The 140,659-nt window shown below is 31.9% G+C and overlaps 3 protein-coding genes across 7 annotated transcripts; 1 reads left to right on the top strand and 2 right to left on the bottom strand.

Annotated features, from left to right (window-relative positions):
* Positions 1-32,776: 32,776 nt before the first annotated feature.
* LOC134708482 (zinc finger protein 271-like) lies at positions 32,777-42,597 on the bottom strand. The gene is made up of 4 exons (XM_063569048.1): positions 42,349-42,597; positions 37,693-37,929; positions 36,757-37,314; positions 32,777-33,573 (listed from the first exon to the last, which is right to left on the bottom strand). Exons 1-4 carry the CDS (start codon positions 42,398-42,400, stop codon positions 33,314-33,316), a joined length of 1,107 nt encoding a protein of 368 aa, XP_063425118.1. The 5' UTR covers positions 42,401-42,597; the 3' UTR covers positions 32,777-33,313.
* A 19,879-nt stretch (positions 42,598-62,476) lies between these two features.
* LOC134708637 (sialin-like) lies at positions 62,477-71,184 on the bottom strand. The gene is made up of 11 exons (XM_063569284.1): positions 71,151-71,184; positions 70,203-70,504; positions 68,425-68,658; positions 67,832-67,919; positions 67,591-67,686; positions 66,392-66,522; positions 65,563-65,712; positions 64,746-64,878; positions 64,380-64,530; positions 63,907-63,997; positions 62,477-62,720 (listed from the first exon to the last, which is right to left on the bottom strand). Exons 1-11 carry the CDS (start codon positions 71,182-71,184, stop codon positions 62,490-62,492), a joined length of 1,641 nt encoding a protein of 546 aa, XP_063425354.1. The 3' UTR covers positions 62,477-62,489.
* A 3,015-nt stretch (positions 71,185-74,199) lies between these two features.
* Positions 74,200-139,605, top strand: LOC134708480 (F-box/LRR-repeat protein 7-like). Of its 5 annotated transcripts, XM_063569043.1 has the most exons (4): positions 74,200-74,340; positions 85,005-85,100; positions 134,898-135,797; positions 138,142-139,605. In XM_063569043.1, exons 1-4 carry the CDS (start codon positions 74,313-74,315, stop codon positions 138,873-138,875), a joined length of 1,758 nt encoding a protein of 585 aa, XP_063425113.1. In that variant the 5' UTR covers positions 74,200-74,312; the 3' UTR covers positions 138,876-139,605. The 5 variants fall into 5 exon arrangements, with proteins under 5 accessions (XP_063425113.1, XP_063425112.1, XP_063425114.1 ...); XM_063569042.1 differs by lacking the exons at positions 74,200-74,340; positions 85,005-85,100 and adding an exon at positions 98,746-99,202; XM_063569044.1 differs by lacking the exons at positions 74,200-74,340; positions 85,005-85,100 and adding an exon at positions 119,079-119,333.
* Positions 139,606-140,659: the final 1,054 nt, after the last annotated feature.

The raw sequence follows: 140,659 nt of genomic DNA, 5'->3' as shown, positions 1-140,659 counted from the left end.
ATAAACGATCTCAAACATATTTTCATCATTACTATTCATGACAGCGATGTTCAATTTGTTCAACCGCTAGCTTTATACATAAAATCGCCGATAAATAATGTGTAAATCCGAGTAAAATCGTATCTCACTATCTGTCAAAAACAACATTGAAACCAAAATGGCTGCCGCGAGATTACAATATCGGATCCGATTTCGGAAGCGGATAAGGGTAATCCCGGATTTGGCTACTAAAAAAATCCAGACAGGTGCCAAAATATATTTATGCATATATGCATGGTAAATAAATATAAACACAAGAATTGAAAACAAAAAGACATATGTAAAAGAAAGAAAAAGCAGAAAATATTTTGTACACAAATTTAAATGTGACAATTCAATACATTGTGACAGCTGGGAACAGTTTATCTAACAATATATAAGTTCCTGGTAACAGTATATTTTTTTTATCAGTGATAAATGTTGGTAATGCATGCTTTTCAAGTTGAACATGTTACTTCAATTTCAAGGGGTATTTTTTTCTTCTCAATTTTGATGGGTCAGTTAAAATAGCTGGAAGTTTCTTATGTGAATAAAAAAGATGTGCTATGATTGCCAATGTGACAACTATCCACAAGAGTAAAAAATTACCAAAACTTGGTAACGATCAAGATCCCCACCCCTAAACCATATATATTCATGTATGGGACAATATAACAAATCATATGAAATATAGGTGGAGTTTGAGGGGCCATTCTACCCCTTTCTGTTTGAGAATTTATAATGGTCAAGATCCACAATCTTAAACAATATATATGTTTATGTATGGGACAATATTACAAATCAAATGAATTATAAGGGGGTCCCTATGGTCACTGTACACCCTCATGTATAAGACTATATAATTAATCAAATGAAATATAGGGGGAGTCCCTGTTGTCACCCTACCCCTCGTGTTGAAGAACTTTGAAAAAGTTGGGATCCCCAACTCTAAGTTAAATGAAATATAGGGGGAGTCCCTGCAGTCACCTGATTGAGAAATTGGAAACAGTCGAGAATCCCTACCTTTAAACTGAACCATATATATTAGAACTAATCAAATGAAATATAGGAAGAGTCCTTAGGGTCACCCTACCCACTCCTGTTTGATAATAAATAAACGGTACCAATTTTCTTGCACCAGATGCGCATTTCGACAATACATGTCTCTTCAGTGATGCTCGTGGCCAAAATATTAAAAACCCAAAGCTTATATAAAAGATGAGGAGCAATAATCCAAAAGGTCCAAAAAGTATAGCCAAATCCGTGAAAGGAATCAGAGCTTTGCACGAGGGAGATACATTCCTTAATTTATAATAATTTCTAATATTTGTAACAGCAAATTTTAATAACACAAAAATCCGTATTTTCATGCCAGTACCGAAGTACTGGCTACTGGGCTGGTGATACCCTCGGGGACTAATAGTCCACCAGCAGAGGCATCGACCCAGTGGTAGTAATAAATAAACGGTACCAATTGTCTTGCACCAGATGCGCATTTCGACAATACATGTCTCTTCAGTCATGCTCGTGGCCAAAATATTAAAAACCCAAAGCTTATATAAAAAATGAGGAGCAATAATCCAAAAGGTCCAAAAAGTATAGCCAAATCCGTGAAAGGAATCAGAGCTTTGCACGAGGGAGATACATTCCTTAATTTATAATAATTTCTAATATTTGTAACAGCAAATTTTAATAACACAAAAATCCGTATTTTCATGCCAGTACCGAAGTACTGGCTACTGGGCTGGTGATACCCTCGGGGACTAATAGTCCACCAGCAGAGGCATCGACCCAGTGGTAGTAATAAATAAACGGTACCAATTTTCTTGCACCAGATGCGCATTTCGACAATACATGTCTCTTCAGTGATGCTCGTGGCCAAAATATTAAAAGACCAAAGCTTATATAAAAGATGAGGAGCAATAATCCAAAAGGTCCAAAAAGTATAGCCAAATCCGTGAAAGGAATCAGAGCTTTGCACGAGGGAGATACATTTCTTAATTTATAATAATTTCTAATATTTGTAACAGCAAATTTTAATAACACAAAAATCCGTATTTTCATGCCAGTACCGAAGTACTGGCTACTGGGCTGGTGATACCCTCGGGGACTAATAGTCCACCAGCAGAGGCATCGACCCAGTGGTAGTAATAAATAAACGGTACCAATTTTCTTGCACCAGATGCGCATTTCGACAATACATGTCTCTTCAGTCATGCTCGTGGCCAAAATATTAAAAACCCAAAGCTTATATAAAAAATGAGGAGCAATAATCCAAAAGGTCCAAAAAGTATAGCCAAATCCGTGAAAGGAATCAGAGCTTTGCACGAGGGAGATACATTCCTTAATTTATAATAATTTCTAATATTTGTAACAGCAAATTTTAATAACACAAAAATCCGTATTTTCATGCCAGTACCGAAGTACTGGCTACTGGGCTGGTGATACCCTCGGGGACTAATAGTCCACCAGCAGAGGCATCGACCCAGTGGTAGTAATAAATAAACGGTACCAATTGTCTTGCACCAGATGCGCATTTCGACAATACATGTCTCTTCAGTCATGTTCGTGGCCAAAATATTAAAAACCCAAAGCTTATATAAAAAATGAGGAGCAATAATCCAAAAGGTCCAAAAAGTATAGCCAAATCCGTGAAAGGAATCAGAGCTTTGCACGAGGGAGATACATTCCTTAATTTATAATAATTTCTAATATTTGTAACAGCAAATTTTAATAACACAAAAATCCGTATTTTCATGCCAGTACCGAAGTACTGGCTACTGGGCTGGTGATACCCTCGGGGACTAATAGTCCACCAGCAGAGGCATCGACCCAGTGGTAGTAATAAATAAACGGTACCAATTTTCTTGCACCAGATGCGCATTTCGACAATACATGTCTCTTCAGTGATGCTCGTGGCCAAAATATTAAAAGACCAAAGCTTATATAAAAGATGAGGAGCAATAATCCAAAAGGTCCAAAAAGTATAGCCAAATCCGTGAAAGGAATCAGAGCTTTGCACGAGGGAGATACATTTCTTAATTTATAATAATTTCTAATATTTGTAACAGCAAATTTTAATAACACAAAAATCCGTATTTTCATGCCAGTACCGAAGTACTGGCTACTGGGCTGGTGATACCCTCGGGGACTAATAGTCCACCAGCAGAGGCATCGACCCAGTGGTAGTAATAAATAAACGGTACCAATTTTCTTGCACCAGATGCGCATTTCGACAATACATGTCTCTTCAGTCATGCTCGTGGCCAAAATATTAAAAACCCAAAAGCTTATATAAAAAATGAGGAGCAATAATCCAAAAGGTCCAAAAAGTATAGCCAAATCCGTGAAAGGAATCAGAGCTTTGCACGAGGGAGATACATTCCTTAATTTATAATAATTTCTAATATTTGTAACAGCAAATTTTAATAACACAAAAATCCGTATTTTCATGCCAGTACCGAAGTACTGGCCACTGGGCTGGTGATACCCTCGGGGACTAATAGTCCACCAGCAGAGGCATCGACCCAGTGGTAGTAATAAATAAACGGTACCAATTTTCTTGCACCAGATGCGCATTTCGACAATACATGTCTCTTCAGTGATGCTCGTGGCCAAAATATTAAAAACCCAAAGCTTATATAAAAGATGAGGATGAATGATAACTTAGACACAGATGAGATCCCAACCCCTCAACCATATATATTCATGTATTGGACAATATAACGAATCGAATGAAATATAGGGGAAGTCACTGGGGTCCCCCACCCCCTCCTGTTTGAAAACTTGATAACAGCCGAGATCCCCACCATAAACCATATATATTCATATATGGGACAATATAAAAAATCAAATGAAAAATAGGGGTAGTCCCTAGAGTCACCCCACACCCTCTTTGAGAACTTGTAAAAGATTGAGATACCAACGCCTTAACCATATTCATTCCTGTTTGTCATTTCAAAAAAAGATTGAATTACATACAAGGTCAATCTCATATGCGACACATATATGCATATCACTTTGCTAGACCTCAACACCTGTCATTGTATTCCAAACTTAGAAATCATGGACTTGGGGTGACGGTGGAGTTATTTACATTTGCTATGGACAGGTTAGTCAGACCTCACCATTGATCCCTGTAGTAGTAAACATTTGTCTGATTTGTGTCTCATAACTTTTGTACTGTACAACACAAACTCAGTTTTCTTTCCAGGGAAGCAAGTCCATTCATACTTTTACAAGCTCGTACTAAAGTCATCCTGAACTACTAACAGTCAACTAATACGAACAATTACGATCAACTAGAAGAACTGCAATCATTGCAAATGTGTACCACTGCTGACTCATGAAAGACCCATGACCATTCGTGGTCATGTGCGTTGCTATTGAAAACCTTGATAAAATATGAATTATTTGCCTTAATGATTAATTCATTAAATGAACATAAATGTACAATTATATATGGATGTTTAATGCTTGTTCTTTAAATCTTTAAAAAAAAGTTGAAGCAACATTGCCACAGTTTTCATAATTATGTTTGCCTTGGTTTTTGGTTAACTGCCTACAGTGCTTACAGCGCTTTGATTACAAGAAGGGCCACACTAAGGTCACATGCATATACGGAAAATATGTCGGCGAATTGCTCTCTGGAAGCAAGCAATTAAAATAAAGTAAACTTCTTCTAAATGTGGACAAATTAAAGAACTTTTTTTTGTTCAGAAAAAAAGAATATGTACAAAAGTTTTATAATGAAAACCATCCATTTAGTTATAAAAATCATGTAATAGTACCAGGATTCATGTGTGACGTCATGCTGTTTCTAAATTTTATAAATTCAAATGTAGCATAACGTTTGCCTTTTCGCCATCGTATGTGACGTCATTTTTATAATTGCGTTAACGCCTGGACTGATTCTGGTGTGTCTATGCTGTATTGAACTTGGCATCATGTATTCGGGTTTAGTTTTCTGTAATAAGTTAATACTTTAGTTTCATTATGAATATATCTTTCACATTCATTTGTTAAAATTTACTGTTTGCAATAGCACGAATCGTTCTATATAATAGTGTTCTTATCCCGGGCATAATACAATGCCGTATTTAGCAAAACCTTTTCAACTTTTGATCTTCAGTGCTGTACAACTTTGTACTTTTTTCACTTTCGATCTTGTTTATCTGGGCGTTATGTATTCGGGTTTAGTTTTCTGTAATTAGTTTTTACTTCAGTTTCAATATGTATATCTCTTTCATATTCATTTGTTAAAATTTACTGTTTGCAATAGTGTGAATTGTTTTATATAATATGAATGTTCTTATCCTGGGCATACAAACAATGCCGTATTTGGCAAAACCTTTTCAACTTTTGATCTTCAGTGCTGTACAATTTTGTATTTTTTTCGTCACTGGTGAGTCTCGTGTGGAGTAGACGCGTTTTTGGCGTTTGAATTTTAAACCTGATGCTTTTTGTTATCTATTGATCATGCTTTTCTTTGTCTAATATGTTCTGCTTTTTATTTGTATTGTAGTCCTGTAATTTTTTGTTTTCATTTCAATGTTATATTTAACTGTGCCATTAAAGTGCGAGGTTTGGCATGCCTTAAAACCAGGTTCAACCCACCACTTTTATTCCCCTTTAAAAGTGTCCTGTACCAAGTCAGGAAGATGGCCATTGTTATAATATTGTTCGTTTCTGTTTTCTCTTATTTTTGAGATAAGACGTGGCACGGTACTTGTCTATCCCATATTCATGTATTTGGTTTTGATGTTATATTTGTTATTCTCGTGGTGTATTGTCTGTTGCTTGGTCCGTTTCTGTGTGCTGTTGCGTTTCGGTGTTGTGTCGTTGTTCTCCTCTTATATTTAATGCGTTTCCCTCAGTTTTAGGGAGCTACCATTTGATTTTTAGGGGGGGGGGGGGGGGGGGGGCTAGGATGAAATTTTGAAATTTGAAAAAAATAGGCAGGACAGGAGTTTTGAGTAAAAAAAAAAAAAAAAAAAAAAAAGGCAGGATGAGACACTTACAAAAAAAAAAAAAGTCAGGACGACAATTTAGGTAAAAAAAAGACAGGATAAACTAAAAAAAAAAAAAAAAAGGCAGGACTCAACAGAGTGAAAAATAAAAAGGCAGGACAGAGATTACAGCTAAAAAAAAATGCAGGACAAAATTTTTCATCCTAGCCCCCCCCCCCATAAAAATCAAATGGTAGCTCCCTTAGTTTGTTGCCCCGATTTTGTTTTTTGTCCATGGATTTATGAGTTTTGAACAGCGGTATACTACTGTTTCCTTTATTTTTTATTAATTTGAGGTTTCTTTAATATGACTTTAAGCAAGGACAAATCCGGGTTAAAACTCAAACCGGGGGAAATAAATAAACTTTAACAAAACAACGGAAAAACCGAAACACTGCACTACAACTTAAACAAACTGCAACCTACATATGAATGAACTATTTGATAATAATTGCCCAACTGGTTTAGGATATTTAAAGACAAAAAGTTATACCTTGTCTAAATTATCATTAAATAAATGAAATACAATAGATACTATACATGTATCTAAGAGGGAAGATTTCTATCTTACTTCTGTATATTACAAGACGTAAACAAATATCAAAACCATCACTAAACTGTAGGTAAGTGTCTCAGTTTAAACGTTTTAAAAACATACCAACCATCAAGGTAAATTCAAAATCATTCAACAAAATACATATAACTATCTTCTAAAATATATATTGCCGTCTTCTAAAAATACTTAAATACATATAACCGTCTTCTAAAAATACTAAAATATATATTACCGCCTTCTAAAAATACTAAAATACATATTACCGTCTTCCAAAAATACTAAAATTGCTAGGCAAATAATAATAAATCGGTATCTCTGTACAGCTTATTGAATTTGCACACTTTAAATTTCAAATAGACAATATACAGCATATAATATAACATTCATACACAAATCATACAACTCGATTAAAGACTTGAAGATTCATACAATTTTGTACTTATTGAATAACCTGCTGTACGAGACATATAGGTATACCAATCAGGTGGCGGCGCCACATTGTAAAATATTTATATAAAGCTGTATATTTCAGAAGCTAGAAAACCTGGATGCTTCATACCTTGTATAATATTACTTGATTCCAAAAAGCAATATAGCTAATAGGATATATACACATAATTTAACATGCACCAGTATAACTCTATATTAAGAAGTTTCCGTCTGTCACACCACCATTGACCTCAACTGCTTGAAAAAAGACTGTTTTTATACGACCGCAATGTTTTTCTTCGAATAATACTATCATGTCGTCGTCTGTGTCATCGTCTGCGTCGTCCGTAGACTCATTTAGTTTCCGGACAATAACTTTAGTTTTAGTGAATGGATCTCTATAGATTTTTACCAGAAGATTCAATACTACTAAAGGACGATTGGGATTGCTTTTTGGGGTTATGGTCCCAATAGACTAGGAATTAGGGGCAAAATCAAATCTCTCTAAAGTTATGTCACAAGGTTCTATACAAGGAATGGTTAGTATTGACTTGGGGGGGGGGGGGGGGAGGGGGTATGGCTCAAAAGGTTTGAATTTAGAGAAAAAAAAGGAGAAAAATAGTTTTCTTCTTGACAATGAACAATTAAGACAATTTAAAAGCACGTATAAGGGAGGTAATTCAAAAACATTTCACATACAATATTAGGTATGTTCGGATTCACCTCCCTTACACTACTTCTAAATTATGTATAGAGGAATGTCAGGTTTTAGACTAATAACAAAAAAGGGGGGTTGTAGTAGTTTTCACCCCCCCCCCCCCCCCATATTTCTCAAATTCCAAATTTTTTAAAAGTTTGAAGAAGAAATCTTAAATTGCACAATATTGCGCAATAGATTTGTAAGATCTTGACATCTTTTTGTGTCAGAAACTCATATTATACCAAAATTTTGATCACAATCCAAATTCAGAGCTGTATCGAGCTTGAATGTTGTGTCCATACTTGCTCCAACTGTTCCGGGTTCGACCTGTGCGGTCGTATAAAGCTGCGCCCTGCGGATCACCTAGTTAAGTAGTGAAATACTCACTTATTTTGAATGAGAAGATAATAGTAACTTTATTTGGTATGTAGTTTCAATTGCAAAGTTAACATGTCCGTCAAGTTTGTCTCACCTGACATTGAGCTCATTCAATAGATCGGCTGTTAACTAAATTTGCGTGATAAAATTCATATCTCAGATACTTAAATCAGTAGGTCAATTAAAATTGGTGTATTCAATGATTGCACGGACTACATGTCCATCTGGTTGGTTTCATGATCACTTTCATCTGACATTGACTTCAATTTCATAGTTCATTCGTCAATGTTAAGTTTTTGTGGTTTTGTCTTTGTCTAATATTCTGTAGGGTCACTTTATATAATTATTGTATGGAATTATTATAAAGGTGTACATGTCTGACTGGGAGGTTTCATCTGCCAATCTTATCCTCACTTGCATGGTTCACCTTGTGGTTTTGTCTATTTTTCATATAAAATAAACAATAGGTTAATTATAATTGGTGTAAGGTGTACACAATGGCAACAGTAGTATACCGCTGTTCGAAATTCCTAAATCGATTGAGAAAAAAAGTAAATCCGGGTTGCAAACTTAAACTGAGGGAAACACACCAAATATTATAGATCTACGACACAACAGAAAGACAACACTAAAGTGTAACACACACAGAAACGAACTAAAATATAACAATGGCAATTTTCCTGACTTGGTACAGGACCTTTTAAAAAAAATATTGTTGGTTGAACCTGGTTTTGTGGCTAGCCAAACCTCGTGTGTTTATGTCAATGTTAAATATCTATACTATTAAACGAGAAGACCTCATTTTGGGTGTCGCTTCTCCTCCTTCCACGATAAATTAATCATCATGCCTCTGTGTTCTATAGGTAACATGTATAGTCGCATTTGTCATCCATTCTTATGATAATTCAGTTTGGGTTATTTTGGGATAAAAACGAAAAAGAATGCGTCTGGATATTTTCCCGTCATTGGACAAAACTTTAAGTCACATTAGACTTCCGGTTTGTGTTTTTCTGTACTTTGAACAATCAAAAACTATGAATAAAGTACATAAATCTGCTTTCTGCTATCATTTGGAGTTCAAGCATGTAGGGGGCCTATCATACTTACTTAATGTGTTTCAGTTTGGATTTATTTTGGAAGGAAAACGAAAATTAATAATATTTGCTATATACTATTAATTAGTTTACAGTGGCGGATACAAAACATGTATAAGTGGGGGGGGGGGGGGGGGGGGGGGAAGCGCTGACTAACCTAAACAAAAAGGCGGGGCGTTCCTCTCATGCTTCAGTGATTCCCTGTACATAATCAACCTTTTTTTAACGAAATTGAGGGGGGCAGGTCCCCCCAGGCTCTCTGGGATCCGCCTTTGGTTTACTATCAACGGCGACCACCGCGGATATATTTCTGTATACTTTAATACATTCATTTACTATGAATAACTGTATATGTTATAATTAACTATGAATTCCAAGGGTTATCATGGGGGTTGGGGGGCTTTTTTCTATTCATGGCGTTCACTGATGTTTATATCTATATATATATATATATCTTACATTAATTTGTAGGATCCTTTACTATAGATAATTTAGCTGATCTGTAACAATAACATCTTCATGCCTTATATATCATGTACTGTAGTACGCCGCTAGATTAAAACTGACGTGGAAAGGTAACATATGGCCACCGAAAGCTCTTTTTTTGAGAGCCCAGGTGGTCGTGTGGTCTAGCGGGACGGCTGCAGTGCAGGCGATTTGGTGTCACGATATCACAGTAGCATGGGTTCGAATCCCGGCGAGGGAAGAACCAAAAATTTGCGAAAGCAAATTTACAGATCTAACATTGTTCGGTTGATGTTTAGACGAGTTATATATATATATATATATATACAACTCGTCTAAACATCAACCCAACAATGTTAGATCTGTAAATTTGCTTCGCAAATTTTCGGTTCTTCCCTCGCCGTGATTCGAACCCATGCTACTGTGATATCGTGACACCAAATCGCCTGCACTGCAGCCGTCCCGTTAGACCACACGACCACCTGGGCTCTCAAAAAAAGAGCTTTCGGTGGGCATGTGTTACCTTTCCACGTCAGTTTTAATCTAGCGGCGTACTACAGTACATGATATATAAGGCATGAAGATGTTATTGTTACAGATCAGCTAAATTATCTATAGTAAAGGATCCTACAAATTAATGTAAGATACAGTCACAGAAAATAATTATATTCATAAGTACGACTGAGTCAGTGACAACCCTACAACAGATGTATCCATCAGATAGAGGGGTCGCTTGTATCCCTGCACTATAAACATCCACCAAACGTCTAAGTGATTGCATGTCATTTGTGCAAGATAAACAAGAAATGAAATTGGTTCTGTAGTTACTTAATCACAATCCCTTAAAGGCAGCTGTGCTGTAAGATAATTATAAGAATTTAATTTGCCGAAAAATTCGAGCAATATAGCATTATAGTTTTCCAACCATTCGCTCAACATTAGAACGGAATTAACGACGCCCCTAAACGCACGAACGGTGTTCACTAAAACCAGAACTTTTGACGGAAAAGCATCGAACGCTGTCTATTAAGCGGACACAAATCCATGTAAAAATCCTACATCGAGGGGAAAACTTCATCAATAAGAGGAAAACAACGATACAACAGAAACACTGAACTACAAGTCTGCAACCAAAACAAACTTCAACATATATAAAAACGGATTACTGTATAACAACTGCAAGGCTTACATGTTTGTCTAGCATGGCTTACCTTTCACTAACCTCATTTTCATAGAACATTGATGATGTAAAGTCTTTGTTATAATTTTAATGACTTTCAACAAGAATGTTAATTCTATAATAATAAAACAGGCGAGACATTTCAGCGTGCGCACTCGTGTATTAATATACTTGTTGAAGCCTATGTTACTTATTGTATTTTCAGTTGTTAACGATTTTTTTAAAAGATAAATCTTCCTGGCGAATGCAAAGATTTGAACGGAAGTTGACCGAAATCTTTCGGTAGGGTAAAATATAAATAGCCAGTCTTTCCACCGGCCAGCATTCTAAACTGTGTAGTTGTATAAACCTGTGTATTGAAATATCAAAAATTGCATATGAATTTTTTTCCCATATTGTTGCCTTTCCCTTATTAAGTCTCTTACATATAATTCAGATATCTTTGTGAAAATTCTTTTTGGTCCATTTCCTATATATTATTGTTATTCAAGGTTGACATGATATCGTATTTTCATTTAAAAAAAATGATAATACTTGAAGTTCAGTTTTAATGTCGAGCAATACATAGGAAAAACATAAATCTTTTTGTTGAATAAATCTGAGAATTTTTCAAAGTCCCCTTTTATGTTGTTTGCGTATTCACAAATGATAGATTTTTCAAACTATGCAATGATCTTACTCTCTGATATAGTCTTTTGAGCTGTCGGCGTTAAGCAAACACCAATAAAGCACAAATTCAAAATAATACATGTTCTTGCAATAAAATTCAAACATACGACGCTTTGAAATAACAATAAATGTCTTAACATAGAATGCAATTCAAAACAGTGTGGCTGTGGCTATTGATTGACAGATTAAATTCATCCATTGACTGGGACAATTAACGTGAACATTTGTCTGTAACGACCACTGTTCACGACGTACCTTCGATAGACATTTAAACTGCGGGGTCACCAAAGGTTTCTAAACGCCTTTAATTATAAAAATAATTCGAAAAAATAGTCACGAATAATCTTTATGTTTTGATTTACATAATTGATATAAATCAAATCATCGTGTTATTTCTCATTAATTTTTCGAATTACTTTATTTAGGTGTTGAGAACCTTTGGTGACCCCATAGTTTAAGAGTCTTTTAAAAGAGCATAGTGAGCTGTGGTCGTTACATACAAACGTTCACCTAAATTTTCCTAGTCAATGGATGAATGTAATGTGTCAATCAATGGCCACAGCCACACTGTTTTGAATTTCATTTTAAGCTTAAATGAAAACATTCTTGCATAAACGATGAATATGTAATACTACAAATGACATTTGCAGACGAAACGCGCGTCTGGCGTATATACAAAATTTAGTCCTGTTATCTATGATGAGTGTATTTATTATATCAAAACAAGCGGAAATGGTCATTGCGGTCTAAAGTTATTAAAAACATATACATAAATATATTGCTGAGATCTTATTAAATGTTTACTTTTGATTTAGAAAATACGCATTAGACAAAAATTAAGATACAATTTATGCAAGCTATACTTTATTGTAGTTTTAACATAGGTAGGCATTATAAAGCCTTGGTTATTTTGGCCCGATTGTGTTCTAGTAAATATTGACATTGATACTTGGTTTACCGTTATTCATTAGTACTTTTTTCAGACAACCGTTTTCGACGATGATTAACATAATTTTTCACAGTGTCCAAAAACTATCAGACTATTTTCCAATAACTTTGTTTGCTTTCAGAATTTGGTATTCAATTTTCATTATGCTTTCTGCAAGATAAGTACACTATTATGTTGTCTTAAGTTATGTTTTTCGCCAGGTGTATTTTACTATCAAAATGGATAATTGGCTAACAAAATACCATACGACCGACTATCACCTTTTCTTTTCTGTCGTTTGTCCACGTTAAAACGCGCGTCTGGCGTATTAAATTATAATCCTGGTACCTTTGATAACTATTTGCAGTTCCTTAGCGGTGCCATCAACTGAAATCCGATACTAACAGAAAGAGGAAGTTTCTGAAAGCTATTGTTTATATTAAGACCCAACAAAAAATTCCTAGGATATTAAAACAAAAAACACTTTTCCAAAGATCTAAAAAAATCAACACTACTGTAATTGTTTAGATATATCAAAATCGAAATATATTCCATTATGGACACCGTATTTTGAATTTCTCACACTTTAGATTTTTGGTTTTAACCACAATGTCGTATTCTTCTATATCGAAACATTGAGTTAATATGCATTATTGGTAAACTCTACATCGATGTTTGCGTGGCAATTTGCAAAATATCAAAATATTAAGTGGTGATTGTGAAAAAGCAACACACTGATTAATAAAACGTAAGCCTAGATTTCCGAACAGTTAAAATTTAAAAGTTGAAATTTTAATTTTACCTTCTTTTTTTGTTTGTTAACTTAACCCGAAAATATGACTTTTAAATCCTGGTTATATCGAAATATTAAAGTCAACATTTCAAAATTTGAAAAGTAAACTTTTGGAAAATCAATTATTGTCCGGTACATGTTATACTAATTTGTTCTTTCAAATAAAATTAATTCATAATTATTTTGAGTTTAATTAGACACAATTAAGATTATTTTTGGAGTTAAAATTTTGAGTTAAAGTCAGTATTGTAAGTTTTAAAATGCTAAATGTTTTATATATCGAAATTGCATATCTAAAAAAACCAAGAATCACTGCTTACTTTTATTAAATTTAAACCATGTCTCCGTACCGGTTATGAAGTATTTATTATATTTTCATATTTTTTTTCAATGTCATTTTTTTTTAAGTCTTTAGTGATGCGGAGAAAAACAATTTTTGCATAAAAACATTCAGTCAATGCTTTCTAAATGAAGGACGTTTCCGGGTGTGGGAATTTCTCGCTACATTGAAGACCTGTTGGTGACCTTCTGCTGTTGTATGTTCTATGGTCGGGTTGTTGTTTCTATGACACATTCCCCATTTTTATTCTCAATTTTATTATTGTTGTTTTGGTAATGAACTACCGTTATATTTTAAATCTTTTGTTTTTTCATTGTAATGTATTATATTTTGATGTAAGCAAAATTAAAACGAGAATAAATAGAAAACTGAAGAATTATTTCAAAATATCTTAATTTTAGACAAGATAAACACAGGCACTTTTCTCAGGAAAAATATCCTATATACCTTAATATTAAGGTATATAGGGAAAATCTGAGATAAGTGCCAGTGAAGATAAAAGTTGAAACAATACGGTATAAATTTCTTGATATACATTTATTCATCAGGAACACGCAAAGCCTTATATTTCAAAGCAAAATAAGAGAGAACCAAAATAATTGAATGTACTGCTAAAAAAAACCCAATACTCACATATTAGAGATATTTAGATACAAAAATATGTATCTTTTATCATTATAATGGTTTTGTTTTTGTAATGCTTCTTACTTATTTCAAATATTTATCATTATCAAAATTATCTAATTGTTTGAAGTAGTAGCAATATATTCAATAGTCATCATTATTGGAATTATTTATACCATTTGTAATTGTGTATTAGTCGATTTAACTTAAATTATTTTGAATGTTGTTATTATTTTTATCATTGTATAAGAAAAAGCATTCATAGACTTTAAAACTATAAATATATTGATTACCATGAGTACAGACCCGTCTCTTACTGTAGTATTTTGGATAATATATCGGCACGAGTATTGTCTGTCTCAAAGCATTTCTTACAATGAAGCTATAAACAATAGTTTTGCCTCTTTTTTTCTTCAGCGATTTCAGCTTATTTCTTGTGATTCATGATCGGTGTCAATTGCAATTTTCTCTACACTGTTTTGCTAACCATATTTATCTCCCCTGAGGATCGTCATCTGACAAAAGTGTTAAATTTTAAGGTGTGAAACAAGGGCATGAGTTAGGAACAAGCGCACAAAGGACCCTGAAGAGGTGTGTAATTAATGGCGCTGTTAGAATCGGAAGCCTCGGTGTCATATCTTATTAGATTTGGAAAAGATTCCTATGATAATTCTGTAAAACTGGTTTGTGTCTGACATTTATAGCACCCCGTCGCTAACAATCATTTATATTGATTTAACAAACAATAAGACATGAACAGCAATAAATTTCGTCACGAAGATCTTAGTGAATATTATTCCTAGTCCGTGTTTAGTGCTAATAGCATGATTTACAGTTAAAAATTGCATATTATTAACTTAGATTTTAGTAGTTGATATATATAATAATTTTATACTGTGACGTACACTCTTTCAAGACGTTTTTAATATTATAGAGGAAAGTACAATTTGGTTTTCATGATAATATGACGTGCTTCTTTCGCAACATAAACCCCACCAAAACCTAGGGGTGTAATGTGTTGCAATTCGAAATTGACATATTCAGTTTTGACCTAGATACGACACACTATCGTTCGAGAAAAAATAATCACGAATATAATGCCATGTTAAAACTACAATAAAGTATAGCTTGCGTCAATTATTTCTTCATCAAAATGCGATAGTACATGAAAGTTAGTATTGTACCAGTCCTGAATACAAGTTGTAGTAACTGTTTTGTTTGTAATGCGATTTGTAAATATATATCTTTTGTGTATCTTTGACCTTACATTATTGAATATCGTACTACTTTTGTTTTCATAGATATTCAAAGTATAATAGAAAGGTTTTGTTTTTGTTAGGTAAATGAAGAACTCATACCGATAACAGTGCGCAGAAATAGTTATTTTGGTATTAACGAAAATAATTCTTATAACCCTAAACACCATTTGAATAAGATATATTGGCACAAGGCTTTGTCGCAGGGTGCACAAAGTTTTGACACAAAGTGTTATTAACTACACGGAGTTGTTTTACAGTAAAATATCAATTGCAAAATAAGTGATATTGAAACAAAGTGGTATGATGTAATCAAGGAATAATGAGGTCAATTTTAAACAAATGTCAGTATAAACAAGGATTTCAATAGTATTCCTTGGTATAAATAACGGTCAGTGCTGATAAAATATTTCAAACAATCCTAATCCAAAAACAAAGGTTAGACTGCAACAGTTGTGAAATTTGTAAATTCCAGCAAAGTCTCCTATGATGCATAACAGTGATACTGTAAACCAACTTATTTTCGCGTGCGATTTAATTTCGCGACTTTCGCGAGTAGAAAAATAACGCGAATATAAATCGTCGCGAATATGTAAACCTTGGATCTTTCCTTATTAAACTTCATCAAGTAAATCAGAAAATCGCGAAATTAAATAGCCGCGAAGTGGTCAAGAAAGGGTAAAACGCGAAATAAAGTATCCGCGAAAATAAGTTGGTTTACAGTATTTGGACTGCCAAATGGACATTGTGTGTTTATATATTACGGGTTTGCTTCTTCAAGAGTATAGCTGCAATAGTTTTGTGTTTTCAGTGAATTTTTCATACTTTTCACAATAATATTTTACCAGTAAAATCGTCAGTAAAAAAAGATTTATAAAATGCCCAATCATTTATAAACCTATCAAAGAAATGAAAGAATGAAATATTAAGCATTGATGTAATAAGCAAACAGCAATTGCCCAATAAGATAGGTTATATTTTTTCAATGTAATGTTTTAATATCATATCTTCTTTGCAATATTTTAAACGAATAAATGAAAAAAGGAACTGGTTATGTTATTGTTGTTTTTATCCAACATATATGTTATACAACAGTAGAGTTATCAAACAGTAAGTTCATAATATATAAATGTAATACAATACAACTCATCAAAAAATGTAAAGAACTTGAAAATAGCACGTTGTTGGGATTTTGGTACATTATTAAAAAGGACAAAAAAAGTGTAGAGAATTAATTGAGAAGTGAAAGAAAGAAAACAAATCAAAAAAAAAAAACCCAAAAAACAAAAATAAAGATAATAAATTTAAACAAAATAAAAACAACAAAAATTTAGTCTTATGTCTGTTAATTAAGTAGTTTCTAGTCCATCAAGTTATCATGTAAAGCCTCCTGTGTCAAGTTTGATTAAACTTAACTAGTGTACTTAAAATAATTAATATGTTTAAATTCCTTTTTTCTCATGCAATAAAGAACCAGTAAACACGTCGAGAATTGATAGAATTAAAATGGACATAAGCTGGTTGAACTTGACGGATAGAGTTTTCCTCAAGAAACTGTTCTACAATAACAGACAGAGCTACTTTGTAGTTGAGTTTCTTAAGAACATGACAAACATCACCATTTCTGAATGAAAGCCGTGAAACAGCCTTATAATGTTCGGCCAAAGGTGTACCATATCAAATCAATTATATAATTAACCTCAGCAGTTGTCCAACGTTCGTCGAGGTTTTAATAATAATCAAAAGGAATTAATACTAATAAAACTTAAAATGAAATATCATGAATATGACATAAACATATAAAATCACGACTGGTTTAACACGGGTGAATGAATAATTTCTACCCCATTACAAAAATTATGTGATTTCGATGAAATGACATGTGCATTGGGGATTAGGCGGACCCATTGAGAATAACATTGAATGTATTGAATGGCCGATGACACGAGATTGAGGCTACAGATCTCGTTGTTATAGAGAATCAATTGACAATAATCCTTGTTTAGGCATTTTATAATAATTGATATTTTACAAATTATTGGCATCTAACTAATTTGATTAATTTTGTTGCAAACTTGCAATTGACTTTGATTATAATTACATGTTATTTGCCTCCAGAATATCGTTTCATGGAGTGCTTTAATAATTAGACTGGCTATTCTTATTTATTTTCCCGGTATTTTTTGTTTGTTTCGGTATTTTATTTGTTTGTTTTGGTATTTTATTTGTCGATGTTTTGTTTACCTGATGTTTCTTTATTCTGTTATAATAATAACTAAAAGGGTTTTATTTTTGGAATATTTGGATTCTCAATGCTCTTCAACTTTGTACATGTTTAGCTTTAAAAATATTTTGATATGGACGTCACTGGTGAGTCTTATGCAGACGAAACGCGCGTCTGGCGTACTAAATTATAATCCTGGTACCTTTGATAGCTTTTTATATAGTTTTTGGGTCTTTCATTTGCGTATGTAAGGCAATAGAAAGTTTGGGCTTCGAAAGTCTACATAATTGATGAATTTATACAGAAAATTCGTCCTTTCAAAACGTTAAATATTTCACAAATAAAACGTGACTTCAAAGTAAAATCATTTCTTAAATCACGGCAAAAAAAATCATTTTGATTGATAAAGTGGTATTGTCATAAAGTGCGTGGGAATGAACAGCAAACTTCAGCAACTTCGAATTCCTTCACAAAATGTTATCTCACACTATAATAAATATGTATTCAATGTATCAACTAATCTTGCTGATTTATCAATCTTGAGTGAGGTACAATTTCCAAACTTCTCTTCATAGAACATAGTTACTCTAAAACAGCAATCATCATCATATCTAGTACTCCTTTTAATTTAGGCAAATATCTCTCACATGACAAGTTTATTTGTTTCTCATTGACTTATTGATATCTTCGATATTTATCAAGACCTCTAATTATTTTATTTTACTTCAAAGATACATGCATGTATGTTTTTTATACAAAAATTCAACGAAATGATTAAAATGATATAATATTAATTACGAACGTAGTACTATGATATATATATATATATGTTTATACACTCGTGTGACAGACATACAGTTCGTTATTCTTTTATGCTGTTTTTTGTATACTGTACTAAATTAATTTTAGTTATTCGTTGAAATTCTGTGGTTATATTGTCGAAATAAACTATTATGTTATTTATTTATTTATTTCTTTTATTGACCTAGTATTTATTTGTAAAGTATTCCCGTCATTTAATGTCATTTTCGAGGTATATTTAACATTGCCAAAAAGCACGAGTTTGGCTAGCCACAAAACTAGTTTCAACCCAACAATTGTTCTTAAAATGTCCTGTACCAAGTCAGGAATATAAAATGTTTTCTAATAGTTAAATATTCGTTTATATGGATGTCGCATTGAAGTTTGTTTTTGTTGCACTTCAGTGTTCTGTTGTTTCGTTGATTTCCTCTTATTGTTGATGTGTTTCCCTCGGTTTCTCTCAGTTTTAGTTTGTAACCAGGATTTGGTTTCCCTCAATCGATCTATGAGTTTTAAACAGCGGTATTCTTCTGTTGCTCTTATGTATGTAAATGTATTTTGCCAACGCATGTAGATTATAATTAATTTCTCTTTGTGGCATGCAATAGTGCTTTTATCAGACATCACATAATAGATAGTCCTTAACATGACAAGATGATATATTTTAGACGTTATAAACCCCCATAGTTCCAAACATGCTAAAGAGGAATATGTCGTTACATGTATTTACAACTGTAAAACGAAAATACTAGTATATATACACATGGAAAAAAGTATTGCAACACCTTGAATTTTAAAATTTGAGAAATCAGGCTCTTTTTTTGGATGAAATATGATAAAATATTTGTATGATATTATTGAAACATAGTTTATGATAACATTGACATTAAAACAAACAAAAAATGATAGAAAAAAATGTTTCATATAACCAAAATTTTAATAACAAAATGAAGTGTTTTTTGTACAAAAAAATGCATTTTACAACTTTTACTGTAGTCGAACTTTACAATGTCAGACATTTCAAAATAAACTTCAGATGACTGTTCACATCATGATTGATCGTTGTAAGCCAAAGAATTAGTACTTTGTGCGCAGCCTCCATTCAAACGGATAACCGCATCTAAACGTCTTCTGATTACTGCCATAAATCTAATTTGTTGCTTAGGTAGAAGCAACTATTTCTGATGAAGGGCATTGTTTATTTCATGATGTGTTTGAACTGGGGTGTCCTTTCGCGCACTCTCCTCCCAATAGTGTTCCATATATGCTCGATATGGTTCAAATCCGGGCTACGATCAGGCCAAGGAAGATGAACCGAATTCCATAGGAACAATGTATCTTTCTCCACGATGCTAATTTCCAACTTTGGCGAGCTCTGCACTACATTGGATACGGAAAACTGTGTGTCTGTTAGTTACCAAAGGTCTCCGAAATGTTCTTATCACACGATAACCAGTAGCGATGAGCCGATTTCGAACAGTTCTTGTTAAAAGGCTCATGTATGCCATTCACTCTCTTTTTAGGATTGTATTGTATGCAATCGGTTTCATTCTGACCAACCTTCACTATGCTTGATTTTCCGTAGCAAATGGTATAGGGGGTCTTATTTATCTCGGAAGGTCTTTAACATCGTTCATTGCCTGATTTTTATTCTCAAAACGCTTTATATCTTTATTGCAAAATTACACCCATGAGGGTCAAGCAATACAATGAAACAATAATTTTATACTATACAATGCAATACAATGAAATACAATGTAATACAATGAAATACAAAATAATACAATACAATATACGGAAAAATAGAACATTAGAGTTCAATTATAAATGTATGTAAAAAACACCATCATAACCTTGCCTGACACGGGTCTGACTCCGTCAGTTCTAAAGACTGTTTAATGAAGACTCCAATATGACAAACAAGTTCAGAGATGGGGTTTAGAATGTGTTTAAGTTTATTGAATGCATCAAGATGCTGAAATAATGGTACATAGTCTTTTAGATAAGCAAAAAGATTAGAACGCAAAGATATGTTAATGTCACAATACAAAAAGAAATGATATTCGTCATCTAAGACTTCACATTTTTTACATAATCTTTGTGCTCTTGGAATGTTCTGTAACTTCTTAATTCAATGCCTAGGGAATGATCACTTAGTTTAAATTTTGAGAGCAACTGCCTATGTATAAAAGTATTGCAATTTAAATATTCCTCAGACTGACAATTATTTTTTAATTTCCCATAAAGACAAAGTTTGGATGAAGAATCCATAAGTTTAATTAAAGTATTTTTTTCATATTCCTCTGAAACACACTTTTTGATATCACATTTATAATGTACCTTTTGATTGTTTAAAAGGTACATTATTATTAGAGTAATTTTCTGGGTTTATTTTCATTTCTTTAAAATTGTTATCTGCAAATGAGTACCAAGAATAAATTCCTAGTTTATAGTGGAATGGTGATGACCAACAATACGTGCAGTTGTTACAGCGATATCCCTGCTTCTCTCATGCTGATAATCTGCCATCTTGTTGCAGTTAAGAGTTGTCGATGACCCATTACAAGGTGTCAATCACATAACTTTATAAACTTGGTTATCTAAAGTGTTGAAAATAATGAGGATAAAAACATCTGTTTTGCTGTTTACGGATACAGTAGCTGCATGTACAAATAAAAAGTTATCGAGTCGATATTCATTGATTAAACTCAAGTGATACTCAAATAATGTTTAACTAGTTCTATTTTACCAAATTATACCACAAAAAAATAAAGAGTGTTCTTTTAATTTCAATTTCAATTTGGTGTTGCAATACTTTTTTCCATGTGTATATAAATCAAAATGAGGAAATTCGCATACTTCCTTTTGTAAGAATGATGACATTTCGCAAATAAAAAGTATGTATAGGACATTTAAATGATTTTTTTGAATTCACAAAGGCTGCTTAAATTGATTTTATGATATATTGGTGATATATTCACGATATTTAACTTTTTATCATTTAAATGAATTAAAAGGATGAGAAATATAAAATTTGATATTTAATAGGAAATACTAAATTGCTAAAAAAAATATCACTCACAAATAGACGGTAAAAATATACGCAGGCGACCATATTTCTATTAACTTAGCCAACCCTTAAATTCGCAACCATGGGTCATATTTGAAGTGATTGATCAAATGCAATGTATATGGAATTTTATCAGCACAAATTAACTTTTTTTAAAGCAATAAGTCCAAAAGAATATTACAAGAAGAGAACATACTTTATCATTGTCACTCAATAAAAACAACCATTTTATAAAACTGCTAAATGATTGCGTGACAGTATTCAAATCAGGATTTTACGTGGTTTCCTAACAAAACTTTTCTAATACTACTGTCATCTTTTCTCGTGTTGTGTCACTCATAGAAGTGTAATCGTGTCAAAATCAATCCTGGTTGGAATAAAACCCTCAGAAGTATCAGAATATTCATTTTTCAACCTATACCTCAGAGGAATTGAATAATTTCCGTAAAAGTTTTTGTTTTGTATACAAAAGGAACTCTTGTCCAATATGTTTAAAATTTATAGGCGCCCATAAGTAAATGCATACACTATATTTTTTGGTGCAGTTAAAACTCTTTCGACAAAGACAACTTTTGATTTAATATACATCTATATAATTTGCAATGGCATGTATTTGGAACTAATCGCTTATAAGAAGTGTTACAATCAGGACTCCAGTGACGTTTGAAGAAAACTGTTAACGCTGAATATATTAGAATATGTCGCTTTTATTGATGGTATTTTACTTGAAAAACATTCATCTTAATGAATTCGTTATCACTCAATATAAACATAGCTGAAATAGAGTTCCTTTATAACCAGGACATAAACTGTGCATTATAACTGTTTAAAGAATGGGAACAAATCTTTTCTAGAATAAAAACATGAACACGAAATAGTGTCCATCTGCAGCTTTATAATAATACACACAATTTCACATGGAAAACCACTGATGACTATAGAACCAATGCTTTAATTTTCCACTACTGTTTCACATGCACCGTTACAAATCTTGTTGATAATGTTTAATACATGCAAAAACTGTGAGGATGTTATAAAAAAGAAATTGTGGTATGATTGCCAATGAGACAACTATCCACAAAAGACCAAAATGACGCAAACATTAACAATTATAGGTCACCGTACGGCCTTCAACAATGAGCAAAGCCCATACCGCATATAGTCAGCTATAAAAGGCCCCGATAAGACAATGTAAAACAATTCAAGCGAGAAAACTAACGGCCTTATTTATGTAAAAAAATGAACGAAAAACAAATATGTAACACATAAACAAACGACAACCACTGAATTACAGGCTCCTGACTTGGGACAGGCACATACATAAATAATGTGGCGGGGTTAAACATGTTAGCGGGATCCCAACCCTCCCCTAACCTGGGACAGTGGTATAACAGTACAACATAAGAACGAACTATAAAAATCAGTTGAAAAAGGCTTAACTCATCAGATAGACAAAAAATAAAAGTGGACGTGGCCGCGTACTTATACATCCCGACACAAAAAAACACAATGAACAGATCTTAGTTGGTTTACACTGGAGAAATTCGCAAAACTTCCGGAAGTTCTCTCTGTGAAAACCGAAATAGAGTTTCCAGGTTAGGATTTAAAAGCTAGTCATAGCTGGAATTAAGACCTGTTAATGACAGGTTATTTTCTCAGACAAAGAGAATTTGCAACACGGGACAGTTTTTAGTGGTTTTTCTTAGTCTTGGCAAATGAACCTTCAAAGGCTACCCGATCATTCTCAACATAACCCTTTATAAAGAAAGCTGGTTGGGATAGATAAAGGTATTGCCTTGTTGTTTTTACGAACTAGACGTTTTAATTCTATATTCCAACAACCCTTCATGGTTGAAATAAAGAGCCACCATTGTCTCTCTTTGTTTTTTGCTCTGTTTTCGATTCTAGTGCTGGAGTTTAAAATTTAATATTTGTTATTTTTTGTTAATTTGTAAACATTTTGAGTCCAAGTTGTTCTCTTGCAATTATTATTTAAAAGACTCAGTGAATTTTTTTTTTAATTTTTTTTTTTAAAGATATGAATATCTTTTACTGTGCATTGTTTAATGTATAATAGGCCTAAAACTAAAAAAAGATGCCATGCTTACATTTTTTTTTACGCCAGACAAGTGTTTCATCAGCGATGCTGGAATCAAAACAATATAAACGCCAAATCGATTAGAAATTTAAAACCAGAAACAGTGAGTAGTTGTATCAAACTGACAAAAGTCATTTTATGTCTTTGGATAACTTTGGTATCAAAAGCTTATTATTCGAATTTAATCTATAAATTACAATATAATACAATATGTTTGACTTAAAATCACATTTTATATTGAATGAAATTCTTCTTGTTACCAAAAAAAGACTTCATAATAAATCGATTTTTTAATGAATGTAAGTGTTTTTCAGTAGGAAAATAAACCAACCAATAGACCTAGGTTGCATCTGGTTTTTTTTTATATTATGTACAACCATACTCGAGCAACCATATTGGATATTGAAAATATACTTATGATAGGTTCTTCGAAACTATACATAATCATTAGAGGTTAACGCTTTTATGAGATTGATTTGAAACCTCATATTTCGAAGAGTAAAAATCGAATCTCCATGTCCGCAATCTATTGACAACAAAACAGAAAGTTCTCCACAATACGAACGATGGCATACCATGTAACAGAAATCAGAGGACATAAATGACATTATTCAAATCACGAAGATTCCCCCGATATTTGCTTTCATGTTTACAACCAATCAATTTAAATTAGATCAGTCTCTGCGGTCCTGTGACCGGAAAATGATTTGATATAGTATGTATTTATGCAATCTGTGATGTTTGTGTTATATCATCGCTTCAGATATGTCCCTTGATGTCCTTAATCTTTACGAGGCAGACCCAGTTGTTGACACATATACAGATTTAGTGAGCATTTATTCGTGGAACATAGTCAAACAATCTTTCCGTAAGACAATCAAGATTTGGGACAACGACGCGCATGTACAATGTATGAACATCATCTTGGGAACTTAAATGGGACAAGAGTACGGTTGATATAAGTTTCTTTTATATGTTCTAATAGTCAAAATAGAATGTATGTTAACATAATGGCATTAGTCCGTTTTTCTTTGGGTTCTAGTGCTTTAACAGCTAGTTTTTTTTGTTTGACACATTTATCGTAATTTTTACCGAAGCTATAAACTGATTAAAAACAAACAACTGACACAAGTTCCAAAAAATACACATATGTTTAAAGGAAAAAAATACATTCAAACTGAAAAAAAGCAATATATATAATTATATATATAGTATTTTTTCTAATTGAATTTAAGATTGTTGATGATATATCTCCATTTATTCTAACAAACTGATTACCATTACAGTCATTTGCGATGCGGAAATATGCTTTGAGTGTGAGGTATAGACTGAAATTTGGAGAAAACAATGTCCAAAAGTACAACTATTTTACCGGCAAATCTGTGCTGTAGGTTCTTGTTAAGATTTGTTTTGCTATTGAGTAGCTTTCTTTGTCGTACTTCTTTCAAGTGTTGTGCAATTTACGAGACAAACAACATCGCAAGTATTATTAAGCAAAGATGATACATTGTCTACACTGGGTAGCGGTCAAAATTCACAATGTGAGAATTTGATCATCCTTATAGCGTTTTAAAAGAAATAAAATTGGGTAATGCTACAAATATATTCATGATTTTACTTATTTTGTCGGCATTTGTTTTACATCAATTATTTTCTGTAAATAATATTTACCCAAAAGTATTAAACGATGTATACTTATTGTCTTTGACTGAAGTTTGAAATAAAACGTCTGACGATCTATCTCATCTTAGACATCAAGTCAGATTAAATCCCGCGTAAAGTGGTTGATTTCTGCTACCATCTGCCATTTTGTGATTTGTTTAGTATCGGTATGTTGGTCCCGACAATTCACTAGAGTACTGACCGTAAAAACAAGATGCTCTTCTTTGTTTAAAGGAGCAATCAAAAGTTTATTGATTATAATATTCGTAGAAACGGTCAGGATATAATCCATATTTTTTCTAACGGATTTAATAAACAAAATATCATGAGAGTGAATTCAGCATCGCTTTTTTTCTGTTTATAGAAAATCACAATGAAAAGGTAGACCACTAATGTCGACGCTGTATGTGAAAATATTTCTTGACTGCCGGTTTTGGTATCATATGAAATTTAGTAAAAAAAAATAGCATTTTATTTTCATCATAAGGATATATGCCAAGACTACAAAAAAAGTGACTACTTTAAACTGAATGCTTTACTGATAAAAAGACCAGTTGTATTTTTAACCTACAATTATTTAAAAAAATATATATCATTATACTGAAATCTCGTTTTAACTCAAACATTTGCATATTTCAAAAAAATATATCTCGAGTTGAATTTAACATATTGCATTTCAGTCATTTTCATAAAAAAAAATGTAACATTAACTTACGAGTTAACGGTTATTCCTGTTAGATTTGTTGCTATGAATTAAGCTCGTGTATATGTGTTTTCACTTATTTTGCATCTAGTCTAATCTTAAAAGAATACCAGTATGCAGCAAAAAAGAAAATAAACTAAATCAAATAATAAACAAAACAAGACATGATGTTTGGTGCAATTTCAACATTAAAATCATTCACACTTTTCTTCCACAAATTAAACATTTATTTAGAAGAATGTTTTAATTTTGAACTAAATAAATATGTCGATTAAAATCATGTCATAAATTGTTCTGATTGATCTCATATTAATCTATGATAATTTAATACATGATTTTTAAAAGATTTTCTAAAATAGATTTTGCTTTTTTGTTTACATTAAGGAGGCTTGCGGGTTCAAAACTTTCAGCAACAAATTAAACGTTTGTTTTTTCATTACTAATTTTAATTGTTACACGATTAGCTATTACTTTATGCTAGGGTACAAAAATCAACCAAAAACATCGATTCGATTAATTATTTGGCCCCAGATGACTTTTAAAAATTGTTTATATCATTGAAAAAGATCCAACTTAAATCCCTTTGCAAAAATGCCAGTTTTTTGCATCAAAATTGAAATATTCTTTTTAACTTATCGGTGACTTATATTTTATTATTGTTTTCCTATAAACTGTACATAAACTAAATGATTGTAAAATTTAAGCGATTTCTGTAATTTAGTTCTTTTTTTATTTCGATATTATATACCTATATTTTTCCTAATAACTTTTATCCATATCTTTTGTGAATTCAAAATAATTTATACAATAATAAATAGTCGCAAGTATGATTTATTTTTATACCTTTACGATAATAAAATTATACTGTTAACACATTTTGGTTTATGTTTAAGTAAATATAAGGAGATATTGTATATTATGATATACAACTACTATATAAAGTACATCCTAGACTGTCGATTTCTTTACTTTATACGTTCTTATTCGTCGGTAAATCCAGAAAAGCGCTTCGGACGTATAAAGTGTGTGTGTGCTTTAAAAATAAAATTACAAGCATTAAAATTTAATATCGCTACTAAATAAGTACAGAAAAAAAACCACCACAATTGACCACCTTAATTTAACTTCTTTTTTTAAACGCAAAACGCTAAAATATTTGTGTCTGTTTAGATTGTTGTATAATGTATATATATGTCTCAGATACAAGTAACGGATGCTGGGTTTAAGAAGAAGACAAGCTTATTGCGGTGTTTGAATAGTATATAATACTTTCGTGACTTTTCTTTTGGGATTGACATCTGATTACGTCTATACACGAATTATCTCGATAGCTAAGTAACTGTGGGAATACAAAATCTGTCAAACCCGAACCTTTGATTGTGCACGACCTCTCAAATCTCGGATCACCTTTGTCCTTATCAGTGAATTACGAGTTGTGAGTGACCGTCATCTGGTTTCTATCGATAAATCTGAAGTGCCATGCGGTATATAATTTAGATACTTGTACAAATGTTTGTAAATATGGGCACACGATCAAAGATAAGATACTACATAGTATTTAAATCTTGTTAATTCGACAAATATAGTACTTTAGTGAGGGACACTTAGACTCATAAACTTTGGTCAACTAAAAGTACACCACTGAAATCTATATACCAGAAAGTTTGTCAAAATGAGCTCGGAGCTAGAGAGACAAAGAAAATAGTCAAAATTTATTGACCTGATATTTTAATATATAAAATTCAAGATACTTTTTCTCATCACTTTTTCGTTTTGTGTGAATTAGTGTAATTATTATTGTTAGATTTTATAACCTTTGAAGTGAGTTAATTAATATGAACATTTTCAAATCTTCATTTTAAAATCAGATTGTGATTCAGTAATAAGCAAGAATTTACATTAGCGGATACATAAAATTTACGTTTCAGGAAACTTAATGTATTATTATTCGGCACATTTTCAAAAGCCGTTTTAGAAAATAAAAAAAAATGCTACTTTGAAAAATGCAGAAATTAATACCACGAAAGGGACAATAAAAAATCCGATGTTGCAGAAAACTTTAGATTTTATAGAAGTTCATTTTTTTTGAAAGTATATATTCAAGGTCCCCGATTCATTCACCTTTTTTGTGTAAAAAAAAATTGTAAGGGTTCCGTGGAACCCAGTGTCTCGCCTACTTTTGCTGTAAATCACAGGCTAAACAAAAATGAGGAAAAAAATCAATAAAAATATTCCTCTTGATACTATCTTATGATTGTAAGAAGCTTCTGTCCAAGTTTGGTAAAAATCTAGAATAATTAATGAATCTAATAAATGTTTTGAAAACTTTAACTGCAGACTGTATGTAATGTTCACTGGAAGAAAATCTAAGTCCATTTAAAAGTAAAATACAGAAAAAATGGAGTTGTCTTTTTACAAAATTTACTTCTGGATACTATCTAATGATCATAAATAAGCTTTTGTCCAAGTTTAGTACAAACCCAGGATAGTTTAAGAAAGTTATTAAAATTTTAAAAACTTTTACCACAGAGTGAATGTTATGTTTCCCGCAGAAAAACTAAGTCCATTTAAAAGTAAAATACAGAAAAAATGGATTTATTTGTTTACAAAATTTACTTCTGGATACTATCTTATGATCATAAACAAGTTTCTGTCCAAGTTTGGAACAAACCAAGGATAGTTTAAGAAAGTTATTAAAATTCTAAAAACTTTAACCTCAGAGTGAATGTAATGTTTCCCTGCAGAAAAAACTAAGTCCATTTATAAGTAAAATACAGAAAAAATAAAATTTTATTTTTACAAAATTTACTTCTGGATACTATCTTATGATCATAAACAAGCTTCTGCCCAAGTTTGGTAGAAATCCAGTATAGTTTAAGAAAGTTATTAAAATTTCAAAAACGACGCCGACGGAGAGTAGGATCGCTTAGTCTCGCTTTTTTGACTAAAGTCGAAGGCTCGACAAAAACACGGGTCAAGTAACCAAGCCTCTTTATTATCTTGTTCGAGGAGAGGTCCTGGTAAAATGCGTGAAAGAATTCTTTAATAAGATTTTAAATAAAGCATAACCCATAATAAAAACAAAGTACAGTCTTAATACTCTGCAAAATTCTTGTTTACACAAATTGTTTCAATAAGTAAGATTTTAAACAAGGTTTCTAAAAAAAATCACCTTTCAAAAATTCCAAATTAATCTAATTCTTCTGATTTTATATTGCCAATACACAATGTTTACATTATTATTTAGACTTAATAACAATTAAATCCGACCCTTATCCCAGCTTATCTACCGTTGTTTTTCCACCTGTATTTTATCAGACACGCGACATAGCAAAACTCTATTAAAAAGGGATTTTATTTTCTACTTTGTTTTAAAAATGTTTTTATAATTTTGTATGCGAAACGATTTTTATTTGATACATTAATCTCTAGAAAAAACAAAATTCTGTAGACTAGGACCGAATTTATAAGATTACATATTTAGGTACAGCAGGTTAGGTCTATATGGTGAATTAATACAATGAGATAGCAATATATATCGCACCTATAGGCATATAGAGGTAACACAACGTAGTCAACAATGGACAAACACCTTAACCAAATGACAAATTTCAAACCGCCCGACCGAGACTGTAAAAATGTACAAGCCGTTTGCCGATCAATGGTATGACACAAACATGTTTTGCAATATGCTATCTTAATTTTAGTCTTTGTCTCTTTGATTAATATTACTATATCTTAAAAGAGGAACGAAACATAGCAGAGAAAGAGTCAAACTCATAGATTGAAAATAAACTGACAACGCTATGGCTAAAAAAAGATATACAAACAAACAAATAACAGTACAGAAGACACAACATAGAAAACTACAGACTTAGCAACACGAACCCCACCAAAAACTTGGGGTGATCTCATGTGATCCGAAAGGGTTAAACATCCTTGTGTCGAAACATTATTGTTTGAAATGTATTCAATTAAATAGGAAAATGTGATATGATTACCAATGAGACAACTCTCCATAAGAGACCAAATGACATAAGCATTAACAACTTTAGGTCACCGTACGGCCTTTAACAATGAGCAAAGTACATAAATCAACCATGAAAATGTGTTAATTTATGCATGCAATCTCATTCCAACTATGGAAATGTGTGATTGCATGGTTACGCACATATGCTCCTTTTAATTGTTGTTTATATTTTTCGAATTGCAATATATAATTGGAGACATCGTAAATGATTGTAATTATTTGTAGAGAATTGTATAAAGTTGGTATAACTTGTTTCAATGCCTTTTGTTTATTCTTACCACAAAAAAAGGTGTAAAATTACAGTAACTGTATAAAGTATGTAAAATGCTGTATGCGCTTTAATCGACGAAAATGCACGAAGAAAAACTCTTTGGCTTTGTAGAACACAACTTTTTTCAATAATCTTTTTTGAAAGGCGCAGTGTCTTTTGTAAAAAAAAAAGTGAAGCTATCAGCACATGCAATCGAATTCCAACTCTATAGATATTCGATTGTCGAAATAGACGAGCTCACCCCAACAATGCAGATGCTCGATTTTTGACGCACATGATCTCATTACATCTCTGCAGATGTTCGATTATTCACGCACATGATCTCATTCTAAGTCTGCAGATGTTCGATTGTGGAAACAGACGATCTCATTCCAACAATGCAGATGTTCGATAATCGATGCATATGATCTCATTCCAACTATAGTGGTGTTCGATTGTTTACCATCTCATTCAAATTTTGCAGATGTTCGATTATCGACGGGCGTGATCTCATTCCAACTATGCAGATGTTCGATTATAGACGCTTATTCTCTCATTCCAACTATTCATATTGTCGATTGAAACGTATTCCATTTCATTCAAACTTTGCAGATGTGCGATTATCGACGCTCATTCTCTCATTCCAACTATTCATATTGTCGATTGTAAACGCATTCAATCTCAATCAAAATTTGCAGATGTTCGATTATCGACGCGCGTGATCGCATTCCAACTATGCAGATCATGGCAGATGTTCGATTGTCAACGCGCAAGAACTCATTCTAACTATAGTGATCTTCGATTGTGGCAGATATTCGAATATCGACGCACATGGTCTCATTCAAACTATGCATATTGTCGATTGTCGTCGCATACCATCTCATCCCAACTTTGCAGATGTTCGATTATCGATGCATATGATCTCATTCCAACTATATTGGTGTTCGATTGTTTACCATCTCATTCAAATTTTGCAGATGTTCGATTATCGACGGGCGTGATCTCATTCCAACTATGCAGATGTTCGATTATAGACGCTTATTCTCTCATTCCAACTATTCATATTGTCGATTGAAACGTATTCCATTTCATTCAAACTTTGCAGATGTGCGATTATCGACGCTCATTCTCTCATTCCAACTATTCATATTGTCGATTGTAAACGCATTCCATCTCAATCAAAATTTGCAGATGTTCGATTATCGACGCGCGTGATCGCATTCAAACTATGCAGATCATGGCAGATGTTCGATTGTCAACGCGCAAGAACTCATTCTAACTATAGTGATGTTCGATTGTGTCAATTGTCGACGCATACCATCTCAATCAAACTTTAGCAGATGTTCGTCTGTCGACGCACACGATCTTATTCCAACTATGCAGATATTCGATTACTAATACGTATGATCTCATTTCAACTTTGCAGAGGCTCGATTGTTTACGCACAAGATCTTATTCTAACTCCGCAAATGTTAGATTGTCTACGCACATCATCTAATCCCAAATTTAAAATGAGGTTGTGTGCGTCGATAATAATGTCATCGAACCTCAATTTGGTGTCTTTCCGTAAACTACAAGAATGTGTAATAGTTGACGCTCATGATCTTATTTAAATTTTAAGGGCTTCTGAGTGTTGAAGTGTGAAACACTTTTTTTCTTATTTTCTTGCTTTCGATTAATGACTTTTGCTTTTGGATTGCAAGATCCTTATTCCTTGTTTTACGTCTGATGTAACATTCGAAAGAGAGGCTTGTGAACAATTTAATGCAGGTTAGAACATTCGATACAGAGGATTATGAACATTTCACATCTGTTATTAGATTCGATACAGAGGCTTGTGAAAATATCGCATGTGTTATACGATTCGATACAGAGGTTTGTGAAAATATCGCATCTGTTATAAGATTCGATACAGAGGCTTGTGAAAATATCGCATGTGTTATACGATTCGATACAGAGGTTTGTGAAAATATCGCATGTGTTATAAGATTCGATACAGAGGCTTGTGAAAATATCGCATGTTTTTTAAGATCGATACAAAAGCTTGTGAAAATATCGAATGTGTTATAGGAATACAGATGCTTGTGAAAATATCGTATGTGAAATAAGATTCGAAACAGCTGTTTGTGAAAATATCGTATGTCTTATAAGATTTGATATAGTATTGTTCTATTAATTTGTACGTTAAAAGACAAGTACATTTTGTATGTGAGTTTGTTGTTATTTATTGTAACCAGTAAATATGCCTCGAAGTTAGAGGCTCGAACATGTTCTAAAATATGTCTGTGGCCTCTTTTTCAAACGGCATATGTAGACTCCACGGTGTTTTGTTTGTATGCAAACGTCCTTAGTGATACTCAATTATGTTTTCTATTTTTTTGTCATGGTGCGGTCTGTCTCTATTGAGGGTTTTATTGTAATCTCACCCCTGAACCTTCTTCTTGTTTTTCTTTTCTGATATGCTCATAACTTGATCATTTTCAAGCAATAAATAAACACCTTTAATTACAATTCTTTATTTCACTGAAGGAAATGGTGCACAATAACCGATAATTTGACTAAAACTATAACTGTATGCACATCTTACTTTTATTTTTTGACTGCTTAATTTCAATATTGCTCATATCACACACATGTACGAAGACAATCACACGCACAAACACATGCATGCAGACAGACACACGCACAGGCACGCACACAGACACACTTATAAATTCATTGAAGCTGAGAGATAACAGCTCTGTTTTGTTGCCTAATAAGGCCTGACTTACAGACGGAGATACATACAGTAATTTCCAATTTAGCAAGCAAGCAGCAAAGATAAATTAGTAAACATAAAATGTAAAAAGTTCAACAATAAATATACAAATAGTACTCTATTTTTGTCGATTAAGAATAGCACTAGATAAACTGTATTAGCTATTTAGAATATAACTGTGTGTAAAAATATAAATAATGTGTGATTTTCATCTACCCAAACATCCCACTGACTATTTTTTCTATGTCTATAAAATTATAACTACAAAGGTATATGTGTCTATACAATATTGATTGCAGGTGGAGTTTTTGAAACTAAACAGTCTGAACTCATATCCATGCAAGCTTCCGCCGATGATGTCACTTCCTCTGCGTGCTGAGTTTCTTGGTGGCGGCGGAGGTCAACTTTCCTTTGAAATGACCGACCACATTTCTGACAACAGAATGGTTTGAAACCCGTGTGTTTACGGCAGTGTGTGATGAGATTCGATGACTGACTAAATGCTTTTCCACAGTGGGTACACTTGTATGGCTTCTCACCTGAAGAAAAAAAAGCACGGTCAAAATCATAGGGAAAGGAACACATATAAATGTTTGCAACTTCAACTTAATAATGACAGTGTTACTAAGATACTAGTAATCGTAATTGTTTTTCTTAACGACTTTCATTCTTTATAATGATTTAGCGGTCTGCGGTTAATTGAAATCACATAAAATGTCAAATCGAACACGCCCATGCGACAACCGAAGTTATTACAGAAGATAAACTGAGATCAGATATAATTCTGTTAGCGTTATCCACATTGGACTGTTAATTACAAGTCCTCGAGACTCGCCCATTAAATTAATGCTTCCTGATAAAATGTGAGGTTCCATAAGGTATTACACCAAATCATAAGAATAAATTGTACATTCATATCACCCTGTTTCAAAAATAATACTTCAAACCTAACATATCAACGCCAAACAGCTCTTGATTGCATAACACATTTTCTTATTTTGACGAATCAAAATTGATTTGAATTGTTTATAAGGAATTGTGAAAAAAATCCATATATATAATTCAAATCTTTAAAATGATGTCAGTGGTACTAGCAGAAAAAAAACCGTCAGATTTTAATTAATGAAAAAAAAGTTAACTTTTAAGGAAATTGTATTAATAAGTTCCATTGTTTTATGTGTTTTCTTTGTTGCTATAAAAGTAAAATGAATCTGAGCTAAGCTCGTACCTATCACCCCGAACCGATACCTCTGTCAGATTAAATTAAAGACTCTAGAGTCATATAAGGAAACTATATGCAGATTACACAAATTAGTATTCCGAATGGAAGCAAATAAACTTCGGGCAAATCTCGCAAATCAAACTCAATCTAAAGAAGTTTCTATTACACTGATCAAATCAAAACATCGACGATCTTCCATGATTTACAAAGACTTCTGGGAAAATCAAATATCAACTGATGTTGACGTTGTCCTTTTGACGTGTCGGTTTCAATTTTATTGACAAGTGCACTAGAATGTTTGACGCTGATCTGATTTACCAACGAGTAAGATATAATAAAAGAATTGACAATTACGAAATGCAAACTTTCCATACTCCCTTATATTAAATTTGAGGAAATTCTCTGTTGAAATGCCCTTATCTTTACAGATTAGCGAAGCATCTTTTCCCACAGGGAGAAAAAAGTCATTCACCCTTTCAATTATTTTTTAAGTCTTTTATTGTGTTTTTTAACTATACAGTTGCAACTGCTTAACTACACCTGTCTACTATGTACAGTAACATTTTGTGAAATGGATTGAAATGCTTGTACCAAGTCAGGAATATGACGCTTGTTCATTTGTTTGATGTGTTTGAGCTTTTGATATTGTCATTTGATTAGGGGCTTTTCGTTTTAAAATTTTATTGGAGTTGAGTATTTTTGTGATTTTACTTTTTGATTAAGTACATATTTTCGTAATTATATTGAATTTCATAAACTAATAACACGAACAATAATTAACCAACGAATATAAATCTTTCAATAAACTGCTAAAAAAGTTAGAACTGATCATCGAAATGTCGCTGTTGAGTGACTGTTTCTGAAAGATTGCTTTGTGAGTGAGAGTCTCTGAAATATCTCTTTATTTAGATTTAAAGTGTGTTGGTGGTATTGAAACACTTAATGTTTCCTTTTTAACATCAAGATATCGTTCAAAAATCGATATCAAACATTTATCGTGCTTTTCATTAAATAATGATCAAATCGCTGAAAAAATGAAACAATATCTTAACGAAGTAAGATACACCCATTCAGACTAACGACCTCGAGATAATTATCATAACACATGCATATTAAAATATACCCAAGGAGTCGGCCGGGGCTACTTTACATATTATACGTTAAAATAAAATGTGCAAAATCAATTTATTGTGCAAGAGTAATTTGGTGATAGAAGGCCTGAAAGTAGACAACATTTGTACTGTCTTCTTTAAATACAAGGCCTGAAAATAGACCAACACTGTCTTCTTAAAATACAAGACTATATTCGACACTAATATATTTTATATGTTTTTCGTTTGCCGTCTGTTGTTTACCACTTTTATAATGTTCATGTAATTATAAAATCTGACACCAACTTCAGGAAAAGTGACAGTAAATGCGACAGGTCACAGATAGGTGTCAAATGTCAGTTGTGTGTTTTTTTAAATTTGAAACTGAAGACGAAAAATTAATGCATTTATCTTTTTTTGGGTCAGAAAGATTACCGAATGAATTCTATCAGAATTGGTGAACATGCGTATAGAGTGCACATAGTTATTCAATAATATTTCAGAGATAAAAGTGATAAAGCATTTTTTCACGATTTTCAGTTTTATTTCAACGAACCAAAGTTGTATGCATATCCAAAAGTTTTGAAATTATATTGTTACATTGGTATTGATAACATCGAGTATTTATATATATTTATCACATATTTTGTACTGATATGTACGTTTTTGCATGGCCAATAATAGCCGAAAGTCAAGGTTGGTTATCAGCCCTCGGGGCCGATATCAAGCCCCCGAGTTTAACTTCCGATAAACTGTCAATCAAAGACTATTTGTAAACAAGTTGAACGCAATGAAAAGTTTAGAAAGTTACGAATCTGCTGTAGACGAAAAAAGTAGAAATCAACAGTGAAAATCACAAAAGTTCCCGTAAAATTTTGAAGTCATAAAGAATTTATAAAATATATGACGCCACACTGGCATGAGTAGCGATATAGGATTCTTCTTTAGCATTTTTTAACATTTGTAATGTAACACTTTAAAGTCGTTTAATATTTGCAATTCTTAGAATTGATATATTTATTGTTAATTATTTCTGAAACTTTTCACAAAACGTTGTTTACCTACTGTGATACGAACCTTTTTTTAACTCACAGTGATACATTTTTTTATTGTCTTTTAGTTAAATATCTTTTTGATTTTTGATGAAATATCAAACATAATTTGGTGTTAGCTATTTGTATTCTCTTGCTAAGAAATATGTGATAAATAGATTATTACATGTCATTTTTCATATGGTCCCTGGTATCAGCCCACGACCCATATCAAGCCCTCGGGCTAAAGCCCTCTGGCTTGATATTGGAGTCTAGGGCTGATACCAGGGCCATATGAAAAATGCCATGTAATAATCTATAAATATATAAAAAAATCAAGCAACACAGACAAAGTGAAAATTCAGTACACATATTTACCTGTATGTATGTAGGTGTGTTTTTTCATGTCTGATTTCTGGTGGAATCGTTTCCCACAATATGGACATGGGTAAGGTCTCGTATCGCTATGTATGAGAAGATGAGTAGAAAGGGTTGAAGATCGCTTGAATGATTTTCCACACTGCTGGCACTGAAAAGATTTTTCTTGAGTATGAACGGCTCTGTGCTGAGACAAACTCACAGAATGACCAAAAGTTTTGTTGCAAATGTCACAAGCATAAGGTCGTCTGCCGCTGTGCGAACGTCGCACGTGGACTTCCAAACCATGAGGTGTGCTGAACTGTTTCAGACATTTCAAACATTCGTATAAACCTTTTCCAATTACTTCTCCCTCTTCGGTGTATTTATTTGGAAACATTCCATGTGACAAATCTTTTCTTTGACCAAAAAATTGAAAAAATCTTGGATCTGTCCAAAGAGCTTGTTGTCCGTATGTTAGAAAATTAAATGGAGAACGGTATAAATGTTGTGCCCATTGGTAACGATACAAATCACTAAGTGATGGTTTGAAAATATTTCTGGATACGATCGTCTGATCTGTAAAAAATGGAAAAAAAAGAGTTTTATAAATTTCCGTTTGAATGGTTTTACATATGTCATTGGGGGTGGGTGGTGGGGGGGGTTTGGGGGCTTTTTATAGTTCAGTGTAAGCTAAGGCTCCGCGTTGAAGACCGTACTTTGACCAATGATAGTTTGCTTTTACAAATTGTGACTTGGATGAGAGAGAGATCTCCGTATGTATATAAAATCAATTTACACAGTTATTTAAGAAAATAGATTTTTTTAATATTTTTTTCAATTTTTTTAGATAGAAAATTTGAAAGAAATGCTGAAAATATTATTTTCAATCAAACGTTTTAAAATTTCTTTCAGACATTTGCAATAAAATTCCTGTGCTAAGAAAAGAAGTTGTACCTGATTTAGGTTCCGGACATTCTGTTTCCGGATTTGTACTATCGGGTTTTGTCGTCGTTTTACTCTCGCATAACCAAGGCCGAAATGGGTTTGTCGAAGAATGGTCTGTATTTAATGTTGATTTGTTTACATCGTTTTCTGTGTCCCTAGAACACGAGGCACCCTCTGTTAAAATATTAGCAGTAGGAAATTGGTGGAATCGTCGAAGCAAATTGTGATGAGCGATTGAAATTTCATCTGAAAAAAATAAGATATGATTTATTGTACTATAGCCTGATTTGAGTTGTTGTACTATTACCTGATTTGAGTTGTTGTACAATTGCCTGCATAAATTTGTTGCACCAGAGCCTGATTCGCTAGTTGAACCACTGTTCGAGTTTTTGTATTACCGGGTTTGATGTCATGTTCTATTGTCTGATTTGAGTTGTTGAACTATAACCGGGATATATTTGTTGTACAATAGCCTATTTTGATTAGTTGTTCCATGATTGTTTAAGTTTTGTACTCATACCGGGTTTGATTTGATGTAGTATTGCCTGTTTGAGTTGTACTATTACCTTGTTTGATTGTTATACTATTACCTGGTTTTTATTTTTTTCAAATATTTCATAAATTGAGTTGATGTAGTATTGACAAGAACAAACTCACTCACGCTTAAAGTGTTCCAGTATGTTATAGGGTCTGTATTTATTCATATCTATTCACTGATTGATTGATTGATATATTGCTTGCTTGCTTGCTTGATTGCTTGATTAATTGATTGATTGTTTGATTGATTGATTGATTGATTGATTGATTGGTTGATTGATTGATTGATTGATTGATTGATTGATTGATTGATTGATTGATTGATTGATTGATTGATTGATTGATTGATTGATTACTTGCTTGATTTATTGATTGTATGTTGGTCCTCACATTTTATCCAGTTTCGCTAACACAATCATTTTATATGTTTGAATGGGTTCATATCGTCCTATACATTTGTTCTTGAGTCACTCACGTGTATCTCATTACTTAACCTTGATATTGACATTTATAATTGTAAATTTTATTTTAATAGCAATCTTTAAAAATATTTATAAAGGCGTGCAGTTAAGATTATCAAACAGATAAAACAGATATTTTCAGTATGTAATTACAGCTTCTTGATAATCATACGAATAACAGCTGTGGTGCTTATTTTCATGTTTTAATTTATGATATGAATTATAAATTAAAATGCTCTTTGTTTTTCTGTTAATTTGTTAAACCATCGCTCTTTCATATCAAACAACAATTAAGGTCTAATTCTGGTCAATAAATCGTAAATTAAAACCAGTTCATGACTTGCAACAGGTGTCGGATTGAAGACTATAGCCTAGCCATTTTTTCGTACAAGTATAACCCTAAAAGCGGAAAACCATTTGTTAAGCATTGATTGGTTGATTTTCGGTTGCATATCATCCAATGAGAAAGCACATTAAACAACGTGTTGGTGGCCAATTTATTTCCCTAGTACACACCTGTTGCATCACTTTAAAAAAGGTTCCGAGTAGACAATGCAATGAAACCAAACACCTTCGGAAAACGTTCAGGTACATGAACTTCATATTATCAAAAGTCGATTAAAGCATTTGTAGTATTCTAGCATGTAACATAACAATTATAATGTTTTATCATAAATATTCACTGTTACATAATGTGAATAAAAGAAGATCTGATTAAAACGCCAATATGACAACAACGAATGATAATAACTTAACAATTGTTTGCTAAAATAAAAATGCTTGCGTGTGCTCTCTCTTATATTTCTGACGTTCGCCGAAAACTTGAGTATAAACGCATGGCGAAAACTTACTTCCCTGTTATAATAAATGGGTTTATAATTTTGTAAAACTTATACAATTTTCAAACAAAACAACCCTTTCCTGCAAAAAAAATATGTGAAAATCAACCAATCAAACAAAAACAACCAGAAATGAAACATTAGAAATAAGGCAAAATGATAAGAATTGAAATGGTTGTAAAATTTGCCATAGGAATAAATGAAACTTACTATTACCTTCTAGACTCTTGTGCCACTGAATATTATTTATTAAAGAACTGTATTAATAAAAGATATATTGCCAAGTGTAATAGATTTTTATTTATTTTTAAAATTTGTGTCAAGCTCTCTTTTTCATTTTTTTTTTAAAGCTGTTGATCTATTTATATATTTTATATAATGGCAAGCCAAAGACAAAAAATAAGCAATGTATAGTAAAAATGTTTTAATAAAAATTAGAATATTTTTATATGAATTTTTATACATATTAAAAACTAAATTATCAATCAAACAATTCGCTTTTTTCTTAACTAGTTCCTAGTACGGGAGATGGGTAGGGCTATTTCTTATAACAGTAAGAAATAAATTAAATAGATTCAAAACAATGCTTAGAAATAATTCTATTTTATCCAAGAACATTTGATGAATATTCAGAAATTAAATGACAAATCATTGTAACAATATTTGCAGTTGAAGACGACGTCCACAAAGATGACGGCATCATACTTCGGAAAGAAAGCAAAAATGTAATACGGTGTTAATTTGTTAATTTTTCATCATTTGTTAATCATACATTGTATTCGTAAGGCAGAAAGCATTTTAATATTTCAGACACTTAGGTCGCATTCTTTGCTTAGGTAAGCTATCTATTAATAAGCACTCAGTCATATTAACTGAAATCAGTTTGATGGCAATTGGCTATAAAAAATATATAAATTTAGCCACTGTCTTTAACTTACGGTATAAGTTCATTGTGCCGAAAAACGGCCAATGATCAGCACCGAGTCATCAGCGTTAGGAATACTCTCCAAGAAATTAAATGTTTAGTAATAGAAATTTGTTGCACGTCTTGTAAAGAAGTTTTGACATTCCATTTCATTATAATTGAAATTCTGACAGAAATTTACATGTAAAAAGTCACATATTTCATCAGGTCTTCGAAAATTGATAGGGGAAAAGAGATGAGAATGTACCACGATTTTTTTTGTCTCGTATTTATTTACAGAAGAAGTCCGGTGCCATTAAATTGAGATGTGAATTAGACCCTCTAGATTCACATGAAAATTCAACAAAAATTAGAAAGTCAAACTTTGATAGAAGTATGATGACGGAAGTGTTTATAAAGATCTTGACTGGCCATCGCACGGTCGGTAAAATGTATTTGATTTTTACTTTAATGATAAAATAACGGGAACAATTTTAAAAACACAAGATTGAAGTATGCAAAATAAAACAATCTTGAATGATATTGAAAAAAAAACCTTTGAGACAATGCTTTGAAAGAGGTGAAAATAATTGAGAAGAAAGAACTAATGTATGGTCCTCGTCCATGTCATAAAAAAAAGGAACTTGCTCCCAGTTTAAAAAAAACTACAGAATTCAATATTTTTCTTGATGACATTTGGTATTGTAACGAACAAAGTCGTTGTTCAAGGAATCTGAATACGTATTCGTTTTTATTTCAATGTGAAACTTTTTTTGAAATTTTTACTTTCAGAGGACGTTTTTTTACGCACAAAAGATAAAGGGAGTAAATAATTTATATCCCTCAGTCATGTATAATTCTAATTTCTTGTCCAGGTTTTATTTTTATTTTGGTCCTTTTTGGATTTATGAGCTCTTGAACTTTTGTATTAAGTTTTTAACTTTTAAATGTTCAGTTTCGTCTCGAGCATCACTGGAGAGATATATGTATTACTGAAATCATCTTTTGTTTTGAAATTGTTTCCGTTATTTTTATTATTAAAGTTAAAATCAAATACATTTTTGTTAAGAAGCGCAGTTGTTTGTCAGTTTTATACGCGCAAATGAAACTTTTTAAAAAAAAATTTAAAACGAAGTAACGTTATTACCATTGGCGCACATAAATTATGGTGCTTTTAATTCATTAATCTTGCAAACGAATTACATGTTATTTTTAATGAATAATTTCAGGACTAAAAGCACATTTTATTTTTATGCCGATGTGTTCACATTGTTTTCAACATTAATTACATTTTCACATCTTAGATATACCAATTCATCATGTATAATCTTAAATATTGTATTTAACAAATAAAACAATAAAAAAAATGTTTCAAACTCGAGAAATTTGTTAAATTCCAAAAGTATGAAGAATCCGTTATATTTCTACGAATTGAAAAAGAATTTGAAAGTAAATAGATGAGGACTTTTTATATACTTCAACTAATTCAGTTTAGTTATAAAACTCTGTCATGAGTGCTCCAAAAGAATCATGTTGATTGAGATTTTGATTTTTTCAACATTTATCATAATTGTCCAAGTTAAATATAGTCAAGGACAAAGTTATTTTAGATTTTTTAGTGTTTAATCTGCACACTATTGTGTTCTTCTTTCTGATATCTTTAGCTGATCTTTGTTTGCATGTATTGTCACTTTGTTTGCTGTCTCATTGGCAAGTACTTTCCGAATCTTCTAGATTACGTTTTTATAAAATATTTCATTTTAGAAATTATAATAAAAAAACCACCAAAATTTAGAACAGACGAAATGTTTATTTACTCGATAAATCATTAAACAAATGATTTAAAATAATCTAAAATAAAAAATAAAAATTGTATTTTTCTGAATTACAAATCTTTCCTATTTTTATTTAAATCATAACTTACCCATTGGCTTGCCTGTAACTGATTTAAATGCACTTCTGTGAAAGTCCGTCATCAGAACAAAATGTGAAACAATTGATAAAAATACTTATATTTGTAATAAGTTATAATTATTTCAATAATAAGAAAAAATGTACTTCTATACTGCACTAACGTAGACCAAATTTAAGAATTGTCATTTAAAGTGTATTGTCCATTTGAGAAACCACAATTGGTATAAGATTTGGTCAAATATTATTATTATATTTAGTTTAGATAATTCTATTTTCTGATTACATGTGAAGCATGCGCAATAGTAAGCATGGCACAGGTGCTGGAAGTCTCAGAGAAAATACAGCTACGTGATTGGTTTGATAAAATCAATATCTTCTTAAGTACCATCCTTTTATGGCAAAATATCTTTCTGATTTGATAAATTATTTCGACATGGTATTTAACGATTTAATTCAATTTACTAATAATTAACAAAAGCAGACCAATAAAATTATAATATGCCGGTGAGTTTTCTTCCTAAAACTAACAGTTGTAAAAACAACGATATTAATTTCCTTGTATATTTCTATTATTTAAACTGACTAAGAACGTAAGAAAAATCTGCTACATAAACAATAAAAGTGACAGCTTTTATTGGCTCACAAAATTCTCGAATTTTGGTCTATAACTTTTTCGTTACTAAACTGATTGTTTATTTTGCAAATTATAATTCTTTAGAAAAGAGAAATGTTTTAAACATGACCACATAATAATAACAATATTAATTATTGTTTTATGTTATTTTACAAGTTGGTTCAAATAAATAAACCGATGTAATCATGAATCTTATGAAAACTATTTGAATTCCGTGTGAAGCTTTTCGCATACGGAATTTTCATAAGTTAATGTTTTTATTACAGATTCAATGACTAATAATTTTTAGAATTTATATGAGAAAATAATATTATTTTGTTATATTCAATTTGATGCCTTTAATAACAGGAATGCAATAATTCTATTTTAAAACAATAAACGGGGATAATAGAACCGCATAGAAGAACTGCTTGAGTTAGTGGTGTACCCCTTTTACAAATGTATTCATAGACTCAGTTTTCATTTGTTGCAACAACAAAAAAATCATTTGCGCAAATTATAAATTTTTCATTAGCGCCAACTTGATTAAGTTGAAAATAAATTGACAATGCAATGGCAAGAATATAAAAAAACTACGAAAAAAACCCCCCCAACAAAACACGAAACACAACATATCGAAAACTACAGACTGTTCAACACCAGTCGATCTGTAAGATCTAATACATTAAATGAAAAGGGGAAAATATCATAAGTAGTCAAAAGTATTTATTGTATCGTAGATAATATATCCCAAGGATGCAGTTCACCAGAAGTGTTGCTTACAAATATCTTGCAAGGAGAGACTTGCAAACATTCAAAGTTGCTTTTATCGCCAAAATTATACTATTTTATTTAAATAAAAAAAGGTGTTACTTTATGTGTGATGTATATAGGTTTATATATTTGAACAATAAACTTATCCTGCTCAATATACCACTTCCACATCTTCTTGGCGATCAGATGGCAGTCGGAAGGATTTGTTATTATATCAAAAAATTCTGTACGATTTTCGTAGCTTGTGTTACCCGTCAACTGGTGCAAATGAAAAAATGGGCACCTTTTTTTTTAATTGGCGCACATAAAGTGCATATTGGCGCAAATTAAAGAAAAAAACGGTCCATCTGTATTGATAATTTGCACAAATGTAAAACCCCATAATTGTTTTTCTTTTAGATTTGACAAATAGCTAAAGATTGTTTTTTATTTATTTTAAAAAGCAAACATATTTAACAATAACATTATTAATGATGATTACAAAAAACATAATAATCATTATTACCATTTAAAAAAAACTATGTTCATTATCATTAATGATTTTAATTATAATTTATATTGCTACTTTTAAAAAAACCATCACACGAAACTAAGGGGAAAAACTATAAAGTTAGTTCGGACAACCCTTTATTATCTAAAACAGTAAGCAAGCGGATCTACTAGATCCACTTACTGTTCTAGACGGACATTGCACAACCAATACGTAGTAACTATTATAGTCGTCTTATTACCAGGCAGTACAATCTGTATTCCTTACAGCCAACCAATAAAAACTTGTATTCCTTACAGCCAACCAGTATAAACTATATTCAATACTACCCATCAGTAAACCCTATATTCTACTCGACCAATCAATTCAAGAAAAAATCATTAGTCCCCATACCACCAACTGGTACCCAAACTGTACGCATTACTACCAACCAAGATGATTTGTTTGTTTATTGTTCTAGACTAGTGGTACCGCACTAAAATCAGTATGTACTTTATTTATTATGTATTGATTAGTCATATTAATAGCAAACAGTAAAACCTGTATTCATTACCGCCAACCAGTATAACATATAGCCAATGCTTCCTACCAGTAAACACACATATTATATACTACCAAATAGTACACACTATATTCATTAGACACCGTACTAACAACAAATACAAACTACACTCAACACTACCAACTAGTGTAAACTAAAATTTATACTATAACAACCAGTACACACCATCTACGTTATTTACTGTATACCACTAACCAGTACAAACTATACCAGTACAAACTATGTATGTATCATAGATCAAATTTATTCGTTCATTGTGAGTTCATTTGTGTTTTTTTATTGAGTTAAGTCATGCCAATTGATATTTTATAGTTTGTCTTTCTATGTTGTGATGTTACACTATTGTTTCAGATAAGGAAGAAGGTTTGGTACAATTAAAACGTTTAATCACGCTGAAATTGTTTGCACCTGTTCTAAGTCAGAAATCTGATGTTCAGTAGTTGTCGTTTGTTTCTCGTTTTTTTTAATATAGATTAGACCGTTGGTTTTCCCGTTTGAATGGTTTTACACTAGTATTTTTTTGTGAGCCAAGGCTCCATGTTGAAGACCGTACCTACCGTACCTTGACTTATGAAGGGTTTATTTTTATGAATTGTGACTTGGATGGAGAGTTGTCCCCTTGTCACTCATACCACAACTTCCTATATTTATATATACAATACCACCGAGCAGTACAACATACATTTGTCGCTACCAAGTAGTACAACATGTTTAACCCCGCATCATTATTTATGTATGTGCCTGTCTCAAGTCAGGAGCCTGTAATTCAGTGGTTGTCGTTTGTTTATGTGTTACATATTTTTATATTTTTTTTATATAAATAAGGCCGTTAGTTTTCTCGTTTGAATTGTTTTACATTGTCTTATCGGGGCCTTTAATATGACTATGCGATATGGGCTTTGCTCATTGTTGAAGGCCGTACGGTGACCTATAGTTGTTAATGTCTGTGTCATTTTGGTCTCTTGTGGACAGTTGTCTCCTTGGCAATCATACCACATCTTCTTTTTAATATGAAACATGAGGATTTTTATGCAAACATTTATACATGTACATGTCGTTTTAAATTAATTCTACCCGATGAACTTAAGAATAAAAAAAATAAATTTGATATTTATGATTTTTGCTCCAGTTTTTCTTTAAGCACTAGACTTTGCAAAAAAAAACAACTTTATGAAATGAAAATAATTATGTAATAGATGAAACAGCTTGGAAATACAAGTAGAGAATCACATTTCGTTCTTTTAATTTTGAGACGTATTTATTTACACAAGAACAGAGAAATAGTACCGGAACACGTGCAGAACACGCAAACGTACCTTTTACGGATGAACATTTTTTTTTACTGGAAAAGACAATTACTTGCATGACAGATGATCGTTACCTTCTAGACAAACTTGAAAAATATTAAATTAATTAGAAAACGAAGGTCTTAAACGAACTTTATTTTCAAACTTTGCAGTTTTATAATTTTTTTACAGAATATGACGACAGCCGGTTTATACTGGATGGCATGTGTTGTCAAATTTAGGTTGTGTGATTGCCAATGAGATTACTCTTCACAAGTGACCAAATGACACAGAAACTAACAACGTTATGTCCCCTTACGGCCTTTAACAAGGAGTAAATCTCATATCGGATAGTCAGCTGGTGTCTCATTCGAAAATACTAGTATATATCTGCATTGAAAACATGCTAGTGAACGATCGTTTTGCGTAAAAAACTAGCAGCGTTTAAAAAAGCATTAATGAGTTGAGTCGGGGTAAATTTTAATGTTACACAGATAAAGGAAGATGTGGTGTGAGTGCAAATGATACAACTCTCCATCCAAATAACAATTCATAAAAGTAAACCATTATATGTCAATGTACGGCCTTCAGCACGGAGCCTTGGCTCACACCGAACAAAAAGCTATAAAAGGCCCCAAAATAACTAGTGTAAAACCATTCAAAAGGGGAAACCAACGGTCTAAACTATATAAAAAACGAGAAACAAGAAACACGTATAAATTACATAAACAAACGACAACTACTGCACATCAGATACCTGACTTAGAACAGGTGCAAACGTTTGCAGCGGGATTAAACGTGTTAATTGTACCAAACCTTCTCTCTTTTTCTGGAACAATAGCATAACATCACAACATAGAAAGCTACACGATAAAATATCAATTGGAAGGATTAAATTAACACACTATAAACAAATAAATTTAATCTGCGATACATGAAGGCAAATGCACAGTTGATAAAATATTAGGGAAAACATTCAAGGCCAAAAAGCAAACAACAAGTCCAAACAAAGCCATGGCAAGACACCCCGCGAAATCTTTAACACTTCGCAAAAAATCATAAGTAAAACCATAGCAGGGGGCAATAAAAAAAAATAGCAGGCGTGGATGAGTATCAATACATCCAAACGTCGTACTAGTAAATAAATGTTCCAGACCATATGAGTATTTGGACCATACGCGTACGGTCGGACCGTATGTGTATACGCGCATGGTCCAGAACCAGCTGACTATACATGTTATTGGATCATATGAGTTAAATTTAAACAAGCATTTATCACAATTTTTATTTTAAGTTTTACAAATTGTTATTATTACAATTAGATGGATAAAATGAACAAACGAAAAATTGAAAATAAATATTTGTTTAATTGTATATCTGAATCCTATTTTGGTACTCTCGCCAAAGTTGACACAAGTTACGTAATATTTTTTACATCATCATGTTTGCAGTTCATGCATGTTCGTTTGCATTTGCATTTTTTTGTAAAGTTGCTAAACATTCTAAAACATTATGTTTACTTTGATATCTTATATTTCAGTGATCAAAATTCAATTGATGTATTACAGATCGACATTCTAAATACAAGTAGAGATTAACAGATTTTAAATTACAATAAGCGTGAATTTTAAAAAAAATTTAAATATAAAGTTTTTATTTCAATTAAAATTGAACTGGTATTTTTTTTTTATTAATTTGAGAGTTAAGTTATGGTTAGTCCGAGATTACTGTGACGTCCGACGGCTGTTTTGGGGCCGTGGGACGTCAGAGCTTGTCCCATATCAAAAAGTGGATATTTGCCCACCCAAAATAGATGCGCTGCCTCCTCGCTTCTGGAGCCGACTGAGGGCCTTGGAATTATATAAATCGGGCTTCCATCTCTTCATTTTTCATTTATCTCTCCATTTATGTAAGTTTCATCTACCTGTCAACCCTTTATTTTCTGACAATTAGACAGTTTTCACATACGGTCTGGAACATAAACAATAATTATTATAGTATATTGTATTTGATATTTGGGTTGGTGGAAAATTAGCGGTGCTTTCTTCGCCAAACATATTAAACTATAGTACTAGATAGTGTTTCCATTAGTTAGTGTTTATTTTAATGCATGATACTTCCAGTATATTTTCCATCTTATTGTAAATGTGTGTTTGACAGCAAGTCGTGTAACTATTATCATTTTTTTTCATACATAATGAGCATGTGTTATACAACAATCCATGAATTAACGTCATCTGGTATGATAAAATATTAGAATCATATTTCTTTTTAAAAATCCTTTACTATTTAAAGATATCGTGTCAAATACACTGTTTAAAGGTGATAAATTCACTTTAGATGATAGGAGATGACAGGTGATTCGGATTTTTATCCTATTGAATTATGATAAAAGGTACACTTTTGTTAAGTGGAGGCACACGAAAGCGTGAATATTTAATCATCGATTGATAACGATGCGAAATAGATAAAATATTGAAATTATCACTTAGGGTTGTAGGGGTATAGAAATTGGACCTCTTAAATCCGTTACTTCTTTTTCGTGTTAAGTGTGCCCATTTTGTTGTTCGAAATCACAGTCACTTGACTTGGATATTTCCCCCTATATACCTTGATATGTGTTTTATTAAGATATATAGCAAAAAATTTTAATGGCACTATATTGATAAAACAATTGAATTCCAAATATCTGACAAAAAGTCAAAAACAAGATAAATTTTATACATTTACCTCACATTACAATACGTAAAAAAAGAGGACGGCAAAATCGAATAACAGAAAAATCAATATAAAAATCCTCAACTGTTTTTACAGCATGGACACTTGCAGATTACTTACTCAGGCTTTTATGTTATAAAGCATATATGATTTTCTCTAATTGTATATATACATTTATTTGATAACCAAAACGTATCACGAACATAATACAAACTTCCTCTTCTTTCATATCTATCACCTGCCTCTAATTACGAAAGTACGTTATCAAGATGATCTCTCAGTTTGTCATTTTTTTTTCGAAAGCCAGCAGTTTTGTCTCTGAATTTAAATCCGTTAAAGAACAAAACCTTTTTTTTATGTTAGAGATTATAAATAAATATTGATAGAGTAAAGGCGTGAAAAACGATCTGTCAATCGAATTCTTGTCTGCGAGAAATTGATTTCGCCACTCTGGCATTATGGCATGGATAAAAAGGAGATTGGTTCTACCGCCATTGATAAATATTTTGTCACGTGAGAGCCTCTCGGGAATTCTCGCGAGAAAACATCATGCACAGCTATGGGTATTTTTGTAGTATTCTAAGATTATTTCCGTGATTTCAATGATAGGCGTTAAAAACCTTATCGATTATAAGAATATATGCATTGTCAAACAAATGCATCAAACTGCGGCTTCACAAGGAAAATCCGTGCAAAACTTTAACATTGTTTCGCAATTTTACTTTACTCATTTATTACATGAAATGACAAATCTCCCGGATGAAAGTATAAATCCTGAAATGAGCTTCGAATGAGGAAAACTCATTTCATTACTTGGATTCAATTCACAAGATGATACCACTGATGCGGTGTTGCTGGACTGTCCAGGACCGGGTCATCATCCACTGCAGCCCGGCTTTATGGCTATAAATAATCACGCGCATTTTGAAAAATTCTAAGCCAAAAATAAAGCAATAAAAACATGTGGCAGTGAAACTTGCCTTCTTTACTAAAATAACTCCCGTAATTGCATATCTTTGTTTTTCTAAAAAATACATTTGACAACCTGAATATGCATGAAATATCGCCAATGGAATTGAACCAACAATCTAGATCTACCAAGTTTCGTGGTTTCGGTTTTGTTACACCGGCTACTATCACTAATAGCAAATCAATTGACGACACTATTGAATACAACATCAACATTGTCGACAGTAATAGAAAACCAATTGCCGACAGTAATAGAAAATCAATTTCCGACAGCAATAGAAAATCAATTTCCAATAGTAATAGCAAACCAGTTACCAACCAGTAATAGAAAATCAATTGCCGACAGTCCCGACACTATAGAATAGCTAACCAATTGTCGACATCAATAGCTAATCATATGCCGACAGTAATAACAAATCAATTGCTGACAATACTAACAAATCAATTGCCGACAGCAAAAGCAAATCAATTGCCGACAGCAGTAGCAAATCATTTGCCGTCAGTAATAGGAAATCAATTGCCGACATCAAATGTTATAAAAATATTTTCTTTGACTGTTAACTTGACGTCTTCACATTGAATCCTTTTGATGTTAGATGTGTACTGATTGATTGTTAAGTTAAGAAACAATTCATGCAAGCTATGCTTTATTGTAGTTTTAACATCGATAGCCATTATATTCGTGAATATTTTTTGCCCGCGCGATAGTGAGGGCTTAAATAACACGAATATACTGCCTACCCATGTTAAAACTACAATAAGGTATAATAGCTTGCATCAATTATTGGCTTTTCCATGAACCCCCCTTTTTGAGTTGTAAACAAGTAAACGACTGGCAATGTGATTTTCAGAGGGAGGGGTTATGAACAGCCAGCATAAACGGTTGTCGTATCTAGGTCAAATATGTCAATTTCGAAATGCAAAACATTCTAAACATTCATAATAAAAGAATTAGTAACAACATGTGTATCATTTAAGAGTGAGGAAGTGTTTTCAATTCATGAAATATATCAAATATATACTCATTTGATAAAAGTCATTATTCTGCAGTAGTCAATATAAGCTAGTGCAAACAAATTTTATTTGATTTAGATCATGGGTTTATTCTCAAAGCGAAAGAAGCATGTAATATTAGAATCTAAGATAAAGTTTATTTAAGGAATGACTGTAATATTTTTCTGTCTATGAAGAAATGACATACAAAATTTGGTGCACACTGAATCACGCGAGTAGCGGGTTATTTAACAGTGTGCACCACATTTTTTATGTTATTTCGAATAGACAGAAAATATATAAGTCATTTCTTATAATTTAATTCTAAATTCCATTTTAAACAGTAGAAAACCATGAAAAAACGTTAATGACGTCACGGTCACATGACTTAATTATGTCTATGGGCTCATAACAAAATAATGTCAGCCAATCAGAAGACGCGTTACATCCATAATTAAATTATATCATTTTATAACGTTTACGGTACCAATTTTAATGAATGTCTTCTACAAAAATGTCTCTTCAGTGATGCCACTGCCAAGGAAAACATATTTGAAAAGTCAAAAACCTAATTCAAACATGGATGATTTGATAAATCGAAAAGTAAATCAAAGCCTGGACACGAATTTGTCATAAGTTAATTTTGCTTTTTAACCTTGTTTCTTTAAACACAGAAAAATGCATATAACTGAATGCACAAATTAAAACTGTCGTATTCTGTACCAATGCATTTAAAATAAACATGTGTTCAACACCAATATGAAATAAGGAAAATTGCATTTTAAACTGTATTTGATTATATCTAAATAATTAGGCCTTGAAATAATTTAAATATCTAACAAAATAGTTTTTTTCTCTCCTCAAATATTTGGTTTAAAAAGCCTCTGTTGCAGTCAGATTAATTTTTGTTGTCTTTCGAATAATAAAGACAAATGCCTAAGGCAATGTGTTGACTGCTATGAGCAGGAAGAAGAATCTTCTTATTTTATATCGGTGTTGAACACATGATTATTATTATTTTTCATGTACAATATTGAGAACCTCTTTATGCAAAGCTCTCTTTCATTACCATGTTGGCATAGGTTGAATATAATTTCTGTAATACACATCAAAATAAAACTGTATAAAGTTCGTGCGCAGGATTTACCTTTTATTTTATAACTTCGTATTTTATTTTGCCTTTTTTTCTCACTTTTTTGGATTCGAGCGTCACTGATGAGTCTTTATCGGACTTTTGTAGACGAAACGCGCGTCTGGCGTATATACAAAATGTAGTCCACGCATTGATGTCGAGTTTATTCATTAGGAACACTGAAATTTTGGAGGTTTTTTTTTATAAAACCATTTTCCTGATTACTATAAACAAGTATACTGACTAAATCCGGACAATTCTGGACATTATTTATATATATTCCATTTTGCTTCTGAATTCTTTTCTGGTGTCTTCCAACTAATTATTATCTCAATTCTTCTTTTGACAGCTAACCTATAAAAAGGGCAAATCCAATACATTTTATTTTCAATTTGTAATCTTTAAAGCAACAAAGTATAATTCAATATGTTTTTTATTCCTATTTAACCTTATTCAATTAAATTAACATTAGAGTTCCTTAGTTTTTAATTCAATCATGAATTCGTTTTGTCAAAAGATTTACACGAAATAATCGGGCAGATATAGTTCCTTTATAACTGAAATCTTGAGTTGCATAACCTTTACGACTCCCCCTTCAAATTAAATTTTGTGACACACTGGTGAAATATGTCCTTTAAAATTTGATAATAAGTGGTAAAGTTGTGCGCGAAGCGGTTGTGGTTCAAGAACTCTGATTAATTAAACACCATACAAAGTTAAAGCCAGGCGTCTCTAACTGGAATCCTGAGACTTATTATCACATTTTACTCTCACTTTTCAATACAATTAAAGTCGGGTCTTTCCCAAAGGACCCGTATGACGCTGGCAGTTGATAGAATCTTGTAATAGGAGTAAGCTTTCTTTAATTGAATTTACTCTGATGCGATTTACTGAACTTTAACAGAGGTGTGAAAACTTAATTTTGAAAATTCAGTCTATCTTCATATTGCCGACTGTTTGTAATCAGTTTAGACCAGTTTTGAATATATTAGGTTAGTGAATATGCACTAGTTATAGGCAGAATACTTCAAACAAACAAAAATAGATATTTATAATAAGCACATAGTGTCTTGTTATCCATAGATAGGACAAGGAGGAAAGGGATTTCTTTGTCAACGATGAGAATACTTCATTTGCAAAACAGTACACTAAATAGTCGTAATTTATTCCTTAATCATATATAAAATAACATGATTTTCAACTTCGACAGTATTTAAACAATTAAAACAACATATCTCCCAGCGGCAATTTTTCATGCCTCCTAAGTCTAATAGGAGCCATCCCACATCTAAATGTTGCAAAGGCGCTTCTTTCACAGAAAGACATTAACAGTTTGCAGTAGTTTTCAACAACATAATCCTGCTTAAAATTATTATAGGTTCTCAATTTATTTCGCCCATTTCCCCGCCTGGAAGAGGATGAACTAACAATACACTTCCATTCTTCAATATAATTATCAATCATTCTTGACATCACTGTATCAATAAAAATATATTTTATTAATATTAGTGTTTGTACTACTAAAGTCAACCAATTCAAGTTCCGTGAAATTTTTTGGAACAATGAAATTCATATTTTTCATAATTCTACGTTTCAGACTGACCTCATCTGCCCATATATGAATTTTTGCTTGTTACTACGATCTGGCTCCATATTGACTAATCTGTGCCAGTGTCTTGCAATTACGTACCATTGAGTATGGTTAATTGGAATCCACCCATGTCTCACATAATAGCTGGATTAGGTGTATATTTACCAACACCAAGGAAGAAACTACAAGCTCTCATCTGAATTGCATTTATAAATGAGAAATTCTTGCAGCCCAAAATCGCGGCACCACATACAACAACAGGACTTACAAGTGAATCAAATTGTTTTCTATAGACGTCATATGAAATGCCACCAATAGCTTTATACTTAGCTATAACCAGACCTAGAGCTCTGTTTGCTGACCTAGCAACTGCTTTTGCAGTAATACTAAAGTCTAGAAACTCATTAGAACAAGGTCCAGATAAGCATATTCGTTGCTAGTAGCAATGTTCATATCCCAACACTTAAAGACGTGACTTGATCGTTCAAATGAGGTCGGTCTGAAATGAACAACATTACTCTTACATGATTTGATAGTCATTTTATTGTCAGTACACCAATGATATAACTCATCTAAGAGGTTTTGTAACTCATTCTCAGTTTTTGCTAACAATATACGATATCATCAGCATACAATACATACATTGATAAAGTTGCTATTTTTAGATGTTTTTGTTTACTAGTATCTTATATATTTGACATGATTAGTAAATAAACTAAATATATCTATTCATTCATTAAAAAAAACTGTCTATTCTACTTACTAATAATTCTTTAACTCTATTTTTTTAACCAATTTGTAAAAAATGTAGAGTCTTCATTTTTTGTTTTTATTTTATATGTTTTTGCATTCTTTTAAATATATTTTTTACTTGGTAGTACGAATTTGTTTGTACTTTCAAACTTCACTTAGGCGCAGGACATGTTAGCAAAATATTTTGAACTACTAGGGGACATTTGAGCGCCGACATTAGAGACCATCTTAGCGCCATAGTAATCCGTTCACTTGCATTTTCGATAGCTCATTTTAGCGAAAACTTACTTGGTTGAATAATACTTTGTAAGCTTAGGCAGAAGTTCAGGGTTTTTCAAACGAACATATAATGGTCCAGAGTCGTTCCGTGATGTTACAATGAGCAATGTTTTAGTTGTCACATAGCTATTTTCGTTTTTCTTGATACTATTATAAAATTGCAAACAACAACAAATATAAAAACACGAAGTATAATAGACAAATGTGCACCAAAATCTAGACAAGATAATAAGAAAGAACATGTTCTAATGCAATTCAACAGTATTGAACAGGGGGTATATCCAGAGCCCATTACGTACATTTTCTTAAATATAATACATTCCTGGCTAGAACGAACTTTTAACATTTGATTAAATCTTTAAGATATTCAGTACTGCATTTTAATGGACATCATATGTTTTATATTGTTCTGTCTTGAGTCTATGAAAGTTTTTTTTATTTATTATGTATAATATTATAATTGGTTAACAATATTTCGCTAAAATGGGCATTGATAGTTTTATTTTTTGCTAAAATGGGTTAAAAATCAGGGGCTAAAATTGGTTTTACTTTGGCGCTAAAACTTCCGATTGTTTTTCTCTCGCTCAAATGTCCATGTCAATCTCATAAACATGTTTAACCCCGCCGCATTTTTGCGCCTGTCCCAAGTCAGGAGCCTCTGGCCTTTGTTAATCTTTTAATTTTAGTTTATTGTGTACAATTTGGAAATTAGGATGGCGTTCATTATCACTTAACTAGTATATATTTGTTAAGGTGCCATCGGAAGGACGCCTCCGGGTGCGGGAATTTCTCGCTACATTGAAGACCTCTTGGTGACCTTCTGCTGTTGTTTTTTCTATGGTCGGGCAGAGACATATATATGTCTCTGGGTCGGGTTGTTGTCTCTTTGACACATTTCCCATTTCCATTTTCAATTTTATTGGACATATTAACATATATGCTTCACGATGAGATTTTTAATTAAAGTACCAAAACGTCATGTGGTTTTAAAGGATTTTTGAAATGTTTTTACAATTATACGAAACTTTTACAATTATACGAAACTGAATATTTTGGTTCTGGGTGTGTCTTCGTTCTTGTATTTTGTAAATTTTGATGGTTCAGCATGAAGTTTTCTCCGTTTCTTGGTTTAATCAACCATATTGTTATACAACTTGATGTAAACATTTGATTAAATCAGCATCCATATCATACAACTGTTTATAACAAAATGTCACGACACTTTGCCCTTCCATTCTTTTGAACGTTATTAGTAATCATATTATTGTAGCAAATAGTAAAATAAACGTATAATCCTAATTACCAAACGAGTGTCACAAAAACATTTCAATGCAATCTCGTCATTTATAGCCTAAGGTCTAGTCTCGCGAGAATTCATTTATCGTGTTTGCAACCAATCAAAGTAAATTAATTTATTCTCTGCGGTATCACTGCGTATCAATGCAATGTGATCAATGTATATCAAAAGTGATTAAACGTTATTCACGTGTCAACTATCTCGTGATTTTATCCTCGAACGACAGGTTCAGATAGATACCAGAAAGCTAAAAGCACAATGCAGTACACAAAAACTCTCTTGTTATCTTAGTCTCTTAATAGGATTTATCTGTCATCTTTTTCGTCACACGAGTGTTTAATCATTTTATTTGTCATCTCGAATGCAATCAAATTAGCAATACTGGAATTAACTGACTTGAAAACATGACCACCAAAGTTACAAAAATCAAATTATATACTCATACCGCATTCTGATAAAGTGATTGTTGCAACCGGCAGTTAAACTTTTAACACGATTCGAAAGAAAAAAAACACTTCATGTTTCTTACATGTATTTAAGATAAGTTATATGAGAGAAATGAAAAATAAATGTCATCAACAGATTTAATTTAACTTTTGTTTCATAAAGGTTGCCTGTATAAATTGACCTGTTAATTGTTATAAGCTAACTTTCCTGTAATGAATATCTTATTCATATCAGGGCGTTAAACAATTCACAATACATCCAATAAATTTTTCCAAATATGCCCACCAGGGAAAAGGGCTTGAATATGACTGCTATAGAAAATTAAGGTTCAAAGGATATCAGTAGGCCTGGTAAAAAGCCACCCTAGGACCACCCTATGACCACTCAAACGGTTAGTGCAATAGTGATCTCAATCACAAACGTGCAGAATGTGTAACACACTCCCATACGAACTTGTTGTTAACTGTTATAGCGTTCTACTTCAACCTGAAATATTAAATTGTTGCATTGTATCTGAATAAAAAAAAAGGATGATTTTGATTTGACTGACAATTAGACAACTAACTATCATCAGAATCCCATTGACGTTGTTGTTTCATTTGACTGACAATGAGACAACTAACTATCATCAGAATCCCATTGACGTTGTTGTTTCATTTGACTGACAATGAGACAACTAACTATCATCAGAGTCCAATTGTATTGTTGTTTCATTTGACTGACAATGAGACAACTTACTATCCATCAGAGTCCCATTGACGTTGATGTTTCATTTAACTGACAATGAGACAACTTACTATCCATCAGAGTCCAATTGTCGTTGATGTTTCATTTGACTGACAATGAGACAACTTACTATCCATCAGAGTTCCATTGACGTTGATGTTTCATTTGACTAACAATGTGACAACTTACTATCCATCAGAGTCCCATTGACGTTGTTGTTTAATTTGACTTACAATAAAACAACTAACTATCCATCAGATTCCAATTGACGTTGTTGTTTCATTTGACTGACAATGAGACAACTAACTATCCATCAGAGTCCCATTGATGTTGTTGTTTCATTTGACTGACAATGAGACAACTAACTATCCATCAGAGTCCCATTGACGTTGTTGTTTCATTTGACTGACAATGAGACAACTAACTATCCATCAGAGTCCCATTGACGTTGATGTTTCATTTGACTGACAATGAGACAACTAACTATCCATCAGAGTTCCATTGACGTTGATGTTTTATTTGACTGACAATGAGACAACTAACTATTCATCAGAGTCCCATTGACGTTGATGTTTCATTTGACTGACAATGAGACAACTAATTATCCATCAGAGTCCCATTGACGTTGTTGTTTCATTTGACTGACAATGAGACAACTAAGTATCCATCAGCGTCCAATTGACGTTGATGTTTCATTTGACTGAAAATGAGACAACTCACTTTCCATCGGAGTCCCATTGACGTTGATGTTTCATTTAATTTAATTTGGTAAGTGTCGTGAGGGTATATGTTGAGTTTTCAAGTGAATTGTCTATACCTAATTGGTTTATCAAGCAATTAATGTGATGAATTTTACAGACAAAAACGATGTTATGTGGGGCTTTGTTTGCGGGGACAACAACATATTTATCATGGAGGTCGGATAGGTGTTTAGCAACATTTGGGTCTTTGAAGATTGACATAGCATGGGCATTGATGGACCCATTCAGTTTCTTAATTCTGATTTGTATTAACGACCCCACTGCCTTAATCCATTCGGATAGAGTGTCTACGTCTTCCTTCTCGCGCTTAGCCCTTTGCCTGGCATAATCCTCGACTGAATCCATCAAAATTTTAAAGTTGTATTTTCAATTGATGGATTTAGGCTCACGATATTTTGGACCTTTCGATAACACATTTCGTAGAGAAGTGTTATTAACAATGTTAAGGTTACCGGTAATAACGTGGCCAGCAGGATTATATGTGAATTGGGAACTAGCACAAGTGCAATCAGGAGGTTTAGACTTGAAGTCGTCAATATCGAGATCCTGCAAAACGCGTTTGTAATTGAAAATTTTAGTTGCAATAGGTTTGGTATAGGTATAAGAAATTATTGGTACAGACTAGTCTTTGAAATAAGGAGGTATTTTCGATTGAACTAATTTATGATGAAGAATATTGCATAGGTTGAGGCCATCGAGACCTTTGTTGGCAAAGGAAAGATTTTTGCAAGTAACGAAAAGTAAAATCACAAATTACTCAATTCCGTGGAAAATTCAAAAAGAAAAGTTTATAATCAAATTGCAAAATCAAAATCTAAAACACATCAAACGAATGGATAACAACTGTCATATTTGTGACTTGAAACAGAAATTTTATGTGGTTATAGCTAGCCTAACCTCTCACTTGCATGTTTGACAGTTGCATACAATTCCATTATATTGACAACAATGTATGAACAAAACAAACAGACATAATAGGTAAAATGTTAAAATTAGGTATAATAGCTACTTACTATTATATTTGTTTGCCTAATTGAATAATTAGTAATAGACCCCCTTTCAAATAAGAACATGTTTAGTGGCACATACAAAAGTATTATTGTGGTCTATCTAATTGCATTACACAGCATACGAATCTAGATAAATGGTTGGTTTTAGACATTATTGGCTTTAAATAGGTTTCAGTACTTGCAATTACTTTTAAATCGGTATTTTTCATCTTTCATGTTTTGTGCTCTAAGATCAAATGAGTTACGTTTCAACTACGATTTTTATAGTTTTAATATGTGTGTTGTTACAACTGTCCAAGGTTTGGGAAGATTTGGTAGCCAAAAACATACTCCGCAATATTGTATAATGTTTGTATCCCAAGTCCTATGAGTAAGTTGTCATTTTATGATGTATAATATATTTGTTTTCAGTTTTCCTTTTCGTACTGTTTGTTGCTATTTGTTCTCTAGGATCACCGTTCCAGGTCTAGTAGACTGACAGTTGGGCATCATTAGAAAAAAACAACAAAAGTCAAGCAAGATGTTTTATTTTATTTATTTTAAAAGTCGATGTTAAAATCTGAGCCAAAACGTAGAACTTAAGCATTGTATTTAATTCCTTGATGTAAATTCAATTCATTGTTCTTTGAATTATCGATTTCTGATTGGTCTAGACGAGAGGGTAACATTAAAAAAATTGTCACCCGCTCAGCCATGTGATAGAGTAAACTGACATCCTCGTCTTAGCCAATCAAAACATGGCATTTTAACGTGAAGCATAATAAAGTAAATTGTCTCCCTCGTATTAGCCATTCAAAATCTGGCATTTTAACGTGAAGTATAATAATAATAAAAAAAAAACACGTTAAACTTGATAGTGACAAACTTTTTTACATAATATGCATGTTTGCAATATATTAATATTTATATGAAGTCAATATTGTCTTTTAATTAGTATTGAAATGTAACATATGTACGCTTTAATTATATTGTCAAATATGTTGCACTTGTTTTTTTCTTTTTGTGTTCTTATAAAGAATTATGTATCCAATTAATAGGATGTTAACATTTCTAATATAACTTCATAGGAAAACAATTAAAAATCATGTCTATCATTTAAACATACGGTACTTGATATGATTAAATTATCAATTTTATGAAATATTAAAAAATACACATTTGTTACCCATTGGCGCATGGCCGTCTGCTGAAATATGATCTTTTGTCAGGTTGTCTCTTTGACACATTTATTAAGAATTTAATGCAGCTTGTTGTAATTTTATTGGGATGAAAAAGCGTTGATCAAAGAACATTTTATATGAAGAGATGAATTATAAAATTGATACGAAGCATGCAAAAGAGTAGGTCCGGTAAGACCCCTTTTTGGCCCCAAAAATAACAGTTTTACAAAATTGTTAGAATGTAAACTTTTAGTTATTTATTGGACTGTTAAATGGTTCTGCTACATACATATGGGCAGTTTTTGACAATACAATGCACATATATCGGGTTGTAGCACTATTAAGTCATGCTAAATTACGGAAATCATTAAAATTCTATCATTTTAGTTAAATTTTAGACGGTTTCCGTGTAAAACGAAAGTGGCCGCATTCGTGTTCATCCTTAATTTTGAAATGTAAGATGTATTTCATGATAATACATAACATATATAAAAGTTTTGGATGAACACGGATGCGGCCACTTTCGTTTTTGACAAAAACCGTCTGAAAAGTGTCGTTTTTTGGCATATTTGAGAGATTTTTCATATTTGAGCTTGAATCGGATCGTTAGTAATGACTTAATCAGTTAAAATCTTTCACATAAATTAATTGAATCAAGTGAAATAGACACTTAAGTGTTTGAAAAGTGGTCAAAATCTTTCGTCAGGTGAAACTGAAATTTGAGGCAAAAATGAGTCCTTACCGGACCTACTCCTTTTATTCATTTTGCTACGTGTACCACTATCAAATCGTTGAACATAAAATTGACAGGCTACAACAATAAAATAACGAATTATGTTTAGCTTTTTTGTTTGTTTTTCTTTGCGCATTATTTTTATGTTGTAACAGGAAGCACGTGCACTCATTAATGTTGCATTTTATTGAAAATTGGAATAATGTTCGAATGCCAATGCGATTGTTTGTCAACCAAACAAGAGTATGCACTTTTATGAATAAATAAAGGCAACAGTAGTATACTCATAAATCCATGGACAAAAAAAAAAAACCGGGGTAACAAACTTAATCTGAGGGAAACGCATTAAATATAAGAAGAGAACAACGACTTAACATTAAAATGTAACACACATAGAAACGGACTAAGCATTAGACAAAATCATATGAGAATAACAAATATAACACCAAAACCAAATACATGAATTTGGAATAGATAAGTACCGTGACACGTCTTATAGTAATGTGAATTCACACTCAAAAATAAGAGAAAAAAACGACACAACGGAAACACAACGTTAAAATGTAACATACACAGAAACGAACTATAACATAACAATGGCCATATTCCTAACTTGGTACAGGACATTTTTAAAGGAAAAAATTGTGGGTTGAACCTAGTTTTATGGCATGTCAAACCTCCTTCTTTTTTGGCAATGTGCAATATAATATTAAAATGACAACACAACATTACAGGACTATAATATAAATAAATAGGAGAACACAATTGACAAAGAAACACTCATAAATATAAATATATGTAGTGTTTTTGTTATTGTCCGGATTGTACTAAGCTTATGCAAACTCTTTCCCCATTAAAAATTTAAATCTTAACGACAAAGAAGTTCTTTCAACGCTTGGCAATTTTTTGGCAAATAAAAATTAAAAATTAAATTAAAATTTATTTATGTGTTGAGCCCGAGAATTCAGCAAATATGTGAGACTGGACGTTTATTGCTTCCATTAATTACAAAATGTAATTACAGTAACTTGGAGTTGTTCATTTTCGTGCATGTAAATTTCCAGGAATTATACGAGAAATGGACTACTTTGATTATAAATCATTGAAAAAAGATTCATGGTTACAAAGAAGTTTGTATTTTTTTACCATTGGTGGTTCAAAGCCATGTGAAATTGCATATTCAGGGTCTGGACATAAATGTATATCTTTTTAATTGGTAGATAGTTATAATTGGCGAATCTTGTAACGAGAAGACATAGATACTTTTTAATTGATCCTTACGATGTCTTGGGAAATTCCGGAAACTCTTTGGAGAAATGTTTCATAATTTCAAACTTTTGTTCTCTCATGATATAGTGCAACTCATTTCCTGAAACAAACTTGTAGGTATCTAACTTGGTCTAACGCCTGTAATGACTTTGCTTTAAAATTTATATTGAAAGAAAGACAACTCCGTTTTTTTTCTAAAATATAAATTACAAAGTGTATAATTTTTTTATGCGAATTCTTGTAATAACATCAAGTTTTAACAGGAGTAAAAACTTTAATTGTATATTTTATTGTCAATTTCGTGTTGTTCTGAATTGTACATGTCGCTGAATCAATGTCATAAACATTGATAATAGCATATGCTAATGTTAATGGTTACTTTTTCCTTAAGCATATACTAAATCCATTGCTTTATTTAGTATATGCTAAACTCTAATAGAACAATTCGGGATGGGTTCTCAAATGACCTCTAAACAATCTTGAAATTGTAAAAATTCCATTGCATTTCGTTTTATTTTAGTACTGGTATCCATTTATCTCACTTTTGCAAAGATTTAAATAAATCTAACGTTACAAATTATCTTATGTTTATTCACGTGTAATATTAAGAATCGTTCTTGTCTGCTGAATCGAGATATTGATCCGGTTGCTATCTAATTTGTTGTAACTGTCAATGTTTTTGGTGGAACTTTCAATTGTTTGGTCATCTGTAGCCCATGGTTGGACATTACCAGAGGAAAGTAAACCAAATATAAGCGCGCCCATAACATTACATCCCGCACATACATAAAACACGTTTCGCCATTCTTCTCGTGTGTCCTGAAATAGATAAAATTGAGAATAGAAATGGGGATTATGTCAAAGAGACAACAACCCGACCATAGAGCAGACAACAGCCGAATATTGGTCTTCAATCCAGCGAAAAACTCCCGCACCCAGAGGTGGTCCTCAGCTTGCCCCTAAGTAAAATTGTGTATTAGTTGAAGTGAAAAAGGACGTCACAATAAACCCCCTAACATATAAATGAACTAAAAATTATAAAAAATACAATACAAGACTAACAAAGACATAGCAAATATTTTGTATACAATCGTCAACACTACGTATACTGTATACCTGTAAATAGTACGAATTATTCTTTTTCTATACTGCGTTTTACAATACTTTTTTCAAAACAAAAGAGTATTTTAATTCGTATACCGCCCGTTCAGTTTTGTGGCAAAACGTGTACAAATTAATAAATAGTTTAAATCATAGGTACTGCGGAGGGCTTCATAATATTTTCCCTGCATGTATTATCTCCCTTATAATGATTTAAGATGTGTTCACACTGCCCATGTGAAACATGTGTTGTATATATACAATTCGTATTGTTTTCATCTTTAAAATGGAAATAAGTCAATTGTTTAACATGTATTCAATGTTATATTCAAATGTTAATAAATATATGGGAGTGTCTCCAGAAAAAAACCCGCAGTATCAATGTTCAAAATTTCAAACTTGTTTGAGCCTGAGTGTAAACACGGCCTTAGATACTCCAGTCACTGCTGATTTTAATTGCAGTTCGTCGTCCTAAAAGCACAATAAAAATTCAAGACTATAGCACACAAGTTTAAAACGGATAAAGCAATTAAAGCAAATCGAGTACCAGATCTATCACCAGTCTAAGCAGATCTAAGCAGATCTATTACCAGTCTAAGCAGATCTATCACCAGTCTAAGCAGATCTATCACCAGTCTAAGCAGATCTATCACCAGTCTAAGCAGATCTATCACCAGTCTAAGGAGATCTATCACCAGTCTAAGCAGATCTATCACCATGTTAAAAGGTGCAGCACCAGTCTTGGCGAAGAAAAACAGCCATCTTTCATTACTATAATTTTAAGACTGTAGCACCAGTTTAAGCGGGCAAGCATCAGTTTACGCAGATCCAGCACTAGTTTTAGCGGCCCTACCACTATATGAATAAATTAACGGTATCTTATTTTAAGTTTTAGTGTACTTACATTTGGAGTAAGTTTTCCTACTGCTATAGGTGATAATATCCCTGGTATATTACCACACATGTTTGTTATTCCCATTACTATACCAGCATACCTTTACCGAATAATGAAGAAAAAGACTGTCAGTAAAACTTTTGTTTATACATAAAAGCAATACTTTATACATGATAAATATCAGTATAAGACGAGATATTATTGGAATATGTGATAGTTGTTTTACGTCTATGGACAAATCAAATACATATATGATATTCTGGACGATATCATTTTACGTTTGTCACTTTCGGGACTTTTATAACTTATAGATATACGGTATTTGTTTTACTCGTTGTTTAACTCGTTGTTTTACTCGTTGTTGAAGGTCGTAAGTCGCATATGGTTGTTAATTTCGACACTATTTGGTCTCTGGACAAGTGGTGTAAAAGTGTCTCATATGCCAATAGTACCAAGTATTCTTAATTTCATATCCAACTTACTTTCCAGAAATATCAACAATGTTTACAGCATATCCTGCACGTGATAATCCCGAACATGCCATCGCTAGACAAATGCAAGCTACCGTCACATATCTTTGATCACATGTTGTAAATCCAGCCGCAACAATACAGAACGACGATCCGATGAAAGCTAAAATTTAGAGACATCAAAATAAGAAGCTGTGGGTCACTAATCATAAGATTTTTAATTTGGCGAAGGGTGACAAATTATATAAACGTTCTTTTTAGCTTCAGGTAAATAAGTTTAAATTGAACACAACCCAAAGTTATGACAATATCAAATATTCTGTTTTTATTTTCTAATTACATCAAGGAATATATAGGAAAATAAATTGTTATCCTTACCAGAGCACTGGTAGAATTTTCTTGTAGCTTTAGTAGAAAGAATTTTCCTGGCTCGTATCCAGTCTGCTGATTGTCCAGCAATAAAAGCAAAAACAATGTAACACAGATTTGGTAATGCTGAAAACACACCATTCTTCAATAAAAGATATGAAAAAATAAAGTAGTCACATTATATCCTAAAGGTATTGGAAAAAAATCATAAGCATAATAAAAGCAGAACACCATAATCACAAGTATGAAAAATAAACCAGAAAGGCTAAAACTAATAATAACACTTTACAAATCTAAAAAAAAAAAAAGACTCAACATCAAGAACCTCACAAAAACGGAGGTGATGTAGTTGAGTAAGCAGTTTCCTGCTTTACATTTGCACCGTCGGCGTCGAGTTGCATATGCAAGTAAATATCAATACAAAATCCCATCACAATCGAAGAAATGGAGGACGGGAGTGTGGTAACCTTTATTGGAACATATCTATTGTCATATATGACACAACTGTTCCATATCTTAGTGGTATTGTATTTGATAATATTGTTTCACATATTGTCATCCGGGGTCTTTGATAGAAGACTGGTATTACATGTGTTGTGTTAGTTATTCAAGACTATATTGTGATCTGGTTTTGTTAACAGTCTTGCCCTTTGATTATTTGATGGATGTATAGTTGTTTCATTAGCAATCACATCATCGGTTGCTATATTTTGTTTGTTCATGTTTTATGTTGGTTTAAGTATTGTACATTTTAAAATCTCAGGTCAAGTGTTCAACGCTATATGTCAAAACCTATCTACAGCAAGACTAGTACTGAAAAACTTACACTTTTTATATTGAATTTAAGAACAGATTTCATGAAATCTGGTATACTAGTCAGTATCGTGAAACCCATCCAAGCTCCACATACCTCAGCGAACAGGCATGCGTACAACGGTACAGATTTTGCCATGGCTAACCATGGAACATTTAATTTCTAGAAAATAATTAAATTAGGTAAATACAATATACCATGATTAACCACATATCAAAATACAACAATTGTAAGCAAAATTTACTGTGTGGTTGCTGTTCTTCCATTCAGTATTGACAATATTGCTAAAAACGAAATGTTTAACACTATTGAAATAAATGCACATTGTGACACGCAAACAAATGAAATTAAAACATGGCTAAAAGAAAAATAGGGATTTGAAGGAAAATAGACGTTTAGCAAGGAAAACTTTTTTAATAGATAAATTAGTAAAGTTATTGGATTTCAGATATCGCAGACTTTGCGACGAATGTTTGTAAACAAAAAAAGGTAATAAAAAATATTCTTTTACAAAATCAGAACATTCAACAAAGGCTTAAGTAATTTATTTACGATATATTACAAAATTTGGATTACTAGTACAATATACATGTTCAAGTCTAAATTCTAAGATAAATTTGTATTTATGAATTCTATTTTATTTTTTTCAATAATTGTATTTTATACTTGTAAAAGTTTATATATATATATATATAGATATAGGAAGATGTGGTGTGAGTGCCAATATATGGTATATATATATATATATATATATATATATATGATATGTCAAAAGTTTAAATAGGAAATGGAATCAATTTGAAGAATAGCAAATTAAAGGTGTAACATTTCTATGAATTACCTTATTTTCAACATTAAACGGAATAGTCTTACAGATGTAGTTCTTCTCTGCGTCCGTGATCCAAGGATGTTCTAACGGCGTATCTCTTATTAGAATAAACCACAACAGTACCCATAGCAACGTCACACCACCTGTTGAAACAGATTCATAAATAACTTTAACATCTTTTGATGAAGTTGAAATTCAGTTGTAGAAAGTGCACGCAAATGCTAATAGAATCATTTTTCAACCGCGCAGACGACCGCAATACTTATGTTGGTAATAATACTGAATCATGACGTCCTTTGACCTATAATAATGGTTTACTTTCACAAATTACGACTTGGATGGATGCACTCACACCACATTTTCGTATATCTATGAACGTTTTGAACAGATTAATTTTATGTGATGTACAATGTATATATAAATACATGGATCTTTTGTGTCTAAAAAAAGATGACCTTAGTTATCATATCTTATGTTCATTATAAGATCGACATTAAATCTTTTTACAGTTTTATTTTAAAATATTTAAAAATTATCTAATTTCGAAATGCAAGTGATGACAATATGCCAATAGTTTTTGGAAAGTTTGCTATAGCTTGCTATTGCTACTTTCCTTAGCCATCGGCCTCATACTTATGGTGACAGATTATCGCCATTTATTCTGATCCGAGATAATTTAGTACTAGTACTAGTGTTTGAATTCTGATTTTTATTTGCTGTTGTGGTATAATAATTACATTAGATGTTTGTTTCATTATAATACTTAATCCTGATTGGCTAACTGTAGAGCACGTGTTATTCCTTAAGTAATTGCATTACTCAATAAAACTTTTCATTCAAGATAACACGTAGTCCCACAATAAAGTGCAGAGATGAATTAAAAAAAACAATTATAAAATTCGTGTTTTATGATCATTTGCTCTAACAATGTAATTATCAGTATTGAATGTTTCTTTTTGTTACTTCCTCGGGTTGTGAAAACGTTGACCGTGCGCACATTTTTAGAATAAAGCGCTTTCGCGCTTCATACAAAATGTACTTCGGTCAAGGCTTTAACATCCCAATTAAGTTACAAAAATAAACATTCAATTCTTAAATGGTGCACACCGATGTTGTTTTCTTGAGCAATTTAAGCTTAAAAAACTACGAATATCTACCATCAAAACAAACTTAAAATTAAACAAATAAAAAATTAGAATATCAGTGTAAACCTGTTATATAAAATATTGAACCCCATCCATTGTCAAAGCCATATTCACAGAGGAATCCAGAACTTGCAAGGGTTATCACACTTCCTGATGGAGGACCTGAAAAAAATCAAAATAGAAATTATTCATATCAATTTATATCTTTATAGCTTATTTCAAATGTACATATACAGCTACTGTAATAAGTTAAACATTGAAGTAATATAAAAGTGTCTGAATTTCTCTGAAACTAGTAAGTATATACCTAAGTAATATAATGCCATTAGTTTCGTTCTTTCTAATGGTGGAGCCCATCGTCCCCACACAGAACTCATAGCTGGGAAACACACACCCTTCAAAATAGAAAGCAATAAAATCACACCCTACTTGTAGAAAGTCAAATGGAAAACCTTGTATACAAAACCCGCAAACACAGATAAATGAAACTTCTCAAACGTTTATTTACACGTTTTGTGAGCAAAAGTATCCGACTGATTAGAGGCTGACAAGCAAGTGTTTTGTGGAATGAGGTAAACTGAAAAATAAAATTTAAATTAAAAACATTTTTTTCAAATAATGAGATAATTAAACCCAGTTCTTGTTACAACGAAGTGTCCAGTGTGAAGTATAGACGAAACGCAAATGATTGTTAACAAACATACTTTCGAGAGCGATTTATTGGCCGAGTTTAACTCGTCGAAAATAACTCGAATAAAATGTCGCGAATATGGCAAAAAAATATTTTGTTTAAAAAAATGTAAAAAATCGCAAAAACACTGAGATCGTCGCGGAGTAAGCAATCCAAGTCTTAACGCGAATAAAAGCTTCCGCAAAATGAGTTGGTTTGAGTATACTTACCGATGCAAGTCCATTGACAGCTCTGACAACGTAAACAAGTATGATAGATGTACGAGCACATATTGGAGTCAGAATTGTACAAATACCACCTATTAGTAAAGCCGAACCAATGATACGTCTCCCACCAAATCTATCAGCGATCCATCCACCGGGAATCTGTGTTATTATGTATCCGTAAAAGAAGGCGGATAGAATATTCGCCCGAGTGTCTTTATCCCAGTCAAATTCTGCATGCTATAAAAATATAAATTATTGCATAAAAAAAAATGCCAGCTGGTTGTCATAACCTGCAATTATCTAATAACAACTTGTGTTATAACTTTACATATTGTGATGCGTTAAAGCGATGATATTCTTATAGCGTGGAAAGTGATCATTGTATGCATATTAATGCAATATTAGACAAATACTCCCACCACAAATAAGCTGACAAAAATAGTTTATTTTTTTACATTTCAATATCATGATTTGCATTCCATTCAACAGGTATCAATACTCATAAAAATAAATATATTGGAATTGTGGTCAAAATGTCTATATAAAATACAAAATTTAAAAAGAATTCCTCTGAATGAGTCAAGTTATTTCCCTTTGACTATATAAGGCTTCCAATATTTAATGCACTTAGTATTCATTGAACATATTTTTTCTCTGTTTCTAAAGATTGTACACATTTTTGTGCTTTCTAACGCTTCACGAGTATTGTATATGAATTACACATGCTTAGCGAAATCGCGGCAAGTAATAATTCTTAAGTCTACCTACCTGTTGAGCATCGAACGTACAAACAAGCATTGATCAGCATTTGAAGCAAGCACGTTATCTCGAGACCACCAACGCGAGGCCGTTAATTTATATGTATTTTATATGTAAAATTGTACCTTGTATGTTAAGGACATTTTAGAAAATCCTACAGCCTTGCAAAATATAAATACTTCAGTATAAAAATAAGAAGATGTTGTCTGATTGCCAATGAGATAACTCTCCACAAGAGACAAAATGACACAGATATTAACAGCTATAATAGGTCACCGTACGGCCTTCATCAATTAATAAAATCGTACCACATAGCTACATGATGTATGTAGCTATAAAAGATCCGAAAATATATATAACCCATAAAGCTTGGATGCATGAATTTTTATTAATTGTTAGTGGCTTTGAACTAGCTGTCAGTCACTGCAAGTACTCTCAGATCAGAATTTAGTGTCTTTTAATTGTTGGGATATACATGTACCCGGCCACATTTTTATAGAACTTTTTCTATTTGCAACCTTCTGATGAGTTAAGCCTTTTAAACTGATTTTAATAGTTCGTTCTTGTGTTGTACTGTTACACCACTTTCCCAGGTAAGGGGAGGGTTGGGATCCCGCTAAAATGTTTAACCCCGCCACATTCTGTATATACGTGCCTGTCCCAAGTCAGGAGCCTGTAATTCAGTGGTTGTCGTTTGTTGATGTGTTACATTTTTGTTTTTGTCCATTATTTTGTACATAAATAAGGCAATAGTTTTCTCGTTTGAATTGTTTTATCTTTGTCATTTCGGTGCTGACTATAGTATGGGCTTTGCTCATTGTTGAATGCCGTACGTTGACATATAGTTGTGTCATTTGTTCACTTATGGAGAATTGACTTATCATCCATCATATCACATCTTCTTTTTTTTATAGACTAAGTTTAAAGGAGCACCAAACCTCTCCTATCATGGGACAGTCGTTAGACAGCTCTCTCTGAAGATAACAAACACAAAAAAGTGTCAAATATGTCAGTCAGCATACCTGATTGGTTACTTCGATACTTTCAGATGTTCCTGGACATGTACCATTGATATGGTCGTTTCCCATCGAGCTGTTACTAGTTTTTACCATACAAACAATAGCCACTGATAAATCAAAACGGACAGCATACAAACAAAGAAACCCGAGGTACGCCACATATGCAAGAATCCATCGCTGTGAACAACAACAAGGTACGTTTACATCTTTAAAAGAGAGAACACAGTAGCAGACATGCATTGTCAAAGAGTTACTTTTAAACATTCTGCTGATCATATTAACCCTTAAAATAAGGAACTCGAAACCTAGAATACATCCGGTCATTGTGTTATAATAATTGTTCTATGTTAATTTTTGGATTCTTGTCTTTCATTTTAGCTTATATATGCTTTGTCTATATGACTTTTTGTGTTTCATTGTTACATATGACGTGTCTCTGTACTTATCCATCCCGTCATTGTGTTATTGTGCCATGGTAAATTTGTGCTTACATATTTGTTTGTTTTTATAGTGATTAGATAATAACACACTATTGACGGTTGTACACCTATTTTTGACATGTTTACCTATTATGTCTATGGTTTTGTTTACACATCATAAATTGTCAATTGCCAATAAAATATAATTTTATGCAACTGTCATACAAGTGAGAGGTTTAGCTAGCTATAAAATCAGGTGTAATCCCCATTTTATGCATGGTACCAAGTCAGGAATATGTCAGTTGTTGTCCATTCGTTTGATGTGTTTGAGATTTTGATTTTGTCATTTGATAAGGGACTTTTCGCTTTGAAATTTCGTCGGTGTTAAATTTTTTTTCTTAAAAGGAAGCAGGTAATAATTGAATATAACTCCATCTTAAAAGATCGCCAAAATTGACCAATTGCTGATATCTTGCTTATTTGGCGACATTGCAAAGCTTTCAATTAGAACTACTGGCTTATTAACACTCACCATCAGCATTCTGTTCTGTTTCTTCTTCAGCCATTTTATTGTGTATCCAAAGCCAGTATTTATTATAATTGCTGATATGCACAATATTATAATTGCTGATATGCAGTTATACTTATAAGGGTAATCTTGATGATTAAATTCCATCAATACTAGATACGTTATCATGCTGCATATGTAGTATGTAGGTAATACCTACATCACTGTTGATATATTCGACAGATTAAAAGAATAATATCTAGAATAGATAGTAATCCTCTGAGATTAATAGGTCAATTAAACTTGAACTGAAACAATAGTTTGACCTGTCTTTTTTATAAATTCTATCCGTTGCTTTGTTATTATTGGATAGAAAATAGTTAATTGAGGTTGATGATAAGCAGACTTTGTAATCCTTTTTTTTAGTAAAAGGAATATAGTTTCTAGTTATTCAAAAAAAATGCCGAAGTATCCTTTACAACAGTGCCAATGGCAAATTTGTGTCACTTCTTCCGAATAATGAGCAATTTCATGAACACACAAGTGTCTTTCACCATATGTCAAACCCATGAAATTGCTCATTATTCTGAATAAGTGACACAACGCTACCATTGGCATTGTTGGAAAGGATACTTCGGCATTTTAAAAAAATTTCGACTAAAAAAGCCAATTTCAAGTATGATAAGTGTTACCAAAACAGTTCATGGACTGTCACTTGTACACACTGTCTATGTTCAAAATACATTAGGAATAAGTGGACATCTACAACAATTGTTTTCAAATAAATTTTCTAGTCATTTTCCCCTTTCAATGAGTTTATTTCGATGTACTTTCTGAACTTTTCTCTCTTATTTATAACATTGAACGCATTTGATTTTAGATGTAAAATTAGATAAAGACGTCTTCTTGTTGTTTTTGTCGTAAGGTTCAGTGGCGGATCCAGGGGGATGGTTCTGGGGTTGGAACCCCCTTTTTTGGCCGATCAACGCATTTGAATGGGGACATATAGTTGGAACCTCCCTTTGTCCTGAGTTGAGACTCCCCTTTTAAAATGGCTTGATCCGCCCCTGAGGTTGCTGCTGTATTGACGACTATCCAAGTCAACTGTTGTGCATATGTTCCGACTTGAAATACTTTTGTTTTAACTCAATTGAAGAATAACGATATATAGCCGATAGATATATTCAAACTCATAAGTCGTATACAAACTAACAATTTTATGACAAAAAAAAGACAAAAAAACAAACAGCATTATACAAAGCACAACAAAGAAAACTAAACGAGAACTCCATAAAAAAAAACTTGCGATAATCTCAGATGCTCTGGAAGGGCAAGCAAATCTTGACCACGTGTGACAACATGCATATCCTTCAATTCACCAGAACACATTATATATAAGGATCAAAATAGGGTTTTAATATTCGTTTTTCGCTTGCTATGGAAGCGCGTTGGAACTTTTGTTGCAACTGAATTCAGAACTTTTAGTCTTTTTATATGAGGAAAAGCTGTGGGGTGGAGTGGGGGTACAATGACTAACGTAAGGAAGAACCATCTCCAGTCATGATTTGTCTTATCGGGGCCATTTATAGCTGACTAATAATGGTCTATGCGGTATGGGCTTTGCTCATTATTGAAGGCCGTACGGTGACCTATAGTTGTTAATGTCTGTGTCATTTTGGTCTCTTGTAGACAGTTGTCTCATTGGCAATCATACTACATCTTCTTATTTATATATTCAGTGATTCCCTATATAATCAACTATTTTGGGTCCCCTGGATCCGCCTGAAATATACAGAGTCTTTAAAATTCTTTCAATCGGCTTACTGACAAAGATGTAACTAACTGTATAAATATAAAAAGTGTCAAAATAACATGTTCATACTGTATAACTAACAATGGTGATTATGCAAATTTTCATTCATAATCCATAGTAAGCATCAGCCATCAAACACTTCCTGAGCAGACGACAGCAGCTGGTGCAGATTAACTTCGACATGATATTGACAATATTATTGCTTAGGGGAATAATAAAACTGTCATAAAAGGAAAAAAAATAATAAAACATACAATTTATTTATATCTTTTGAATTCTTCAAGGCAAACAACGACTTATGAATGACAATGTTACGAATTCCATCGCCAGATTTCTTTACAAATATTTTATTAATTTTTTATAGATAGACCCATTTTGATGATTATTTGCAAAATGATATCTATAACTATTCATTCATGAATAGAGTTAATCTTGTTTTGTTGCTAGAAAAACATAAAAGTTACGGTTGTAAAGCCACATCTCATAGCAAAGTCATTTGTTACCCTTTTATTTTCTTCATGATAGTTACACTTATCACCATAAAGAAGAAAAACGACAACCCTTTTCAAAGCATGTGCTACAATGAAAATCCGATGTTTCTTCTGTTTGACACTCGATGAAAATCTCTTTTATATTAAACACGGTTTGAGAATATTAACTAACAAACGGTGACCAGTCTAGCTACTCCATTAATATGAATGTTAATTTTTATTTACACAAAAGACAAACAACAAACTAATCGTAAAAGTGGATCCATTTTCCAAGATTAAAAATATTTGGATTATAATTTTAAAGTATTTGCAAAGCAGTGGTTTATGTATATATATTTCGTGCAAACAAACTTATATTCGCAATGTCATATCGAAATGATTAAGTGCCATTTATAATAACATCGGAAAGCATTTGATAGAACCGATTATCTTAGTAATTAATAAGCGAGTTTTTGTGCCAAAAATGTTGATTGTATTAATTAGAATACCAATGGTGACATTATAGATGTTTATGACAGGAAAATACACTCAACTGCTTGTACCTACAACTGTACTAGGGATGTCGTTTAATGGAAACATGGATTTTCTACGTTAAAGTCTAATTAAGCGAAGATGTATCAGTATTTTTAACTGTTTTGTTCTATTTTGTGATATTGTAACTTATTTTTTACAAAGCCTACATGCATGGCTTATAAGACAGTTTTTGTTATCCCCCCGCGAAAAGTTGGATACTCAAGGATTTGTTCATTGTTTGGATTAATATTAACTGTCGTTTAATACACAGCCCACATGCATGGCTTATAAGAAAGTTTTTGTTACCACCACGCGAAAAGTTAGATATTCAAGGATTTGATTATTTCTTGGATTAATATTAACAGAGTCATGGGTTCATCACAAGGCAAATTAACAGGTATGCAACGAAAATCTTCCATTATAACTAGGCTCGTAAAGAAATAAAAAAGAATATCAACTAAAGATTATGAGTAAACGTCATCGATACAATAACCAACCAACACAAATTCTCCAAAAATGATAACTAGACAGGACATCATTTAATGATGACGCAATTAGAAAAAATGTCATAAAGGTTACAGCTAAGCGTTTTGATAAATCCCCGAAGGGATAACGTAACATTAAAATGGATGTTTAACACATAGTTAAAAAATAGAACATATTCGGAATTTGTATCAAGCAATGTTCACTGCAGTGATTACATGCATTTTTATGGAAAATTTTGATTGATAAGAATAAGTGAAAAGTGTATGTCAACATTTTAAACAGTAACATACCGGTCTTTTATAAAAAGTCCTTGGTGCACATGATCAACTCCTTAGTGGTCCTTTGTGCACTAATGAGGACTCCTTTGCGGTGTTTTCAGACACCGGAGCTTGTAATTCAATGGTTTTTCTCTTTTTTTCTAATTCATATTTGATTTTTCGATTGTTGTTTTGAACATGAATTAGGCCGCGCTAATTTTCTCGTTTGAATTGTTTTCCTTTTTGTCAATTAGTGACCTTCACTAGCGTGTTGTGTGGAATTGGTTTCTGCTCATTGTCGAAGGCCAAATGATACATTTTCATTGCTCATTTCCACCTCATTTGGTCTCTGGTGTAGAGTTGTTTCATAGGCAAACACAAATCTTAAATAACTTGCAGTAGCGTACCAACTCGTATATAAATAGCGATTTGACAAGGACACTATTAAATTTCTCCACATACATATTGTTTCTATTTTCTACATTCAAGGTCATACGTCATATGGACCATACGTATGTCCCTCAAACTTATACTTTAACATGACACAAATTTGTTAGTGTTTATGCGTCATTGTCATGACGTTAACGTTGTTGAGTCCATTGTTTTCGTTTTATTGTTCTTGAAATTTGTATCAACTATGTCACTTTTATGTTTTCGTGTTGGAGAGTAAAGATTTCCAATTCCAGATCGCTTCTTGTTATCTCTCCTTAGACATATTTAGTTTTATTTCATGAATAGATTGGATTTTACAGCGAAAAAACTTGCGAACATTCAGTACCTTTTATACATAAAATAGAGGAACCAAACTCGAACACAAAGCGATCTTTGCGAGTTTGTATAAATTACACAGAAAATAACTAATCAAATTATCAGAAATATGATAAAAACAAAAATGACCTTAACCAAAATAACTTGATCTTGAACTATTTTAATAAAAAGATTCCGTCAATAACAAGTTGTTCTGTCATTTACACCATACAATTGAGGACACAAACAAACGATCAACAACAAGTCATGAGTCTGAATCTTCTCACCACTAAATTAACATGTGTTGTACATGGAAGCAAGTTGTTCTCTTCAAAAGTGAAAAGGGAACATTATTTCGTCAAATAATACTTTTCTATCAAACTTTTTTATTTTAAAAACAGTCCGGTACATATTAAAATATTTCTATGTAAACCTCATGTTTCACTAATGTTGTGACAGAGGGTTACTTTGTTTCTATTATTTTCTGTATACCAGTGTATTCACATAGGTTATCGGAATAAACTTACTTAGGATGGAAACGGGGACTCTGTCTTTGTTTACAAAATTAAATAATACCAAAGACGAAACAGGAGCCAACAAAAATACCGAACACCAAGGAAAATTACCTACGTGAGTTTCTATAACAAATGTCAAATTTATGGTGGATTCAATAATGATATTCCATTATGTATATGTCTTTTTTCTGCTTTTTGGAACGGTTATTTTTTCATCTATTTTTTTTTATTCAATCATATGCCGTAGTACAAAAATATATAATCACAAAAAATCTTATAAGATGACATATTTATCTCCTTTTACCTTAAGTCATTAACTGTATTTGAAAAAAACTTTTTGAAATTAGGGTCCTAAGTGTCCTGAGTGCTTTACTTGGCATTTTCACCTTTTAGATTCTAGAGTCACTGGTGAAACTTTTGTAGACGAAACGTGCATCTGACATACACAATTTTAATCCTGGTACCTATGATGAGTTCATTTGATTTACCCTTCTAATTGCTAACAATGTCATGGCTATACCTTCAAATTGGTTGGTGGATGATAATTAAATCTTCTATTATTATAATATAGGTCCCCTTAACACAAAACCTTCGGAAAAAGGACTCAATATTGCGGCTTAAAGTCATATGTCTACCTGAAATATTTGTCTTGCAGTCTACAGCCATCATGTTGCTATGCATGCATGTGCATTCAAACATAATGCATAAAAATAAAAATTAACGTTTGTTGAACACAAAGTTGTGTAATAGTTAACATCTTAAATATAACAGGCTTAGGGCAATACATAAAATGTTTTGATACTCTATAGATTATAAAGGACATACTCTATAAAAATAAATCAGAAACTTCCGTAAATCGACGTAGTTAAAGTGACCTTCATTCAACTATTTCAGAGTGTTTCGTCTTAAAAAAAAGTAGTTTACTTTCATCCCTTTGAACTTCACTGAGAGTAGCAAATATTTAATAACTTTATTGAGACATTGACAGGCAGATGTTTGCATATTATGATGTTTTATTGACATTTTCATGATTAATTATGAATTATACCACCTTTGATATGCATAGAATAGACCACTATACATCCGTGTATTTTGAATATTGCACTTTTACTTTAATGGCTTGATAAGAACTCCATGTTAATCAAACGTTGTTAAATAAAGGCAACAGTTGTATACCGCTGTTCAAAAGTCATAAATCGACTGAAAGAAAACAAATCCGGGTTACAAACCAACACCGAGGAAACACATCAACTATAACAAGAAAACAAAGGAACATTTTCACAAGTTTATTTGTTATGACGTTGATAGCCATTGTCTTCTACTTATTAGTTTGAATATCCATTCGGTATCTTCGGCGTCTCTTTGAAATATTTTATTATTCGATAAGTTCATCTCCCGAAAAAAACCATACCATCTTTAATTCTATAATGAGATGAACAAACTATAATTGGAACTTGTATTGTTCTTTGAATTTTTTGAAATACTAGGAAGCTTCTACCCAAATAATATATTACCTTAACTTTATTTGTCTAAACCTTTTCGATTTTTTTTTTTCAATATTCTTTGTACTTTATTTGGCCTTTTTAGCTTTTTTTTATTCGAGTTCAGATGGTGAGTCTTTTGTATACGTAATGAGCGTCTGGCGTACACAATTTTGTACCTGGTATCTATTAGGAGTGTATGTAATTTATGTAATTTATCTTTTTACTTGCTAACGATGGCATGGCTTATGTTCAACATAAGCCATACCTCGTTACACAGTTCGATACCTTCAAGTTGATTGGAGGATTTTGAGGTTAAGAAAACAACCATTTTAAAATTTGAATACTTTTTTACCAAATGCGATCTGTGCTATGGAGGAATATACAGGGAAAGGCTGCTATTCATTATTAGTCTTAGGTTAAACATTTTCCAAATTTTGGGGATTCACCGTAGTTGTCTGTCGTAAGTGTATGATTACCCCATAAACTCAACTCTGAAAAAAAATTATTTCGGACGGGGTGTCTTACTTAGTCGTAAGTGTATGATCACCTCATAAACTCAACTCTTAAACGATTATTTCGGACGATGTATTGGGACAGGCGCAAACTAATGTGGCAAAGGTTATAGTAATCATTATCCTCGAGTCAGTTCCCTTAAACATATATTAAAAGGATTTGAGTTGTAAAAATGGTAAAAAGATCACGGATATAAACTATTATTAAAAAGGTTTGAATAACTTTAGTATTGCTTGATCTTAGTGTCACTGATGGGTCTTATGTAGACGAAACGCACGTCTGACGTATTAAATTATAATCCTGGTACCATTGATAACTATTTACACTACTGGGTTGATGCAACTGCTAGTGGACGTTTCGTCCCCGAGGGTATCACGAGCCCAGTATTCAGTACTTCGCTGTTGACCTGAATATCAATTATATGCCTTTTTACTTTTACTTTTTTCTTTATTTTTTTCGAAAACTAAGGAATTTCTCATCCAAAGAATTGATTACCTTAGCCATATTTGGCACAACTTTTTGTAATTTTGGGTCCTCAAAGCTCTTCAAGTATGTTCTTGTTTAGCTTTATAACTATTTTGATCTGTGCGTCACTGATGAGTCTTATGTAGATGAAACGCGCGTCTGGCGTATTAAAGTATAATCCTGGTACCTTTGATAAATATTATCTATACTCCAGTTCGATTGTCTGTTATCACATCTTATAAATCTCAGTTAGTGCAAACATTTCATTTATCTGGGTGAAATAACACATCAAGAACCTTTTTTTTGGTAAATTGTAAAAAATCATATAACTTACGTCATTTAAAAGTGACATTCACATAAATATTGCTTTTGGAGAAATGTTTACGACTTGTGTAATAAATAACGGAATTTGATTTCTCACATACTTTGAATGACATAATTTGTTTAATTATTTTGAAGTTATAAAATGCAACATAAAATCTATCAATAAATAAATGTTTTTTTTGTTGTAATATGTACAAATTTATTCAAAGTTAACATTTTGAAAGAAGTGATTGCATTTTTGTTTCATTTTGAGGAACACCTTTCTCTTTGATTGAACTTGTAATTTAAAGATTGTAAACTTTTAAATGAAATTTTGTTTTTATCAAGCGAACATTTCGCCCTCTAAATGGAACTTGTAATTTCAAGAATGTCTTCAATTATGAATAATGACACTTTAGTGTTGCGAACGAAAGAAAGGAAATGAAGATAATCATACAGTTAAAAAAATAACGAAAAAACAACACGCGAGGTTTGAAAGTAAACAATGAAAAGTCTTTTTTTTTTTAAAAGCAAGCATTTTAACTGTGATAGGAATTTTTAAATAGTTTTATTAAATTGTCTCTAAACATCTCAACAGAAAAAAATCCTTTGAAGAGACCGGAAGATTAGTCCCAGATTTCTCTGACAATTGATGACCTTTTGAAGGACGTGTTGGGACCGTCCATATAGAAACCATGGAAACTGTTGACCCTGTCATGGGGAGGTCAGTTTCTATCTCGAAATCGAAAAAAATGCCTTTGTGAAATAGATAAATCAATTATCATTCGATTCCTTATTAATTTTACTCAAGCTAAAATTGTAGACGTTTATTTTTGCATTTAGTGTATCAACAAGTTTCAAATATGCCAATGTTTAATGCATACATTTTGTCAGTGGGTATTTCTATAAATAATTTGCATGTACAGTACATATAAATAAGGAAACATTGCTTAATCGAATACAGTGGGGGTAAATATCAAAATCCAGCAAGTAGAAAATGCTGAATTAAAAACTTTGTCCTTTTATACTAGGTGTGTAAATTCCGTGTTTATCTCTACTCACCCTATGTAGATATGTGAATTCACTGTTTGGAATTACATACTAGTACGAAGGGCTTTACCTAGATTAAGTAAAAGTAGACGAGAGTACATGAATACCATCAAAAGATAAATTGTTACTTCAAAAGCATACATATCTTATCTTTGTCAAAACATTGACACAATATATTGATTTATTTAAAAACGAAATCACAGATAGTAGTTTGGTTTGAAAATTTAAATCAAAATAAAACAAGGAATATATGAAAGAATAAAAACGCAAAGCAAAAGAAACAACTCACAAACCTACAGTAAAACCAGACGATCCAAACCTTAAGATATATCAAATAATTTTTAGCACACTACGTTCTTGACAAATCTTTCGGATTTGTTGGTCCTCAATGCTCATCAACTTTGTACTTTATTTGGACTATGTTTGGGTTATTGAGCCTTGTTGATGGGCTCGTTTAGCGACCTTTACTGGCGCTAAATCCTTTGTACAGTTTAATGGATGAGTCTTTTGTAGACAAAACACGCGACTGGTGAACGCATTTTTGAGCTAGGTATATATATTGATTTTTTAACAGAAAATTTAAAATGTGCTTGAATTAAACTGTATTATCCAAAAAAGCATAAAAGGTCCATATGTTAATTTATGAATATTATAAGTTTTTCTGTTTGTATTTTTCATTTTTAGCCATGGCGTTGTCAGTTTGTTTTAGATTTATGGGTTTGACTGTCCCTTTGGTATTTTTCGTCCCTCTTTTACAACCTAGATTTCAATATTAACTTGTGTGAAATTATTGTCGCTTTGTATTCAACCAGGACATCATTCGTTAGGAACACCTTGAAGAGGATTGATATAAAATTAAAACATATTTCGATCTTTCTGTCAAAGCTCTTCAAGTATGTTCTTGTTTAGCTTTATAACTATTTTGATCTGTGCGTCACTGATGAGTCTTACGTAGATGAAACGCGCGTCTGGCGTATTAAAGTATAATCCTGGTACCTTTGATAACTATTATCTATACTCAAGTTCGATTGTCTGTTATCACATCTTATAAATCTCAGTTAGTGCACACATTTCATTTATCTGGGTGAAATAACACATCAAGAACCTTTTTTTTGTAAATTGTAAAAAATCATATAACTTACGTCATTAAAAAGTGACATTCACATAAATATTGCTTTTGGAGAAATGTTTACGACTTGTGTAATAAATAACGGAATTTGATTTCTCACATACTTTGAATGACATAATTTGTTTAATTATTTTGAAGTTATAAAATGCAACATAAAATCTATCAATAAATAAATGTTTGTACAAATTTATTCAAAGTTAACATTTTGAAAGAAGTGATTGCATTTTTGTTTCATTTTGAGGAACACCTTTCTCTTTGATTGAACTTGTAATTTAAAGATTGTAAACTTTTAAATGAAATTTTGTTTTTATCAAGCGAACATTTCGCCCTCTAAATGGAACTTGTAATTTCAAGAATGTCTTCAATTATGAATAATGACACTTTAGTGTTGCGAACGAAAGAAAGGAAATGAAGATAATCATACAGTTAAAAAAATAACGAAAAAACAACACGCGAGGTTTGAAAGTAAACAATGAAAAGTCTTTTTTTTTTTAAAAGCAAGCATTTTAACTGTGATAGGAATTTTTAAATAGTTTTATTAAATTGTCTCTAAACATCTCAACAGAAAAAAATCCTTTGAAGAGACCGGAAGATTAGTCCCAGATTTCTCTGACAATTGATGACCTTTTGAAGGACGTGTTGGGACCGTCCATATAGAAACCATGGAAACTGTTGACCCTGTCATGGGGAGGTCAGTTTCTATCTCGAAATCGAAAAAAATGCCTTTGTGAAATAGATAAATCAATTATCATTCGATTCCTTATTAATTTTACTCAAGCTAAAATTGTAGACGTTTATTTTTGCATTTAGTGTATCAACAAGTTTCAAATATGCCAATGTTTAATGCATACATTTTGTCAGTGGGTATTTCTATAAATAATTTGCATGTACAGTACATATAAATAAGGAAACATTGCTTAATCGAATACAGTGGGGGTAAATATCAAAATCCAGCAAGTAGAAAATGCTGAATTAAAAACTTTGTCCTTTTATACTAGGTGTGTAAATTCCGTGTTTATCTCTACTCACCCTATGTAGATATGTGAATTCACTGTTTGGAATTACATACTAGTACGAAGGGCTTTACCTAGATTAAGTAAAAGTAGACGAGAGTACATGAATACCATCAAAAGATAAATTGTTACTTCAAAAGCATACATATCTTATCTTTGTCAAAACATTGACACAATATATTGATTTATTTAAAAACGAAATCACAGATAGTAGTTTGGTTTGAAAATTTAAATCAAAATAAAACAAGGAATATATGAAAGAATAAAAACGCAAAGCAAAAGAAACAACTCACAAACCTACAGTAAAACCAGACGATCCAAACCTTAAGATATATCAAATAATTTTTAGCACACTACGTTCTTGACAAATCTTTCGGATTTGTTGGTCCTCAATGCTCATCAACTTTGTACTTTATTTGGACTATGTTTGGGTTATTGAGCCTTGTTGATGGGCTCGTTTAGCGACCTTTACTGGCGCTAAATCCTTTGTACAGTTTAATGGATGAGTCTTTTGTAGACAAAACACGCGACTGGTGAACGCATTTTTGAGCTAGGTATATATATTGATTTTTTAACAGAAAATTTAAAATGTGCTTGAATTAAACTGTATTATCCAAAAAAGCATAAAAGGTCCATATGTTAATTTATGAATATTATAAGTTTTTCTGTTTGTATTTTTCATTTTTAGCCATGGCGTTGTCAGTTTGTTTTAGATTTATGGGTTTGACTGTCCCTTTGGTATTTTTCGTCCCTCTTTTACAACCTAGATTTCAATATTAACTTGTGTGAAATTATTGTCGCTTTGTATTCAACCAGGACATCATTCGTTAGGAACACCTTGAAGAGGATTGATATAAAATTAAAACATATTTCGATCTTTCTGTCGAATTTTGATGCGCCAAAGTTTTTTATTATCTCATTTATTACTTTTCTTGGTCCGTTTTTCTAAAAAAAACAGGATTGCGAGAATCCTGCCTCTTTTAAATCAGTTAGTAACTAGCCTTTTCAATAGTCGTCTGGCGCGAAAATGACGATAACTCAACTTTAGAATTTAATATTTTTGGAGACGGTCAATTTCCGGAATTCCATGCTTGATCATCACGATTTTTTCTTTGGCCGTTGACGACATAACTATTGCTGTATTCTTTGACAATAAGGTATATTTAACAAGGTAGAATTATCAATGTATTATCGTGGTATCAATATATGTAATAAATGTTAGATACCTGAATTATTTGTAATTTTGGCAAGGACAGTTCATCACGTCCTCTGAAAACATGATTTTGTAAAATATCACTTATCGGCATCTCCGGGCGGCAAACCAGATTAATTTCCTGATGATCTTTACTACAGCATTCTGATTGTTATCAATTGCTACATATTACCATTTTTTGTAAATCGATGTTTGTTTACATTATCAACAAATGTGAGTAACATTCTAGGTCAAGTTGTCGTTCGTAGTGATATAGTTTGTTCCAAACCATTGTTTGTTTCTGGTACATGACACTATTCAGTACATATTTGTTAAATTGAATAGATATTACTGCTTTGAAATCATTTTTTAAAGAGACTTATTTATGTTCTCTAATTCAATTTTTTGCATCGTTGCTTAATATTTATAACCCTTGTTGAAAGACTTAATCAGTTTATATAAGTTGTTTGGAAATACACAGTTGAATTGAAGGCCGACCGTGCAAGGGCTGTATAGCCAGTCAAGGTCGTTAAAAACTTCCATTTGTTGTTGAATTGAACCGACCGTGCAAGGGCTGTATAGCCAGTCAAGGTCGTTAAAAACTTCCATTTGTTGTTTAATTGAAAGCAGTCAGTGGCATTATTATACATAAGGGTCGACATGAAAAGATGGATGTAGGTTAAAAAACTTAAATCAAATAGTTTGGGGGTGGGGGTCATTTTTCATCAACAACAATTATCTCTGTTTTAACAACACTTTTCTCGCGTTTAAAATCACCCTGCACAATGGCTCGCACCCATTAGCAACCCATCATTCGACATCATTATATTATACTACCTGATTTGTCTCCTATATGCAAAAATTACGAGTCAGGTTTTTTTGCTTTAATGGAATGGCCATTTATTTCACACATCTCGTTTTTTTTAACTCCCATGCGTATTTGTTATTATCAACTATATGGCATCAACGCACAGAATACAAACTATCTTTTCACAAAACCACAAAGATTGCATAACAAATACATACCGTCAGGGTTTCTATTAAAGTTTACTTTGCGAGCACAAAGTGATGAATTAATTATAAAACAATTTGGTTAAGCAAAATAAATATCCAAAAGATGTTTTAGAAATAGACTATAGTTGACGATCTACCCCCTCGTGTAACAAGATTTATCTCTCCTGAGATTTAAACACATTGAGATTGAGATTGAATTGTTTCCCTTTGATAACAGCCAGTTCCAAATCAAGATTATTTGTTTGATGATTTTTAATTGATTAACAATACTTTAATAAAGGAAAAGGATAATACTTTCAATTTCGGGGTCTCACACCGACTTTTTCACCTTCTTTTACATTAAAAACCCAAATTTAGATGAAAAGGCTACTGAGTTGGTATTAGTTTCGCTGCTGTTGTATGGCTTATGATTAAGACTGTGTTAGTTATTGGTCAACTATGGTGTTTTCAAGTGTTTTATGTAACCATGGCGTTTACATTTTTGGTGATTTGTTTCTTCATGTATTATGATATATCAATAGTGTTAAACGATTCCTACCAGAATTGAAAATATTAAGTCGAAGTGATGCTTATCCATTTAAACTTTATGTTATAGGCCTGCTTTGTTATCAACTGTCTTATTAAATAGAAGGATATTGTCTGAAATGATATATGTCTAGATGAAATGAAAACATACATACTCGAGATGTAAGAAAGAAGAACATTTACTATTACAACAAGGTCTTTTAACCGGAAAATCCTTACATTTTTTGTCTCGTTTCTTTTGACACCGATACCTGAAACGACATGATCTGATTCTCTTTGACCTTATTATGTAGGATATAAAGCAATGACACTATATAATATATCTTTTGATTGTGACATAACAGATTTTTTTCTTTTTGTAAATGTAGACAGTGGTATTCAATTCAGTTCAGATTATCCGGACTTCGCTATCATCAACATCAAGATATCAAGTCCAGGACTTCTATGGTTACAAAAGACTCAAGGTAGGTAATTTCTTTTAAGAATAACTGCACAAAATTGAATTACCCTATGAGAATTGAAAGAAAGTTATTTTAGCACGGAAATGACGTTGTCGTATGATTTTGTGTTGCAATTTTTTTCTTTCTATTCAATTAATCATTTCAAATGACACACAGCCAAATAGGTACAGTTGATTTCAATGCCATTCCCTGGAGTTCAAAAGATTAACGATCCCTTTATTAACAGATGAATACAGTTTGGTAAAACCGGAACAGTCTTTATTTTCTGGCACATTGCATATATATTCCTATATAGGAACCCGTCCATAAAACCTTGGGTTATCTCAGGTAACCATGAAGGGTTAACTAGATACTACTCAACCTTTTTGCACACAAATTTGCTCATGGCAAGAAAAAAATTTGAGATAATTGTTCTTTTGTCCATTCTCCTACTTTTTTTTTTACCTAAGGGTAATGAATAAAACTTAATATGTTGTACACATGACATCTTTTACGATGTCAGCCCTTTATTTCTAAATTCTCGCAATTTATTTGAAATTTGAATACTTAAATAATTTTGAATGGAGAAATAATGAAATAAATTGTACATTTTCTAAAAGTATATGACATTTCGCTCCGATATAATTTTCAAAACGTACTTTAGTTTTTTGAATACAGAAGGTATTAAAATGTATAAACTTTGTCAGTTATAAATGTTAATGATTGTCAAAATGTCAAAAATAAATATGTTTTAAATTGCAGTTTTATAGGAACATGCTCACGTTTGAAGACAGAAATACTTTTATTGCATCATTTGACTAATTTTAACACCAATCGGAACGTCGATAGGTTACAGAGCTAATATGCAAGAAACTAAAGACATTTTGATCTGAAGAAAATTTCGTGTAACAAAATAGATTTAATAAAAATGAGATTGATTTTGCCACTTTGGTAAAAGTAACCAGTTTAGGCCACTTAGTTATAGTCCTTACTGTAAGGGCATGAAAACAAACTATAACGACAAATGAGATGTTTCAGATTCCAAATTTTCATTTCCATTTTAATACGATATAGTAGATCTTACATCCCCTATTAGCATTTCCTTCAAAGACAAAAAAAAAGGTTGCTGCTTACACGAAAACTTTTAAATCAATAGGTTCTAAGTATGAGATTAGGTCGTCCGTTTGAAGAGTTTATGGACACCACCATGAGTTATTTTTAACCGTCATTTAAGATATTTTCACAGGATATTATTTAATTGTGGCAGTCTATAAAAGAAAAATAACAAAATACTGATTTCTTAGGAAAAATCAAAACGGAAAGTCCCTAATTAAATGACAAATCAAATGATAAAACACATCAAACTGTGTCTTCTTTTTCTACTATGTAAAACCCCAGAATAAAACTTCACCGCATTACTTCTTACATAAGCAATACGACGGTGCCACAGGATCTGTCTATCCTCCTGGGGCACCATTCACCATTGTTCAGTAATTTTCAATGTTTTGTTTTTATGGTATTTGTCTTTTGGTCGTGTTAATTTTTTGCCAGGCGTTGTCAGTTAAATGGAACACCAGTTTTGGGATATTCTGCCTCTTTCATTTACTATGAACTTGTTTGGCTAAATAACTATTTTGATCTGAGCGTCACTGATGAGTATCATGTAGACGAAACACGCGTATGGCGTATTAAAAATTATCAGCCTGGTACGTATTTCTTAAACTGTAATTCAATATTAAAAATACTGAAAGGAGTAGGTCCTGTCAGGACCGATTTTGGCCTCAAATTTCAGGTTCATCTGACGAAAGATTTTGACCACTTTTTAAACACTTAAGTGTCGATTTCATTTGAATCAATTAGTTAATGTGTAAGATTTGAACTGATTTAGTCATTAAAAACGATCCGATTTAAGCTCAAATATGAAAAATCTCCCAAATACGCCGAAAAACGCCACTTTTCAGATGGTTTTTGACAAAAATGAAAGTGGTCGCATCCGTGTTCATCCTCAACCTTTATATATGTTATGTATTAGCATAAAATACAACTTACATTTTAATATTAAGGATGAACACGCATGCGGCCACTTTCGTTTTGAACGAAAACCGTCTCAAAGTTCACTAAAATGCTGGAATTGCGAAGATTTCAGTAATTTAGCGTGACTTAATGGTGCTAGTACCCGATATATGTGCATTGTATTGTCAAAAATAGCCCATATTTATGTAGCAGAAGCATTCTACTGTCCAATAAATAATTAAAAGTTTAAAGTTTAACAATTTTGTAAAACTGCTATATTTTGGGGCCAACAAGGAGTCTTACCGGACCGTCTCCTTTTCTTTGTGTACTCTAAATGCTAATTTGAGTTTTTTTTTTATAAATTCAAAACAATCCACCAATAGGAATGTGCATCACACGCAGAACATTGAATGTATCCTAAACAAGTTATTTAACTTTTGTTTTTCCACAATCAACCTTTAACATTTTAAAGTCGGTTTCAACGTTAACAGTACTTAATATGTTTAGTATGTTTAGTACAAATGATAAAATGAATAAACACATTTAACACAAAATTTTAATGGTCTGTACTATTATGTGACAGGACATTTTCGTTTTTTAACGGTGCCCAATGATTTATTTTTTCGAGTTAAACTATTTCAGTACGCCTGGACTAATTATTAAGATTATGAAATAGCTTAACTCATTCACTTAAACAATATGTTTTGTGGGAGGAAACTCGGTTTTATTTGATAAATTATGATACATTGTTGACAAAATGATAAATGATCATCTAGGTTTAAAATAGTAAAAAACATAAACACTAGTGGTTAGGAAACTTCGATTATATAATTTTTCTAAATATCAGTCCAACAATGTCCGATCTTTAAATTTGCGGAAGGAAGCAAATGTACATACGTAAACACAATAGCAATCAGCTATTGTTGGTGGTAATACGTTTATTGAAGAGCCGACTAAATAACATCGTTTTTTGCATGTTAACAATGAACATCCCTTATAAATTATCAACTGACTTATCGTATTGTCCAATGTAACATAGCGGGAGGGGACAGTTCGACTGCTGTACAGTTTGTAAAAACGTCGTTTAAAAACAATATGTAGTCCGACTGTACACTAAACCGCACGGTTTCAAGACTGTGTTATTCAGGGGAAAGGATGATTGGCATCTTACTTTTTAATTTTGTTCCGTAAACAATATAGCTGTTGGTATGTTAGATTTCTAAACAAGAATTCAAAATATGGCTGTTCAGAAAGCGATTCTTGTATCCGCCGATCCAAATTTGCCGCTTATCATAAATTAGAGGCAACAGTACTTAACCGATGTTCAAGTCTCATCAATCAATACAGAAAATACAAATCAAGGGATTATCAGTGTTAAATCAGCTATGCGTATATGAATTTGGCCATAAAGCTCTCAAACCTTTTGTACCTCTAGAGTCTAAAACTTTTGGTGGCGATAATTCCTGAAGAATTTTCATCTACCTGTTTCTTCGATAAGATATATTATTCTGACTCCAAATCACAAAGCAGTTTGCTTTTTCCCCTGTCGTCTTTATGTTTAGATGGGAGAGGTGCAAGTTTCAGTTTTGATATTTTGATTTCGCGCAGTTGGTATTATAGCCATCGAACTCTTGCAGAAAGTAGTATGATATGGTCACTCACTCGTTATTTTTTACCGAGTGTCCTGGTTTACTTTTTAACAGCTGGTACGATTTATGCAGGTAAAGGTAAAGATGAAATATCGTGTTCGATTAACATATTTTATGAAAATGTGTTTTGTTCTCGTGTTAAATATTAGAGAACTGTCTTATCAATACTAACTTATATAAAGAATTGGAATAAACAAATGGAATATTGAAAATGAAAAATGCATTTCTTATGTATGTTTTAGATAATGTCCACATTTAAGTATAGAAAATATTTCTAAATATAATCCGACAAAATATATTTATAATCATCATATATGTAAATTCATCAGATAAATTATCAGATAAATTATGTGTTTTTAATTACAGAATTGTGGATGCATAGTACTGTAGCATTCTAATCATCATTGTCATTAGCATATTAATGCAATAAATTTGTAGAAGATATCTTTTCATCATTAACTTGTAAAATCCTTTTACATGGATAAGTTTTATTATTTAAAAAATCATTTTTCAATTATGTTTAAAGTCACGTCGACATAGCATATGCAATGTTAACCATATTTTTAATATCAATTTTGCATCCTGATTTTTTAAATAACAATTATTGTATCATTTTCACATTTCATGTCACAATAACCTGGTACTAAGTATTCTACACTATTTTGTGTAGGAGATCGGTGATTTGCTACCCTATTATTCTACCTGACTTGAATAAATCATGCCTACTTTTATGAAAGTTTACCAGGGCAGTCGGTCAAATTTAGAGATAAAGTAACTATGCCTTTCTAAATAACGCATAATGTCGTTAGCTTGATACATAAACTCCTCATAGAAATCAATCAATGCTTTGCATAAAGTGTGCAAGATTTAGGGAAAAAAAAGCTATGTTAAGGGTCAGAATAATGCCCTCCATCAAATGATGCGTTGGGTTGCGCATTCAGCATCTCCTTACTTTATGAAAAAAATACTGTTGATTGACTTTCAGACAAATAACTTTAGCAATACGTTTTCACATCAAAATATTCTATCTCTGTGTTCATTACTGAAATAATAATATGAATCTGAATACATTGAAATAAGATATGTAATCGGGATAATACAACATATAATTTAAAACACGATGGCGAATAAGGACATCCTTGTCTCATAGACAAGATGAATTATATTGATATCCTGCAAATGTGTGCTGTTAGTTGAAAATATCGTTTGGTAAAAATACAACAGTCTTTTGTAGACGAAACGCGCGTCTAACTTACTTTAAGCTGGTGTTTATGATTAGCTTATTCACTAATTGATTGTTATTTACATCTGGAATTCTTAACATTTAAGTCATAGTAATGTGACAGTTAACGGTTTTCGAAAGATTCCTGGCAGTATATTCTGAAGTTTTAATGGTTTGATCCAAAGAAAAAACTATCCAATGTGTGACGCATCGGTTGTTAACCTCTGTTAGGAGCATTTTGATAGTTGTCTTTGTCTTTAATGAAACTTTTGTTGTTCTTTGAAAGTGCTGTTAATCGTATTTGCAGCTTTTACATGATTCGGAATGACTTCGTTGACTGAGAGGGACTTTTCTTTTTGAATTTTCTTTGGAGTTCAGTTTTTTTGTGATTTTACTTTTAAGTAAAGACCAGATATCGATATTAAGATATAAATTGGCGCTGAGTCTTTAGGTTGATGTCTCATTGACATATAACCCATATTTCATTGAAATTCGTATGATATTTCCAGCCCTTTTATACAGAAAAAAAATATTATGAAACCCACAATGTAAGATTTGAAAGATATGATTTTACCTAAATCATATTTTTGTTTAATACAAATTGCAATGGTCACTCAATTGAGTTTATTTCTGCTAGATATATAATAACTTAGATAGCAACACTTTTGTGTAAGTTCAACTTTCAAAATGTTATGCTGCATGTCTTCTGTTTAACTCCTTCTTGTTGTGTTGGACAAAACGATTTCTTCTTTTCCATTAATTATTACTACGTGAATAGTTGAACATTGATCATTTTGATGCTCTGTTTTACTCCTCAAATTTGTACAAAATTGAACATTGAATATTTTTGCTGTTCTGTTTAGACACTAGTGGTTTCATATTCTCAATTATTTTATATCTATTTTCTTCACAACTTTTGGTTTCAGACGTACCTGATAAAAGTTATTCGAGTAAGGTACGCATGCTCTCAATAATCTCATCCCACCTCATTTAAATAGCAAGTGTTTTTAATTGTAATTCTATATGTTTTACAGCTTTAGAATTTGACGGAAACAGTGGCAAATATGTACCATAAAATTGAGAATGGAAATGGGGAATGTGTCAAAGAGACAACAACCCGACCAAATAAAAAAACAACAGCAGAAGGTCACAAACAGGTCTTCAATGTAGCGAGAAATTCCCGCACCCGGAGGCGTCCTTCAGCTGGCCCCTAAACAAATATATACTAGTTCAGTGATAATGAACGCCATACTAATTTCCAAATTGTACACAAGAAACTAAAATTAAAATAATACATATATGTTTTCCCTTGGTGGATTCAAAATCATTTTTAATGATACAACCTCTTTTTCGCCAATTACGCTCGAATAGTATAATTTAGAAAGTAGAAATTATAGTTTGGATTTGATAATCATTGATGATCCAAAATAACAAAACTTGTTTTCCGAATACAGCCAATGTAATCTATTTCTGGGATAGAAAATCGTAAGAATTTTTTTATTTTTTTTTGTAAACAGTTAATTTAAGGTTATGACGATCATATCAATTATTATATTATTATTTAGTCAACAACTTTCACGTAAGAAATGACATAAGGAAGAGTAAGTATATGATAATTAGCCTAAGTTTCTAAAATAACAAAACATACCAAAATAGCTTCTTAACTGTTATTAAATTTAAATTACTATTCTCTCACATACGCAAGCAATTGAACATATACGTATGCACATATAACTTTTTCATTCATGTGGAAGTAAACATGTTATAATGTATATCAAACTCGATTAGTTCATCAAACATCCCAATGTTATTATGTCAATTCAATGCATATGACAAGATCTTATCATTTTAATAAATTTACAAGTATATCAAATGTAATTTTCATAGAGTCCAAATGTCAGAAACATCAAACGAGATATCATCATCAATCAAACTCATCAAAGAAGGCACACACGGGGTAATTAATTGAAATTTTTACTTTATTAAATTTTGAGGGTATTTTGAGGTGACAAATTACCACAAAGTTCTAATATATATTAAAATTGTAGAGTACAAATTGCATTGTGCTTTTTAAAAAGCGAAGTAAATGATAATCAATGGTTTTAAAGGCGACTTTAGTCCGTCAGTACGGATTACCTACCCTCTGAGGGCCTATTTTACATTTAGGAGTTGTCTGGTAGACTGGGTGGTGAATTTGTCTCTCGAGTCAAGGGTTATTTACCTGCTGATGTATTCAGACGAAAATATTATGAGTTGCTGGGATAAAATATATTTAAATTAATGAAATAATTCATGCTTTTTTACTTCAAATATTTTATCGCTGTTTAAAATTTGACAAATCATGAGCATCTGTATCAAGATATGCAACGTATCTAAACATTCAAGTTGATGCTACCACGACATATATATGTATATAACATATAATATTAATTCAAATAATACACTACTAGTATTCAATACTTTATCAACATGCATAACATTTATGTTGTTTAAGATATATTGTTTTATAATGTTAATGTTTTGACCACAAAGTGCAAACGCATATTGTTTTGTTTAGTTTTTTGTTGAGCCGTTGCATCATTGTCCCAGGTTAAGGAAAGGTTAGCGCCAACAATCAATACATGCTGTTTGAGCCTGTACCAAGTCAAGAATTTTCAGCGGTTATCATTATAGTTGCTATATATTATCATTATTCTAAACATGAATAAGGCTGGTAGTTTTCTCGTTTGAATTGTTATACTTTCGTCATTTCAAGGTCTGTTAGGGACTTTGTGGGATGGGTTTAGTTCATTGCTGACGTAAAGCCGTTACTAGTAAAAAGATACTGTTGAAAGTGCAATGAAAGAGAACAATTAATATTCGTTGTGACAGTAATTGATAAACAGCATTTATCCATTGCAGCTGCAAAGCAAAGATTAACATATACCCTCCAAAGAGGAAATCCTGGATAATCATAGATCTGTTCTATGTTCCTTTTGAATTTCAACCGAAGAGGAAGAACTGGATTTCCATCACTGTATTGGATACCTAAACTACATAAGTTTCCTTACAATCAACGGTTTATTGCTGGGTATTCCAAGTGCTCCACGAAACCTCTTTCTAAATTATAAACATCTATTTTATCAGCAATCAAGCTTCAAGGTTATTGTAAAACTGCCTATTCTAGAATCAGATGTGGATACTTAAAAATTTCCAAAGATCTTTTAGAGTACACACAATCTAACTTTATTTTATCTTGTAACAGTATTAAAATATTTGACTGTTCTACTCTTAACACAAGTATTCCACATTCAAAACTAAAAAGACAAATTGAAAGAGTTTGTATTGCTTTGCTTCATAAAAAAATGGCCAACGTAGATACAAGTATATTGTCTTAGGGAGGGATAAATTCTACTTTGTTAAGGATCACTCTGATTCAAGCAAAAAAATCTCTGAAACTGATATTTTCAAGATGCTTGATTTCTTCATTGATGTTCTTATTTGTTACTTTCGGAAGACGTGTTTTTCAACAGACTGTCGGCATTCCAATGGGAACAAATTGTGCCCCTCTTCTTGCCGACTTGTTTCTTTATTATTATGAGGCTGACTTCATGCAGAACGTCTTAGGAAGAAAGATAAGAAGTAAGCGATATCCTTTAACTCTAATTTCCGCTATATAGATGATGTTCTTTCACTAAATAATTCAAAATTTGCTGACTATGTGGAACGCATCCATCCCATCGAACTAGAGATAAAGGATACTACAGATACAGTTAAGTCGGCCTCATATCTTGACCCACATCTAGATATTGACAATGAGGTTCGATTGAAAACAAAACTTTACGACAAAAGAGATGATTTCAGCTTTCCAATTGTGAACTTTCCATTTCTAAGTAGCTACATTCCAGCAGCACCTGCATACGGGGTAAATATCTCCCAATTGATACAATATTCCCGTGCTTATATACATTTCCTATCATGATTTTCTTGATAGAGGGTTGATGCTCACAAGGAAGCTATTTAACCAAGAGTTCCAAATGGTGAAGTTAAAATCATCCCTTCTTAAATTTTACGGACGCCATCACGAGTTGGTTGACCGTATTGGAATAATCGTTTCACAAATGATATCAGATAGGTTCCTTACGTCGAAACTACAATCCCCTTCCCTTTCATGAGTATGATCTATCGAATTATACTATTTACCGGATTCGTTATCACATAAGCAACACGACGGGAGCAGGATATGCTTACCCTTCCGAAGCACCTGAGATCACCCCTAGTTCTTGGTTGGGTTCGTGTTGTTTATTCTTTAGTTTTATATAATGTGTCATGTGTACTTTTGTTAGTATGTTTGTCTTTTTCATTTTTAGCCATGGCGTTGTCAGTTTAATTTCGATTTATGAGTTTGACTGTCCCTTTGGTATCTTTTGTCCCTCTTTTAAGGGACCACAGTTGAACGTCTGTCATATCATTCTCGATTTCCTGTTTTGTCCATGTTGCTCAGGTCTTTTACTTTTCCAAAATATTGTGTGGTAGATTATTGTTTATCTTTTCATTGCTTGTGATTTTTTTAGATTTTTTTATATGATACTTTGGCTATTGTTATATAATTGTTCGTTTCTGTGTGTGTTACATTTTAACGTTGCGTCGTATGTTTTCTCTTATTTTTTAGTGTAAATTCACATTGCGATAAGACGTGTCACGGTACTTGTCTATCCCAAATAATCATGTATTTGGTTTTATGTTATATTTGTTATTGTCGTAGGATTTTGTCTGAAGCTCGGTCCGTTTCTGTGTGTGTTGCGTTTCGGTGTTGTGTCGTTGTTCTCCTCTTATATTTAATGCGTTTCCCTCGGTTTTAGTTTGTTACCCCGATTTGTTTTTTTGTCCATGGATTTATGAGTTTTGAACAGCGGTATACTACTGTTGCCTTTATTTGGCTATTTATAATTTCTTTTATTTTCATTTGATATCTGCTACCTTTTTCAGTTATGCCCGTGTCACACTGTCCCGATTTTTTTATACGATGGACACCCGAATGCGAAAATTGTAAGTTCGTACGAAGTTGGTACCGATCTCGTTGAAATACCAAAAAGTGACCGAAGCAAGTACGATGAATAAAGAAGTCTACACGATGGTGCCGAAATTATATGCGATAGCAAGAGATGGACATAGGAAGGTTAACCGAAGACGGGTATTTAAGCTTCATATCTCAGCCGAAGCCTACACGATGGATTACATGGCTACACGATGGATTACGATGATGACGCGATGGCAATACGATGTCTAAAAGACGTCATGTACAGCTTACGACAGACTTGTTTTTTCTCCTTGAAATAGCATAATACACAGGAATTTGGTTGCTCATTTTTTTACCTGCTGGTTTTAAAGACAATATTAAAGGTATTTCCAGTTACTGAATGTTTTGGTTGATTTCTAAAAAAATAGTTTGTGTATCAAATATGCATATTCAATTTACCATGTTCTGCATGTGTCATATACAAATATAGTGTCCATATTTGTTCCCAATATGTTACATACACGAGGGGATGCCACGCTCGGCATTGCCTTGTTTGAACTGTAAAATGTGTGCGCTAGTCAGAATAATCAGTCATAATTATGCCCATGTTTACTGATCTATCTTAAAGGTAAGGTAATTGGTTCGTTGCTCCCTTTTATCCAAAAAGAGCTCTTTCCAAGAGAATATCATAATAGTATAGACAAAAGGAAGGATGTGGGGAAAGCAACAAATGCGGCCAAATATGACATATAGAAAACAAAATGGCTATGGACGATACATAAAAAATCAGAATAATGAAGAAAAAGTTGGTTTCCCTATATACGTGTACCTGCAGTGTTGGTGTACGAGGCGCGTTTATAATTTTCATTATGTTACTTGAAATGAAAAATTGACAAAAATTAATATTTGACTTTTAAAAGTAAATCCTGAGCCTGTAATAGCTGCTCTTCTTGTTCCGTTTGAATTAATAGAAACAACGCTGGCGCCTTTCTTGTTCTCATTGAATCATATGATATGAGCTCCATGTTTTGTGAACGTTTTTCTTAACTGTCGTATAAGACTGACCAGTGCATATCGCGCATTGCACTTTAAAAGTATTTTAAATAGCGCGATAATTAACTTACATTTAGCTGGATTTATTGCCGTCGTAGTTCCATCTTGTCGCCTTCGTACTTTTATTCGATGGCAACACGACGGTATTACGAGGTCTTTAAGAAGTCGTGTTGTCATCGTAAGACCTTCGGGTAGCTTCGTGATTCATTCGTGTAGACATCGTAATGTCAAAACTGCCCGATGGAAACGATGGAAACACGAATGCAAGATGCATTCCCAATTACATTGCGATGTTGAGGATGGTGATACGAACTCAATACGAACCCACAACATCGGACGCACCTTCGGGGATTTTTTAACATGTTAAAAAATTTAGAACCCTTCACGAACTTGTGCCCGAAGGCTAGAAAAAGTGGCCGATGGTTAAAGATGGTAAAAGATGGCACTACGAATAGCCCGATCTGGAGACGATCAGTCCCGATTTTGAAAATTTTCATAATCGTGTTGCCATCTGTGTAAAAATCGGGACAGTGTGACGCGGGCATAATCAAAGACATCACGATGTCATGGCGAACATGAAGTAGTTTTTTTCAAAAGAAATATGGACAATGTTAGGATTTACAATAAATATGTTTAAAAGTACATATACTTTAAACTTGTAAGGACTTTTAGTGCATTTATTTCCCCTATTTTTCAACTGTAAGTATACTATATTGAATCAAAAGTATGGTCAATGAGTGCCATTGATTTAATAAATGTCCATTTCTCACGAAGTCATTCACGTATAAACAAATATTAAACATAATTATACTTAAATTCAGTATCTAAATTTATTTCATAATACGCCACCGACTGTTTTCCAAAATTCAAACAAATATAACAATTTACACATTTAAATATTATTATTAAGGATAATCCTGAAGGGTAATTGTAGTGTTTACAAAAATGTATTGAGTTCAGGATTACTCAAGATCTGACATCATTCAAGTATAACGTGACACTGATTATATCATTGTTCTAAGTCTTATGTATGTTTAACCAAGATGGTGTATTAGGTCGATTTCATAATATTATACTATATGTAAACTTATCAAATATTTTGAAAAGTACGAAAATAGAATGTTTTGTTTTATTTTCCGACTTTATAAAGAAGTTTTCAAACAAATAATAAAACTAGGCTTACAGATTAATAAAAAATACACATATATTATGTAAACTAAGTTGTCAACTTAATAATTCCATGATAAGACAGAGAAATAAGATGGCACTTTTTTATTCCGAATTGTGACAAAACGTTTCACAAATATTAATGCATGCTCTATGATAAGTAGTCTGAATTTTACCGGATAATCAACAGCAGCGCATATTGTTTATATGTGTTAAACCTTCTTCTTTAAAACAGTGTTAGACTTATAAATAAATGACATCAATATTTGTTCAATATATTTTACATTAAAACTTATATGTGTTATTTTACTAGACTACAATTTAACTGATTACCTTTCTACACTCTGGAACACGACAATACTGACAACGTATTACAAATAAATCTGCAATACGATGTACATATTAAAACATGTCCTATGCGACTAACAAGTGTTGTTAGCTGTTAGTTGTACAATGTAAGTATTGCTCTCGAGATTCACGTGGCAGAATCTAGTCCCAACAGGATATGCATGTATGTAGCATAGAAAGTAGACGATAAAATTTGTCATCATATGTTTTTTCAGCCCAAAATAGCATTGCACTTAGTTTTAGAATGCAACAATTCTGCGCTATCATTGTATACACTCTTGGCATTCATGAAGAAAATCTTTATGGGAATTTTTCTAAGATAGTCTTTGTTTAGAAGAAACTGCAGACAGCTGGTTATTTTTCAATCAAACTTTGAATAATATGCTACAAAAACTATTGGCAATCAAAGCCACAATTATCATATATTTTTTTAAAAGACAATCAATAGTTTTAAAGAGTATACAAAATAACATGACATTGCAACTTTAAAATATTTTCTGTGGGATTTCTTAAAGATTTATTGTTTTATATATATTGTTTTATATATATTTGTGGTATAGAACGATTGATTTATACCTTAGTTTATCTCGTAAACATCACAGAAATAAACAGTTGAATAAATTGATATATAGAATTTGTTATTTTTCTATTTCTATGTCTGGATTATATGAATATTTTTGTCGTAATTAATTTTTGAAAAATCGGGGTTGGGAGAGGGCGGTTGATACCTATTTTGGGGGGGGGGGGGGTCCGGAAGAGACCTTTTAGTGCTCTAAAGGGGTTTTGTTGCGAGGGGAATCAATATATGTTTTTTTACCTGAAGTCTCTGATTTTAAGTCAATTTTTAATGAAACAATTGATTTTTTAAAATTCAAAATGTATACCATATCACAAACACTTTTCTATCACTGATCCTAATAGAAGTCCATATTTGTATTGTTTGCAAGAGTATTAATAAATCGGATCAAGTATCAAGGAATGTTCTTTTCACAATATACAATAAAAATTAAATATGAAAATTAAATATAAACACTTATCTGAAGCATGTATAAACCTTTCGAATATTTCGATTATTTGCAGAGTCGAGTGTGATATACTACTACAAACCAGATTATAGCCTTAATAACTTGTCATAAACTATAAAAATTAATCTATATCAAACTTTAATCAGATTAAGGGGAGATTAAAACTTTCAATGATAAATGTAATAAGTTATAGGTCTATTGTTTCGTCAACTTGGGTGTGCTACATGTACAAGTAGTTGGTCAGTCAAAAAGTTAATTCCGAATTCAAAAAAAGAAACAAATTCTTTCAATTTATTTTTGAAACTTTTGGCACAGTTTTTCTTAAATGGATCACCGAAGTACATAATAGATCATGCAATAGTTTAAGATTGGATTACTATACAAAAAGTCACATAACATGTGGATTAAACAAGCCTGACAAAACATTCCCAGAACAGAACTTTCTCACGGAATAATGTGAATTGTATTTGAATGTCGAAGAAGTTGAAAAGTGGTTTTGAACATGGCTTTATCTATGGGAACTTTAGAATATAGACAGTTTATGCAATATGACAGGCTTGTTTTCTTTGTTGAAACTGATGATGAATATAATTTTGAAGACGGGAGTTCTACGTCCACTTATATACCAGAAAATGCCACTGATGACACAGGTCAGTCTTACTTTTGCTTTTTTCGACCTTTTTTCTGTATACTTTATGAGAATAACTAGCAGATCCATAAACTTTATTTGCATTTTGCCTTGAAGCATGCTGCTGAATTCTGATTTTGTTCTATCCTTTTTTGTCTCTTTATACTATTTGAGAATAACTAACAGATCCATAGACTGTCCATATTGTCTCTGTGTTTTGGCGCATTTGAAATTTTATAGAGCTCATACGAAACAGCAGGATTTTTCAATTTTTCGTTGATATGAAATATATTTTTAAAGCCATATTTACGTTAGTGTTCAAATGACACAAACAAGCTCCAAAATACCAATGATGATGACCAACTTCTCTCGATTCTGCGTTACACAGAGAGCAAAATAATTTTATTATTCTGAAAAATCCCCACTCTCTGTAAATATTTTCCTGTGTCACATAAGGTGTATTGAACGACAAATTAATAGACAAATGAATCAATGTACTATAAGCTATATTTAACTTATTATCATTTCATTTTTTACGACTGAGTTTTGAATGTATTAGATACATCTTTAGAGTGTTAGATCTAATTTACACCAAGATAACTATAATGGTTTAATTTTTAAATTGTTATTTGGATGGAGAGTTGTCTCATTGGCACTCACACCATATCTTCCTATATCTATATAATAGTGTTGATGCAGATTGACATTTTTCATTGATTTAAAAGAGGGTCTTTCAGCGATTTGACCATATGTTATTGAAAATAAAATAAAAATTGGAAATGAGGAATTGGTCAAAGAGACTCTGACAGCAGAATTATTGCCTTTATTAATCTCCGAAACATATTGATGAACAAAATCTTCAAAAATCATACACGACTCATAAATGACAAAGGCTCCTGACTTAGGACGGGCGTAGAATTGAGGCGAGATTTGACATGTTTAGTGAGCCTATACCTCTAGCCAATAATGATCAATAATGCTTGCCGTACATGCAGGTTATCAAATTCAATTCAATGACATCGTGGTGTAAATATAAATATTTAACCTGCACTAAGCATGTGAAGGAATGTGTTATGTGATAAAATATAAGCATTGTCCTTACAAATATCGGGACATAGTATTTAATGCATACGTTTTATACAACAGAAAAATCAAAAGTAATTATCGCCGTAAAAGGACAAAATTATAATGTATACATGTATACTATAAGTTATTATAGTTACAATGTAATTAACTCTTTACCACATCTTTAATTTGTATGACAGTTTGTCGAATTGTTAAAAGGATTTATTAATATTAATCTTTTTAAATTCACGTCGAATTAAGGTTTTTTTTAATGTTGTATCCATAGAAATGTTCAATCGTATTAGGGATTTATAGTAATGATTTAAATGCCAATAATCATTATAACATAAGAATGTACATTTATGAGATTAATGCTTCTAATTTCGTTTCGAGAAATTGCACTAAATAAACATAACGGACAGATTTTTCTCTACTTAAATATGTCATCTATTATTATGTCCTTTTCAATACCTGTCACTTTCAAATGAGAATGTGTATAAATCACCGTATAATTAAAATAGGTAAATTACATGTTATCGGATTTCATCATTTACTAAACATTTTAAAGCAGGTATTAAGTTTGATAAATGCTTTACTTTTACAATAAGATCTACATTTATTGAAGCTATTAGCGAGTCGTTCCAACGGATGTTATACAATCCTTTACGACAATGTAACACTACACGGGAATTATATTTCACGACAACCATGTGACCGCTAGGATTATTTTTATACATTTTTCATATTTTTTAAAGATCTCAGTTCTGATAACATATTAAATGTACGCAGGAAGATACATGCATAAATCTTGTAGATGCATAATTAAATTTCTTTTGCAAGTATGTTTTATGTTCATTTTTATCCATGTATGTGTAGATCATATAAACTTAATGAAGATCGTAGGTTGAGTTTATGAACTGCTCTTTTTTTATTTATTTTTTAGTTCAGTCTGTTACCTTTCTGTTGCACATGCTATCATCCCCGTTTCGTTTGTTTGTGTTCGTGTTGATCAGTCTTTTGTTTTCTCTTTTGTGATTTGCGTTCATGCTGTTGCTTGTCTTTTGGTCGTGTCTTTTTTTTTTCTTTTTTAACATGGCGTTGCAAGCTGGTTTTTTTTAATTTAAGGATTTGATTGTCCCGTTCGTAGCGTTTTCCTCTTTTAACCATACAAAAGCGAATACATATAATATACAGAAGGGAAAGACAACGTTGAAGTTTGTTTAACAGAATCGTTTGATGGAACGAGTATTTTTATCTTTATTTTATTAATTTGAAGAGGAGAAAATTTTTTTTACACAGATTTCTATTTTACTTTTTTCAACAATCTGATTAAAATGTATTGTAAAAATTGAACACGATTATTTGATGCATACGTGGTGTGAGAATATTCATTGTAGTCCTACCTATCTTGGGCAAGAGATAAAATTGAGAATGGAAATGGGGAATGTGTCAAAGAGACAACAACCCGACCATAGAAAAAACAACAGCAGGAGGTCACCAACAGGTTATTTGTATAAAGGTTTCGGGGGAGGATCCAGCCATTTTAAAAAGGGGGTTCTAACCCAGGACAAAGGGGGTTCCAACTACAGGTCCACTTTCGAATGCATTGATCCTCCCAAAAAGGGGGTTCCAACCCCCTCCCCCCCGGACCCGCCACTGAATCCGCCACTGGACCGTTTACCAGGCATTTTAATATTCTATTTTGAGATTCTTAATACAACTGCATCATATATGGGTGCATCTACAAACAAAGGATATACATCATATAATGACTGACTCATCTTTAAAAATAATCAATATAAATTAAAACAAATATTTCAGAGTATATATTCAAAAGTATACCTAAGCCGATTTATACAATATCACCACATATATGCATAAGACAAATGTTTTCGAACCAAATCATGCATGCGGTCACAAATAAAAATAAAAGAAGTGCATGTGACATACAGGATTGGGTTTGTGCCGCGATATAGAAACCATGTAATTTATTATCATATATGTCGTGCCTTGAGTATTCAATTTGATATCAACTTGTTTTATGACGTAATAAATTTTAAAAAAAAACTGATATAAATCTCTCTTCGTTGCAAAAGAATTTGTCGAGATGTTTAAGAATTCTACCGTAAATTATAAAATTAACAAAAGCCTTACAGATAAGACGGAAATTTATCGGATGTTTTCCGTTTTTTCTTTTCTTGACCTGATCAATCTCTAGATATAGGAAGATGTGGTGTGAGTGCCAATGAGACAACTCTCCATCCAAATAACAATTTAAAAATTAAACCATTATAGGTTAAAGTACGGCCTTCAACACGGAGCCTTGGCTCACACCGAACAACAAGCTATAAAGGGCCCCTGTCAATTTCAACAAATATCACACCCACCACTAAAATCAAAATCTGAATATATTGGTCCATATTTAACAAGAAATGAATTAATGAATGAATGTTTCACAGTTGTACTTTTAATTCATTTAGTATTTCGAATTCTTTTTTATAGTGATTCTGTGTCTAAATTCAGTGTGGTCTTCGAGGGACTTTGGGTGTGGCCCAAAACATTAGTTCACGAAGAACAAATTGACTCATAAGATGATTATTTATGAAGTGTATTAAAATACATGTATATTACAGATTATCGTGTTTAAAATCAGTTGCAAGTTTAGAAGATTATCAAATGCATAATTTGGACGAAAAGTTTAATATTATATCATGATAAACATTGAGTAGTAATATTGGAGACTTTTATAATGCCTTTTAGATGAAAGGAGTGTATTTTGGCGACTCCGATTATTTTCGAAAAATGTTTTATAGTGACGAATAAGGGACGACATCAAAAGATCGATGTAGGATAAAAAAAAAAAATCAAATCAAATGGTTTTGGGGTGGGGTAAATTCTGCAAGTTTTGTATATCTAAAATTGATTTTACCTATATTGGTAAATACATTTTTCCCAAATTAAGTTTAGAGGGGGGAGGGGGATCTGTGAAAAAAACTATGTGAATTGAGTTTTTTTTTTTATCCTAGATTGAACTTTTGATGTCCCTAAGGCTCAACGGTATTTTTTCTATGTATCTCACAGATCTGTTAAGAAGATAGAAATCAAAGTAGAGAAAACCTCAAAAATTGCGGGAAATCTGATGTAGTGTCTATAGAATAACATGTTGGTACAGATGACCTATGACCTCCCCGGTGTAAGAAACACAACTGTCCTGAAGGAGTAAATTTGTTGTCTTTCAATTATAGTAATATTTATTTAAGTGTATAAATATACCCGATGAGAGTTTGTACGTTTGTTTATTGTTTATTTTATAATTAGTTTTGTTTACTTTTACTTCTGTTCGAAGTGTTTCCTTTTTAAACAAACAATGACACCGCGTTGCATTTATTTGATATCTTATTTCTTTACCGTAGATCATTGTCCTAAGCCAGAAAAGTATATTTGGAAGGTAAATTGAAAATACTTGGATTAAATACCCCATACATGTATCTCATCTTGAATAAACTTTTAAACGATATAAACTGTTTGTTTGGGATCTGAATCTTTGCTAATCATTTAATGAGTTATTTGACAGACAAACTAGGTTTGTTTGAGATCTGAATCTTCGCTAATCATTTAATGAGTTATTTGACAGTCAAACTAGGTTTGTTTGAGATCTGTATCTTCGCTAATTATTTAATGAGTTATTTGACAGTCAAACTAGGTTTGTTTGAGATCTGTATCTTCGCTAATTATTTAATGAGTTATTTGACAGTCAAACTAGGTTTGTTTGAGATCTGTATCTTCGCTAATTATTTAATGAGTTATTTGACAGTCAAACTAGGTTTGTTTGAGATCTGTATCTTCGCTAATTATTTAATGAGTTATTTGACAGTCAAACTAGGTTTGTTTGAGATCTGAATCTTCGCTAATCATTTAATGAAGTAATTTGTCAGTTAAACTAGGTTTGTTTGAGATCTGAATCTTCGCTAATCATTTATTGAGTTATTTGACAGTCAAACTAGGTTTGTTTGAGATCTGAATCTTTGCTAATCATTTAATGAGTTATTTGACAGTCAAACTAGGTTTGTTTGAGATCTGAATCTTCGCTAATCATTTATTGAGTTATTTGACAGTCAAACTAGGTTTGTTTGAGATCTGAATCTTCGCTAATCATTTATTGAGTTATTTGACAGTCAAACTAGGTTTGTATGAGATCTGAATCTTTGCTAATCATTTAATGAGTTATTTGACAGTCAAACTAGGTTTGTATGAGATCTGAATCTTTGCTAATCATTTAATGAGTTATTTGACAGTCAAACTAGGTTTGTTTGAGATCTGTATCTTCGCTAATCATTTAATGAGTTATTTGACAGTCAAACTAGGTTTGTTTGAGATCTGAATCTTTGCTAATCATTTAATGAGTTATTTGACAGTCAAACTAGGTTTGTTTGAGATCTGAATCTTTGCTTATCATTTAATGAGTTATTTGACAGTCAAACTAGGTTTGTTTGAGATCTGAATATTCGCTAATCATTTAATGAGTTATTTGACAGTCAAACTAGGTTTGTTTGAGATCTGAATCTTCGCTAATCATTTAATGAGTTATTTGACAGTCAAACTAGGTTTGTTTGAGATCTGAATCTTCACTAATCATTTAATGAGTTATTTGACAGTCATACTAGGTTTGTTTGAGATCTGAATCTTTGCTAATCATTTAAAGAGTTATTTGACAGTCAAACTAGGTTTTTTTGAGATCTGAATCTTCACTAATCATTTAATGAGTTATTTGACAGTCAAACTAGGTTTGTTTGAGATCTGAATATTTGCTAATCATTTAATGAGTTATTTGACAGTCAAACTAGGTTTGTTTGAGATCTAAATCTTTGCTAATCATTTAATGAGTTATTTGACAGTCAAACTAGGTTTGTTTGAGATCTGAATATTCGCTAATCATTTAATGAGTTATTTGACAGGCATACTAATGTTATATCATAATGATTGTATAATTGTTTGTAAGACCAACGGCTCTCTTCACTAAAAATTTTACGAATATGAATACTCGCATCAAGGTTATAAACATTAAAATTTTCATTATAGACGATGATCAAAATTAATCCTTAATTGATTTGTAAGCCGAATTGGACGAAATAATTTGTATTTGCTACAGTTATCAATAAAAACAAGATGGCAAGGTGACATCAACACCACCTATAATTTCTATGGGTCGCACTGAAACCTTTTTCAACACGATGTAAACATTTCTCGTAATTCCTGTTTATATTTTTCCACAAAACTTGTTACAAATCAACCAATCAATCTGAAACGGGTATATTGTAAATGAGCAAAGACAGTTTGACCACATTTTTTGGTAGGGAAGTTCAGTTTTTCAACATATATTTTAAACATAAATCACAAAATTAGAGGTAAAACTTGTATTAAAAGATAACAATTAACTCAAGAATATCTCGGGAAGCAATAACTGTACAGAATAAATATAATCCAATGATATTTTTGCTATCGGTGCGTAAAGATTCAAAGAAATCACACGTCGTAAAATGATATTTTAAAATTGTGTGTTAGGTTCAAAAGTTGACGTAAATAGATTTATTGTATAGCAATATAATATTTCCCACAGAACGTAACCAAAAGTTAGCGTGCAATAAATTCTAATATTGCACTAGTGCAATAAGTCTTCAATATTCATGACGTCATCAACGACAAAATCTTATCTAAAATCATTTTTTACTTTCAAATATTATATTGCTATACAATAAAAGGGTTATTGCATGAATATTGGGGAATATTGTCCCTCGTAGAACATATATTGCACTCGCAAGCTCGTGCAATATAAAATTCTACTCGGGACAATATTCCCCAATATTCATGCAATAACCCTATAATATAGTAATGATATGTTATATTAAATATTTATCTGATTTGTGTCTCATTTTGAGATGATATAAGACTTGATTACTAGATTATAACTATGTCAGTACGCTCTTATCTACTAAATCTACATATTACCGTACAACCACAAAAATTATCAACCAATATGAAAGTATGCTTAAAGACATTAATTCATCATTAAGGTCTTTCCCCTACGTGAGGAAAGACCTTATTGTTTTTCTAATGTTTTTTTTTCTTTTTCTTTTTCTTTTTTTTCTTCCAACATTTGTTTGACAAGGCCTCCTTCCCTTTCTGTTGAAGTTATCAAGACCAAATATGGACCATCGAGAGACCTCATCATGAACTTTTACAAGATGAACTTTTGTAGGATTTCATCATCCCCTTTAGAAGTTATCTCCCTTTTATTGATTTTTTTCAACATGGCCCCCCTTAAATGTTTTAAAAGATATCATGACCTTATTTGGACAATAGCTAGATCTTATCATGATATGTTACCAAATGAGGCTGCTAAGGATTTCATCATCCCTTATGAGAGTTATGTCCCCTTGAAGCAATTTCTTTCTTTTACATTTTTAGCAAAAAGTATTCAAGACAGAATCGATTTGAAAACGGTAACATGTACAAGAACAGATGGCAATGTTATTGAACATATACAATCATTTTGTTATTAACCCTTATAAGGAGTTATTCCCCTTGAAAAATTGTAAACAGTTTTAGAATTTTTTTATTTTCAGAACCGGAAGTCGTAGAGACTTGGGACCTGCACCAATAATCTGTAATTCATGTGACCTTGAATATGCACCCAAGGTCAAAGGTCACTGAGTGCAAAAAAAAATTACGCTGCAATTTCAAGCTTACATATTAGGAAAACGATAAGACTTTGCTGCATACATACAGCGTATAAAATGTTCCTCTCGACGAGCTCTACATTTTATATTATTAACCGAAAAATGTCCGACCGTCTGTTCAAAAGTTACAACGGGATGATTCTTAAAAATCTAGTATTTTGTGTATATCTTTTTTAAGGTAACAGATATCAACCTACTATATACTGCAAAGATGATCAGTAATTCAAGACCTTCAATTTGAGGTCAATGTTACGTCATGATGCAATTTCACCTTGACCTTCACATTATACTATGACCTTGACATTGTGATCTCTGAAAGGTCAAGTGGTCCTGAGTTGAATGGTGATAGTCCCATGTCTCTATGACTTCCGGTTCTCAAGTTTGGTATTGCATCATATATTTGATGATTAATTGTGACCTTGGTGAACTTTGAAATTGTCCCAATTCTTTTGCTATAATGTTGTCCTTCAACTGTAGATCATTTATCATTTAACAGATTTGAGATATCTATTGTCGTTATAGAGATACTGCAGTTTAAAGTTTTGCGAGCGGAGGCATGTATTTCTGAATCAACAAGAGCTTACCACTTAAAATGTTTAAGAAATTGAAGAGGTTGACATAGTTATATGTTTGACCAAATACCAAAAACATTCCATGGAAAAATACACCAAAAAATCATTTTGAAATTTTCAAGTTTTGCATTGACTTTGTAAGTTTCATAACTTCTATTTATATAGTTGATATTGCATCATTATTTGTACTTTGTCAAATGGGGTCATCTGATATATCAAATTGAAGGTCTAAATAAACTCTACCTAAAAATGAAAATTTTGAACCCCCTTTTCATCCCAGTGGGCAGGGTGGGTTCATTTAGTGCAAACATTCAAATTTCTCAGATGGTAAGGTTGTCGCATATCAAATGAAAGAACATAAAGCGTACATTTCAAATTTCAAATTGACGTCTCCCAAAAATGGGTTGGATGGGGTCATTGAGTGCAAAATATAAATTTTCTTTAAAGATAGGGTTGTTGTATATCAAATGAAAGGTCATGATGTGTACATTTAAAATATCAAATTCCCGACCTCAAAAAATTAGTTGGATAGGGTTATTAAGTGCAAAAATCAAACTTTCTAGAAAATGGCGTTGTCGCATATCAAATGAAAGCTCATCTACTCTGTATTACATTTATCATACTTCCGATCTCAAAACTGTAGGCGGATGAGGTCATTAAGTGTTAAAAGCGAAAAGTTTGAAAAGGTATGCTTGTCGTATATCAAACGAAAGGTCGTACAAAGTACATAACGAAAACATCACTTTTACAGGAAAGACCTTTCAATTGTTTTACAAACAATTGAGATACTAGTTTTGAATTTATTTTTCGATACAAATTCTCGTAAAGATTTATTGATACCAAATAAAGGGCTATATTTGTTTTCATAAAATATTCTTCCTTTTACATATGGCAAGAGCATACATCTTATTAAAAGCTCGTTGCAATTTTATGTGAATAGGACTATCAGTTTAAAACTAAAATATTCTATGATTTGTGCACAATTATACCCTCAATTTGAATAAATTCAAACGAAAAATAGATAAACAATAATACACGAAAAGGAAAACAGGGAGTACAAAAAACTGACATTGGACTATTGAACTGAATAAATAATAAAACAACCAACTGATCCGACGAAAGAAATGTAAAACAACCAACTGATCCGACGTAAAATGTAAAACAACCAACTGAACCGACGTAAAATGTAAAACAACCAACTGATCCGACGAAAGAAATGTAAAACAAACAACTGATCCGACGTAAAATGTAAAACAACCAACTGATCCGACGTAAAATGTAAAACAACCAACTGATCCGACGTAAAATGTAAAACAAACAACTGATCCGACGAAAGAAATGTAAAACAACCAACTGATCCGACGTAAAATGTAAAACAACCAACTGATCCGACGAAAGAAATGTAAAACAACAATAACGAAAAGCACGTGGTACAGGTATTGCTAACTTTGTACGGACAACAAATGGGGTGTGGGAATAATTAACCTTCTTCTTCTTCTTTTCTGTAACTTCCTCCTACTAATGAGGAGCATATCTAATAAGGATTTAAAACAGTTTATGGCTTATATACACGGGCATAATGTTGTTAATCATCAATGGGGCTTATATTACACGGGTAAATTGACGATGAAATCCATTTAAGAATATATATCACTTTAAAATGTACATATAACCAACAACGACAAAAAAGATACAACAACGAACACCGAGACAGCAACGAAATGTCTAAGAGAAGACATTTAGAGGGCGATGGCAGGTCTTCAATAATAAATAGGTTTCACAACAACGTCGATCTTATTGTGCATTTAATATTTGCCACTTGACGTAAAGCAAATATAATCTTATACAGTGTTTCAAGCTGTAGATCCGACTTCAAAAAATCTGTGAATATATTCAAGATCTGCTTTCAACTCCAAAAATCTCCAAATGACTAACTAACTTTAAAAATAACATTAACACCTTATTTAATTTTGATTAGTCAACAAACAAAATGTACATGAAAAATAACAATAAATAAGGCTGTTTAAGAGTGATTTTACTTTTATTTCATCTTCCGTTTGATGGAACCGATAAAAGTTACCTTCAACTTTTAAGCATCGTGATTTGTATCATTCCCATTCATAAGTATAACTTACACGTAACACAATTCTTGCTAAGTAGGTCAAACAAAACGTAGATATGTAATCTGTTTAGTTTTTTAATTCAATAAATCGTATAATGCTTAAAGATTGAATGTGACAAGAAAGCAAAAACAAAGCCTCTTTTGTAGTGTTGCGTATCGGTTCAACTTGAACCGTTTATAAAAGTTGTATACAGGTGGAATAGTGTTATCATGTTTCTTTTCAACATGTATTTGTTTAATGAGTATTAAGGTAAGTGAATATAACATATATTTTATGACATTGTTGAGATTCAAGATTTAAAAAAAATCAAAAACGTCTGAGGAAATTTCGCTTAAGATCAATAAGAATTGGACAGTGATCAATAAGAATTGGACAGTGATCATTATAATATTATAAGTAAGAACATATGATTGAAAATTATAATACAGCCACCTTGCAGAAATATATATATAACCATGAATAATGAATTTTAAAATATTAGGGGTTTGGGACAATATATGATGGTTTGTCGCATGTTTCATTAAAGTCATTCTTAAACGTGCAATTTAAGATACCTTTCGAAATTTACTTCAAAAGGAAGAAATTGTCCAAAAAAAGAAATGTTTATAGCAAAACTGTTCTTGCTGCAAGTCGAAAGTAACAATATCCCACCATGAAGTCATAAAAGGAACAGAATTTTTTTTTTTGTTGTTGTAAAATATCTGACCATCTTTTTTACACTTTTAAGTGGAACCCTGCAACATATCATCAGCATATAACGTTGACAAATTGAGTGGTTGGTAGTAGAAGCTTGCTAATAATTATTCATTTTAAAAACTCACTCACATCATGATTGTCAGAACACACGATAATCGATAGTTTGGAATATAGTTAGAATACTTTTATAGAACAAAATCGGCGATCGTATGGGAACCAACTATACTCCCCAAGTCTTGTCGAATGGTGTTTTTTCATATTCATGATATGAACGAACTAACACTTCGCCGTTTTAAAAAATAATCTGGTTTTAATCTTACCTTTAGCATCGTTTATTGTAACCGAAACACAGTCTATCATTATGACTTTGCGAAAATAGGAAAAACGGTATATACAAATATAAAAGTACTTTGCTAATATAAGATAAATTTCGACAACCTTCACCCTTGCACTTTCCATATATTTGCAATTTATAGAGTTAAATAGAAAGCAGATGCATTGATAAGTTAACAATGATATTAACTGCACCAAAGGGGTATGTTGAAAGCTTACTGTTAGTGTGGTCGTAATAACTTGTATACCACACGTATTGCATGTTTTCGGAAATATAATAGTATTTGAACCGTCGTTGTTCGCCTTTTATAACCATTTGATGGATGAATAATACACATTTTAAAACTTGACATAAAATTATATCTACTACATCTTGTAAAGTTTTTAACTAAGTGCTTGACTCAAATAAATTTCTATAACAAGGTTGTTAACAACAATCAAACATGGTTTGGGGTTTTCTTTCTATTTCAACTTTGATGTCGCTTGACTTCAAACTTTGCCGAGAAAAAAAAATAATACAACACAATACCTATTGAGTGATGTGACTAAATTTGGGAAAATTAAAAAAATGTACTCAATTCAATATCTACATCTATGTATAGTTAGGTTGTACAAAGCTTGAATGAATTCTTGACGACAAAAAGATGAGTAACACTATTCATACTGTATTACAACACACCGCCATAGATGTTGGGACGCCCTGTACACTTTTCAGCATTGGGATAATTTAAGGATAATAAAATTATATGGCACAATATACAGATACACAGACTTTAACAGGTCACAATAATGTTAGGATATATTGATTGACCCGTTTTCCAATTATTTACATGTCAATATTTGAACAGTTTTCCACTCAATAATTGTAGCAATATACAGCACACTTCCTGATAATAAATCCTCTAAAGGAATATTGTTCTGAAAACACGAGAGGTTTTATAGCATTATAAGATGTTTGTAACTTTATTCTTGTGTCTATATCGTTATTTAATACTTTATAGCAGTACGGGGTAGGTATTTACAACGCCATATTTCCTAAGATCAAAGCAGATCATTTAGATGTTTTATTCAACGGCAATTTCACTTGAATGAAAAAGTCTTTTTGTGTGAATGGGTCTTTTCAAATTGTGAAATATTTTGCAGATTATCATTAATAATGTATTCTATGTCGACGATTTAAATTGAATTTTGATACATATTTAGTAAGTATAAAACCATTCAGGTGAATGGAAATCGTACTTCTAATATCCTTCATTGACATCTAAGTAAGGTCTCTTATATATTTTGCCGTCAATTTGAAGGTTGTTTTTCTAAAGTAATATATATGTAAAATTGAAAAAAGATAACAATATCGCTCAGTGTGTCGCAATAATTGATTGAGACATGGAAATATATTGTCACTAATGTTGCTAACATGTGTACTTCATCAGAAAGTTGTTGTATCCGGTGAAAAATGAGTATACTCATGAATCAATGCTTGAACGTATGTATCATTCGCCAAACATTACTGATGTCCATTAAAGATAGCATGGATTAGAGTTTACAGTCTGATCCTAGCGCATCTTAAATGTTCTGCTCACTGCTTTAAATGTTTGCTATAACTTATTTGCTTAAAATTGTTTTTCCACAATTTCTATACTTTTTTTCCACAATTCGGCTATTGCTATATTTCTTGTCACTCCCATAAAATACCTCGATACCTCTATAAATCACCTCATTCAAACATTGACATGATGACAAAAGAGCAGGACGATTTATAACATTTCCTCCCAAATATAATATTACTGACATCTTTTATATGACCCGATGCGTACGCATGTGTGACTCTGCTGCTTCATCAGATAATTTGTTCGTTCGGTTTCAGTGAATGATTTTATGCTTGAAAAAGGATTTTATATTGTTATTAATTTGTATGATATCTATAAAACGAAATCTATTTACAGGTAAACTGTTTAAATATTTATTTTCTCTCACTTCAGTTTAATTGTTCACCAGAAGAAAACAACAAATAGTGCATCCTTACTGATTGTCAGATAAAGCGGTTGAAATATATTTTAACATGAATTTGACAAAGAAACTAAATTTCCTTAAGATCTAATCTACGACTTAAAAAAAATAACAAAAAAACAACAATAAAAACAATTATATCTAAATTGAGTCAGCAAACAGTAGTATTGATGTTTTAAAGAAAAAAAAACTTTGACAGTGAATAAAACCAAGTTTATAAACCAATATGTTTGTGAAGTCTATCACCCATACCCAAAGTCAATTTGATACTTTATTTGCTTTTGTCACTGCTATTCGTTGATATATCGAGTAAAATGAATAGATTTAAAACATGCGAACTTTCTTTGGTGTTTATATTTTATGTTGCATGACGATACATAAAGGAGGAAATTAAACAATATTTTCTTCAATAAGAAAAAAACGTGCAAACAGAAATGAATTTCACTTCTCGACTCTTCTTTGTTGCTCTAAACATAACAGAAATGTGTACATAGACTGAACTGTAATGTAAGAATGTTGAATGGTGACAATTCTTCATGCATGCAAGGCTTCGATGTCTCTTTTTTTCATGCATTTAAAAAAAAAAAGAAATGAAGGTTGTTGAAAATAAAAATTATGTACAAGGAATGTCAGCAGACAGCGTAAAGATGCCTCCCACTATTTTTTTTTTTACATCAAAACCATGAAATGTATACATTGTATACAAAACCCTGTATACTATGGTCTGGTGTATACACGAAATAAAACCGTATATAGTAATGATAAATGGTCAATGGTCAGAAAAGGTCCATGTTTGTGACATCATGACACGTGTGGTGTTTTTCTGAAAAAAATATTTAACGTTTCGAGCTTTGTGAATTCACTACTAATATACATAGTTTGAAGCGCGTTTAATAAATGCAATAGCATGCAATGATTGATTGTTGTACACTACACAAAACAGGATATATAGCTTAATTTTTTTGGCTCTCCAACAGCTTAGCTTTGTGAGTCCTTGTTGAAAATCAGCGCTTCGATCACTGCAAATATAAATTCTTTTGTTCCACATCTATCTTTGAAACTTGATGATGTAAGAATATGAATAGGCGTTATATGTTTAAATTAACTTTAAAGTTTAATGTCAAGTCTTTTCCATATAGTTTTCTTTTTATATATCAATTTTTATGGTAAATTACACAAATCAGAAAGAGATATTGTAACATGTATCGCTGTTATAGGAAATCATGTCTAAATATATATGTTAATTTTACGCCTTGACTTTTCTTTTTCATACTGAATTAAACACCAATATGTTAGACACGTTATTTTGTATTTGAAGTATACAAATTATAACCATATTCATTCTATCTGTTATTTTAAGACACAGTCATTATTATGTTCTTATGATTCAATCGTCCTTCTAAAATTTGGAAACAGTTCAGATACCGGTATCTTAAGGTTCTTTTCTGGCATGACATCTGACTTTCATTCATTTTTATTTCATATCCTATCACGTATTTTTATTTATCCTTTAGTGGATGGATTTTTCATGTTTAAATATCTTGTAGAAAGTGGTATTTGGTTTTTATTTTATTTTTTTAGAACGTTTGAGTCTTGTACATTTGTTTGGGTTTTAGACATGTCATGAAAACTGGCTGCTGGAAAAAAGTGGCTGCTAATTTGATTGGCTGCTAAACGTGGCTGCCAGCTTGAGTCTTGTTTCTTTGTTTCATAGCGTAGCACGTAGCTATTAATCTTTTCTCTATCCTATTTATCATATTTTTCCTCCGGTTTATATGATCCGTTTTTTTCTATATTGACTCTTGAAATTCAAGAGTCTATCAAAAAATGAGGGTACATTTTATATGGCCTTCAAAATATCGTTTTGAGCCCTAACATCACTGAAGAGACATATATTGTCCAAATCCGGATCTGGTGTACCAAAAAAATACTAACACTTTATGTTTGTGGCATAACATCGTGGCCACAAGTTAATTGTTTTCTGATTAGTATATATTAAATTTATATTAAGATCCATTTTGTTACATCTTGTGATCAATTTTATTTGGCAATCGCAATGGAAATCAGGGTTAAAGAACATCAGTTGTTCGACCTGTAAGTCAAATGCGTTTTGTTTAAATATACTTTTTCACTTTTTTTGGTCTTTTGGAAAAAGTTGTTTGTGCTGTATTTAGACCCTTCTACAACGATTTTTTTTACATGCACACGTATAAAAATTGCGGTTTTTATCCAACGCAATCATAGGTTTGAACGTAGTTTTCAATTTAGACTCGTATATATCTATAGTATATAGATGGTTTTCTTGATGTCTTGTGTGGAACTTGTGAAACATGTTTCTCTCCAATCTCTTAGTGTCATCTTTTCTAATTTTTTCCCTGATAGACGGCATCCCAATGTTACATCTACACTATTTACCGAGTCCGAAATAACATGAACAACACGGCGGGTACCACATGTGGAGCACGATCTGCCTACCCTTCCGGAGCACTTGAAAAAAATAAGTTTTTGGTGGGCCGGGTTCGTGTTGCTTGGTCTTTAGTTTTCTATGATGTTTCTTGTATATACTATTGTTTGTCTTCTCCATTTTTAGCCAGGCGTTGTTAGTTTATTTTCTATCTACGAGTTGTCCTGGTGATATCTTTCGCCCCTATTTCAGAGTGCTTAGAAACGCACTTAAATGTCAACTGTCATAATTCAGAGTGATTTCAGTCGTGTGTATGCATGTTTACATAGTTTGTTATGTTTCATAATTATTTTTTATGTAGTTTATCGTCATACTTAGCTTTCGTGCTTACCGTGGTAACCTTCTTAATTTAACACTTTATAAAAAAAATGTCGAAAGTGTTAATTGAAAAGGACCGCTGATTACGTACATATATCTTAGGTTCGTTCATCGTCAAAATCGTATAAATGTTTTTTGAAAACCTGAATATCTAAACCGTTTGGTTTAAAGAACTGCAGTTTGGTTTTACTCAACATGCATGTGACCACAGTACTTTATTCAAAACTAAAATACTGCAATTTATGTAACACCCTTTCAAAGGTATCTTAAAATAAATCTTAATTTCACGTTTCAATTTTCTTTTATGCTGAATTAAATAAAAATATGCAGACGTGTTATGTAATTTATTACAGTTGTCAAATACATGAAGGAATATATCAAATTCCATATAACTAAATATAAAGTATTTTTTTGTGTGAAATTTTATCAAATTAAAATGCTGAGTTGCAAACACTTTTGCTGCAAGAATAAACTTAGGTAATTTTTTCATAATATATCCATTTGTATTTAAGTAACAGCTGCAAGTTGCATGCTTTTCTGTTAAACATTCAAAGTTACCGAAGACAATCGAAATGTGTCGTTTCATGTCATCTGCATAAGCTAGCAGTATAGAGAATAAAACAAGATTGTATTTTATACACGTTACTTGTTTTACATATTTCAAATGTTTACGTTAAAAGGATTTCACAGATCCATCTAAAACACAAATAAAATTGCTGTACAACACGTATCATCTACTTCCATCTCACTCGCAATCTACATGTTGGTGTTATACCATTACAAATTACACATTTTTGTTTAGAGGCCAGGTGCGGGATTTTTCTCGCTGTTTTGAAGACCCATTGGTGGCCTTCGGTAATTGTTTTCTGCTCTTTGGTAGGCTTGTCAGTGTGTCATTGACACATCCTTCATTCTCATTCTCAATTTTAGTCTTTAATATATAGGATAGTGACTACAAAGTCACTATCCTGTTGTTATCTGTAACTTTGTTTTACTATGTTTTATATTATATCTTTCAATTTGGCACGTGGTTCATGAAATCTAACGCTACGTTTGTATGCGTCAATTGTTCTTGTGTCTAATTGGTCCAAGTATTATCGGTTTTGCTTATTGTTGAAGGCCGTACGACAACCTTTATTTGTTAACTTCTATGTTATTTTGTCACTTGTGAAGAGTTGTCTGATTGACAATTAATACCACATATTCTTATTTGTATATCAGTACGTGTTTTGCCAGCACAGTATTATGTCTTTGCTTATTGTACTTGCTTCTTCTTGTATGTTATATTGTGGCAAGAATGGAAGTATTAAGATGGTCTTCATTGCGTGTCTTTTTGAAAGTGTTGATCCAAAATACAATCGAGGGCCCTGATACTCTTTGACGCATTCCACATTTTCTACTGTCAATTTTATTCATCTACTTGATAATTTTAATGCCCTCTATTTCAGCTGTTTTATTCCTGTATAGTATTAGTTCTTAATGGTAGAATATTCTGAAATATAATTTCCACTGGAAAACATTTTAGGGAGCTACCTTTTGAATTTTACCGGAGGGGGAGCTAGAATGAAAAATTTTAACCTGCATTTTTAAAGTTGTAATCTCTGTCCTGCCTTTTTGTCTTTCACTCTTTTCGGTCCTTTGTTTATAAATAACATATTTTTCAGAGGATCTTCCGTAAGGTGGAACAAATAAACGTTGACACTGCCACATGTTTATAAAATAGGAATACACGATATCTTTGCACACTCCGTTGCCAGTTAGACATTCAAAAGTTACACAGTGTGTATATAAATCAGCCGGAATATTCGTTGTAGGTTGTCCTGTCAAGGAGAATAATACTGGAGTGTCTTGGTCCTAATAGAAAACAAAGTTCGTTAGTACATTTTCATTCACTTTTTTTAAAAATAGACTGCACTGTCAAATTAATTTAAATTTATATCCATTTTTATAAGTCTTCTGTGGTGGTATATTACTATCACGTTTGTGTTAAATACTTATAATTGAAATCCAAACAATATCAGTTAGTTCATAAGCAATTAAAATAATTATGTTATTTTTATTTCTCCCTGTGAATAATTTAATTCAATTTTTAAATAATAAATGAACTCGATAATGATGGTATAATCAATGGTGCGCTGAAGTTCAAAATAACCTTAGGTACAAAGGAAACAAATTCTTTGAAAGATTTAATTTTTTTTGGATGGTCTGGAGCGTTTATTTTCGAACTTTGACTAACTCAACTTCAAATTCGGTAAAAGAAATCGCAAGTCGTCGTGACTTCACACAATATAACTAGTAATTCGCTGATTCAAAGTTGTTCAGAAATTACATGGTCTCAATGATATGTCAAATGAAAGATTGTCCTTAGAAAGAAAAAGGAAATAATGGACACATGAAAAAGCAAAAATACCTTAAAAACACAAGATTGGGCAATCGTAATGAACTATTTTCTAACAAAAACCTGTCACGTGGTGAACTTAGATGTTCCGGAAGTGTTAGCATGTCCATCTCCATCAGTGACTCCCGTCGTGAACTATTACAATTATTGAATTATGAGGCAGTGTAGAGTAAATATCAAAAACAAAAAAATACACAAATAAAGAAATAAATCCTAGTGTTATTAGTTACAAAATTTGATATCATTCTCAATAAGACAAATATTTAACAAAAATTCATTAAGTTCAATGTTGTCAACAAAAACAGGTTATCGTACGGCCTTCGTCATTGTGCAAAACCCATGTAAAAACTTGAAACAGTGTAAAACAATTCAAAGGAAAAGTACAGTGGCGTAACCGTAAAAGTGAGTGATTTTAAAAGCCGATATTAATCATAATGTAGCAAACGCGTACGAAAAATTATTAACAAGAACTTTTAGACCCATCATATATATAATAGCCTGACATATAAACCAACAAACAAAATATATCATAGGTTCAACTGAGTCCAATAGAGGATTTGGTTCTTCAAACAAAAGAGTGTTTCTAAAATGAAAGCAAATGTCAATAATTCAAAAATTACATTCAGCCTTGGATATCTATAAACGATTGTTGATTGCTTTGGGTTTCGTTATATATATTAACGACACCATTTGAAAAGACGATACTTATAAACAGAGACATATAATACAATTGTATTGTATATGTCTATGTTATAAATTATAGAAGATGACTGCTATCCCTATTCTGAATTGTCATGTAATTACATATTCGCTAACAAAGACATGTAATATACCATATTTAATCCAACGGTTCTATAATCTCCCAAAAGGTATATGGTTTCACTTCAGGTCTTAGTTTTCAAATATCACAGATTTTCTTCGATTACCATATACTTACTTATTCATGAGGTATACAATTTTGACGACACCCAAGAGAATTTACAGGATTATAACATTTTCATATTCATAAAAAGGCAAATCAATAAGTAAAAAGACTTTCTTTATATGCTAGTGTAGTTAATAAAGTGGACGTTAAACGCCTTACAATGAAACCTTGGTTAATCTTTGGTGATCGCTTTAAACTTCACTCAGACGATTGATTTTCTTCAGGTATGTTGATTGTACCTCGTTTTCACCTGTGATGAAGTCATATGTTAATTTGTATGTCACGTGATATAGATTATTGTAAAAGCACGCTGTAATAGTTTACATTACTGGATTTATGGAAAGGTTGCTTTTTTGAGTGTGGATTTTATATATTAATTCGTAGAAATGGATAGTGATAAATAACTTTACTCTTGATTTTGGATTTACAAAGCATGACATTTATAATGCCGTCAGAAATAATACACAAACAAAGAACGGACTGGGACGGAGTTCTGGAAGACTTATTTGGAATTGGTAAGTTCAGAAGACTGCATGAATAGAAGTCTAAGGAAGACAGTTTCAAATGCTTATAAATAGGCTACGTATTATCTATAAATATAATTATATATATTAAGGCTTTGATGGACAAAAGTTGAAAATGAGGAGTCGGACTACAAAGATTCAAATAAAGTGCCGAGAAAATTTATAAAAATGTAATGTAATTCAACATAGCGAAAATGACAAATAAGATATATTCAAAATTTTAAAATAAACTTTTATTTTATGATAGAAAAGTACTATGTTAAGAAATGATTAACAAACTTAGGTTTTATCTCCTTCATGGAATTGAAAACTGATCTTAGATATTTTGCCCGACTTTCTCTTTTTGGCATTGTTGTCATATAGCTCCTTGTGTATCATCGTCTTTATTCATCCATATGGGGTGTTAGCGTTTCTGATGATGGCAAATCCAGATAATTTTGCTCTTCTTTATTTGGAATTATTGTCTAATAGCTTCTTAGGTTTCGTCATATTTATTCATCCGTAGCTTCTAAATATAAGGGTGTTTGGGTATCTGATATTGATAAATTCAGAAAAGCATTTGGACACTCGAAATTTTCAATAAACTGGTTAGTTTTTTCTATTTTATTGTATGTCAGTGTACACTAGGCGAGTGTATGATAATAATTATAATTGTTGTCTGTTTACTTTGATATGATAGTCCAATATTTGATGGGTTTATTGATTAGAATTGACACTTTCAGGTCAACTTTAATATTACAAATGTGTATTAAATCTGTGACCTAAAATATGTTTCATATTGTTACATTTGGACATTTTGTCTCTCATAATTCTTTTAAGAATGGCATTAATATCTTTTCATGTTATATGTAAATATTTTATTGTCTATATTAGTGATGAGACTTTAATAAACTAACTTTCTGGATTATTATTGAAGCATTAAAGTCCTTAAATCATAGTCGAGCTAGAGTCTGGATTTGAGAAAAACATTTAATATACATGTACTTGTATCACTGTAGGATGGATTATGTTTGCATACGAAACAGGTTGCATCATTTCTAGAATATTTTCATTATCATTTAAGCTCAAGTAGTATACTGGTACTAATAAAAGTTGCAGAACTTAATATTATAAATCTGTTTATTTTGAGGTGGAATATGGAAAATTATGAAAACCTAACGATTATTAAAAATAAATAAATGCAATTGTATTGATTATGGGTGTTTAAAATGTCTAAACAATTATTCATTTATATTACAAAAACAAATCGATTTCAATTGATGACAGCCTTACAAGACCTTGGTGCATAAACAATAAATGTCTTGTCATAACCTGATACCATACATTTGTTGTAACTGAAAACAAGTGTAAATTTTAAAAGAATGAAACCTTTAAAAATTTAAACAAATACGATATTGTTTTCATAACTTCGTTGCTACACCTTTATAACTTGACGACATTACTGTTTAACAAAAATCAATTTGTAGAAAATGCGTCAAATATTGATTTCAAGTTAAGTATTGCAGTGACACGGAATCCTGGCATTTTGTTGAGACAATGCATCCTTTCAACTGCCATTTTGTACAAGTAATTAAATTAGTTTTAATAAGTCATTCATCTTAAATTTTTCACATTCCTAATTATTAACACCACATAATTTGTTACTGCCTACAGGTAATTAACTTTGTAAACCATTAATTAAACAACAAGCAGACACAGGTAAAAAGACAAAAACTCACAAATTGCACTTTTGTCTGAAAATTAATATTTTTCTGTTGTTGCTGTTGGCTATGTCTGCTCTTTCACACTTCATTATAATAGCAGAAAAAAATACTGACAAAAACAGGGAAAATTTGTATATTATATCTTACTGACGAAAAAAAAGAGGGTTGATGTGTACACGAAGTTCACACATGAATAGTGTGAATGCAAATAAAATGTAATAATTATAATTTTCAAAGTAAAAAAAGCAGAGCAGATTAACATCATTCGATTAGTCGGAACTTATGCGAGGTGCGGCTTATTTTATCATAAACCCAGAACATTTTTTTTAAAATAAAAATTGAAAATGCTGTGGAATTTACATGGTCGTATATTAAGAAACAAAACCTCATGTGCTTCATTATTTAAGCTTCAGAATCTGAGCATACCATTCGTGATTTGTACTATGTTAGAAATGTATCAAATAATATGCGTTAAAATGAATTGAATTTGAATTGCTTATTAAATCCTCAACCCAGAAAAAAAAATATTATGTTAAAATTGAAAGTGCTGTGGAATTTACACGATCGTGCGTAAGGAAACAAAACCTAATGTCCTCCATAAAGCATCAGTATCTGAAAATACCATTCGTTATTATGTGCCTTGTTTGGAATTTATCAATTATTGGGCGTAAAATCAATTGAATTTGAATTGCACTAGCACAGATGGCGATAAGTAGATTTATATGTAAAACAACATAAATCTATGTTAACCTGGATACATTATTGTAAGAGTTGTCCATAATGTATTATGAAACATATTTTATCAAAGCTAGAAAACTCATCAGTTTCTTTGTTTACAAAAGATTAATATTAGAGCAATGTGTTACACTTCAATGAATCTCGACCTTAATCTTTATTTCTCTAAAATGGTTAGATTTGATATTTCAGTGAATTTGAATTTAAAAGGTTTGATGCCAGAAATCAAGTCATCGTTGGAAGGTGTACTTTAACTTGTTTTTTGTGCACCCCTTCCTTTATATAATGGCGGATGTTTGTGTCCCTAAAAATTACAGCACCACTGATTGTCGAAGAAACATATCTTACTGAGTCAAACTAATGTTATGTTTCCAGTTGTTTCTTCTATTGGTTGAACTGTTTACCCTTTTCCTTTGATTGTTGTTATTTTTTTTCGATTCTTTATTTGGATACCAACATTGAAATTCATTATGTTATCTATTCTGTTATTTTCAAGTAATCTGATCGTTTGCACGAACTGACGACTAGGCGTTATATTGATATAATAACATAAAAATGCAAGTCACAAAATGTATTATTGCAACAGAAAAACGAACGGAAGTTAACATTGTAGCCTAATACCATCAGATTATTTACAAATCCAAAATGTAAAGAAAATATACAGACAGACAGCAATTGTGAATGACACACCCGTTACAGTTACAATAACTGTCAGATTACTACATTGTGAAGTAGAGAATATGTATTTTGTTATAGTAAAATGAGAAATCTTTTGTCCCTTTGGAAAAAAATGTTTTTCAAGGACGACGCATTATCACCATTTGATTCAGCTTTACGATATGACCTTCCCGCCGTTCCGATTTTACTCTAGTTTCAATTGTATCTCGAGGGTCCTTTGTGTAAAAGTAATTGCAAATACTATGGTTTAAAATTTTTAAGAGAAATAAAATAGCGAACTCAAAGTGTAATTTTGTCGATTTATATCTTTTTCATTAAGAGCTTCGATAATAAACTTCTATTTAGTCTTTATTCAAACTGGAAATGAAAAGTTTTGTTAGTTTTGTTATCAAAAAGTGACATGGTAGAAAACACCATATTATCTTGAGCAATCTTAAACATACATAAAACTGATAAGAAACTTCGTTTAATACAAACAGTTATACTTTCAATTTTGAGTAACAATACACTGCCAAATTTCAGAGATTATAATGGATTATATATTGGAGTAGATTATCTTACAATATATCGGGTATAAGTAAAGAAATGGATTAACGACTATTTACACAATTGTGTATCCTAATCTTTGAATCAGAACACATGTTTTCTTTCTCACCAAACTATTACATTCCGAATTGAAATATCTCGCGGCTTTACTTCATGTCAAATAAAACGCAATTATTAGTATCATGGATTTTATCTTCAAAGTATAGACTGATTATATGTAGTCATATTCATTCCTAGTTCAAGATGAGACATTTGAATCAATAATCTGTCAGTTTCTTATTGAAATTTAAGAAATGATCGAACGAATCGTAAATAAACCGTGGTACCCCGGGTATAATCGATACTTTTTATGCCTCTATTTTGAAGAGTTCCATTGTAACTACTTCATATCCCACTGGGACTGTCTGATCTGCAATTGTAGTGTATTGACATATTTGAACGTTATATAATGCTTGTCAAGTTTATACATTTGTCCACGAAATTTGTTTGATGTGATGAAATGTTTTCGAGTGTACTTGTTCTGCTACATGTCAAAATCTATTTAAATGACCGTAGTTGTCGAAGACAATTTTGAAAGAATAATTAAACCGCAAATATGCACCAAACGAAATTACACAGAACTACGCACCTGTTTTGCGTGAATTCTTTAAAAATGCATCATTCCATATTTATTAAGAGTTTACCGAATTCGTTTAAGCAACTTAACTGTGAAAATTAACATGCGATGATATTGGATTCAATCTTATTACATAATCTAAAAAGCTCAAATATTTAATATTATTTATTTTGAAAAGGCTTATTATTTGCACTTAAGTAAGACGGAAAATTTACACAGTCTGTACTAATCTCACAACCACGTATTACCTTTTAAAACTACCACTCTATCATCGTTGCATTTAATTCTTGGACTGACGCAATTAAATCGAGATTTTCCATAATAACAAAATTATCAAAAAATACCGATCTTCGAGGAAAATTCAAATGGAAAGTTTTTCAACTAATGTCAAAATCAAAAGCTCAAACACATCAAACAAAACGGGAAAACATCTGTTTTTTTACTGACTTGGTACAGGCATTTCCGTAAACAGTAAATGGTGGATAAAACCTGGTTTTATAGCTAACTTAACCTCTCACTTGTATGACTGTTGCATAAACCTTTACAAAAGCAGTGTTCAGCGATTTAACGATCTTTCTCACAATAGTTCGTTATAAAAATGGTTAAATAACTTATATCTTAAAGGTTCGATTCCTTTAATACATGTAATATACATTTGATAATACATTAAAAGGATAACAGGAGCTTCCCAAAATAATGATATTTGACAGATGACAGATGACACTAACCAAACACACTCGATTTCTCCAAAAAATAAAAGACTTACACACAACATGGAATAATGCACGTGCGTATCTACCCTCCCTCATTTCATATCTGACTAAGAATTTTGTTCCCCTTTATACCTTAATATTACACAGCTCCCCCCTGTATACCTTTATATTACACAATTTCCCCCTATTGATTTTAAGATTACACAATTCCCCCCTCTATACCTTCATATATCACAATTCCCCCTGTATACCTTAATATCACACAATTTTGGGGAAACGATTCTTAGACGTGCCTGTGTGATTTTACAGTATCAATCGCATGTGAACTCACAGCTGAAAAGTGTAACTTCAAATTGTGTCTATCAAATATGAATTAGAAAAAGGTGCGATATACTACAATAACAGAGCACACAACGCACCAAAACAAAGCAGACAACTATAGTTTTCAAGTTCAACATGTTATCTTCTACAAAAGAAACATAATGAAATATGTCAATCTCTTAAAACTGCACCAAGAACTTTCTATATTAGTTTTAATAGAAAATATGGATCAATCTAACATGTCATTAAATCCCATTGCAAACTCTAAAATATAGTACTAAAGATCGGCGAGTACAATGCGAGTAATACTTAATAAGACTATCTGTCGGATATAATGCAATGGTTATTTTACAGTGTAACAAAACCTATGTTTACTTTGACCTGGGCTTATTATAGGTTTACATTTCAAGGCGGTGCACACCACGTCTCACTTCTCCAATTAGCTGAATGTAAATCCGCATACAAAAATGTAATTGCAGGACTATTTTTAACATGGCAATTATTTTTGACGATAAAGGAATACAATATCCATTGAGAAGCGTTTGTGTATCTTCTTTTCAAACGACACAAACCAGATTTGACATATGACACCAGTCATCAAATACTAGAAATTTAGATTGTATATTGGTATTTATTTTGGGGCGACATATTAACACAGTGTTAGCGTGTTTCGTGCCCTTATTTATTGTTGATGTCAATAATATAGTGTTACAAATTGCTAGATATATTACACGTAATAATGAATTCAATAATTTTAACAAAAAGAGTTTGTTTTCAATTTCGCCCGATCAACCTAAGTTCAGCAATTTTTTATGGAGTATTTTTCTATACCAGTTCGAAACAGCCTAGCTAGCCTCACACCGGACACGGATGAAATACGTCAGGGAAACTTTCAATAAGTTACAGTGAGTTGCCTTTGAAATCACAACTACAATGATACAACCCCTATACTACTGCGGATGTGTCACTTTCTTGACTATAAAACGATGCTCACTCTTGTATACCTTTTTATTGGAACCGATTTACTCAAACTCCTAGTGATATGCCTCCGGAGAAACAACAATTACACGTTCTAAACATGGCCCAAAAATCGTCGTTTCTTATAATTTTGACATTTTTTACTGTTAAACATGCACCAGTGACCTTTTTAAAGGCTTCGTCTTGTGTATGAATGGAATGTGTCTCCCAACTATAAACTATCATGTTCAAAAATTGTACGGTCAACCATACACATAGTTAGCTGTAAATCCATGTCGTACCAGACATTAATTACCGGTATAATTTCACCTGATGTTATAATTAATGGTTTTGTATCACGAATGATAATGAAATTAAGTACTGATCATTAATTGTCACTTCATGTTTTTTTTACATCGTGGTTTTCACATGACCAGACCTGTCCCTACAGTGGCCGGGATTAAAGGCAATGCGTTTATTTTATGTAATGCAGAACTCTCAATGAAAAAGTTCATGCCAGTTTATCAATATAATGCATGTAATAATAACATGTGCATGGTAGGGTTACCAATATGACAACTGTATATCCTAAGTCCAAATTACGTTGACGTAAGCAACTTACTACTACACTCAGTATCACTGACTCCATTAGCGGAGAACCACGTATTGGGTGCAATACTTTTCTTATGTAACATGATGTTAAAGGTAAATGATCGTATATGTTACGCTGTTGTAACAACAGAAAATGAGAAATGTGTCTATGCATATACTAATAAGAAATTAATTTCCATATAAAATGTACAAAACCGTAAAATTGGATATAAATGCATATGCATTGTTATACTGATATTGATGTCGCCACATATAAAAAGAACAAATGGTTTTGGTCGAGTACCATTTTGTCTGCTTGAAATAATATGTTGAGGAAGAAAAAATACTTATTGCAATAAAATGAATATAAATGCATTAAGAAGCAAAATGAAAGGAAACAAGATTTTTATCATTAAATTAAATCGTATGAAATACATCAAGTAAAAGTGATTACTGACACATAAACGGTCCATCAGAGATATGAACAAAGACCAGAAAACATAAATAAGCAATGTAAAAAGCGTACGGGCTTAACGGAAAAATCGACCGCTTTTATTTCTAGGTAAACGAACTTCTTGTCGAGATAATAAACTATATTCACAAATGTTAACAGCCCACATCTCCTTATTTTTATAATGCCGCATTGAAAATGTCGATCGGTACCCGGCATGTTGGAAATAAAAACAGTCCATTCATAATGTTTCAAAAAGCCATGTAATTTATCAGTAATAATCCTTAATGTCAACTTTAATCCGTGAAACGTGTCGACTTGAGCTTAAGCTACCGAAACTGACTCAGACAGAGAGAATGTAGACACAAGATAAACTATGGTACTATTATCGTCTAAGTAAACAAACATTCCATCGCTTCATATAAACATTTGTCTTCTGATTGAGGGAAATAAAAAATAATCTTATATCTTTTATTTGACATTTTCACTGTCGGGAAATATTTACTAGTTTAAACGTCAAAAGAAATTCGGAATTTCTCTTAAGTCAGTTGAGATACTAAAAATTAAAATGGACATACGGAATGTGATACAGAGAAAACAACCGATCAAAGAATAGAAAACAGCCGACGACCATTAATGGGAATTCAACACAGCGAAAAAATTCCCACCCGGACGGGGCCTTTAGTTGGCCCCTTAAAAAAATGAAATTTGTAAGATGAATAGTAGTGTCGTTATGAGAGGAACCAAGGCCAGTCTGACTTGAATGTGTATTTGATGAAGATTGTCATAAACATTTGCTGTTTCGGTATTGTTGTCTCTGTATATTTATGAACTTGTCTTTAAATGTTAGCATTATTACAAATACGTATTTAAAATGTTTAAATAACAAATCTGTTGAGCATTAACCTACAGGTTTTTGACTTTGTTGTCGTTGAATGTGTTTTTATTAAATTTAAGAACTGAGCTTGTTTTGGGGTCATTTTTTGAATGCCATAGTAAGTCCAAATTTTATTTGTTAACAAAACAGAAACTAACAGAAACGCAGATAACAGATGCCAGTTATGTATCGTAAACTATATGTATATATGGCTTGTAATTGAGTATATGTATATTTGAAAAAATAAGACATAAAACTTTGCCTTTATCACAATACAAAAGTTCACCTTACTTCAGCAGAGGTTACCGCTCCATTTGGATTCTACTCTCCACTAGTGGAAATTTAGAATTATTAAGAACGGGCTTAATTCAAACTGAAAACTATTGCATTTATGTAAAAATAAGTATACACAGGCCGCTTAATAAGGCTACAAGACAATAACAATGTAATGTGTTAGAATAATATAGTTATTTTATGAATAACTGCCTCAGTAGTATCAAGCAGTGTGAAAAAAAATGAATTTAAATATCCGCGCACCAAATTTCGTTTATGTAAATTTTATTTCCCATAAAAACATAATGTGGTTACTTCCGCTCATAGTCTACTGTATAAGACTTAGAACTAACAGGATTACCTATACGTTGGTGTGGTCTGTCACACAATCATATACGTCTATGTTGCTATAATATATCAATTTACTGAACGTACAGAATTTTAATCGGATAAAATTAATCATGTGAATGTTTGGAATGATCTGAATGCTGTCTTTCTGAAAGTTAAATTTAACGGAAACAAATATTTGACGTAGGAGGTTTTACATAGTTAGAAGTTTCGTATTTTGTTTTTTGTCTTGCTAAGGCAACATCTTAGTTGATAATGTGACGCGACACAACAAACACATGTCATGAAAGTTTTCTTTTAAAATCGTGTAAGAATACTTGTTTAATGCCTATTTTATTGCTGTAGAGTGCGTTTTAAAACTGTTTCCATGCGAATTACCTAAAAATAGTATGTAATCATGTTGTTCATGGACTGAAGTCCTCATTTTTACGTTTGTACGTCAAAGAAATAGAAGTTTTAAAAACTGACCTTCGATTAAATCCTATTTAAAAATTTAGTACATTGAAAAGGTAAATTAAATCAGTTTTTTTTTAATAAAGCGGAAACGAAAACGATTAGCACTGTATACATTTTCAACTTAATTAAGAATTACTTCTACAATCCTAGTATTTTTGATATTGTCAGGGAATGATGTATGACAGTTAAAGGAAATGTATTTTTCATTTTATAACACTTGTATTTCTCTTAAAGTTCTATTGATTATCAGGGGAAAACTTGTACGTACAATTCAAGCCATATTGTTTGTTTGCGGATACGAACAAAATAACAAGAAAAACATATATATAGAAGCTTGGCGAACCTTAATGAGACACAACTTGAAACCTAAGACAAAAAGGTTAAAGCTGTCTAAAGGTTGAACATGTTGAATACACCTTTCATCTGTTATAAAATCTGGGTTTTTTTAAATTTTGAAACAGAAAAAAATACCGATATTTTGCCAATTATCATGTTTCAAAAATATGATTTGTTTGTAACTTTTTGAAATAAAAGAGAAAGAAAGATGTTTCATGCCATACCAAGGATGGTTAACAGGGAGGAAGTTATTCTTTGAAATTGACGAGACGTTCTTAAAGGTGTGTAACCGCACCAGAAGTGAAAACCACTACGAGGTTATCCATTGCATACCAACATGTCGGTACCTCTAGCTAGGAACAACATAATTGTTGTACAAATTTAACCACTATTCGCGTGTCTTTTCAATAAATGTTTATTGATTTAGACATTATCCATTATAGAATCAGTTGAAGTTTTAAACTGTTTCCGATATCACAGGTAGATAAGATATATTCTGTTAGTCTCTCTATAATCAATTAGCCCAAAGAAGGAAATCGATAATGATGATAATGGCGGTATATTTTACATTGCGTCAGTGAACCTAAGGGACTTTTTAAATGATTAATTGATATCTCTAATGGCTAGTATTATATCTTATTGATAACATGATTGTTGTTTGGTTAACGTCCAGTGACAAATTTTATTTACATATAATTAACGTTTAACGATAAATCAATTAGGTAGGTTTTGCAAAGTGGGTCAATTGGAAAAAGTCATGAAATTTTGACTTCACTAGGAAAAGAGGGTATCTTGGGTTGCGGAAAGTGAGGTTAGAGCATTTATGGGCTCATAGCAGTTTAAGAATGGGTTATTCAACATACAAAGATTGGAACATTCTAAACACTGAATTGTATGTAGCATCCTTATTCAGGACCAGCACATACTAAGAAACAAATACACATCTTAAAAAGTTGATCTAGAAAACGAACAGACAATTATGGCATACTTTTATAGGTTTTCGGTAAAATACGGTTCTGTCTACAATATTCAACCTACATTCTTTGGCGAAGGGTTGTGGCTAAGGTTCCAGATTTAAACAAAAAAAGGTGCTTAGGTTCTCAATTTAAACAAAAGTTGTGAAATTAGGCTCTCAATCAGAATGTCCCTCCCTTTAATTACCGTAGTAACTATATAGTCAACACAATCATGATAACCCTTTTTGATACTCATGTTTTTCCAAAAGGACGCGAGTGGTAACATATTTTAATTTGCTTATCCTAGGGTTCAATTAAGTATAAAAGAAAACATACAAATTTTGCAATTTTTCTAATCTTGAAACGAAACGAAAAATATACAGTTATGTTTTATTTTGAAGCTGTTTTCCCAGGTAAAAGATAAAGTTTGTTTTTCTTAATCATGCTTTAAAGTTTGTTTTAGTTATCATTCTTCAAAGGGGAACCCTGTAACCTAGCGATCTAAGTTGATGATCGACATTTTCAAAACAGTTTTAAGATGAACTTGCATAAAATATAAAGGTGCATTTGGTTAATTAATTCACAGGCTGGTAACGCAAGAATCTTCATTCAGATCATGGATTTGAAAAGAATCTTAATAGTATATTTTGTTAAAAAATTGCATATTGATGATCAGTATGCAGCGTTTGCGTATCAATATTTAGATTATTCACAATGACATGTCGGATTAACATTTATGAAAATGACAAATTGCAATCCAAATTAAAATTGATATAGAGAACATTAACCTAAAATAATCAATGCTTCGTGTCTTGAAGGAGTATATCACTTCCGGAGCACCTGAGTTCACCCCCAGTTTTCCTTGGGGTTCATGTTACTCAGTCTTAAGTTCTCTGTGATGATTTTTGAGAACTATTGTTTTTATGTTGGTCTTTTCTTATTATAAACCATGGCGTTGTCAGTGAGTTTAATTTCGACTTTTCGAGTTTGAATGTCCCTTAATATTATCGTTCGCCTTTCCCTCTGAAAATGCTTGTTTTGTATGTAATTCTATGCTTGGCTAGTAAAGATGTTTCTCAAACACTCTAAATCAGCCAAATCAAATTTGACATGCGTTGTACACTTATGATTACTAACTAGCACTGACAGACAAAGTCACATATGTCCAGAGCATTCGGTTCTGATAGGTCAGAAGTATATCAGAAGTGTAGTAGAGACTCAGACGTGCAATCTAACTAAACACTACACATAAAATAACTTTTATTTAAAATGAAAAATTGAAGTTTATGTGACATCTTCGTAGCCTTAAGTTACTGTCACTTTTCTCTTTTGTTTTGTAACTTTGTTTTGTAATAATAGAAACGCCATTTGTTTTATGACAAATTAAGAACCGTAAATAGTCCTTCGCGTGTTGGTCAATGTTGGTATTTCAGGATTGTCGTAAAAACAACACATGACAAATGTTAAAATTCCTTTATTTGAATACAATGCCAGTAGCAGAAAATTAAAGGCCTTCTCTATGTAATGTTTCTAAAAATAGCCTTTTCTAACAGGAATGAAGAAGAAAATTGACCTCTCAAGTGCCGAACAAACTAATCTTGGTATTAACTAATTCATAGGAAAAATGATATTTATTTAATTGCTTAGTTGCAAGTAAATATTTTCTACTGAAAAATTAAATAACTTTCAATTGACTGGCTAATAAAGTGGGATTTGAATAGAAAGAGTATCTGTATTTAAATGTCTAACCTCCTTATTTAAAGCTTTGGATAACTATATGGAATACACAGTTGTTTTTCATTAAGATCGCAGGCTCAGAAATAATTAAAAATCATAAAAAAACTAGATTACAAATCGTTCTGTGGGGCCGTATTTTTGTTCAAAATTGATTGTTTGAGATTTAACGAATTCTGATGTGTAAAGAAAAGTGGCTTTTATTCAAACGATGATATTTATACTTTGAAAATTCTGATAACGTTTGAAATAGTATAAAACTAAGTGAAGAGTTTACGTGATAGCGGATTAATCAAAGTTCGTGATTAAAACAAACATTCGGAATGAGGATGCTTGTGATAGGAAATGATAAACACAATAGTCAGTGGTGTTTCCCCGAAACTTCAGTACTTTTTTACAGTAAGTTGTTTCTAATTTTAGAAAAAGGTGTCTGTGTATGTACTGATAATCATTTTTTTGTTTCCGATGTAACTGTTTTTGGCATCTGACTAAAGATTATACTTTGTGAATTTACAAAACGTATTATGATTTGTATTGGTCTTCAACTTTTTGTTGTTAGTATGAAAGAATTAGGATAATTTGAATAAGTTGATATGCTTGTATTTGGTTTATTTGAAAAAGACTTAAATGTAATTGCTGTTTCTAATAGCAAAACGTGTAATGATTGATATGTGACTGGAATTTGTTTTTGGTCAGCATCACAGAATGACGTTGACCGAATTAAATTGAAAGGCCCTTATTCGGTCTATATATTTGGGGAAAATGTTGACGTGTCGTGAAAGCTTTTTTTTCTATACGAGTACATGCACCTCATTGAATGCTAATATATGTTAAAAATTCTTCATTCCCAATTAAAGGGGCAATAAATTTAAAATTTTGCATACTATGTCAAAACAAACAGTGTATTTGAACGATTTCCCCAATCTTTGAATTAATTATGTCTTATAAACTAGTAAACATCTTCACTCCTATTGAAATATAGAAAACCACACGAAGACATTTGGTAAAAACCCAACAAATATCATTGAGTTATCGGCCATATATCAATTTGCCAGAGCAAATATATATTGTTGTTTGTGTATGCATTTCAGGTGTTTAGTCAAAACTCTCCCCTTTTGCCCATTAAGCTTTAAGGATTTAATAATAATATTCCAAAGCACGGATCGAAGTGTGATTTTGTACAATGAACCATAGAGTTTGATTGTATACATATTAATAATTTTGACATAAATATAATTTTATGTGATATTTCTGACATTAAATGCTGGAACAAATCGTTTAATATTTACATACGCGTTTTCGGTAGTTGACCCAGAGGTTGATGTTCTGCACAATAAAGTTTCTATGTAAAATATGTAAGTAAATATAGGAAGATGTGGTATGCATGAGTGCCAATGAAACAACTCTCCATCCAAATAACAGTTTATAAAAGTAAAACATTATACTATTTATAGGTCAAGGTACGGCCTTCAACACGTTTGCTTGTAAACTGTACAAAAAGGCAGTTTATTTTGTTGGTATATATTCAACATGAAATTTTAGAAATGTCGGTATATAAATTTGACACTGTCAGTGACTAATAGGCAGAATGGTGGTTTCCCACGTTTCGTAGAGAAATATAACGGTTTCTGTCCATACTGAAATACGATGATCTGAACAGGTTTTTTAAAAAAATACTTGGGATTTGTTTTCAGATAATAAAAGGTTTTATTATTGAGTTAAAGTAAACCCACTTCGTCAAAGCATCTTCTTTTCATAATAAATTTTACCATGTCAAGTAGTCGTTCATTGCATAAGCTCTTGTATTTCATGACTATTATAAATGCTTTAACAATCTAAACTCTGACATGTTAGAACATTTGACTTTGTGATTGGTTTTAAAAGTTTTAAAAGGGATTAAAATATCATATTTGACTTTTGTACGATTATCAAATAACTATTTAAGAATTTTTTCAAAAGATTTCTAAATGTATTGAAAATCATAAATGAAAGCTTTTAAATCATATTCTTCAACATATTTTTATTCCAAAACATCGGAATTGTTTGACTAAGCGAACCATTGGCTAAGCCCTCTAAATGATATATACAATAGAAAATTATTGGTATCACTTTTCTTTGTATACTTTGGCTTCATTTCTTTTCAGTGATGTTAAAGTTAAGTAAAGCATTCATGAAGATTAAGTCATAAGTTTTCTACAGGAAAAACTATCAGTATAAAAGGGGTCTTTTTAATTTGAGGAATGAAAATGAATAGAAATAAAATATATGGCGTTGTTTGTGTAATTTACTGTAGATACTTGATAAAACGTTTTGTTCTACACGTGTCGTTTCTTTCGTTTAGAGGTTTGCAAGAGGGAGTATGTCCGATTTGAAATATGGTGTTCGAACTATATTTCATATGGTTGTAAACTGGTAGTCTCTTTCAAATATATGTTTGAGGGCCTCACTGCGACTTTGAGATATAAATCATAGATACGAGCACTGTTGAAATGCCTTTGTTGTTTTGGCATGTACCTGCAGTAGTTTTGTGACATTACTTATTATATACCATATTCTCTCTTAACCACTATGCTTTAGAAAGTGTGAAAGCATATGGATATGATCATAATTACAGTTCCTTGTACACTTACTCCAAATTAATTCTCCCGTCTTATAATACTTTCGAGTAAACCTAACCAAAATACAGTTTTTCGGCCATTTTGTTCTATGACGTGGGCCAATGCATATAACCATTTATTAACTGTCCAAAGTTTCTATACCTATATCTTTGTATCTTCTCTCCTGTTTACATGATACAAACTTTGAACTTTGATAAAATATCCACCGACGTCCATTTTTACCTTTGATACCTAGGTTTAATCAAATTGTAGTCAGAATTTCAAGTGTTTTGATCTGTTTTATCTATATTTGCTGACTAATATAGCATAGTTTCGTATGAAGCTTACAAAATTCATGCATAGGTAATAAATTTTAATTGGAAATTTCAACTGACGATTTTGAATGAGATACAATGGACTTTTACGAAGGAAAATTCAAGGTAAAATGACATGCTATACGATTGATACATACAAACATAAGTTTTATGTCAAATTTGTTCGATATTAGTTTCATTGTCACGCGTGCACTGAAAAATTGTTTAACAATGATAATAAGGAAGCATTTGTTATTGTAAAGCACATATGATGACGTCAGTCACACAGACGAAAACACAATTCTAGCTATGTTTTATACACCGAATTTAATCATATTTTTTTTATTTTACAGACCCGAATCAAACTTGCACCGACTCAATAAATGACTCGTCATCAGGATTTGCCTCTGATGCAGCGAGTCATACATACTCAAAGACTAGCATGTCGACCTTCAAAGGAAGCTGCTCTGACAGCAGCGAATCTGGACGGGTATCGTGTAGAGAACCATTGTGGTCAGGGACAAAGACTCCTACACACAGAGAACCTAACCATTATAATCCACGTGACCTAAATATGCAATACAGAATGTCTACACCGTCACCAATGTCTCATAAATCATCTTCGTCCGTGAAAACAACATCATCTAACCGTTCGTCCTCAAAATCATCCCACATTTCATCACACAAACTTCCAACCGCGCCACCTGTGATAAGTTATAAAAATCCTGCATATGAATATCAGTTAGATAAACATATTGAAGAAATTCAGTATAATATTAAACGAATTGAGCTTCAAGACGGCCAACAGTACATTTCATCAAAGCCGAAATCACGTCACCATAAACCGTCTCTTTTCGACTTAGTGACAGATGACGTCATTGTGAACATATTTTCAAACTTGCCAACCGATCAGTTGTGTCGCTGTTCTCGAGTGTGTAACCGATGGTATCGGTTGTCATGGGATCCGTTACTATGGAAACGCATTGTTATAAATAGTGAGAAGATAAACGTTGATAAAGCATTGAAATATTTGACAAAAAGACTAAGTTACAATACTCCCACAGTGTGTGTGATTGTGGAAAGAATTATATTGACTGGTTGTGAAAAGCTAACTAATAAAGGATTACATACGATAGCGAAACGCTGCCCAGAGTTACGGCACTTGGAAATACAGGGATGTGCCAATATTACTAATGATTCCCTCTTTGAAATTGCATCTTATTGTGTAAACCTGGAATATTTAGATACTACTGGTAGGTACAAGTTCTTTATTGATAAACAATTATCCGAAGGCACCATACACGTCGATAGAAACCCAAACTCAGCGTCACAGTTGCTAAAAGCACCGATTTAGCAACCTATTTCTGGATTCAGATACTTAAGTCACATATCACTTTAGTATAAACAGCTCCCTTTTAAAAGTTAAAATTTAAGTTTTATGTTTTAAATGTGGTTTGATACTTTCTTTCGGAATCCTTGTAAAACTTTGTGAATAATAAGATGTGGTAAATTATGATTGCCATACCAGTCTATAAAAGACCAAATGACAGAAATTAACACCTATAGGTCACCATATGGCCGTCAACAATGAGCAAACTCCAAACGGCATAGTCGGCTTTAAAAGGCCCCGAAATGACAAAAATAGAAAGAATGTTTTCTTTAATAAATGTCTCGATAAAATCTTTAAAATTGCTCTTGTAAAAGGGAAAAACGTATTCTTTTCTTGCCAAGTTTCCTCAAACTCTAAGCTGACGTAAATGGTGATGATTATTGCTATAATACAATATCATTTAGCTGAAAACCTAATAAAAATATGTCAAAGGAAAAATTAACATCTATAAACGTTTTCTAGACCATTGAACATAATTAAATTTTGTATTACCTGAGAAAAGAAAAATTAAACAGAGAAAAAGGAGTCGCTTGTATATTACAAATCACAGCAACTGGTAATGAAGTATAAAGGACAAATATCAACTTCTACATGTTCTATGTAAGACTCATGTTATTTCTATTTCCGCCAACTTTTACTAGTTTTTCTAGGCACGTCAAAAGTAAGAAAGGCCATAAACATTATTTCAGTATTATCAAAACAAATTATAAAGATTTTAAATAATATTATGAGCTTCTAATTACAAAAAAGAGACTTTTCGATTTTAATCGTTTTAGTTCAAATAGAGACTATTCCGTTTTAATCGGGTCTATTTTTGAACGCTAAATTTCAATGTATCTTTCAGTTTATCGTACTATTTGTTTTGAACGATTTCTCTCTCTGGGAAATGATAGAAAGACCAACAATTTTATTAGAAAGGCGATTAACAAACATGTAATTTAAAACAGTTATAATACTTCGAATTAAACTGATAGTTTCTTCAATCCACTTATTATACGAGACTAAACGTACACGTCTTTGTATGTTCTTAAAGAAAGCTTGTGTAACATATTGGATCATATAGACTTCCCTATAACAACACAGCAGTCGTGTATTTAAATGATGGGAGTTAATCCAGGCATAAAATGACTGTGCACAATAACAATTTTGAGATAATTCACGTGCGATTAATCCGAAAATAATACCATCTTTCTTTAAATACTCCGAAACAGTGGGAAGTTGACAGTGAAAATAGTGTAAGAAGTTATTTGGTTCGTGATGACATGACTATTTATTCCTTTGATGCCTAAATTGAAATTTATAGAAGCATTAATTTTCATTTCCATGCATTGGTAGGCGTGAATCAAAATTTAACTCTGAGGGCAACAATAACTTTTCATAAATGAACAACATTTTTGATTACATTTTAGAAATTTCATGCATAGTTGCTCCTTGTATGAGGTCTTACATTTCATCATGTTCATCGATGTGATTTCTAGCACACCATGTTTTGCTGATAAAAAATGTAACGCAAAGCTTATAGTTTAAAAAAAAAGAAATCTAATGCAGATATTTGACACAGACGCATTTACAACGGATGTGTTAAATCACTATAAGATTCAGTATAAAAACTTTTTATACTTTAAAAAGGGATCAAACGAAAAACCAGAAAAAGTCGTGCATTATCGTATGGAATTTGTTGTCATTTTACAATTGTTCAAAAAGGGATGAAAATGTTCCATCTATAGCAATATGATACTGCTTTGCATTGTTCGACTTTAATTTAAGTCTGCTCTGTCCATTTTTATTTGCTTTTAGAAACCCCCTCTTTGTACCAATTGTTGCATTTGAATTCATGCAATGTTCATCAGCATATAAGAAATGTTATCACAAAACAGAAGTAAATATAAACACACGAGAATCCTTATGGTTGTACATCTATCTGACCATCGTGTAAAGTAGGCTTCAAGTACATCATACTAACTTTTTGTTGTTGTTGAAATAGTGGCGTATTTGTTAGATAGTGTCTTTGGGTAACTATCTACTGATTTATATCCCCTTCTTTACATACTCGAAATTCTAGGAATGTTGAAAGTAAAGTAAAGTGTTAGATTAATTGATGCTGCTAGTGTATCGCCAACGTACATTGCATTCTTAAATGCGTTCGTTTGTTCCCTTATTTAAGATACGATCTTTGACTAAACGTTTCTTTTTTATTTCAATTGCAGGATGCCCTTGTGTTACAAGTGTTAGTCTTACCACTCAAGTATTAGAACAGGCCACAGCACACCATCTTCGACAAATCTACCTCCGCTTTTTGGACATGACAGATTGTTACGCGCTGGAGGACGAAGGACTACAAACACTTACTCTTCATTGTACTCAATTACAACACTTGTATCTTAGACGATGTGTGCGTATAGGTGACGCTGGCGTTCAAGCCATAGGTATTAACTGTCCGTATATCAAGGAACTTAGCATTAGTGACTGTAGAAAAGTAACCGACTACGGAGTGTGTGCACTCTCGAAAATAGGAGACAATTTAAGATATTTAAGTGTAGCAAAGTGTGATAAAGTTTCTGACGTAGGTGTAATACAATTGGCTAAAAATTGCCGGAAGTTACGTTATCTAAATGTAAGAGGATGTGAAGCTGTCTCAGACGACGCCATGGATGTTTTAGCACGAAACTGCACGAAACTCAAGTCTTTAGATATTGGAAAATGTGATGTAACGGATGAAGGTTTACAGGTCCTTTCACATAATTGTTCTCAACTAAAGAAACTAAGTCTTAAGTCTTGTGATGCAATTACAGACGACGGTGTAAAATGTATAGCCAAGAAATGCCGCCATCTTGAACAACTCAATATTCAGGACTGCCATCTGACAGTAGACGCTTACCGAGCTGTAAAACGTTACTGTAAAAAATGCTTTATTGAACATACAAATCCTGGTTTTTATTAGCAATATATAATGACTTGTATGATTGAATAAGGGAATGGCCTATCTCTCTTCACATTCTTTTTATTCTACTGATTCTTCCGGCTACATAAATATATATTTAAAACGTAACTTCTTCTTTTCTGCTCATAAACTGTTTAATATTAGCAGACATATAAGGTTTCCGCATTTCCCTCACTTATTTATGTAATATGTGAAGTCCAATCAGAAATTCAAAGTGATCTTAAACATAGTGCAAGTGAAGTAATTTAAAATGACACAATCCTCTCGATACGTCTTGTTCGCATTTTGGCAAGTACGACTTTTCGTCTATTTTACACTCTATTTTAATCTTTTTGGTAGGTTTTAACATGTTTCTGACATTAACAATGATTCTGTTTCAGTCTACTAGTATATCCTCAAAGAATTGCGGATGACTAAATGATATTCTGAATGTAAATTCCACCAAATTTCATAGTGTTGAATTTTGAAAAATAAAATCCCCCCTATTCTTAAGTTAAATTATGGCTCTCTAACAGTAAATTATAAAGCGAAAACAAAGATCGTTCAGAACATCAGAGAGATTTGAGCATTCCCAAATGTCCCGGTAAGCATATATTCCATTTTTATGTATATTTTATCATGTATAATCTACAAGAATCATTATATATTATTATTATTAAGTTCTTGTGTTGATTGTTTTTGTTTTACTAAGTTATGTTTGTTACAACAGTGCTGGAAAATAAAATATTAAAATAAATTTTATACTTTTGTTTCATTTATCAAACCCGACTTCAAGGAGGGGGTTCTATACTGCATGTTAAGTAAATTAACACACAAAAACATCGATTTTCTAGGAAAATTCAAAACGGAAAGTACGTATCAAATGGCAAAATCAAAAACTCACTCACATCAAACGAACGGATACCAACTGTCATAATTCTGACTTGGTACAGACATTTTCTTATGCAGACAATGTTGGAATGAACTCGTTTTTATAGCTAGCTAAACCTCTCACTTGTATGGCAGTCGCATAAAATTCCTTTATATTGACAACGGTGTTTGAACAAAACAAACAGACATAGATAAAAAAAATGAGGGTAAAGCAGTCAGCATTATGTTATAATCCTAATAATTTTAAAACCAAATAACTATGTGAAAAAGAAACACAATAAGGCATATAGACAAAGCATATAAGCAAACATGAAAGACAAGTTTACAAAAACTCACTACAGCACAATAACACAATGACGGGATGTGTATGTTCAAAGCCACGCAATATGTAACAAAAAAAATCAAAAAGTCATATAGACGAAGCTCTTTAGCATAAATGAATGACAAGACTAAAAATGCATTACCATGATAAACAACTTCAGAACCCAAGAATCTACACTTCAACACCGTCGTGTATTATTTGGGAAGTTGGTTACGGAATATTTATCAATAAAGAGTTGGCACCTTTCCATGATTTTATTTTAGAAAAAGGAGACATACCTCATGTTCGTCAACTTTCTACTGATACACTGCATACTGACATTTTAAAAACTCTTGAATGTCAGCTGCCAGCTCTTAAATACCAAATAAGTTGAGAAATATATATCCCATATGGTAGTGAAGTTGGTATATAGCCTAAAAGGTAGGGAAATTGATAATTTAAAAAAAACTAAAATCGTCTCGTTTGTCATATATTCTTGTACTGAGAGAGGGCGAAAGATACCAGAGGGACATTCAAGCTCATTGAAAGAAAATAAGACAGCGCAATGGCTGAAAAGAAAAAGACAAACAGACAAACAACACTACACAAGACA

This window comes from Mytilus trossulus, chromosome 2 (genome assembly GCF_036588685.1).
Source record: "Mytilus trossulus isolate FHL-02 chromosome 2, PNRI_Mtr1.1.1.hap1, whole genome shotgun sequence".
NCBI classification, from domain to species: domain Eukaryota; kingdom Metazoa; phylum Mollusca; class Bivalvia; order Mytilida; family Mytilidae; genus Mytilus; species Mytilus trossulus.
This window is presented reverse-complemented; position numbering and strand designations above follow the sequence as displayed.

Coding starts and splice junctions, on each gene's coding strand:
- LOC134708482 (XM_063569048.1), bottom strand. CDS start 42,400: ATGACGGACTTTCACAGAAGTGCATTTAAATCAGTTACAGGCAAGCCA. Junction 37,315..37,692: donor ATGTCCGGAACCTAAATCAG/GTACAACTTCTT, acceptor CATTTTTTACAG/ATCAGACGATCGTATCCAGA. Junction 33,574..36,756: donor ACACACCTACATACATACAG/GTAAATATGTGT, acceptor TTTTTTCTTCAG/GTGAGAAGCCATACAAGTGT.
- LOC134708637 (XM_063569284.1), bottom strand. CDS start 71,184: ATGGCTGAAGAAGAAACAGAACAGAATGCTGATG. Junction 66,523..67,590: donor TTCAATATTTTATATAACAG/GTTTACACTGAT, acceptor CTGTTTCAACAG/GTGGTGTGACGTTGCTATGG. Junction 62,721..63,906: donor TAGGAAAACTTACTCCAAAT/GTAAGTACACTA, acceptor TATCTATTTCAG/GACACACGAGAAGAATGGCG.
- LOC134708480 (XM_063569042.1), top strand. CDS start 99,055: ATGGCTTTATCTATGGGAACTTTAGAATATAGACAGTTTATGCAATAT. Junction 99,203..134,897: donor AAATGCCACTGATGACACAG/GTCAGTCTTACT, acceptor TTTATTTTACAG/ACCCGAATCAAACTTGCACC. Junction 135,798..138,141: donor GGAATATTTAGATACTACTG/GTAGGTACAAGT, acceptor TTTCAATTGCAG/GATGCCCTTGTGTTACAAGT.